Raw genomic sequence first — 140786 nt, 5'->3', positions numbered from 1 at the left:
ACAGAATTTATCCCAGCAAGCGTCGGTTTATGTGTTCACATTGATGAACAACTTACAATCTTAATGATATAAACAGAAACATATAAATTCGAATTCACACATATCTTTCACCAGTTAGGTGAAGCTTAATTTTACATGTTTCTCAAATAATGAACAGGAAAAATAATGATATCAGAGATAAGATAATGAACATTTAATGGCAAAGGAGAGGCATTTTAATTTGATACTCCCCGAAACAACAGTCCGAATTGTTTTTACCGTAATGCTTTGCAGGAATAATATCAAAAGTTCAATCAATATACAGGGTGAGTCTTCGACTCGCACAAATATTTTAACAGTGGATTCTTGAGGTCAAAATAAACACTTTTTTCCTATACCATGTTTTCCGATTCGGCCCTGATAAAAAGATATACAGCGGATTTCATAAAACTTTGATTGTCCGATCAACGGTTTGACAGTCACTTGATTACTAAAACGAAATCACTGAAACCTTTTCATTTCCGAATATATTGAAGAAGTAGGAATTGAGAATAATTGAATGGTCGTATAAACATCATAATTTGATGCGAGAATGATATTCTGAATGATCATGACTGAATTATCGAATGAAAACAAATTGACCTCTATTCGTCAATCAAGCGTTGATTCCATGATCAAGCTTTATGAAACCTGGGGATAGTCATTTAAGGTTTTCATAACGAGCTGTGTTACCCTTGGAGGAACAAAATTCCCTTCAGAATAACAAGCTAAATCTATTACACTACAGTCCCTGGCCATATTATTAGACGCATTGATTCGATGCAAAATCTCAATATTTAATTATTAAATTGAATGTATATATTACATATACTTCATCTGTAAATGGTTTTCACGTATAATATATCATATTCAATAAAAAATATTGATTTGTTGATGATTAAACATGAAATTCTAATATTTTGCTGAGCCACCCTGTGTAGCTATGAGAGCTTCATACTATCAATGCAGAATTGTTCGGTTTGCTGCATTCGAAGATAATGATTTCATATGTGGATTATCGAAATAACGTCCGAACCTGCAGAATGCAAGACGTCCACTGGAAGACTGATTCATACTTAAGTACTAATACTACAACATCAAAAATAAATGCCAAATAGAACAATTTAATGAGAGTCGTAGATAAAACTGACATTCTGTGGAAATAAAATTCAAATATTCTGCTTTTTCCTCGGGCAATACCAGTAAATATAAAAAAAAATCCTCAGTGCGTCTAATAAACTGGCCAGGGACTGTACATATCTGTGGATCTTTTAAAACGAGTTGCATTCAGATAAAGTACCCAATTTTCCGAATATCACAGATAATTCTCATTTTTGAATATCAAATTACTCGAAAACGGCGCATTATACGAGAAAATATAAAGAGTACTTTTATTTCACAAAATGCTACAATATTTTTTTTAGTGTTTGGACAATCATGAGGTATTATTCATCAAAACAAAGGAATTTTTTGTACCTACTAGTGTATAAAATAAATATTTCCATATTAGTCGCTCATTTTCAACTTTAGGAAGAGAGGTGATATGAACTCTGTTGTTGTGAATGTTATTACGAATCCAAATGCACGATAAAATATAGGGGGTTCCATTAAAAAAATATCATTTTATGAAATATTGGCAACAGTTTTCTGTTTCATACTTGAGAAACGCTAAATTCCAATTCTATTCCTTATAGTGAATTTCAATATCGACTTTGTTGAGACCAGAAAACAAATATCTTGAGCGACAAAACAAAAGTATGGTTTTGTTTTGTAGTTTTGTGATGTTAGTTTTCATCTGAGCATTTTATGTAATCAATTGATATCAATTTAATACGCTGTCGGATGTGCTATATTTTTATTTGCAATTTATGAAAAATTCACAAAAATTCAAAATTATGGACAACAAATAGAGCTTCGACTAAGACACAGAAGTATATGGTGATCTGCTTTACGTCAACGATGTAATTTGTGTGCAATATGTTGTTTCGAATTAATACACTTAGTTAAATTTAATTTATATCAGTATACACATTTCAGTTCTTTACATATTTTTCATAGAATTTTTTGAATCACAAATAAAAAAAAATCTTACACAGGTATACAAGACCTGAATGAAATACTTCTTAGATATCTCAATATTGAAGTCTCGAAAAAACTTTTTACCCAACCCCGACATATTCCTCCTGAAACTTTTTTCTGTAGGTACATTTATCTACACCACAGAAAGGTTCTGGTCCAATGGAAGGAGTTAAAGTGAACAATTAAGTAAATACTATTTTATCTTCGATGTCTATAGAACTCAGATGGAAAAAGTGCAGAGCCTTTTGCATTAATTCAACTAGGGTTATTCTGACCGTTTTGTTCGCAACAAAACACGTTTCATCTTTATAGAAAACATTCAGATTCAGAGAGAAATGGTTCAGCTCACAATCGAACACATCATTCAGAAAGTGTCGTCAATTGATAATATATCTTTTTCCATGTTGTCCTCCAAAATGCAGCCATAGTTCGAAATTTTCTGAATAAAATTTTTTACTTAGGTTTTGATTAGTCGTATAGGTTCTATAGAGTGACTGCGAGAGTGTCGTGACATCTGACGGCCTCTTAATGTTTTCCAATGGAGAAATCTCAAATCTGAATCTGTCAAACTGAGCGATCTATTTTAAAAGAGTTACGATAAGGAATAATTCAGGAGTGCTTACAATGAACTCTAGGAGATTTTCAAAATGCACGTTTAATTTTCTAATCATAAACGGAGCACTCACCCATCCAGATATTGAACTCACCCATATTTTCCCAATATTTCGAAAAATGAAAACTCCATCATGTTGAAAACTTATACTTGGCTTCACAATATCGTTGTCAAGATACATACAAGTTGTTGCTTGAAATGTTTCCCTCTTTTCTCCAAACACATTTTTCCAACAGATTCGAGAACGTTAATTAAAATGAAAGGTTCACAATTTATTTGATGATTTTCAATAACTCTAGTCCTCAGTTGATCCAAATCAGAAATATGTTGGTAGGACATATTTGAAAGATAGAATTCTTTGTGAGGTTACAAGAAGAGCCACATGGTCTTCGATCACGGTAAATAAATGAGATTTGACAGTCATATGGATTCCCTGTTCCGGAATATTCACCGAGTTCTCTTCATTAATATAAATTCACTTATAATTTATATTAAATTTTTCGACCCACCACATAATGCTAAGAATTTTTTTTTTCAATTCTGTTTGGCCCTGATCTATATTACCGATGTGAACTCTCGTAATTTACTCCCTTGTTCAACCGGTTTCATTATTACGTTTTCGACTCCTTTTATCTCATATTTACTTTAATTCATTTTTGGTATGAGCTACCCCTGAAATTTAATTGATTGACCTCCCGAGTCAATGACCACAATCTTTGATAGTTTCCAATTCGCATATTGTTTACAAAATATTCCTTGATGGTTTATCTATCACTATTAATAAATTATTAAACACATTAGATTACTTTCATCTCGTACTCTCTATTTATTTGATCTTTCCACTCCCTATCAAGATGTGAATGAACATCTGTTCGCTTGGCAATATCAAGAATATTCCTCGAATCACAATAACAAATAATAACAAACAAATTTATCTCACATTACGACATTCCAGTTAGGATTTCCCTATCATTTAGCGGAATTCTCAATAACATTATAAACATTTTCTGATCTTACTCGGATTCAATGTTTAGCTGGTTATCAAAAGCGAGTCCTCATTTTGCAGGTGCAGATGACAGAATTGATCAAAATAAAACTTGTCACAAAAAATTATCGAGAATAAAATTATAGTTGAAAATCTAGTTATGCAATCAGTATACTCCTAACCTAAAGTCTTTGGTGTTCGAGAAATTGGGATACTGGCGTATTCGCCATTTTGTCGCTTACGTAAAATTACATATTAAATGTATTCAAGCTTAGAAGAGTGTACGGACATTTTTAGTGAAAAAAAAACGTTACAAGTTAGGAAATGATAATTAAATGAAATATCGCCCACAGGCTAGAATTGATAATCGAAATTAATGCAGACATATTCGACCGTTCTATATGAATAGCAACAAATGTTAACCTATGAATCGAAGTTGCCAAGCACCATCATTCAGACAACCTTGAGATTATTCTTTCCACTTTTTTTCTCTTTGTTATACGATTATTCTTTTTCCATGTGACGCAAACATAAACATATATGTATACTCCTTTCACTTTTATTTTAGCGCTCGGTTGGCCATGGAAATTTGACACATTTTACTCTGTATAGTACAAAAATGTAGGGTTATGAAGCATGTCAAAACATTTTTGGGTTTTAAATCAACGCTATGTTGCCCGTTGTACGAAAAAGTTTCTGTTATTACGTATTTTATCACAATGTCTCTTCGGAAAATATGTGACGAAAATAATTGAAGTTTATACAAACTGATTGAAGGCATACCAAGTCCAGTTATTTGCATGGAAAATACAAGAGATCAGTATAATATCATAATATGCACTAGCTTGAGGAGAGGTTATGTTCGTTATCTTCTTTGGCTAAAGTTGGAATACGTTACATCAGTTGTTGATTTCAAAAATATTAACACGAAGATGAAATGCATATGATGCATTGGTTGGGAATGGGTATCTCCCGAAGGAATTAACAGATAATTACAAGAATGTTCAATTCTTCAGCAAAAACCATCTTGCATCAATATAAGGAAAATGAATTAAAGGAAGTTTCAAGTCAAGATGAACTTCACCTTTGAACAAAAATTTCACATGAATAAACAATTAACGGGACAACTGGCGCGTATTTGTATCTGTTCATCTTAATACATTGATATAATAATAATAATAATCAGGTATTTTTTGGTACCTTAAGACATTTACAATGTATAGGACAAGTCAAATAAAAAATAGGAAAATCAATTCTCGGGAACTTATTCTACAATGACATGAAAATCCTCTAGTAAACTTTTCGCATTAATTCACTCAAACATAAAATTCTCAAATGCCACCACTTTTTTGGGTCTCCCAATAGAAGGAAATTCTTAGTCATCCTCTTCACTCACGATATTTCTGATTGTGGAAATATTCAGCTGAAGTGAAAGTCGTTTAGATTCAGATGAAACATTATATAAATTCTCTTACATTGAATATGTTCGCTACCGTCTGACGTATTGTGGATTTTAGAATATCATGGTATAACTATTTGAATGAGCGGACCTGAATTTAAATAGCACTTCCTGAAACCCTGTTTCTTTTTTCAATCACTTTCGGCATTTTCGTAATAAAAATTGATATAAGTTGTGGCAACGGCGTTATGGCATTAACGACATTTCATGAGTGCCAACCTTACTCTGTTCTAGTTACAAAAACTTGAGAAATTTATTTCATGGCCAACCGACTGTTAAAATAAATGTGAATGGAGCATATTGTATGTGAACACACCATCACTTCCATTTAATATAATTCGAAATGGGGTAGAAACCTATACAGTGTGTTCCAACGAAAATTTGACACCTCGATGTTCCGACTTTGAAATGAAAATGTGAAAAATCGCTCTTACCCGTTAATTTATGATTCGAGGGGGAACAACTCTTTCCGTAATTGCAACCCCATAACGGGGGTGAGCACAACCAATTGATTTTGAATAGGTATGAGGGTCATTTGAACGAAATGGAATGGTGCGCCATCTTGTTGATGGTCTTCTGCATTCTCCAATTCTTGCACAAGGGGTGGATGGATAGCGTTCTCCAATAGATCTAAATAAATTCGGCCAGTGAGATTACCGGGCGTAAAAAAAGGAAAGGATCATGTGATTTCAATAAAAACCCGCCAAAACATTTAATTATTGGGGAAGCTGAGTATGCACCTTACGAAATAATCTTGAATTTACATCTGACCAATACCGACAGTTATGACGGTTTACAATGCCGACAGAATCCATCCGAAAAACAGATAAGTATCGAACATGTTGTTTTGATTGCCGTTAATCATTTAACTGACCAGTTTACAGAACTGAAAGTCATTCAGTTCCTGAACCACTCGTATCTTATAACGATGAAAGTTGTGTTTTAAGGATCCTCATGATTGTTGTGCGTGAAACACCAGATAGATCGGACAATTTTCTTGTACTAAAAGTCGTATCCATTGCTAGATGACCTAAGACAGCCACGTCCGTCACTTCGTCTCTTCCACGCAACTTCTTTTTGTTTTCGACTGGAACAATAGCGTTTCCGGTTGCACAACGTAAACAGCAGATACATTTTTTCCAGGATCTCGTTATTTTATCATTTACATCCTTTCTCCTATGGAATACACCATTTTGATACTACTACAAATTTACAATCGCTTTGCGACACTCTTGTAACGTTCTTAAAAACTAACGATAGACTAAGGTAAATCAAAAGCATGGTCCGTCGACTTTTTCGGACAAAAAATGAGCAACATAACAACTAAATAACTTTGGAATGTGTCGGATACGAATAATATTTTCGGGATAAATTCCACATTGCCTATTTAACTATTTTCGCTGGTATTTCATTATCGATGTATATTTTGAAGCGAAATTTTATATTTATATTTAGAGTCAGATAGTACTCGATACGATCTTCAAAATTAGTTATCGCAAAACCCCTCATCCGTACTCAGAATTAAGTAATTGTGCTCACCCCCGTTAGGTGGAGGATGAAAAATGCGGAGAACCCTCAAACCAGATGGGTCCGAGCAATTTTCCACATTTTCATAAATGAAAATCGAGCTTTTAAGTTTTCGTTGGACCACCCTGTATTTTATGATCAACTCATATACTTTTCTAGCGATTAGTAATGTACATATAAATTGTTAATCATCTATTATTATAACGAGCAATCGAATTTCAGAGTCATTCTTTTTTAACCTCACCCAAAGTCCCATAATCAAACTGAGAGCCGCGTGAAAATAGCAAATAGTTGGTGGAACAAATTCTGAAACTCAATCTGCTCTGAAAATGTTTCGAGCACCGTTATAATTCTTGAGTAATTCACATGTCTATTACTTACATTTTCAAGTTTTGGAATAATTTTAATGCCAATATTTAGTATACCCAATTTGTTTCAATGTTTTTTTTCAAATCATTTTTGTTTTTCGAATAATTCATCACTGTTTTTTATGCAGCGTGAATTCAGCGAAAAAGTTTTTTCCACTTTTCATATGAATATCCTTAATTGGATATTTATTTATTAGCATCCATAACTTCTGGTGCCTACTCCAGCACCAATACAACAAGTTATGAATTCTACTCAGTGTTATTGCTGAGTGATGGATTTTAGCTCATCTATAATTTGTTGTTTTTATTCTGATACCAAAACAAAACATATAAATCAATAATGAGAAAATATGCACATATAATATTCATAAAATAACTAAATATATCTACGAGTACATGAAACTCAAGAAATAATTTCATTTGCATTCGAAGATTTATCCTGGAAAACTGAAATGATACCTATTATTATATGATACTGAAGTTTTGAAATTAAACAGATCTTCATTTTTTTTCTTCATTTTGCGTTCATGGGTGGAGGTTTTTAGGGAACTTCATATAGCACACAAGATTAGCATTTTAGGCTGGGTGAATTCCTTCATTTTACAGAGTGGAAAAAAAATAATGTTTGTTATTGAGTACTTTGTTAGTAGTAAGTATAACTGCCTGTAAAACTATTTGATTTATTCAACTTTTTAATAAAGTTTGATTTGATTTGATTTGATATGGTTTGAAACAAACACCTAAATGTTGGACCGAATTTCGAAATTTCATTTTTAATTGATGTTGTTTCAGAGATTGGGAGTGAAAACCCTAAAAAGTTTATTAAGAAATGCAGAATCCTCCCAGAATAAATTTCAATCGATATTGGAAATTTGTTTTGATATTATATGTTGATATTTTCAATCTGATGTCATCTTCAAGTACCTAACAAGTTATCAAGTAAATAATTTTTTTCAAGGAAGCATTCATTCATTCATTGCTGTATCCCGTTACCGGGAATAAATCTACAAAAAGAAGAAGAAAAAAAAAAAAAGAAAAAAAAAAGAAAAATTCGAACAGACTTGTAACTTCTTAGTGCTAGTTGCGACTGTGTGCCCTCCTGTGACTAAAGAGACCCAACCGTGACCTGCAGATCCTTCCACACTCAGGGCATGGATAGTCTCCAACCAGATCTGGCCGCCGCTGTATCCTTCTCGATTCTCCATTATAACTGTGGACCAAAGACCTCCACTGTGACCTGTCTAACGCTAGTTGTTCCCAGTTATGATTAGCATTAACTGATTTTAGGGATTGATGTAGTGTATCCTTAAACCGCTTATACTGGCCCCCTGGTTTCCGGGCTCCCTCAGTGAGTTCGCCGTATAGAGCTATTTTGGGGAGTCTTGTGTCTTGCATCCTCAGAATGTGGCCGCTCCATCTGAGTCGGGCCCTCGTTACTTGAGTCTCAATTGTTGTACAACTCGCGCGCTGCAAGACTTCTGCATTCGAAACTTTGTGGAACCATCTGATGTGCATTATCTGTCTTAGATGACGTTGCTGCGTCTGTTCAAGCTGTTTAATATGTCGCCTGTAGGGAGTCCAGCTTTCGCTTCCGTAAAGAAGCGTTGGGAGGACCACTGCTCTGTAAACAGCTGTCTTGGTCTTCAGATTGAGGTCGTGATTTTGGAACACTCTGTCCTTCAACTTCCAGAATGCCCGTGATGCCGAATTGATACGGTTGTGTATTTCCGTGTCAAGGTTAGCCCTAGTATTTATGAAGCTTCCCAAGTATTTGAACTGCTCAACCTGTTCTAGATTTTCATTGTCCAGGCTGATATCTGTTTGAAGGCTTTCTGGCGGACTTACCAGGATTTTGGTCTTGTCAATATTGAGTCTAAGGCCTAAAGCTTCGTATATATGTTTATAGGTGTCCATCATTATCTGTAGATCCTCTGAGCTGCTAGCGATGAGTGAACAGTCGTCTGCATATTGAAGTTCCGTGATAAACTTGGTGCGGGTTTTTGCTCTGAGGCGCTTCAGGTTAAACAGGCCTCCATCAAATCTGAATCTTATCTCAACACCTCTTACGGGCATGCTCATGTCAGCAATTATCGATACAGCTATGGCGAAAATATTGAACAGTAAAGGCGCTAATACGCAGCCTTGTTTTATTCCAGAGTTGGTTGAGAAATGGTCGGTTGTAGAGCCATTATGCTGTATTCTAGCGGTGTTGTTGGTATGAAGGCTTTTACACACTGCTAGGAATTTTTCGGGTACTCCTAGACGTGCCATGATTTTCCATAGCGCTCTCCGATTCACCGAGTCGAATGCCTTGCTTAAATCGATGAAGGCTGTATAAATCCTTGATTGTTGTTCACGGGCCTTTTCTTGTAGCTGTCGCAGTGTAAAAATTAGGTCCACCGTACCTCGATTTGGTAGAAAGCCGCACTGGGATTCAGGTAAAAGCTTCTCTAAGAGTGGAACCAGGCGATTAGCCATAATCTTCGAGAGAATTTTACCGGCCACATTAAGCAACGATATGCCCCTGTAATTGTTGCAATTCGACGTATCGCCTTTGTTCTTATTGAGGTTGATAACTAAAGCGTCTCTGAAGTCTTGTGGCACATCTCCCTGTTCCCAGATCTTGCGGAATAGTATTAGGAGACTATTGACAATGTCCTCATCCAAGGCTTTGAATATCTCCGCCGGAATGCCGTCTAGACCAGGTGACTTATCATTTTTCATATTTTTAATCGCGCTTATGATTTCCGACATTGAGATTTCGTCATCAAGCGATGCCATCGGACTATACGCGGGGAGCAGGTCTAAAATGGATAAATCCGAGTCGTTATTTTGATTCAAGACCTGTGAGTAATGCTCCTTCCATCTTTCGAGAATTTTTCTATCATCAGTTAGAATAGCTTCATGAGCATCTCTTATAGGAAAGCTAGCTTTTCTGCTTGGACCGTAAACAGTTTTAATAGCTTCGAAAAAACGCCTGTAGTCATGGTTATCGGCGTAAGCTTGTATTTCCTTAGCTTTTTCTTTCCACCAGCTGTCCTTGATTTTTCTTATTTCTTGACGGACCTCGCGTTTTATGTTTATGAAACCTATTTGGGCTGCAACATCGCCAGGCTTGTTAATTGCGGTTTTCATCGCTTTGTGTTTTGCGTCCAAAAGGGGTGCGATATGAGTTTCGCTGTCGGCAAACCAGTCTGGATTTTCGGGAGCGTTCTGTGCCCAGTATTTCTTTCGCTGTATTTGTAAGGGATGACTTGAAACGGAGCCAATGAGTCTCAATGTCGTCGTTATAATCCGGTGGTGTTAGGCTATCTTTGACGGCAGCTGTGAATCTGTCCTTTGTAGAAGGGTTTTGTAGTTTGGATATTTGAAGGCGCTCTCTTAGATACTTCGGCTTGCGTTGGTATTTTGGGCGCATTGAGATTTTCATTCTCGAGATTACCAGCCTATGATCAGTCCAGCACTCCAGATCTGCTCTGGGTTTAGTGACCAACACCTCAAGGAAGCAACATATTTTCTATAGGAATAGAAATACCTACTCAGAAAACAAGTTTAATATGGCTTTTTGTGATGCAGTCAATGTTGTTATAACAAATAATTCAGATGATAATTTTTTGTGTTCTGCGTAATATTTCATACGGTGAATATGCTTGGAAGATAAACAAATGATCCAAGTCAACGCCGATTATTGGAAGAATAATTAGATACTTGATCAATAATGAAAATTTATTCATAAAATATGAGGAGAGCAATGATGAAGGGGCCGTGGTGGGAGACTCAGATTCTGCAAGCGTTTGGCCACAAAGAATGTGGATTATGGTCTTCTCAAAAACAGAAGAATATTGCTCTCTCCACGACCGAAGCAAAAAAAAAAATGAATGCTTATTACATTGTGATTCATGAGAAGGTAATATAATGGCACTTAGCACATTTACTGGGTAAGGTTTCGACAATTCAATATTTTTCGTTATCAGCAATGCTCTCCTACTTTTTTTCCATTTAGAGCAGTACAAGTTCGAAACATATCGTGAATTATATGAAATATATTGGTCATTTAGTACATCTTGAACATTAAATATGTATCAGAAATATTTCCAGGATGATACTGAGAACAAATTTGAAATTCTATTGAAGGCAATAATATTATTATTATGATTATTTTGTTGCCTTATAATTTTATTACATCTTTTATAAAATCAATATAAATTACCATTAATATAATAAATAAAAACACTGAGTGTGTAAAGCTGAATCTGATGAAAAATTCTGCTCAAAATACCTGTACCCTCCCTACTTTTATATTGCGTCAAATTTCAGAATTTCCATATCCCATTTTGAGTATGCAAAATCAAAATTAGTGGTATTTTATTTCCATGGAATGAGGAAAGTTTTAGGTTTTATTAACATTATCAAATTGATTGGGCATATCATAATATATTATACAAAACATATAAGTACATATTTCTACGACGAAATTTTGTTTATATTATAACGCAGAATGAACATGAGCATACAATTCATGTTTTGAATTTCAATTACTAATTTGTGTTTACGTCTAGTGATGTAGTAGATGATTATATCCGTTCCATTTACGACTCTTTATTAGCAATCGCAGGCGGTAGTTGTTCAGAACAGTGGCTATACTTGAAATCAATGATAGTATTGGGAATATTTCTCCTCAGTTCTACGGAACCTATCATTTTAATTGTCTGATTGGCATAAAATGCCAACATTGCCGTGTTACATATATTTGGATCTCTAGTTATTTGATACTCATTATTGTTTCTTATTTTTTTGTTTCCAGTGTCGACTGCGATGTAACATAGTTCATAATCTTTATATTCAATGAAAACATTTCTAACTATTCCTTCCATTTGATAATGGAACGACTCTCTTTCCAATATCCTCGAACGCCAACGAGCTAAGTGATTGTCATCCGAAAAGCCAACACTGATGTGTTTTCCATCAGTTATCTCAAGACTAACTCGAGTTGGGAGTTGGAACGCTGTGTACAATAAATTACAAGGTTTCATTCCATCAATTTCATATTTCCTTCCTTTTATAGTGAAATCACAAGAGTTGTTGCTAGAATTCAGGTTGTCTAGGAATGCAGTCAGATATTCGGTGTTGGCGTTGGCACCGGCTAGTAAAAACAGAATCCAGAGGACTCTCATCATGAAGGAATAATCTGCAAATAAAAATTGATGAAAAAAATTCCATTTGAGTTTAGTAAGTCTGCAATAAACTAATATAGGTATATGTGATTCAACTTGAAAAATGATTATCTATATTTCAAATTTGAATACTGTCATATGGGAACCCCAAGATGATGAAGAAATATTGGTTTGATCTGAAGATACTTAGGTGAATATGACGAATACGACGCCCAATATGTTACTTATTCAAGAGAATTAGAATATTGATCACTATACACGCCATCCACCGTGAGGTAGCCTGTATAAACATATATAGAATTATTCTCTTGTGAACAGATGCTCGAAGAGGTCAATTTTGTTATGAAAATACAACACTTTTCATGTATAATTGAGAAGGGAATGGAAGTTGAGTTTTTTTAAACGATTCTAACTTTTAGTGCCAGTATGGCTTGCCCTTTTTTTTGTGAGAATGATTCGGGCATGTTACAAAAGCAAATGAACTTCATATATTCTTTATTCTGTGAATTTATGTTCAAATTGAGCACCATTAGATACTTGACTTTCTTCAGTGCACATGTGTACCGATTTCTTCAAGACAGTCTTAATGTTAAGTCAAATTTATTTCATGATGTCAATGGTAACTTGTACAGAAATCAGAGAAATGAATAAAGCTCAACGTTAAACTTTCTGTATATACCAAAGTCGATGCCAGCGGGTGTAAGTGCACCATTGCGCCATTGCATAGAAGGTTAATAATTGGATTTGCCTATACTTCTTTGATAAAATTTTCATAGAGTATTTCTTTTATGATTTGTTAGAATACTTATGATGAGTTTGCTGAAAATGTTTTGATTCAGTTTCTGATTTTGCCAATCAATAGATTTCCGCCTGAAACGTCTTCATACCTGTCGGACATGGAATTGAATGATGTGGTGTTTAGCACTACTTATATTTCGCTATCAAAATACCATTTTCATATAGATGACGGTTATACTAAGTTCGTCGTAAGAGTATGTCTGAAAAATATCTATTTCCTGATACGTATACGTATAGCATGATGATCCCTTCTTAGCGGATGAAAATAAATTAAATCGAAAACTATCATGTGTTTATGAGATCCGCAATTTATAAGAAAAAGCCCTAAATGAATCGCTTGTCAATACATATGAAGAGCAATGAATGCTTCTATAACAGCCTCGTATATTATAAGGTCACGACGTCATTCTGCAACTATTCTCATATTTCTTCTAATTCCTATTGCGAAAAAAAAATTGAATGCTGCGAATTTATTGTCTGGGTTCTAAAGCTCAATCTATCCTGAAAAGTTCCTAGATCTTTCTCAGGAAGTGTTTATGGTTTATGGACGGACCGACAGAATTCAATTAGAATACGAATTATTCATCAATAAGTCAAACCCAAACGTTCGAGACCATCAGTAGCCAAACATCATCCAAGTCTCCATTACATCTATGTTTCCCTATTATGTTGTCGTGCATTCAGAATTTAGTCCAACATATACCTTTAGAGAAAAGGTACGAAACAATAAAATCGATTAATTCTTTATAAACTAAACACCTGAAAAGCAATACCATTGCGAATTGACTTAAATGTGTCATTTTAATCTTTGAATGGTAGTGGTACCGAGCTGTTGGTAGGTTATGACAATAATGCAATACCGTTATAAAATAAGAATGAGGAAATACTATTTAGTCTGATCTTACCGAGTACTCTCAACCACAAACTACCCGAATGATGACTTATAAATGAATGATTATTTACATAAATCTATTTGTGCAATTTATTATCGCTTCAACATTGACATTTGGCCTCGGATCAAAGGATTTCTAGATAGGACCACGAAAATGAGACAAACTTTCTTTATACAGTGTGCCAATTTGAAAACGTACCACCCTTAATATCTCGGCCAAGGCGGACATTTTATACGGTTGATTAGTTTTGTCGCTATTTAATCCTTCCTGTACGGCTAGGCTGGGGTTCTTTCATAAATACCTAACCTGGTTTTTCCGCACCCAAATGTTGAAGAGTGAATTGAATTCTGTCATATGCACCGAATGCCAAAGATGAGATAACCATGATAACGACATGCAGAATCCGTTTCGTGAAATGGTTCTATTTATATATTTCTAGCGCTTCTAGAGAAAATATTGTTCCTAACTCTTGCGGAAAGTGTCTTGTGCACTTGTTAGGAAAATAACTATTTCGATATTCGAAACAATAACCAATTCGCTTAACAGGGTTGAAGGTCAAGTTGTTGGAATAAAAACCACTTCTCAGACCATTGCCGACATGTTTCGATTTTATTCTAAAATCTTCTTCAGGGCTCTAAAATGATTACAAGATTTTTCAATTAATAACACTTATAAATAAAATGTGTTGGAACATACAATGGGACAATACATCAGTACAACAAATGAATAAAAATCACATTAATATCTGCATATTACAATGCATAGACAAATTCCAAAGTGAAAATACGAAAATTGAGAGAAACATTTAATATAATTTAGCTCAGTATACAGGTACCTGATTTAACATTAAAAAATGGGGGAACAGTTACTTACAGTCTCTTTGTGGTTTTCTAGTCAAAATCATGAAAGATATGAAACACATAACACTCTTAGACAACATCAAACGAGAATTTAACCAAAAATTGGACAAATCGGAAACAGACTGCTGTGATCACACATATGTTATAAGTAAAATTGAATTGTGTTTTGATCTACCGAGATGACATTGACGTTCAATATTAATAATTCGTTCAAGTTATTTTTCTTTTCATTTTGTTGATGAGATAGTAATAGGCTGTATTCAAACTATCAATATCTGTTCTCCTGTTAATGGATTTTTCATCCTGTTTTATAGAGATCATCTCATGTAGTAACCTCTTTTTTAAAATTTTTTGGTGTCCTAATATTTTTATTGAGTCGATGTTAAAATCAAAAGAATGAAGTGTATTTGATACATGTTCTGCTAAAGCGGTGTTGTTGTCTTTTTTCTTTTTTAGAGGGTTGAGTATGTTGAGGGAATCTCTTTCATGCTCGGAGATTCTGTCTTTAAGATACCGACCTGTTTGTCCTACATATGTAGACTGACAATCCTTGCAACAAATCTTGTAGATCACATTACTCAATAATTCTTCTGGAGTTGTACTTTTTATTTTTGTGAAAAGCTTTCTGTTGGTGTTTTCAGATCGAAAAGCTGTTTCTCTCAATTTTCGTATTTTCAATTTGGAATTTGTCTATGCATTGTAATATGCAGATATTAATGTGATTTTTATTCATTTGTTGTACTGATGTATTGTCCCATTGTATGTTCCAACACATTTTATTCATAAGTGTTATTAATTGAAAAATCTTGTAATCATTTTAGAGCCCTGAAGAAGATTTTAGAATAAAATCGAAACATGTCGGCAATGGTCTGAGAAGTGGTTTTTATTCCAACAACCTGACCTTCAACCCTGTTAAGCGAATTGGTTATCAATAACAAAGGTCTCAAATCAAACTCATTCGAAACAATATTTTTCGCAACTCTTCTATTATCAAATCTGGAAATTCCATCGAGCTCGATGCAACTGTTCGGTCTTTTTCAGGCTCCATAGATGTGCGATCAGATTGGGAATTCCAAACAAGCGATACGCCTCCCTATGAGATATGTGAAGCCAAATGCGAATTTTGTAACGAAAATTTCAGGGTTGTTTTTCCTCCGTAGGTCTATGTTTGTCCATCCTTTTTTTTTTCATTTGTCCAATACCGTTCTAGAGATATCGGAAAAGAAGTTTTTTCGGTTCATTTTCTGAGCAGCACCACCAAATCGCAAAAACTTATTTTTGATGGTACAGATCGTTTGTCCAACGTAAGACCACTTTTGCCCACCAAATTTGTTTTTTGTCCACCCATAGAACCATAAAAAACATTGAAACTTTCAGAAAGTGTGATGCTGGAACCTCAAATACCAATTTTCAAAACCAAAATTACAGGGTAGTTTGTCCATGATTGTCCACCTTTTTTTGTTCATTCGCTCAGGCACCTTATGGAAGATATGGGGAAGAAAATTTTTTTGTGCATTTTCTGGGCAGATCCCCCTAACAGCGGAAAAGTGTTTTTAATTCCATATTCATTCATCCCAAATTGCGATGAAAATGTGATACACATTCTGAAAGAGCAACTCTTCTAGTACTGAATCTGAGAATTTCATCCATCTAGGTGCAACCGTTCGATCTTGACGAATTTTTAACTGAACCCATCTTTTTCAGGATTTTTCGAAGGTCAGCTTTCGAGTCGTTCATCTCTCAATAAAAGTAACCGTAGATAGAAATGTGATACATATTCTAAAAGAGCAACTCCTCTAGTAATAAATTTGAAAATTAAATCCATTTCAGCGTAACGGTTCGGTCTTGACGAATTTTTAACTGAACCCATCTTTTTAAGGATTTTTCGAAGGTCAGCTTTCGAGTCGTTTATCTCTCAATAAAAATAACCGTAGATGAAAATGTGATACATATTCTGAAAGAGCAACTCTTCTAGTACTGAATCTGAGAATTTCATCCATCTAGGTGCAACCGTTCGATCTTGACGAATTTTTAACTGAACCCATCTTTTTCAGGATTTTTCGAAGGTCAGCTTTCGAGTCGTTCATCTGTCAATAAAAGTAACCGTAGATAGAAATGTGATACATATTCTAAAAGAGCAACTCCTCTAGTAATAAATTTGAAAATTAAATCCATTTCAGCGTAACGGTTCGGTCTTGACGAATTTTTAACTGAACCCATCTTTTTAAGGATTTTTCGAAGGTCAGCTTTCGAGTCGTTTATCTCTCAATAAAGTAACCGTAGATAGAAATGTGGTACATATTCTGAAAGAGCAACTCCTCTAGTAATAAATTTGAGAATTCCATCCATTTCAGCGCAACGGTTCGGTCTTGACGAATTTTTAACTGAACCAATCTTTTTCAGGATTTTTTCGAAGGTCAGGTTTCAAGTCGTTTATCTTTCAAGTAAAGAAACCGTAGATAAAAATGTGATACATACTCTGAAAGAGCAACTCTTTTAGTAATAAATTTGAGAATTTCATCCATCTCAGCGCAACGGTTCGGTCTTGACAAATTTTCAACTGAACCCAGCTTTTACAGGATTTTTCGAAGGTCAGCTTTCGAGTCGTTCATTTCTGAATAAAAGCAACCGTAGATGAAAATGTGGTACATATTCTGAAAGAACAACTCTTCTAGCAATAAATCTGAGAATTCCATCCATCTCAGCGCAACCGTTCGGTCTTGATTGATTGATTGCGCGCATGTACACGGAAATGTTTGAGAGTTTAATAGAAGAATGTTCAGTACGGAATTCATAAATGTCCCTCATGCACTAGAAAAAATATCTTGGTGGCCCATAATAAGTGCACTGCTCATTTTCGGTCCACTTCCTCTAACTCATTCTACTCAAGATGTAGAGGCAGCTCATGCTTTATTAGATCTTGTTAGGACTCATGCAGAAGTGGATGAGACAATTACTGAACCTAAAAGCAGGTGGATGTGCCAAAAGTGTTCATCTTATGTGAATTTCTCAAAACAATTGCTTCAATGAAATCCTTCACAGGGCTCAACAACTTTAGAAATCTGAATGGCATCGTTAATCTCGTTAATGAAGTACACAAAGATGAAAGAAGTAAAAGATTGACTACAAGTGAAAGAATTATAATAACTTTCATCAAAATGAAATTGGATATGAATTATGTCTGTCTTGGAATATTATTCAGTATTTCTAATGAAATGTGCAAACTGTGTTTTATTGAGATGGTACAAATTCTTAGTAGTGTATTTGAACCTACTCTATATTTTTCTTCTTGTGATGAAAATATGCATACATATGCAAATATGGCATACTGCTTCAAAAATTTAAGGAATGTTTGTATTATTTTAAATTCCACTGAAATATTTATTCGGAGACTTAAATGCCTCAATATAAATCAAGTGTTACTGTGAAATTCACGACTGGTGATAAATTACTTTAAAATATTATAACCCATATTGGGTAGATTTTGACTGTAGCTTGTGCTGTAACTAATTTATCTGCTTCTATATTAGGAGATAATCGGTTTTTGTAATTTTTCCTCAGTAATGTAAAGTGAGGTAAGTGCAATGATGGGGTAGCTGCAATCAGAAACCAGCATTCATAAATTATAATATACCTAAAGATAAAGAAGACCAGTCAGTTGAACACTAGGATCAAATACTGTATGTAATTAGATTATCTGGTGGTGAAAAAAGAAGTAAGTGTTACTATTTTAATATTAATTGCACGTAACCCAAGATCTTATAAAGTCAATACACATTATCTACGACGAAATTTGTTCATAGTGCAGGTAACGCAGAATGAATATGAGCACACAATTATTTTTTAATTTTCTATTTATAATTTGTAGATGATTATCTCCAACATATTTACTTTTCCTTATCAGCCTCGTCCATATATATATATATAGAGCTTGGAAGAATTTTTTTCAACAAGGCTTTGATCTGAAGGACTATATATATATAGTCCTATAGGTACCTATAGGTACATGTTATCCTAAATCATTCGTTTTAGACTTTTTCTATACCTAAATTTTGGCCGATGGAATATAAAGACATTCTATTCTATTCTAATCGCAGGTTGTAGTTGTTCACAATAGTAACTATACTTGAAATCAATGATAGTATTGGAATTACCTCTATTCAGATCTACGGAACCTATCATTATAATTGTCTGATTGGCATAAAATGCCAACATGGCCGTGTTACATATATTTGGATCTTTAGTAGTGTGATACTCATTATTGTTTCTTATATTTATGTTTCCGGTGTCGACTGCTATGAAACATCGTTCATAATTTCCAAAATTAATATAAACATTTCTAACTATTCCTACCATTTGATAATGGAAGGACACTTTTTCATATATCCACCAACGCCAACGAGCTAAGTGATTGTCATCCGAAAAGCCAACACTGATGTGTTTTCCATCAGTTATTTCCAGACTAACTCGAGTTGGGCGATGAAAGGCTGTGTACAATAGATTACAAGGCAGCATCCCAATAATTTCATATTTCTTTCCTTTTATAGTGAAATCACAAGAGTTGTTGCTTGAATTCAGTTTATCTAGGAATGCAGTAAAATATTCGGTTTTGGCGTTGACACCGGTTAGTAAAACCAGAATCCACAGGACCCTCATCATAAAGGAATAATCTGAAAAAAAAAGGGATGAAAAAATTCGAACTAAATGGAGTAGGATTGCAACAAACTAATATAAAATTCAACATGAATGATGATTATCTAAGTATATTTGACGAAAATACATTAGTCGCCCAATTTGTTGTTCATCCATTAGTAATTTTTAACTCGATTATAAATCAGAATGAATTTAGTCTCTTGTGAACAGATACTCGAAGAGGTCAATTTTATTTTGAAATACACCACTGTTCATGTTTTCATGTAGGTACAATTGAGAGGGGAAGGGGAGTTGAGTTTTTTTAAAAGCAATTCTAACTTTTAGTGCCAGTATGGCTCGTCCATTTTTTGTTGAGCATGTTACAAAAGCAAATGTAGGTAGACTTGATATATTCATCATTCTGTGAATTTTAATGTTCAAATTGAGCACCATTAGCTACTTGACTTTCTTCAAATATAAAATAAATATACTCTGACGCACATTTGTAAAAAAAAAATAAAATGCTGCGAATTCATCGTCTGGGTTTTAAAGCTCAATTTACACTGAAAAGTCTCTAGATCTTTCTCAGGAAGTTGAAGAGTGTTTATGGAGGGACCGACAGAATCCAATTGGAATACGAATTATCTATCAATAAGTCAAACCCAAACGTTCGAGACCATCAGTACCCAAACATCTTCCATGTATCCATTACATCTATGTTTCCCTATTAAGTTATCGTGCATTTAGAATTTAGTCCAACTTATATCTTTAGAGGAGAGGACCGAAACAATAAAATTGATTAATTCTGAATAAACAAAACATACTCAAAAGCCATCATATTGCTAAATAATTCGGATATGTTATATTAATTTTTGAATGGTCGTGGGGCCGAGCTGTTGGTGGGTTATGACAATAATGCTGACGTTTTCTCGGACGGGTTTGAGAGTTTTAAAAAATTCATTAAAAACTTTTTTTTCTCTTCTTATTGTACAGTAAACCACTGATCAATTATGTAGTGTGAATTTGACTTGTATGTATATTTTGTAATTTGTGGTTGCTTTATTGGTACATTGTACTGTTCGCAACCTAAATGCTAATAAATAAATAAATGAATAAATAAATGCAATACCGATACATAATAAGAATGAAGAAATATTATTTAGTCTGATCTTACCGAGTACTCTCAACCACAAACTACCCGAATGATGACTTATAATGAATGATTATTTACATAAATCTATTTGTGCAATTTATTATCACTACAACATTGACATTTGGCCTCAGATCAAAGGATTTCTAGATAGGTCCAAGCAGAGTTGGAATGAGACAAACTTTATTTATAAACAAGCGATACGCCTCCCTATGAGATATGTGAAGCTGGCACCCCCAAATGCGAATTCTGAAACGAAAATTTCAGGGTCGTTTTTTCTTCGTAGGTCCATGTTTGTCCGCCCTTTTTTTTATTTGTCCAGGTACCGTTCTAGAGATATTGGAAAAGAACTTTCTTCTGTTCATTTTCTGAGCAGCACCCCCAAAACGCAAAAACTTATTTGTGATGGTACAGATCGTTTGTCCAACGTAAGTCCACTTTTGTCCACCAAATTTATTTTTTTGTCCACCCACAGAACTATAGAAAACATTAAAACTTTCGAAAAGTGTAAAGCTGAAACCTCAAATACGAATTTTCAAAACCAAAATTACAGGATAGTTGGTCCATGATTGTCCACCTTTTTTTTTCATTCGCCCAGGCACTATATGGAAGATATGGGGAAGAGAATTTTGTTGTGCATTTTCTGGGCAGAGCCCCCTAATAGCAGAAAAGTTTTTTTTAATTGTATATTCATTCATCCCAAATTGCGATAGAAATGTGATACATATTCTGAAAGAGCAACTCTTCTAGTAATGAATCTGAGAATTTCATCCATCTAGATGCAACCGTTCGATGTGACGAATTTTTAACTGAACCCATCTTTTTCAAGATTTTTCGAAGGTCAGCTTTCGAGACGTTTATCTCTCGATAAAAGTAACTGTAGAAAAAAATTATATGCATATTCTGAAAGAGCAGCTCTTCCAGTTTTAAATCTCAGAATTTCAACAATCTAGGTGCAACCGTTCGAACTTGACGAATTTTTAACTGAACCCAGCTTTTTCAGGATTTTTCAAGGGTCTGCTTTCGAGTCGTTTATCTCTCAATAAAAGTAACCGTAGATAAAAATGTGATACATATTCTGAAAGAGCAACTCTTCTAGTGATAAATCACAGAATTTCAATAATCTCGGCGCAACGTTTCGGTCTTGACGAATTTTCAACTGAAACCAGCTTTTTTAGGATTTTTTGAAGGTCTGATTTCGAGTCGTTTATCTCTCAATGAAAGTAACCGTAGATGGAAATGTGATACATATTCTGAAAAAGCTACTCTTCTAGTAATAAATCCGAGATTTTTATCTATCCCGGCGCAACGGTTCGGTCTTGACAAATTTTTAACTGAACCCATCTTTTTCAGGATTTTTCGAAGGTCTGCTTTCGAGTCGTTTATATCTCGATAAAAGTAACCCTTGATAGAAATGTGATACATATTCTGAAGGAACAACTCTTCTAGTAATGAGAATTCCATCCATCTAGGTCTTGACGAATTTTTAACTGAACCCATCTTTTTCAGGATTTTTCGAAGGTCTGCTTTCGAGTCGTTTATATCTCGATAAAAGTAACCCTCGATAGAAATGTGATACATATTCTGAAGGAGCAACTCTTCTAGTAATGAATCTGAGAATTTCATCCATCTAGGTGCAACGTTTCGGTCTTGACGAATTTTTAACTGAACCCAGCTTTTTTAGGATTTTTCGAAGGTCAGCTTTCGAGTCGTTTATCTCTCAATAAAAGTAACCGTAGATGGAAATGTGATACATATTCTGAAAAAGCTACTTTTCTAGTAATAAATCCGAGATTTTTATCTATCTCGGCGCAACGGTTCGGTCTTGACAAATTTTTAACTGAACCCATCTTTTTCAGGATTTTTCGAAGGTCTGCTTTCGAGTCGTTTATATCTCGATAAAAGTAACCCTCGATATAAATGTGATACATATTCTGAAGGAGCAACTCTTCTAGTAATGAATCTGAGAATTTCATCCATCTAGGTGCAACGTTTCGGTCTTGACGAATTTTTAACTGAACCCTGCTTTTTTAGGATTTTTCGAAGGTCAGCTTTCGAGTCGTTTATCTCTCAATAAAAGTAACCGTAGATGGAAATGTGATACATATTCTGAAAAAGCTACTTTTCTAGTAATAAATCCGAGATTTTTATCTATCTCGGCGCAACGGTTCGGTCTTGACAAATTTTTAACTGAACCCATCTTTTTCAGGATTTTTCGAAGGTCTGCTTTCGAGTCGTTTATATCTCGATAAAAGTAACCCTTGATAGAAATGTGATACATATTCTGAAGGAACAACTCTTCTAGTAATGAGAATTCCATCCATCTAGGTCTTGACGAATTTTTAACTGAACCCATCTTTTTCAGGATTTTTCGAAGGTCTGCTTTCGAGTCGTTTATATCTCGATAAAAGTAACCCTCGATAGAAATGTGATACATATTCTGAAGGAGCAACTCTTCTAGTAATGAATCTGAGAATTTCATCCATCTAGGTGCAACGTTTCGGTCTTGACGAATTTTTAACTGAACCCTGCTTTTTTAGGATTTTTCGAAGGTCAGCTTTCGAGTCGTTTATCTCTCAATAAAAGTAACCGTAGATGGAAATGTGATACATATTCTGAAAAAGCTACTTTTCTAGTAATAAATCCGAGATTTTTATCTATCTCGGCGCAACGGTTCGGTCTTGACAAATTTTTAACTGAACCCATCTTTTTCAGGATTTTTCGAAGGTCTGCTTTCGAGTCGTTTATCTCTCAATAAAGGTAACCGTAGATAAAAATGTGATACATATTCTGAAAGAGCAACTCTTCTAGTGATAAATCTCAGAATTTCAATCATCTCCGCGCAACGTTTCGGTCTTGACGAATTTTTAACTGAACCCAGCTTTTTTAGGATTTTTCGAAGGTCAGCTTTCGAGTCGTTTATCTCTCAATAAAAGTAACCGTAGATGGAAATGTGATACATATTCTGAAAAAGCTACTCTTCTAGTAATAAATCCGAGATTTTTATCTATCTCGGCGCAACGGTTCGGTCTTGACGAATTTTTAACTGAACTGAACCCATATTTTTCAGGATTTTTCGATGGTCGGCTTTCGAGTCATTTATCTTTCAATGAAATAAACCGTAGATAGAAATGTGATACATATTCTGAAAGAGCAGCTCTTCTAGTAATAAATTTGAGAATTCCATCCATTTCAGCGCAACGGTTCGGTCTTGACAAATTTTCAACCGAACCAATCTGTTTCAGGATTTTTTCGAAGGTCAGCTTTCGAGTCGTTTATCTTTCAATAAAAGAAACCGTAGATAAAAATGTGAAACTGAAACATATTCTGAAAGAGCAACTCTTCTAGTAATAAAGTTGAGAATAGGGAATACACTCCTCCTAACGAAAATGATGTATTTTTTATGAAATATATTTGAAACGTCACATTTTGAAATAACCATTTCAACCGTTACCCAAAAAAAAAATATTTTAAGCACTTAAAAATCAAAAATAAAAATGGGTATTTAGAGTTTAAAGCGTTCCATATGGATTTCACAAGTTGGCAACATCGACTGAAATATGCCTTGATAATAAAGGACAACAATGCATTATCTTGATGAGATAGACAAAGATGGCTGTCTATGAAGTCTGTGATGAACGAGGAAGGTCGTAAAATTTTATGGGATTTTTATGGCCGTTTGCAGTTGAAGCTCGCCAGTAAAAGTCCAAGAGCCAGAGCCAAAAAAAGTCTCTGAATTTATCAAGCCTGGTTTTTTCTCAGGTGATTACAATCATAATATACAATAAAATGCTGCGGTCAGTCAAGTGGATGTTAGAACATGTGCCTCTGTTGCGCGGTCAAACATGTCGTGATTACAGACATAATAAAATCAATTTCTTTAGGCTGAAACTTTATAAACTTTTGTATTTTGGTATCTAAATCAAAATTATGATAGTCAGTCACAGGCCCGGATCTACGATTTTTTCTGACCGGGGCAAAAATTCATGATTGCGCCCCCCTCTAAGGTTCATAGGAAACATATAATTGCATATTCGTCATTGCGATTTCAACCCGAGTTAATTTTTTCACTATTTCGTGGTCGTTGATTACGGATATGCAATTAGATTCTTCCTAAAATGAGTACTTTAGGAAAAAAATCACTCTTATTTTTTCCATTGTTCCATTAAAAGTTAGTTTTTTCCCATCTTATCTTAGGAAAAATCTAATTGCTTAGTCGTAATCTTCGACCACAAATTAGTAGAAAAAATGACTCGGGTTGAAATCTTTCGAAAAACGAACGAAATTATTCCGAACGAAAATTAATTTTTTCAGCGACATATCTACCCGGGACATTTTACTTATTAATTCGAGGTCGTAGATCACGAATCTGCAATTTTATTTTTTGTAGGATCATTATTTTGAGGAATAAATCAAATAAATTGCAAAATTTCGAAGAAATTGGTCAAATTTGAGGAGGTGTAACATCCAGAAAAAAAGCACTAGTCATATGCTGATATGGAAAAAACCACACTTCATTCATTTACCGCTAACAGATTTTATAATTTTTTCCGCGAAGGTCCAAAATTTCCGATTTTCCATCGACCATAACTTGGAAACTTAATTCTTAAAAAATATGTGTTTGCATATTCGTGTTCTACGCCCTCGTATTAGTTCACAGTACGGATTTGGTTTTGATCGGAGACCAAAAATATATTTCAAAAAATCCATAGGTACAGTATGGAAAATTTAAAAAAATTTCGATCTCTGCGATTTCCACCAATATTGGTGTATTTACTGAATCGAGGGCGTAGATTACGAATATGTGAACCAAATTTTGCTGAAAGGATTAGTTTTCAAGTTATGGTTCATCAAAAATCGGAAATTTTGGCCCTTAGTTCCAGAAGAAATGGGTATGAGTCGGTAATTCCCCAGGCAAAGAAATTACTGGCTTTATGCGACACATTGTAGACATATCCTATCTTTTAACCCATTTCACCCAAGTGTGGGGTAATTCCTAGATGACTGAATAATACATATACAGTTAATTGATCTCTCATTGATTTTGAAGATTTTTGGCATAATGATGGTTTATGATGTTTCCATTCTACAGTTTCGATTTTAGCACTAGGAAATTAATTTTTTCCGAGAAACTAAAAAAAAAAATTAACCTCTGGTTGATTTTGGCGCCCCTTTAAGCTGACGCCCGGGGCAAGCGCCCCGCTTGCCCCCCGTTAGATCCGGGCCTGGTCAGTCAACGTCCGATCGGGACACAGCTGGTCAGTCAGCTTTAATGTGCGTAGACTGGACTGGACGTATGACTGGAAAGCATCAAAGGATGATTAATGTCAGTAGAATGCATCAAGAATTGGGAAATTCTGTTTGCAATACTCTTCCTGGACTGCATACTTTGACTGGATGTGATTTTATGATTTTAATCCAGCTTTTTACAAGAAAGGTAAAAAAAAAAACCTCTGCAGATAATGAAGCAAAGCGAAGATTTTCAAAAAACATTCGTTGACCCTGGACTTGTAGATGCAAGCAACCAGAATAACATGTTCAATAAGGTTCAAGAATTTGTTTGCCATTTATACGGCTTGAAAAAAATGTAATCAATTGACGAGGCAAGATTCGTTTTATTTTCACAGACGTATAAATGTTTAAGCACCACAAATGATCCTTTTGAAATTAAAATGAAGAATGTAGATGGGTCGAGTATGCCACCATGCCAATCGGAATTGATGCAGCAGTTCGTAAAGCCGCGTACACATCTGAGCAAAACAGCCGAATGAGCACATCGCGCCGAATGAGCATTCAGATGTGGACGGACAAAACACACCGCACCGAATGCGCTCATGTTGCGCGGAGCCGATCCACAATTTGTCGGTCCATCAAAGAAAATTCGTGCTCAGTGTGGACGGGTTTAGTTGCCATCTTTGCCTCGAACCGAACGCGCACATTTGAATATGGCTTTCTCGCAAGAAACGTGTTTGGATTTAATAAAATAGCATGAAAACTGCCCAATTTTGTCGCCCTCACTTTGAATGTCGTGCAATAAAAAAGTGCTGTTGAGTCTACGGTCTCGACTTCTTTGTGGATATAATTGTGGGGACCATCTAGTACGCCGTCGTCCCTTCTTCTTTAGCAACTCGTACAGAATTATGAAAGAGGCACTAGCAAAACCCAAGTTTTCCATCCTCAAAACATAGATTACATAGAATGATTCCTTTTTTCTAAGTTTCCAGTTCGTGAGCATTGAACTGACACATTGGTTGGAGCGGTTCCGAACACAGCTCATGCTGTTCGTGCGTCGGAAAGAAAAATTGTCCGCATAAACGCTCATTCGGTGCGGCGTGCTCATTCGGCTATTTTGCTCAGATGTATACGCGCCTTAAGAGCGAGCTTTATTTCAAATATTTGGCGTAATGCTCACCGTCAAATTCCAACGGAACTATCTCCTACAGACCACGGGTGGAGATTGGTGGATGAGAAATATGACTTTGATTGGTTCAAAGGCGACCAATGACCAGAACTTGTACAATATGTCATTATTCAACCTCTACAAGAAAATACAGGTATAGAAATATCTTTATCTGGATTAAACAATCACAAAAACACTTTTTTTACTGAATTTTATTTATTTTTCAGATTCTGCAACACCGAGCTCGACTTGTCAGATCACGATAGTGAAAATGATGATTTGGATTCAGATGAAGATTCAGATGATGAATCATGTGATGATTCTTTATAGCTTGTTATCGTTAATGAATTAAATAAATATTAGAAATGTTTGAAAATCAATGAGTTCTTACTTGTGCTTATACCCATGTTTGTTAAGTATCCTGCTGATTTCGAACGAATTTTATTTCTGAGATTTTAAAGAACAGTTGCTCATTAAAATAAATGTTTTATACTTCAAATGATTATGATGCAATATCTATAAGGAGCGAAAAAATTTAATTTCTTATCCACTGACTGACGGGCGTTGTTCTACGGAATGGCTGACTGACCATTTAATTTATCAATAATATAGTCCGTAGTAGTTAAAAAAAAAATTTCACGCTTAATAAACGAATTGCATCCTTATAAACGACGCTACGCATATTGGAGCTGACTGACTAGCTGTGTCCCGATCGGACGTTGACTGACTATCATAATTTTGATTTACAATACATACCAAAATACAAAAGTTTATAAAGTTTCAGCCTTAAGAAATTGATTTTATTATGTCGGTAATCACGACATGTTTGACCGCGCACCAGAGGCACATGTTCTAACATCCACTTGACTGACCGCAGCATTTTATTGTATATTATTATGATTGTAATCACCTGAGAAAAAACCAGGCTTAAGAAATTCAGAGACTTTTTTTGGCTCTGGCTCTCCGTCTATAAGTACGCGCCTGTAGATCAACAGCTGTTATTTTATAAACAAGCTGATCGGACATTGTTCTTTTCATTGTCTTCTATGCGCTGTTGCCAAATCGTAAACTCTGCACAAAGCGATTTAAATTTTAAAACCCCATATTTAAAGGATGATTTTGATTTGTTTCCGCGGTGAATTTCAAAAAATCATGAATGAAACTCATAATTATTCAGTTTAAACTTGCATATGCAGTGATAACCCAAATTGAGGAGAATTCCCCATCCATTTCAGCGCAACGGTTCGGTCTTGATTGATTCTGATTGATTGCGCGCATGTACACGGAAAAGTTTGAGAGTCTAATAGAAGAATGTTCTATACGGAATTCATAAATGTCCCTCATTCACTGGAAGAAATATCTTGGGGGCCCATTAGAAATATTAAATAATATTCCAAGACAGACATAATTCATATCCAATTTCATTTTGATGAAAATTATTATAATTCTATCACTTGTAGTCAATCTTTTACTTCATTCATCTTTGTGTACGAGATTAACGATGCAATCCAGATTTATAAAGTTGTTGAGCCCTGTGAAGGATTAAAATGAAACAATTGTTTTGAGAAATTTATATAAGATGAACACTTTTGGCACATCAAGCTGCTTTACTGCATCTCGAGAAAAAAGGCTTTGATCTGAAGGACTATATAGGTACATGTTATCCTAAATAATTCGTTCTTTACTTTTTCTATACCTAAATTTTGGCCGATGGAATATAAAGACATTCTATTCTATTTTAATCGCAGGTTGTAGTTGTTCACAATAGTAACTATACTTGAAATCAATGATATTATTGGAATTATCTCTATTCAGATCTACGGAACCTATCATTCCAATCGTCTTATTGGCATAAAATGCCAACATGGCCGTGTTACATATATTTGGATCTGTAGTAGTGTGATACTCATTATTGTTTCTTATATTTTTGTTTCCAGTGTCGACTGCGATGTAACATAGTTCATAATTTCTAAAATTAATATAAACATTTCTAACTATTCCTACCATTTGATATTGGAAGGACTCTCTTTCCAATATCCTCGAACGCCAACGAGCTAAGTGATTGTCATCCGAAAAGCCAACACTGATGTGTTTTCCATCAGTTATTTCCAGACTAACTCGCGTTGGGCGATGAAAGGCTGTGTACAATACATTACAAGGCAGCATCCCAATAATTTCATATTTCCTTCCTTTTATAGTGAAATCACAAGAGTTGTTGCTAGAATTCAGTTTATCTAGGAATGCAGTTAAATATTCGGTTTCGGCGTTGACACCGGTTAGTAAAAACAGAATCCACAGGACTCTCATCATAAAGGAATAATCTGAAAAAAAAATATGAAAAAATTCGAACTAAATGAAGTGAGATTGCAACAGACTAATATAAAATTTAACATGAATGATGATTATCTAAGTATATTTGACGAAAATACATTAGTCGCCCAATTTAATAATAATAATAATAATAATAATAATATATTTATTCTCAACAGGTTACACCCAATAACAGAGAAAAATGATCAAACAAACAAATGCGACTGAAAAACTTAAACCAGACCACATATGAGATCCTTATAATAGCATATAAAAATATATCCAATAGTGCCTTAAAATTACTACATGAAATTTAAAAAAAAAAATGTTATTCCCCCAATACTCGAATAAAAAATTTGTTGTTCATCCATTAGTAATTTTTAACTCGATTATAAATCAGAATGAATTCAGTCTCTTGTGAACAGATGCTCGAAGAGGTGAATTATATTTTGAAATACACCACTGTTCATGTTTTGATGTACAATTGAGAGGGGGAGGGTAGTTGAGTTTTTTTAAAAGCAATTCTAAATTTTAGTGCTAGTATGGCTCGTCCTTTTTACTTTTTATATTGAGCATGTTACAAAAGCAAATGTAGGGGTACTTGATATATTCATCATTCTGTGAATGGAAATGTTCAAATTGAGCACCATTAGCTACTTTCTTTCTTCCAACCTAAAATAAATATACTCTGACGCACATTTGTAAAAAAAAAATAAAATGCTGCGAAATCATCGTCTGGGTTTTTCTAAAGCTCAATCTATCCTGAAAAGTTCCTAGATCTTTCTCAGGAAGTTGAATTGTTTATAGAGAGACCGACAGAATTCAATTGGAATACGAATTATTCATCAATAAGTCAAACCCAAACGTTCGAGACCATCAGTAGTCAAACATCCTCCATGTCTCCATTACATCTATGTGACCCTATTATGTTATCGTGCATTTAGAATTTAGTCCAACTTATATATTCAGAGAAGAAGTACGAAGCAATAAAATTGATTAATTCTGAATAAACTAAACACACTCAAAAGCCATCATATTGCTAAATAATTTAGATATGTCATATTAATTTTTGAATGGTCGTGGTGCCGAGCTGTTAGTTATGGCATTAATACAAAAGCGTTACAAAATAAGAGAGAAGAAATACTATTATAACTGTTAGATTGATCTTACCGAGTACTCTAGACCAAAAACTACCCGAATGATGACATACAATGAATGAATATTTACATAGATATATTTGTGCAATTCATTATCGCTAAAACATTGACATTTGGCCTCGGATCAAAGGATTTCTAGATAGGTCCAAGCAGAGTTGGAATGAGACAAACTTTATTTATACAGTGTGTCAATTTGAAAACGTACCACCCTTAATATGTCGGCCAAAAATGCTCGATTCGTAGGCGGACATTTTATACGGTTGATGAGTTTTGTCGCAATTTAATCCTTCCTCTTCTATCAATCAATTTATCTTGGAAATGATCTTTGAGTTATTGCCTTTCCATGCAGGATAGGGCCCAGAAGCCCGAATCGGTAATATCGGCTCATGATTTTTTCATGAATTACCTGGATTTTCCCTCACCTAAATGTAAGATGTCTAAAATACTGGTGTGTGCACTTGTCGCTTTTTGCAAGCATCAACATTTCAGAAAATCGGGGATATGGGATCAGTTTCGTGGCGGCGCCACCATGTCATTTGCTTCGTTCTATCCTTGTTCTACCAAAGGAAGTCCAATGATCTCTCGTTTTATTTTGTTTTGCGTTCATATATCGAATATCGATCAACGAGTTCAAAATATGAACTGGCCCATTTTGTCAGCTGTTAAGGAATATTTGTGATTTACAGTTTAATTTTCGTTGTGAAAACAAATCTGTCGATACTTCAACACTATCGAATAAGGTTTCGAAGGAGTATTTACTATTCTTCAAGATAATTTCCGTTTGATAAATTGAATTCATGAGGGGGCAATTCAATATGATTTCAATAAAACATAGTTTTATTAATGGATATTAATATATCCAATATATTCTGTTGACGGAAAGGGAATTTTCACTATATCTACTCATGAAGAATATTTGAAGAACAGACTAGAATAGATTTACAATGTATTTCTGTTTCCCAATACATGCCCACAATTCACATTACGTATTTCCAATACAGTTTCTTTGAAATATTGCTGAAGTTTCCATAAAACTTAGCTATATCGGTCCCGAATGTTTGTTCATCTGATTTGGTTCTGCTTCAAATTCCAACAACACTTACCGAATTCTTAGCTGTAGCTCTTGATTGTCCATACAGAAAACTGAACTTACTGAATGACATGTTGAATAAATGAATGTTCTACACCCCTTTCTCGAAACTAATACATTTTCAGACTCAATAATCGCTTATAAATACAACATATTCGTAAGTCGTAGGAAAGTATTCAAATTATTTTCAAATGTCAATTGATAATGCTCTGTCAAATTCTAAACAGCGCTACCTACAGTGGTAAAAACTTAACTGATCCCAAATCTCCCCGAAATTAAAATCAGTGAATACACCAGAGTTTTAGACATCTTACCTAAATGTTGAATAGAAAATTGAATTCTGTCATAACTCTATACTCCGAACGCCAACGATGAAATAACCATGGTAATGAGATGCAGATTCTGTTTCGTAAAATGGATATAACGTGCGTTCAATCTTTCGAAAGTACTGTTTTGCGGTGCATTGAAGGAACAGGTTTATTCAAGCAAAGAAGAAAACCTCAGAGTTATTCAGCAATAAGTGAAATATGATGACCGCCTCAAGTGGCTGGGGAATCTGTTGGCATATTTTATACCACACGATTTTGAATGAAACACATCAGTTTATTTTCAGTAGTAATATCCCTAGGACATTGATAATAGACGAGATAATTTTATGACAATCGAAAGCTCGTTCCTGTTACCAAGCAACAAGCTTGAGAATTTTGTCAGAAAATTATGAGGCATTTGTCATTGTCCGAGGGATATTCGGCGGAAAATTTTTTGACAAAAAAATTCATAACTCAACACTACAAAACATTTGTTTATTTATTGAAAGTACAGTTAGTGAAAGTGCAATTATTAAAATTTAACTTAACATTAGATTCGTTGCTGTTCTCTACTATAGAAGATCTATTACCACGCATAATATTTATGATCTTGTTGTGGTGTTCTTTATCGAGATTCAAGTACGGTTTTATAGAATTTTGATTGCTATGACCAGTAATTTTCAACAATTGTTGTTCTTCTACACCACTTTTTGCCAATTCGCTAACAGCAGTCGATCTATTCGAGTGATTTGTTATTTTTTTGTCTTTTACATTCAAGCCAATTGCCTCAGCAGCAGATTTAGTCCATCCATTTATAGTATTTCTTCCAACAGGTACATTATCGTACCATCTGTCAGTTTCATTTTTCCAGAGTCGATTTGGTTTTAAGAACAGTCGTGGTGAGGTAATATTGTCGCCTCGTTTTGATATTAGTTTATGAAAAATACGTACAGGGCAGCTTTGTTTTTCACTACTGGAAACCAACCATTTACTACTTGTATAGCTTTTGCAACCACCTTGGCAAGTTTTACTGAACACCGGATTGTATTCAATGCGATTTGTTGGAGAGTCATCGTTATTTTTCTCGATTTGAAAAAAATCAAGCAACTGCCTCCCCTCCTCGCCAGGCCAATTCTGCAGCAGCAATATGGTAAAATTTACGCATAAGACCCTCAGGAGTATTTTCATCCCATAGTAATATTATTTTGTTAATTTCTCGGGCTGGTTTGAATACTATATTTTTAAATGGGTCAATCATGATCTTATAGTCATTATAGTACTTTTTTTGCAAAAGTTTGCACGAAACGTTCCACATTGTCTTAACCGTTGCTTCTTTAAATTCGGTCTCGTCTTTCTTTCTCATATTGACCGCCCAATCTTTAAGTATCAACGACAATTCTTCTAAGCTCCTATGTTCATTCAATTCATATTTTCGTTCGCGGCAAAATTCCATAAATATTCCCCAAATATATTTATGACTGTAGGTTGTATTTCTGGGAGATTTTTCTTTGATTAGCTCATTATTTATACTTTGAACATTCGCATTGCCAAAACGTGACATTTTGAAATTTATTTGGAATGAAGTTGTCAAATGTTGTCATAGTAATTGATAATTGCACTTAAGATGTCTAAAAACATGGTGTATGCACTGATTAGATTTTGTTTTTCCATCTTTGGAAATAAGAGATAAGTTTCATTTTTCCCACTGTAGGTAGCGCTATTTAGAAATTGACAGTTGTCAATTGATATTTGAAAATAATTTGAATATATTCCTACGACTTGCGAATGTGCTGTATTTAAAAACGATTGTTGATGTGTGACAATGTATTAATTTCGAGAAAGGGTGTACAACAGTCATTTATTCAACATGTCGTTCAGTAAGTTCAGTTTTCTGTATGGACAATCAAGAACTACAGCTAAGAATTCGGTGTTGTTGGACTATCACCCTTTGTTGTTGGAATTTAAGGCAGAACCAAATCAGATGAACGAAGATTCGGGACAGAAACAGCTAAGAGTTTTATGGCAACTTCAGCGATATTTAATCAAAGGAAATGTATCGAAAATACGTTATGTGAATTGTGAGCATGTATAGTGAAAATTCCGTTTCCGTCAATTGAATATATTGGATGTTTCGCCAATTAACTGTGTTTTATTGAAATTATGTTGAATTATCCTCCTCATGAATACTTGAAGAATAGCAGATACTCTTTCTAATCCTTCGATAGTGATGAAATATCTGCAGATTCGTTGATCTATGCGTTGATCGATCGGGATCACAGATTACTGTAATTTGTGATCGATATCCACAGAGAACAAAATAAAACGAGAGAGTATCCTTAGACTTTCTTTGATAGAACAAGGATAGAACATAGTGGCGCCGCCACGAAACAAATCTCTTATTTTCGATTTGGTCTAATGTCATTGCATTCAAAAATTGACGAGTGCATACACCATGTTTTTAGACATCTTAATTGCACTGAATGCAATTTTCAGTTGTAATTTAACTAGTGCAATGAAAATTATCGAAAATGTTTGGGAAATATGCTCGAATGCAAGTTAAGTTGAAAAAGAGCACGAGTGCGCGGAGCGCTCGAGTGCCTTTTACAGTTTAACTTGCATGAGAGCAGATTTGTCAAAAATTATCGATTCATTTTCATTGCAAGAGACAAGAGTTAAATTTAATAAGAAAATTTTGTGAATCCATCAAATCGTATTGTGTCGCTGTAAGTTGCTGTCACATTGCCGTCACCAGTGGCGACTATAATTGTATAATTTATACTCATCGCAGGCACGTAGGAGCTGCTGGAAAAAATCGTTGCTGCGGACAATGAAAAATTTTTTAATAAACGACGCATTATAAAAAACCCATTGTCAAATTTTCTGAGTACGTCAGTATGGAGACAATTTCAAGAGTTTTGTGGCGAAAGAAATCACTTATTAGAACGAGGAAATTCGGTGGAAAAAATTGCCTTCATTCTAAAGAACTGGGCAAGCAACATGCGCAAGAAGGATGGATCCTTTTATAAAGAAAGTGTGGTGAAAACAATGTGGATCGTGACAGCAAAACTTGTTCAGGAAAAATATTGCGAAGATTTCGGCATTACAATAGATCCATTTAATGATGTGAGATTTAAATCGGCTAGGGGTGCACGAGATGCTGCGCGCAAAATATTACAAATGAACCCGGAAAAGAGAAAAGAAAGCTCATCGGCTTTTACTAACAAAGAATTGCTGCAAATTTTGAAGCTTTACGATGAAAACAATCCGGAGGGTCTGCAGAAAAAATTTTTTCATCTCATATCTTATGAGCTTGCATTTCGAGGAGGTGAGGCAGCCAACTGTTTGACGAATTTCTTTCAAGAAGAGAAGTTTAATGATGGAACTAGCACAAATAGAATAGAATATAATCCAGTGTTTTCGAAAACCTGCCAAGGAGGAGGCCGCAGACTAACAGACAGTAAATGGTTAATCAGAAACACTACTAATGAAGACATCTGCCCCGTTAGGTTGGTAAAATTAACAGTTTCTTATTTAATTTTTCTCATCAAACCTTTTTTTCTTTAAAAAAACTTTTGTCAAAACGAGGATCTAACTTGAAGACGAACCGTCTGTTACTTACACCGAATCGAGAATGGCAAAATGATAATATATGGTTCAAGAATATCCCAGTTGGCAGAAACGAGATCGCAAAATGGACAAAGCTGTCTGTCCAAAAAGCAGGTCTCGATAGCGAAAAGTTCAAATTTACAAACCATTCTCACCGAGCAACTGCCGTAAGCCATCTAGCCAAGGTTGGGGTAAACGAAAACCAGCTAACGAATATGACGGGACATGGAAATGTCAGTTCAATAAAACCTTATTTACAACTCGATAAAGAGTTTCACGAGGAAATAATAAGGAAAATGAGAAACAGTGAAAACCCCGAGTTTAGTGTTTCTTCAGTTTCAACTTCTGCTTCAAGTAACGTTGTTTCTGACCAACAACATACTTCGACTGGCTCAATCATAAATTTCAATGATTGCGTTTTTAATTGTGAAAATTTCAATAACTAGGTCTAGGTTCAACAGTTTTCATGTTACTCTTATAAGTAATAAACGTTCATAATTACGTCTGCATTTATTTTAAAGGACCTGATAATTTTGCACAAGTGCGAATTATCGATAATTTGCACCTGCGGATGAGCCTTCAAATTATCGTCCAATTTCTGTGTTGCCGGCGGTATCAAAGTTGTTCGAGCTACTCTTGAGGGACCGATTGGTGAGTTTTCTTGACAAGTATTTGGTTTTGCATGATTCACAGCACGGGTTCAGAGAACGCAGGTCGACAAGTACGGCGATGGTTGAGATGCTTGATGCGGTGGCTGAGGCATTCAATAAGCGGGAGGATGTGGAGCTTACGTGCGTGGACCTCAGCTAGGCTTTTGACAGCGTCTGTCATGAGATTCTGCTGAGTAAGCTTTGGTATTTCGGTGTGCGAGGCAAGGCGTACAACATTTTAACCTCATACCTGAAGCAGAGATATCAAGTAGTAAAATGGGACAATGTTATTTCTAACATGAAAGAAATTACTATGGGAGTACCTCAAGGTTCCATTCTTGGCCCAATATTATTTATAATATATACAAACGACTTACACGTAAATCTTACATCGGATAAAGAATGCAGTTATGCTGACGATATTGCTTTCATGAATAGTTCAAGAACTAAGGACCAACTTGAGCTTAAGACAGCGGCAACACTCTCGGAGGCTCGGACATGGTTCGCGTCAAATGGTCTACTGCTGAACGAAAATAAAACACAAAGATTACTATTGAGTAGTAGGGAACATAACAATGATTCACTCTCTTATCTTGGCGTAACTTTTCAATCTTCTTTAAGTTGGAACGACCATATTGAGGAGCTGTGCGGTAAACTGTCATCTTCTATATATCTGATTAAGAGAATGAAAATGATTTCCACTGTGAAGATAGCCAAACTGACCTACTACTCTACGTTCCATTCACAGATGACTTATGGGATAATCGTATGGGGACACAGCAGCGCGGCTCAGAAAATTCTAATAAATACGTGTATATCAGCTTTCATCCTCGCCGCTGTGAAGTACGTTCACCGGAATCGACATAAATTTCCGACCAACTCACAGGTTCACTCATACAGTACCAGGAAAAGAAACCAATTCACAGTTCCACTGGCTAGGATAAAGAGAACACAACAGGGAACAAACTATACAGCGCTTAAACTTTATAATAGACTGCCTGAAGATGTTAAAAGCTTCAACGAATCAAAATTCAGCAAAATGGTGAAAAAACTGCTACTGGAGCGAACATTATATAGCCTGGAAGAATTCATGTCTTGACCTATTTTGTGGTGTGCCTTATGTTAGTCTTTGAATGTTGTTGTTGTACTATTTTGAGCTGTTTATACATGCCTTTTTTGACAAGTCGTGTAATTTTGACGACAAAAATTTATAAGTGTATTTTAGGGGTACTTACCTATGTATGCATTTGTAAATAAAATATTATTACTATTATTATTAATGCAAAATTATCGCCTAATTGTATGGTCATTGGCTAAAACAACAATCAAAAATTAGTCGGAACATTGTTGTCTGTCAAATTTGACAGATGAATAAAATTTTCAATGTAATGTTGACATGATTGGGTGAAATTGTTTCACATGATACAAAATGCAAAATTTGAAAGGTTGTTAGAACTGTCAAAAAATTTTCATAAGAATTGACATGTTATCAAACAATTGAAAAGCATGCATCCTTGTAGCATCCAAAAAAAAATAGAAGTTGGGTATGCATCAGTCAATGTCAAAATGTAGGACCCATTTTCTTTTATGAAACTTTAACATATTTCAATCTGTCAATTCATTCTTTGTTAAAAAGTCATTTAGTATCGCGGTGTCGTTAATTTCTCAATAAAAGTAACCGGACATGGAAATGTGATACATACTCTGAAAGAGCAACTCTTCTAGAAATGAATCTGAGAATTTCATCCATCTCGGCGCAACCGTTCGATCTTGACGAATTTTTAACTGAACTCATTTTGTAAGAATTTTCCAAGGTCAGCTTTCGAGTCGTTTATCTCTCAATAAGAGGAACCGTAGATGGAAATGTGATACACATTCTGAAAGAACCACTCTTTTAGTGATCAATCTGAGAATTTCATCCATCTCGGCGAAACGGTTCGGTCTTGACGCATTTTCAACTGAACCCAGCTTTACAGCTTTACGTATTCTGAAGGAGCAACTCTTCTAGTAATGAATCTGAGAATTTCAACCTTCTCGGTGGAACGGTTCGATCTTGAAGAATTTTTAACTGAACCCATCATTTTCAGGATTTCAAGTCAGCTTTCAAGTCGTTAATCTCTCAATAAAAATAAGTGTAGATGGAAATGTGAACTGACCCCATCTTTTTGAGAAATGTTCGAATGTCAACTTTCGACACACGCATCTCCCAGAAAAAATCATCAGATATTTGTGTCTGGAATACATAGATCATATTCCAGGGTGAAGCCGTATAAAAAATGCAAAAGGAATATCGAAAAATTATAGAACTAAAAACAGAATGAAATGATTTTTCTGCTAATGTCTTAAAAAGTAGATTTTCATGTGGTGAATGAGCAGTAGTTTTCGGGAGCCAAATATGCATTTTTCCATATTTTGTGACTCAAAATGAAACAGGAAAACAGAAAGGAACAAACAGTGGCCTCAGAATTCTTGAATTTTGTAACTTCCTTAACTTGAATCATTTTCCTCCTATAGATCGTAAAAATAATTGAATACTATTGGACTTATTAGCGTAACTTCAGTTTCCATTTATGGGCTCAATTGAATTCATCATTATCAGTCCCCTTAAATCCTACCTGTTATTGTTGACGGGGTTCGTTCGTCTGAGTAGTTGTCTGGATCTGGTGTACCCCAGGGCTCTAATCTTGGGCCATTTCTATTTCTGTTGTTAATTGATGATTTAATTTGTGCTGTTGACGTGGTTGGGCTGCTTTATACGGATGATATTAAACCGTTTCTGAGAGTGATTTGTGTGCAAGACTGTTACAAATTACAAAGTGCGATAGTAGAATTATTGAGATGGTGGGCTATTGAACCCTTCCAAGAGCAATGTCCTTTCTTTTATTTGAAAAGTGGAACTCCTTCTGTTTGATTATTCTTTGGAAAATGTCAAGCTGTTAAGATTGAAAGTTGTTAGGAACTTGGGAGTTCTGTTTGATAGTCAGATGTCATTTGTTCGCAACGTAAGACATTTTGAAAATTCCGCAACACTTTTTTTCTGTTCAACACTCTGGTGAGAACTAAACTTGAGTATGCCTCTTTCAGAAATATATAAATCGTTTGGATAAAAAGTCACCCAAGTGGTTTACTGATGGATCAAAATCAGAAAGGGGCCTCGGCCCCCGGCATTGGCGTATATGGACCTAAACTGAGGATCTCCAAAGCCCTGGGAGGTGAACCCTCTATTATACAGACCGATACAGTGGCTGCTAACGTATGCGGTCAGGAGTGTCTTAAAATGAACCTCAAAGTTGCGCATATCTATATCACCACGGACGGCCAGGCCACGCTGAGGTCTTTGGAATTACACTGTCAGGGATCTGACATGGAAGTGCCAAAATACCATAAAGCAACTGGCCGGAGAGAACAAGGTCACTCTACTATGGGTACCAGGGCACTGTGGTGTTGAAGGAAACGAGAAAGTCGATGAACTTGCAAAAAAAGCATCAAGGTTAACACCTGCTGGACCTGAGCCTTTCTGGAAAGGCTTGGAAAGTACCAATACAAGGCAGCGGTCCAACAAGGGGAGTTGAACAACAGATTAACCCCCTGGAGAAACTCTCCTGGCTTACTCAGTCAAAGAAATTCGTGATGATTTCACCGACCTATACCAGAAAATTGCTAAAGTTGTCCGAGTTGAGCTTCGGGTGATGGTGGGACTTCTGTACCGTATGAGAAAGTCAGCAGATGAGATTTATAGGCTCTGTGGATCAGAAGCAGAAACAGCTGAATACATAGTATGCAAGTGTCCAGAGCTGGCGGACCTAAGAACCACTCATATGGGGAAACCGGTTCTGGATAGGTTACGAGGTAGCGGCTAAGGCCCCTAAGGATATTGTCAGTTTTATCAACACCATTGACGACCTCCTTGGGTTCCTATGAATGAATAGGGTACAGAACAAAAAATCTATATGGTCGCAGTTCCCCAAAGGCTATAATCGAGTCACAACGACCCCGGTTCAAATAATAATTACAGCTGTATTCGGGTTCGGCTTTTGGACGGTCCGAGAATGGTTCTAGAACTGCGCAGAGGATTGTATACTAGGGCGCAACAGTTTTGCGCAGTTTTAGAACAATTCTCGGAACGTCCAAAAGCCGAACTCGAATACAGCCAATAATAATAATAATTTGGCAGCATATTTATTCCGGTTCTCCTACTTTTTTCCACTCAGGGTAGTACAAGTTCGAAACACATCGTGAATTGTAAAATATATTGGTCATTCAGTACATCTTGGACATAAAATATGTATCACCAAGGTGATTCTGAGAACAAATTTGAAATTTCAATCAATCAATGCACCTCATTATACAGGGTGTGGCGTAATGAATGGATAATATGGAGCCTGCAGGTAGAGGACTCTATGGCGGTTCAGAAAAATATATTTTACGTTTTGTAAAAGTGCCTTGGTTTTCGAGATATTCGAGATTTTCGAAAATTCAAGAAAATCACACCCTTAGCCACTCCTTTTGCAGGCAAGACTCCAAATGAAGGGATGTTTTCAAACTGTTTTTTGGATAGTATTCCTGGATAGATGCGCTATCGAATGTAAATTATTATTTTTGAGGCGCATGAATAGTTTTTTATAAATAAAAGAATTAACTCAAATTTTTCGTTTTGCTTATTTTTTTTCCTAAGTTCAACCCAGCGTGGTGTGAAAAATAATATGGTTACTTGAGTGCCAAAGCGAGAGAAAACATGTCTGTTTCACTGAGATTCTGAAATGGTATAACTCACTCTATTTTCAGCATTAAATACAAAATAAATTTCTATTACAATGAATCAAGGCAGAGTTTGACGTAAGCCTTTTTCTGTAATTTTTAGCAACAGAAATGAGACTTGCAAGCAGAATAAAGCAATTATTCATAAGAAGTTGTAGAGCATCTAGTACAGCTCCTGATGCACACTTTGAACACTTTTTGTAAAACTCGATTCAATTAAACAATATTTTAAAATTGTTTTTTTCCCTCGTATTCTTTCATTATTAAGCCCTATAGTTATAAAGTTAATAGTTGTTAAGCGAATTTCAAGTAACGAAGTGAATTTTAGCACTTTTGTAACTAAGAAAAAAAGCTGAAAATTAATCAATTTTTATTACATTGAATCAAGACCGTTGTTACAAAAATGCTGAAATTTAATGCATAACTTGAAAATATTGATTTCACAACGTTGGGGTTCAATAATAAAAGAAAACGAGAAAAAAATAACAAATTTAAAATATCGTTTCATTGAATAAAGTTTCATAAATCACGAATGATGCTTAAATTGGCCACCATAAGTTCTGATACATACTCTGTAGTCTACACTTTCTAATGAATCATAGCTTTATTGCATAGATATCAACAATTTTAAAATAAGTATCGTTTCATTGAATTAAATATCACAAAAAAATTTCTAAGAGGCCATTATGGGCTTCAGTAAATGCTCTATACCTTCTTATAGACGATTGCTTCATTCTGCTTGCATTTCTCATTTTAGATGCTGAAAATTTTAGAAACACTGTTTACATTAAACTAGGCCTCAACTGATTGCAATAGGAATTTATTTTGTATTGAATGCTGTTACATTTTTAATAAGGAAGGATGTGAATGATGCAAGATCTAGATGGGAACTGTCTATTCACAATCAAGTACAATATATTCATGACAGACGACCTCTAGTGGCGGCTCGTCAACAATACAATACCAGTAATGAACTATGGATATGTGACATCTCCTTTTTTTTTTTTTAAAAAAGAATTTACCTAACTAAACAAAAGTTCCTATACTATATAAAACAACTTATTTTTTGCATAACACTGTAAAAGTCCCTTAAAAAATATTATACAGTACAAATACCTTTAAGTGAATCCGAATCTTTCGGGCTTTCTTACAACCCTACCTGAAGATGTTGATGGTACTACATTGTAAACCTCTTCAGGCTCATATAATTTACTTAAATTAAAATCACTTATTTCCGCTTCTTCCGCTTTTACTAGTTCTGTTTCAGGTTCTGACAAACCTTCTATAAACCTCCTATTTCTAAATATTTGATTTCCATTTTCTTTTTCTATAACATAAGAACGTTCTCGAGGTTTATCAATTATTTTGCCAACTTTCCAATTAGAACCCGAATAATCTTGATATCTGACTCTATTATTCTTTTTTAATGGTTTTAAATTTTTATGACTACGATTGTAATAATATTTCTCTCTAGTTTTTCTTGATGACAACGTTTTATTATAATTTTGAAAATTTACATTTTGGGGTCTAAGTGCCTCAGTAGTAGTAGGTAGTATATCTCTTAAATTTCTAGAAAACATGAGCTGTGCCGGAGAAAAACCACATTCCAAGGGCGTGTTTCTGTATAAAAGCAAAACTAACTCTATGTCTTTATCCTCCTCTCTGGCCTTTCTGAGTAATTTTTTGATGGTTTGTTTTGTTCTCTCGACCATTCCATTAGACTGTGGATATTGTGCACTAGTGAATATATGTTTAAAACCCCACTTTTTTGAAAAATTGTTAAAAGCTAAGGAAGAAAATTGAGGTCCCCCATCTGAAATTATAACTGCTGGAATGCCAAATCTGCCGAATAATGTTTTCAAAATATTTACAACACTAATAGAATGAGCATTATGCTCCAATTTTATCAACTCAACCCACTTTGTATAATAATCTACAACTAACAAGAACATTTGAGACCCTAAATACAGTATGTCTATACCTAATTTGTTCCATGGAATTTCAGGTATTTCATGATGTTTCAATTCCTCCTTTTGATTATTTACTCTATATTTATTGCATATTCCACAATTCGATACAGTTTTTTCCAGTTCTGAAATCATTCCTGGCCAGAAAAAAGATTGATTGGCTCTATTTTTGCATTTTACAATTCCAAAATGACCATAATGAATACTATCAATAATCTTAGACCTTAACCCTTTAGGCACAATAATTTTATTTCCTTTGAATAAAAGACCATTGCTTACAACAATCTCATTCCTAAATCTATAATAATCCCTTAACAAATCAGGAACTTTTTTAATAGTATTAGGCCAACCATTTTTAATATATTTACTCAATAAACACATTTCTGAATCTTCATTTGAAAGTTTCAACAATTCTCTAAACTTCTCATCGCTAAATTTACTATTATTTTCTATCACACATACTTCTAAACCATCATCAAGTGGTATTGAATTTTCATTATTCTTAATGTATGCTCTGGACAAAGCATCAGATAAGAATAAATCTTTACCTGGCTTATAAATCAATTCAAAATCAAATTTTTGTAACTGAAGTACCATACGCTGTAATCGTGCAGGACATTCTAATAAAGGTTTTTTAAAAATTCCTATCAAAGGACGGTGATCAGTTTCCACAGAAAAGGAGCGGCCATACACAAATTCATAAAATTTTTGACAGCCAAAAAGAACTGCTGCCAGTTCCTTTTCAATCTGTGCCCACCTTTTCTGAGTTTCAGTTAAAGCTTGCGAAGCATAAGCACAAGGTAGACCATTCTGTAGTAAACAAGCACCAATTCCATCTTTGGAGGCATCAACAGAAATAACAACTGGCTTGTTTAAGTCATAATATTGCAAAACCGGGGCTTCAGTTAATTTTCTTTTTAAATTTTGGAAGGATTCCGTATGCTGATCAGTCCAAACAAATAAATTATTCTTTTTTATGAGCTCCCTTAATGGTGAATTTAAATTTGACAGATTTGGTATAAAACGACCGACATACGTAATCATCCCCAAAAACCTTTGTAATTCTTTTTTGCTTGTAGGTATTGTCATATTTTTTATAGCTTCAATCTTATCTAACCCTGGATAATATCCTTCAGATGTTATTTTGTGACCCATAAAAGATATTTCCGACATTAAAATCTTACATTTATTTTTATTGAAAGTGACATTATTTTTTCTTGCTATGTCTAAAACCTTTCTCAATCGTAAATTATGTTCATCCAGTGTCTCACCCCATACAATAATATCATCTAAATATATCTCAACTCCATCCATGTCAAAAATATTTTTGAAATGTTTATGAAAAACCTCCGGAGCTGATTTTATACCAAAAGGCATTCTCAAAAAACAATATCGCCCATATGGCGTACCAAATGTGCATAATTTTGCACTAGCATCATCAAGTTCAATTTGCCAAAAACCACTTGTGGCATCTAATTTACTAAAATATTTAGCTCCTGTTAATTTTGATACAATTTGATCAAGAGTAGGTAATTGAAAATGTTCTCTTTTAATGGCCAAATTTAAATCACGTGGATCCAAACAAACACGAAGAGATCCATCATTTTTTCGTAATACAACCAATGAATTGACCCAATCTGTTGGCTCATTGATTTTTTTAATAATTTTCTTTTCTTCCAATTCAATCAAAGTTTTCTTAAAGTCATCTATCAATGGGATGGGTATTCTACGAGTAGGGCGAACCACTGGCTGAACATTGTTATTCAGTTCTATATGGTATTTTACATTTAAACATCCTAAGCCTGAAAATCTATCGCTAAATCTATCCATAATAGCAACACTGCTTTCTTTGAATGGGTATTCTATCATACCTCTTTCATTTTGATCGATTTTATCGTTTGAATCAATTAGTTTTATTAAATTTAACTTTTGGCAAGCTTCTAGACCAAGTATACACTCTAAACTGGAATCCACTACAAAAAATTCCAATAAGGCAGTAACATTTTTATATCTACAATTCAAAAAACATTTGCCAATAACAGGAAGAAAATCATTAGTATATGACTTCAATTTTATGTCAGTTTGAATTATTAAATTATTTTCCCTTAAATTTTTCATTTTACTCATTGATATTAAATTCGCTTGGGCTCCCGTGTCCAATTTAAAACAGACAGTTACCTTGTTATTCAAGAGTAAAGACGTATACCATGAATTATTTCTTGAGTATGTTTGATCAACACTGTATACATAAACAGGCTTGTTGTCAATTTCCTCGCAATTCTTTTCCATATTAACACCATTCACTTTTCTTTTATTACACATTTTCGCAAAATGATTGTATAACCCACACACTTCACATTTTCGTCTATATGCCGGACAGCAATACTTCTCGTGTTTACTTCCGCACTTGTAACAACAATCTTGACCTTGAAAATTTGTTCGACGGTTCGATTTTGAATTGAAGTGGGCCGAAGTAGTTCCCTGTTGATTACTCGTCCCTTTTTGTGACTGCGCGTGACTCTGTTGATAGGCCATTTCTTTCTTCGAGAAGGAGCGTAAGGATTTTCCATGCTGTGGATGGACGCCATTTTGACTTTTATAGAGAGAATTTATTGGAACAGTAGAACCTGCCTTCGAAATTAAACTTGACTGCTTTCTTGAACTTTCAACAGATAAGCACAATTGGATAGCTTCTTCTAATGTTTTTTGATCGTCCTGCAGTAATCTCTCTCTTAAATTTTGACTTTGTAAGCCACATGTTAATATGTCTTTAATAAGACTTTCCTTCAAATCGCCGAATTCACAAGACTTAGCTTTATTTTTAAGATCAGTGGCAAACTGTTCAATCGTTTCTCCTTCTAATTGTTTTCGAGTAAAAAATTTAAATCTTTCATAGGACAAATTCTTTTTCGGCATGAAGTGAGCCTCGAACTGATTAATTACCGTGGATAATTTTTCACTTTCTTCTTCATTCGCAAAGGTGAATGTATTATATATTGACATACCTTCTTCACCAATGTAATGCAATAATTGAGCAATTTGAACTTTCGGATCCTTTTTACTGACCTCTGAAGCAATCAAATAATTTTCAAATTTTTGACGCCATAACCTCCAATTTTCTGACAAATTGCCGGTGAAATTCATGGGTGATATTCCTCTATAGTCCCCCATTTATATTTTGGTTGTAGCACTTTTCTACTTTTAATTTTTCTATTATTCTCACTTTTATCTAGTTTTTATAACTAGTTTTTATATATCTAGTTTTTATACGACTGCGCCATGTTACATTTTTAATAAGGAAGGATGTGAATGATGCAAGATCTAGATGGGAACTGTCTATTCACAATCAAGTACAATATATTCATGACAGACGACCTCTAGTGGCGGCTCGTCAACAATACAATACCAGTAATGAACTATGGATATGTGACAAATGCTGAGAATACAGAGAGTTATACCATTTCGGAATCTCAATGAAACTGGCATGTTTTTTCTTGCATTGGCTCTTAGGTAACCATATTATTCTTTACACCGCGCTAGTTTGAACTTATGAAAAAAAATTAGCAAAACGAAAAAGTTGAGTTAGATCTTTTTTTCATGAAGAACTATTCATGCCCCTCAAAAATAATGAATTACATTCGATAGATCATCTATCCAGGAATACTATCCAAAAAACAGTTTGAAAAAATTCCTTCATTTGGAGTCTTGCCTGCAAAAAGAGTGGCGAAGGGTGTAATTCTCTTGAATTTTCGAAAATCTCCAATATCTCGAAAACTAAGGCACTTTTACTAAACGTAAAATATATTTTTCTGAACCGCCATACTCCATAGAGTCCTCTACCCCCTGGCTCAATATTATCCATTCATTACGCCACACCCTGTATATGTACCTTTGTGCATTCAACATTGGGTTTATGCTTATACTCATTGATAATACTAATATTTATTATTATCATTGAACTGGTTTTTTGCTTTATACTTTAATCGTATTAACCATATACCCTTGATATAATAAATGGAAACACTGAGTGTTGATTTCTAAAATTTATGAAAAATTATGCTAAAAAACCTGTCCCCTCCCTACTTTTATATTGTACTCAGAATTCAGAATATCCATATCACATTTCGATTTTGTAATAATCAATATTAATGATATTTTAACTCCAAGAACTACGGATGTGTAGGTATTATACACATCAGATATAAATATCAAATTGATTGAGCATATCACAATATATACAAAAACAATAGCACATATTGGATCATATTCATAAAGAAGAAGTAAATACTTTTACTTTATTTTATTGGAATGAACTTGTAGATACAATTTTATAGCAACTGACTAAGACAGTATTATGGTTATAGCAGAATACTCTTCTTGTTTATCCATATACGACCCACTTCTACGACACAATTCGTTCATATTGTATGTAACGCAAAATGAATATGAGCATACAACTTTGTTTCTATAATAAAATAATGTTAATAATGTGCTCTTATGTCTAGTAGATGATTATCTCCATCATATTCACTTTCCTTTATCAGAAATCGCAGATTATAATTTGTCAAAACAGAAAAAATTCTTGAAATCAATGATGATGGAATTATTTGTTCTCAGATCTACGGAACCTATCATTTCAATGGTCTGATTGGCATAAAATGCCAACATGGCCGTGTTACATATATTTGGATCTTTAGTAGTGTGATACTCATTATTGTTTCTTATATTTCTGTTTCCAGTGTCGACCGATATGAAACATTGTTCATAATATCTATAATCAATAAAAACATTTCTAACTATTCCTACCATTTGATATTGGAAGGACTCACTCTCCATTTTATTCGAACGCCAACGAGCTAAGTGATTGTCATCCGAAAAGCCAACACTGATGCGTTTTCCACGTATTTCAAGACTAACTCTAGTTGGGCGTTGAAAAGCTGTGTACAATAAATTACAAGGCAGCATTCCAACAATTCCATAATTCCTTCCTTTTATAGTGAAATCACAAGAGTTGTTGCTAGAATTCAGTTTATCTAGGAATGCAGTTAAATATTCGGGTTTGGCGTAGGTGCTGGCTAGTAAAACCAAAATCCACAGAATTCTCATCATGAAGGAATAATCTGAAAATAAAAGATAACAAAAAATCGAAGTAAATGCTGTAAGATTGCAACAAACTAATATACGAGAATGTATTTATATCTGGTTAGACTAGACCAGTTCCATGCATAAAAAAAAAATATTGCGTTACCATAGCAACGAACTCATTAGAAGTGTCAGTGTGAAGTTTGGGGTCAAAAGAGTAAACCAGAGTAACGCAATAAATTAAAAGAAAGAAAGTGTCCACCGAAATTGTGAAAATCGAAGAATTGTATCGAGCCATCATCAAGTACCTGTATTTAAAAGGGTTAAGAGGTAAGCAGGTTTATGAAGATATGCTTAATACCCTTGGTGATTAATGTCCTTCGTATGCGACCGTGAAAAATTGGACTGCAAGCTTCAAAACAGGTAAACATTCCATTGAAGATGATGACCAATCGGGAAGGCCAATTTCTGCGTCAGTCCCAGAAAATATCGATGCAGTTCATAACATGATTTTATCAGACCGTCGAATTGGGCTAAACCTCAATTGCAGGACAATATGTTTCTCTACATAATACCATTGTCTTCTTCTTGAGATATAGCTCACCCTCTATTCCCTATCAAGAATTCAGGGGTGATAACCTTCACACTTAAGATTGAGGAGATTTTGGCTTACAATTTTGCTAGAAACATGCCCCCCTCCGAATAAAAATTGACCTGTTCCGGTATTTTCTCTGAAAACATCCTTGTCGAGACATAATTGGCCTGGCAAGTTTTCAAATTGTCAGACCCTGTAACTACTTCAAGGACTCAATAAAAATTTGCAAACCATAGTATTCATCTAGAGGGTAAAGTGATCTTGAAGTGTTTACAGACGGACCGACAGAATTTAATTTGAATACGAATTATTCATCAATAAGTCAAACCCAAACGTTCGAGACCATCAGTAGCCAAACATCCTCCATGTCTTCATAACATCTGTTTTCCTATTATGTTATCGTGCATTTAGAATTTATTCCAACTTATATCTTTAGAGGAGAGAACCGAAACAATAAAATCGATTTTTACTGCATGAACTAAACACCTGAAAAAGCGATAACATTGCGTAATATTTTAGATGTATCTTCTGAAACACTTTAAGGTTTCAACAGTCTCTGAAACAAAATCAATTAAAAAATTGAAATAATTTATCTGCTCCTGCGATCGTATTCCGAAAAAAGACACACACTAATAGATATTTGAATTTTTATTCCAATCATCAAGCGAGTGTCCAAATGGGAGTTATTAAATCACTTTATGATAGTGCTTTTGTCTACACCTGAAATTAGAAAAAATGAAATTGACTTCATTAAAAAATTTCTCAGGGATAATCAATACCCGGCAGATTTTAGAGGAAAAGCATTGAAAATAGAGAAATTAATAGATTGCAGATGGCAGATCAGTCCACATGATGGATTAAAATAACACTAAAATTTAAATGACAGAACCGCATGGGCGCCCGCAGGGTGGGGCCATATGGCCTCCCCTGAGATTCTGATCGTCTTATTTTTTTTCAGCACAACACCTCCAATATTATCCTTTGTTTTGTGAAACTCATTGGTCAGCTAGTATAAATCTTTGCGAGTTTTCGCTGAAAATTTTGAAACTATCTTCAAAAAGAAATTTCAATGAATTCTTCAACAACAAAAAAAGAGCTGCTCAGTTATAGGCTGCAATAAACTCTTTCACTCTTGTGGTTTGTTTAACGGTAGCAAGTACTAAATATTCAAATATATTGGAACCAATAGCAAATACACTACAAGATGTTTTTATCAATTTTGTAGATGTTCAACGTCACATAAATTTTATTATAGATATATGTGGAAAATATCGTTCCGATGATGCATGCTTCACAGAAATTTTTTCCAAAGCATCATCTATTGCTCAGTGTCTCAAATATAGAGATTGCGGTAGACAAATGTATATCTAATTATGAAGCATCTTCAGCTGAAGATTACTTCAAAAAATTTATATTCATCCAATATTTAGATCATCTGATATCAGCTCTTGAAACGACATTCTCAAAAGAACTTTTGAAAATTTTTCGATAGTCACGGTTAGAGTAATTTTTCTCTCAATAAAATATAACCATAGTTAGAAATGTGATACATATTCTGGAAGAGCAACTCCTCTAGTTGAAAATCTGAAGATTTTATGGAGCTCGTTGCAGCAGTTCGGTCTTGACGATCATTCAATTGATTCCATATTTTTGGAAATTTTTCGAAAGTCACCGTAAGAGAAATTTTTCTTTCAATAAAACTAACAGTAAATGGATATGTGATACATATTCTGAAAGAGCAACTCCTCTAGTTGAAAATCTGAAGATTTTATGGAGCTCGATGCCGCCGTTCGGTCTAGACGATCATTTAATTTATTTCATCTTTTTGGAAATTTTTCGATAGTTACCGTTAGAGTAATTTTTCTGTCAAAACCGTAGATGATGGAAATGTGATACATATTCTGAAAGAGCAACTCCTCTAGTTGGAAATCTGAAGATTTTATGGAGCTCGATGCCGCCGTTCGGTCTAGACGATCATTTAATTTATTTCATCTTTTTGGAAATTTTTCGATAGTTACCGTTAGAGTAATTTTTCTGTCAAAACCGTAGATGATGGAAATGTGATACATATTCTGAAAGAGCAACTCCTCTAGTTGAAAATCTGAAGATTTTATGGAGCTCGTTGGAGCAGTTCAGTCTTGACGATCATTTAATTGATTGCATATTTTAGAAAATTTTTCGATAATCACCGTAAGAGTAATTTTTCCTTCAATAAAACTAACCGTAAATGGAAATGTGATACATATTCTGAAGGAGCAACTAGCAACTCCTCTAGTTGAAAATCTGAAGATTTTATGGAGCTCGTTGCAGCAGTTCGGTCTTGACGATCATTTAATTGATTCCATCTTTTTGGAAATTTTTCGATAGTCACCGTAAGAGTAATTTTTCTTTCAGTAAAGCTAACCGTAGATGCTATTTTGCCCCGACTGAGAAAAATTTCTGCGGGCGCCCATGCAGAACCGGATCATTATAAACGCAAAATTGAAGAGTTCACGTGTATTTTGTTGGATCAAAATAATAATTTAGCCAATTGTTCCATAGAAGTAGATCGTATTTGGATTTGGATTGATTTACTGAGGAAGGAACTGACATCCGGTAATCTCAAAATTAAATGAATCAATGTTTCCGTGAATTGACAAATTATTGTTAATTGAGAAACTACAATTCAGGAGAATTAGTCTGGTGAAGAAGTCTAATATAGACTCCGAAATGTTAAGAAGTTAGCATTTTAAAGTTCTATATTTCGTTTATAGTCAAGCAACAATTTTTCTATCCGATTTGCTCCTGACAAATTAGTGCAAGAATTTACGCAGGAGCAAATCGATTATTTAAATTTTTTTAGACTGAATTTCAATCGATACCTAATTTAGATGTGTCATATTTTTCTTTGAATGTTCATGGTGCCGCGCCGTTTGTGTGTTATGACAATAATGTAATACCGTTAGAAAATAAGAATGAAGAAATATGATTTAGTGTGACCTTACCGAGTACTCTCGACCACAAACTATGAACAATGAACGATTATTAATAATCATATATTTGCTAAATTTATTATCGCTACAACATTCACATTTCGTCTCGGATCAAAGGAGTTCTAGATAGGACCAACTTTATTTATACAGTGTGTCAATTTGAAAAGGCACCACCCTTAATATCTCGGCCAAAAATGCAAAAACTAGGTAAACTTTGGTTCACAGGCGGATATTGCGGTTGGTTAAAATAAATTCGTATGAACCCTTTGAGCGTTATAACAGCAACCCTCAAAATTGTTAAATTGTAAATGAGATAGGGCTTCAGCTAATTCGATTTCTTTTTCGAAAATGCTGCACATTTTACCCTCTCTTTTATTACTTCCGAAAAGTTGCGATAGAACAAGAAAATAATGACGAATTTGGTAGTGGTAGTAGGAGATTATATATGATTTTTTCAAGTAGGCTACTATACTATACTTATTTCAAAAGAGATACGAACGTTGGTCTGTAGTATACCAATATCATTGGGTTTTAATGATGCTCATACTACTTACTTACCTCCTAAAAGCTAATATCTTTATGCCTAAAGCTTAAAGACACCACACTCCTCCGGTTGAGATGTATACCACTGCACTGTACTGATGAGGGACAATAATCTGCAGTCTGCAGTTTGTGTTTATAATTTTCCCTGTCTGGGACTTCCTTCGCTGATTCATGACTAGCTCGCATTAATGGAAAGACAATTTTTTTAATTGCCGTCTTCATTTTAGAGGGTTCTGTTATTCTCAGAAAACAAAGGGAAATATAATCTGTTCCGTCTATTTATATTTTGCAATAATGAATAAATTACCATTTTCGATAAGGAGCTGAAGGCACGCACACCACCCACTTTTAAAATTGGAAATTTCCTCTAGCTCAAAGTTTTTTGTACCGAAATATACAGTGAAGAAGAAGTTTCGTAATCTGAGGTTAAAGATTCTTAAAAGGGTAAGATGTGCATACGTATTATCTAAGATCGTATTCACTCAGGAGATTGTTGCTGCGCACCCATCTGCCTTGCCTTCTGCCTCAATCAACACACAAAGGTGTTCAGTGCTTCAAATTGGTGAAAATAACCCCAGAAAATAATATTTCCTCAATGGAGTACAAATTGGTACCTACCACAGAAGATCAATTGTATTTGGGTATTACCATATCCAGAATATTGGCTCAAGAGTCTCTCGGCTTTATCTATTCCAGAAATCATTCAGGGGTTGCAGTACTGCTGCTAGTTCGACCATTTGTGGAATTAGCTGGTCATGTCTGGACATAAATTCGCTGGAGTCGTGACAGAGAAGGATTACCAGAAGAAAATTGTATATTTTCTATTCGAGAAAACTACTTGACCAGGAAATGATCTCGAAATCAAACTCCAATGCCTGCATTAGAGGTCCTTCTGAAGACTTAAAAATTTTCATTTGAAACACTTTCTGATCCAGTCACTTCCCAAGGAGTTTTTTCAGTGGATCTTCAAAATGGGTAACCCTGTAGAATACTTTGAATCTGACAAAGCCAATCGAAGTACAAGTTTGCATTGTAATTCGATTTCTACTTCTTGTATATTGGGCAGTATGCTCATCAATTTACGTCCATTGACAGGAAATTGAAATATACCTTCTAAATGACAAAGAAACTGCAACACCCAGAAAAAGCTGTTTAAATTTTAATTTTTTAGCAAGGAGTAAATGATTGAAATTTGGAGAAAAAAATCGTGAAGTTGTTTTTATATGAACATTTTTTGTTACTTGAATATTGTAGTCGTTTTTTGCAAATTTATTGAATTTTACTACAAACCAGCTGTTTGAGGAGATACAAAGTCGATGTTTATTTGTTGTTAAAATGCCTAGAGCACGTCTACGCGGAATTTATCGCTAGCTAAGTGAATTTGAAAGAGGTCGAATTATTGATCTACAGAAATCCAACTACTGTTATAGTCCAAGAGCCAGAGCCAAAAAAAGTCTCTGAATTTCCTAAGCCTGGTTTTTTCTCAGGTGATTACAATCATAATATACAATAAAATGCTGCGGTCAGTCAAGTGGATGTTAGAACATGTGCCTCTGGTGCGCGGTCAAACATGTCGTGATTACCGACATAATAAAATCAATTTCTTAAGGCTGAAACTTTATAAACTTTTGTATTTTGGTATCTAAATCAAAATTATGATAGTCAGTCAACGTCTAATCGGGACACAGCTGGTCAGTCAGCATTAATGCGCGTAGATATAAGTTGGGATTAATCATCAGAGGATGATTAATGTCCGTAGAATGCATCAAAAATTGTGAAATTCTGTTTGCAATGCTCTTCCTGGACTGCATGCTCTAATTGAAAGTGATTTAAATCCAGCTTTCTATGAGAAAGGTAAAAAAAAACCTCTGCAGATAATGAAGCAGAGCGAAGATTTTCAAAAAACATTCGCTGACCTTGGACTTGCAGATGAAAGCAACCAGAATAATATGTTAAATAGGGTTCAAGGATTTGTTTCCCATTTGTATGTCTTGAAAAAAATTAAATCAATTGACGAGGCAAAATTCGTTTTATTTTCGAAGACGTATACAGGGTGTCCGGGGAAATACTGTGTCCGGGGAATAACTGTACATACCCTTACCAGAGATAGAGTTGGACTAGCTGGTTACGAATTGACTATAAAAAATTAATTTCTGAATTTCCCTAGAAAGCTACAGGGTGATTTTCCAAATTCATGGAAATACTTAGACCATCATAAAATCCAAACTTATTGACAGATATTATTGAAACTTGGAAGGTTATTGACACATGCTGGAGTCAAGTCAAAAAGATATCAATTAATTCATTATTCCAGGGCCGGACTCATTAATCTTCATTTTAAGTGTTCAGGGTAAAAAAACACTCTGTATTTCGAATTACAAATAATTGATTCGCTTTTTAGGAAGAAGCTAAATTATGCTTCGATTTTTGGTATCACTCAAAGTTGTCACATCAACAATTATTTTTTTATGAATTTTTGAATTTGGATAAAGTACGAAAAATTGAATTTTTCACCATGAAGAGAACTGAAAATCTCATGTTTGAATATAAAATGCGAAAGTATTAGTAGAAAATTTACGAAAAAGTTCAGAGCTTCAATAAGCACATCAATAACGAAACAATACCAAATGAAGAAAACTAAAATACAGTAAAGAGTACCTAATAAAAATGAAAATAGAAACGAATGAATTGCTGAGTCGACATTATTTCAAAAGTGGTTCGAAATAAAAACCATTAGCTTGTATACATTTCTCTTGCCGAATTTTCAAATTGGATACAGCCTTCCGAATCATATCGCCATTATTTCTTAAAATATCGCAACAGTTGATTATTCTGTTCATCAGCTGTTCTCTTCACTGGAAGAAGTGTAACTTTGGTCTATATCATTTTTGTTAAACACCCGGTATACATAAGAATAATTTTGAAATATGCTTCTGTATACCCTATACACATCACCAATTTTTTTTTTAATACCTTCATTTACTCCCTCAAAGTGAAATCCGTGTCAGAGGTGGCCACCCAGTATATCAACAAATTATTATAGTCTTCTTCACCTTCAGTGACTTCTTTAAGAAAATTTATTATTTATTTTCGACTTACACAAGATGACTGAGTCCTGTTCAGTTAAATAAATTGCAATTTTCGAACTTTATCCAAATCAATAAATTCATAAAAAATAATTGTTGATGTGACAACTTTGAGCGATACCAAAAATTGATGCATAATTTAGCTTTTTTCTTAAAAGCGATTCATTTTCTTGTAATTCGAAATACAAAGTGTTTTTTTCAACCTGAACACTTTAAATGAAGATAAATGAGTTCGGCCCTGGAATAATGGAATAATTGATATCTTTCTAACTTCACCTTAGCATGTGTCAATAACTTCCTAAGTTTCAATAAAATCCGTCAATAACTTTGGATTTTATGATGGTCTAAGTATTTCCATGAAGTTGGAAAAACATCGTGTAGCTTTGTAGGGAAATCCAGAAATCAATTTTTTATAGTCAATCCGTAATCAGCTAGTCCAACTCTATCTCTGATATGAGTATGTACAGTTATTCCCCGGACACCCTGTATGTAAATGTCTTAGTACCACAAACGATCGTTTTAAAATTAAAATAATCAATGTAGATGGGTCGAGTATGCCACCATGCCAATCAGAATTGATGCAGCAGTTCTTAAGAGCGAGATTCATTACAAATATTTGGCGTAATGTTCACCGTCAAATTCCAACGGAGCTATCTCCTACTGACTACGGCTGGAAATTGGTGGATCAGAAATATGAGTGTCATTAGTTCAAAGGCAATCAATTACCAGAACTTGTACAGGATGATATTATTCGACCTTTACAAGAAAATACAGGTATAGAAATATCTTCATCTGAATTAAACAATCACAAATTTATTTATTTTTTAGATTCTGCATCTCCTGAGCTTGACGTGTCAGATTATGATAGTGAGAATAATGATATGAAAGATTCAGATGATGAATTATGTGATGATTATTTATAGCTTGTCATCCCTAATGAGTTAAATGAATATTAGTTAAAAATGTTTGAAAATCAAGGAGTTCTTACCTGTGCGTATACCTGCGTTAGTTGAGTACACTGTTGATTTCGAACGAATTTTATTTCTGAGATTTTAAGACACAATTGCGACATGGAAGTGCCTTATTAAAATAAATGTGTTACTTTGAATGATTATGATGTAATATCTATAGAGAGCGAAAAAAATTTAATTTTTTATCCACTGACTGACGGGCGTTGCTCTACGGAATGGCTGACTGACCATTTTATTCATTAATAATATAGTCAGTAGTAGTTACAAAAATTTTTCACGCTTAATAAACCAATTTCACCCTTCTAAACGACGCTACGCCTCGCGCTACGCACGTTAAAGCTGACTGACCAGCTGTGTCCCGATTGGGCGTTGACTGACTATCATAATTTTGATTTACATACCAAAATACAAAAGTTTATAAAGTTTCAGCCTTAAGAAATTGATTTTGTTATGTCGGTAATCACGACATGTTTGACCGCGCACCAGAGGCACATGTTCTAACATCCACTTGACTGACCGCAGCATTTTATTGTATATTATGATTGTAATCACCTGAGAAAAAACCAGGCTTAAGAAATTCAGAGACTTTTTTTGGCTCTGGCTCTCCATCTAGTACGACGTATTGCGGATTTCAGAATATCAGAGTAACTATTTGAATGAGCGGCCCTTAATTCTAAATAGCACTTCCTGAAACCCTCTCTCTTTTTTCAAGCACTTTTGGCATTTTCGTAATAAAAATTGATATTAGTTGTGGCAACGGCGTTATGTCATTAACGACATTTCATTAGTGCCAACCTTACTCCGTTCTAGTTACAAAAACTTGAGAAAATTATTTCATGGCCAACCGACTGTTAAAATAAATGTGAATGGAGCATATTGTATGTGAACACACCATCACTTGATATAATTCGAAATGGGGTAGAAACCTATACAGTGTGTACCAACGAAAATTTGACACCTCGATGTTCCGACTTTGAAATGAAATTGTGAAAAGTCGCTCTGACCCGTTAATTTCTGATTCGAGGGGAACAACTCTTTCCGTAATTGCAACCCCATAACGGGAGTGAGCACAACCAATTGGTTTTGAATAGGTATGAGGGTCATTTGAACGAAATGAGATGCGCCATCTTGTTGATGGTCTTCTGCATTCTCCGATTCTTGCACAAGGGCTGGATAGATAGCGTTCTCCGATAGATCTGAATAAATTTGTCCACTGAGATTACCATAAAAACCTGCTTAAACATTTAATTATTGGGGAAGCTGAGTATGCACCTTACGAAATAATGTTGGGTTTTCATCTGACCAATACCGACAGTTATGCCGGTTTACAATGCCGACATAACCAGATACATCGGACAATTTCCTAATACCTACTAAAGGTAGTATCCTTTGCCACATGACCTAAAACAGCCACTTCCGTCACTTCGTCTCTTTCAAGCAACGTCTTTTTGTTTTCGACTGAAACAGAAGCGTCAAATTTGGCAACCAGTTGCACAACGTAAGCAGCAGATACATTTTTTCCAGGATTTCGTTATTTTATCAAACACCCTTTCCTCTATGGAATACACCATTTTGATACTACTACAAATTTACAATCGCTTTGACACTCTTGTAACGTTCTTAAAAACTAACGATAGACTAAGGTAAATCAAAAGCATGGTCCAACTACTTTTTTGGACAAAAAGTGAGCAACATAACAACTAAATAACTTTGAAATGTGTCGGATACGAATAATATTTCGAGATAAATTCCACATTGCCTATTTCACTATTTTCGCTATTTCATTATTATCGATATTATATTATATTTATATTTTATATATTGAAGCGAAATTTTAGGGTCAGATAGTACTCGATAAGATCTACAAAATTAATTATCGCAACACCCCTCATCCGTATTCAGAATAAAGTAATTGTGCTCATCCCCGTTAGGGGTTTGAAGTTACGAGGATGTAAAAAGCGGAGAACCCTCAAACCAGACGGTCCGAGCAATTTTCCACATTTTCATAAATGCCGAAAAATCGAGCTGTTTAGTTTTCGTTGGACCCTGTATTTTATGATCAACTCATATACTTTTCTAGCGATTAGTAATGTACAGATAAATCGTTAATCATCTATTTATAATAACGAGCAATCGAATTTCAGAGTCATTCTTTTTTAACCTCACCCAAAATCCCAAAATCAAACTGAGAGCCGCGTGAAAATAGTAAATAGTTGGTGGAACAAATTCTGAAATTCAATTTGCTCCGTGAAAATGTTTCGAGCACCGTTATAACTCTTGAGTAATTCACATGTCTTTTACTTACATTTTCAAGTTTTGGGCTAATTTTAATGCCAATATTTAGTATACCCAATTAGTTTCAATCTTTTCTTTTGAAATCATTTTTGTTTTTCGAATAATTCATCACTGTTTTTCATGCAGCGTGAATTCAGCGAAAAAGTTTTTTTTCACTCTTCATATGAATATCTCAATTGGATATTTATTTATTAGCATCCATAACTTCTGGTGCCTACTCAGCACCAATACAACAAGTCATGAATTCTACCCAGTGTTATTGCTGAGTGACGGATTTTAGCTCATCTATATAATTTTTTGTTTTTATTCTGAATCCAAAACAAAACATATAAATCAAATGCGAAAATATGCACATATATAAATATTATATAATTATTGGAAGAATCATTTGATACTTGATCAATACTGAAAATTTATTCATAAAATATGAGGAGAACAATTATGAATGGGCAGAAGTGGGATACTCAGATTCTGCAAGCGTTTCGCCACAAAGAATGTGGAATATGGTCTTCTCAAAAACAGAGAATATATCTCCACGACCGAAGCAAAAAAAATGAATGCTTATGCAGCAAATGATTTTGAATCTTTTTACTATGAAAGAACGATTTCTGTAGTACTAAATATAACATTGTGAGGAAAAAGGGTTAGGTACATTGGGATTCATGAGAAGATAATATAATGGCACTTAGCACATTTACTGGATAAGGTTTTCCGTTATCAGCAATGCTCTCCTACTTTTTTTCCTTTTAAAGTAGTACAAGTTCGAAACATATCGTGAATTATATGAAATATATTGGTCATTCAGTACATCTTGAACATTAAATATGTATCAGAAATATTTCCAGGATGATACTGAGAACAAATTTGAAATTCTATTGGAGGCATTAATATTTTATTATTATGAAAAGTATTTTGTTGCCTTATAATTTTATTACATCTTTTATAAAATCAATACAAATTACCATTAATATAATCAATGAAAACACTGAGTGTTTAAAGCTGAATCTGATGAAAAGTTTTGCTCAAAAAACCTGTACCCTCCCTACTTTTATATTGCGTCAAATTTCAGAATTTCCATATCCCATTTTGAGTATACAAAATCAAAATTAATAGTATTTTATTTCCATGGAATGAGGATAGTTTTAGGTTTTATAAACATTATTAAATTGATTGGGCATATCATAATATATTATACAAAACATATTTCTACGACGAAATTTTGTTTATATTATAACGCAGAACGAACATGAGCATACAATTCATGTTTTGAATTTCAATTACTAATTTGTTCTTACGTCTAGTGGTGTAGTAGATGATTATATCCGTTCATTTACGACTCTTTATTAGCAATCGCAGGCGGTAGTTGTTCAGAACAGTGGCTATACTTGAAATCAATGATAGTATTGGGGATATTTCTCCTCAGTTCTACGGAACCTACCATTTTAATTGTCTGATTGGCATAAAATGCCAACATTGCCGTGTTACATACATTTGGATCTCTAGTTATTTGATACTCATTATTGTTTCTTATTTTTTTGTTTCCAGTGTCGACTGCGATGTAACATAGTTCATAATCTTTATATTCAATGAAAACATTTCTAACTATTCCTTCCATTTGATAATGGAACGACTCTCTTTCCAATATCCACGAACGCCAACGAGCTAAGTGATTGTCATCCGAAAAGCCAACACTTATGTGTTTTCCATCAGTTATCTCAAGACTAACTCTAGTTGGGCGTTGGAAAGCTGTGTACAATAAATTACAAGGTTTCATTCCATCAATTTCATATTTTCTTCCTTTTATAGTGAAATCACAAGAGTTGTTGTTAGAATTCAGGTTATCTAGGAATGCAGTCAGATATTCGGTGTTGGCGTTGGCACCGGCTAGTAAAAACAGAATCCAGAGGACTCCCATCATGAAGGAATAATCTGCAAATAAAAATTGATGAAAAAAATTCCAAGTTAGTTTAGTAAGTTTGCAACAAACGAACAAACTAATAAATATGTGATCCAACTTGAAATATGATTATACAGGGTGGTCTAGATCGTAACCAGGAAATTTCAACCACGTATTCTACATCAAAAATAAGCCCCAGTTTGTCATATGAACATATGTCGAGAAATGTTTCCTCTCCGAGATACGAGGTGTTGAAATTATAGAAAAAAAACGTTTGTCATTGATAACTTTCACATTGCTTGAAATATTTTTATGAAATTTGAGACATAGGTTTTGAGCATCAAGGAGCACTTTTTGCATAATATCATTTCTTTTCTATTCTACCAGTGGCGTCCGTACTGAAGCGAGACTGAATATTTTCAGAAAAAAAATGATACGCCACTGGTTTTTCCGACAATAAAAATTACCATTCAAATCCTTATTTTATTTGGAGCAAATTCGGTCTCTTGACTTTTTGCTGTACGAGACACCGTTTCCGGTTAAAAAAATAAAACACATTCTCATGCATGAAGAAATCGCCAAAATTTGATATGGTAGGTACATAATAATAATAAGACCGTAGTAAGCTTTTTATTGCTATATCAAATTTTGGCGATTTCTTCATGCATGAGAATGTGTTTTATTTTTTAACCGGAAACGGTGCTTCGTAGAGCAAAAGTCAAGAGACCGAATTTGCTCCAAATTAAATAAGGATTTAAATAGTACGTATTTTTATTGTCGGAAAAACCAGTGGCATATTATTTTTTTATCTGAAATTATTTAGTCTCGCTGTAGTACGAACGCCACTGGTAGAATAAAAAAGAAATGATATTATGCAAAAAGTGCTCCTTGACGCTCAAAACCTATGTCTCAAATTCCATAGAAATATTTCAAGCAGTGTGAAAGTTAAATGAAAAACATTTTTTTTTCTATAATTTCAACACACCGTATCTCGAAGAGGAAACATTTCTCGACATATATTTATGTGACAAACTAGGGCTTATTTTTGATGTAGAATACGTAGTTAAAATTTCTTGGTTATGATCTGGACCACCCTGTGTATTGATACTGTCATAGGAGAACCCCAAGATGATGAAGCAATAATGGTTTGATCCGGAGTTATGTGAATATGACGAATACGACGCCGAATCTGTTACTTATTCAAAAGAATTAGAATATTGATCACTATACAGGCCATCCACCGTGATACAGTCTGTATAAACATACAGAATTATTCTCTTGTGAACAGATGCTCGAAGAGGTCAATTTTATTTTGAGATGAAATTCAACATGTATACTTTATTGATGAATTTCTCCATGAGTGTGTTCAATTTCATCATAAGGGTATTGTAATAAAACACACTATAATATAGTTATTCTATTGGCTATCGATTTCGGCGTTACGCCATCATCAGGCCAGCTGAAAAATAATTAATGTTGTTTTAGACATTCTACATATGACATGATCTCTTTAAAAGTTGTCTCTCAATAAACCAAATATACTAAAATATACAACGTTTTTTCTCAAAATATTATAATTTCTAGGTTAGGTTAGAGGTATGCTCACCGTCTCTGTAGTAAATTATTGTTTTTCTTAAACAGTGCATATATTGTTCTGAAATATGTTTTTCTTGATAAAGTCTAGAAATGAAAAAGTCCACAATCAAATCGAAATGAAATTTCTATGAAATATTTTTTCGTCGTTTATTTATTGCGTCGTGAAAACTCTAGAAGGAATTTCGGAGAAGGAAAGGGGATATGGGGGCGGGGGAAGGTAGTCGATGTGTCAGTGTTATGTGGAAGGCGGGAAGTTTGAACTGATCTATGCTGAATCTATAATTTTGAAAATGTTTACGTTCCCCTCGAAATCCGAGAGGTCGTTTAATAGATGTTGGTTATTTCTATTTCTGATAATTTCATGTTGTTCAAGCAATGTAAGTTTTCCAAAATTATTTCCCTTGTGCAATATCTCCAAATTGTCCAGTGTTGTCCCATGGTGTTGTTCTGTCAAATGGTTTCCCAACGCGGAGTTTGGTCGGTTCTTTTGATGTTCGGTGAATCTTTTTCTCATGGTTCGTGTCGTCATGCCAATATAGAAACAGGGGCAATCTGAGCATGTTATTTTGTATATGCCGCTAAGTTGGTCTTTTTCAATTTCCTGTAGCAGAATCCCTTTCTCTCCTTAGAGAACACATAAATAAACAACGTGACCCCAACAATGAATATAATTTACAAGACGAAGATATAGATAACATAATGAACCTTTGCAGCCTAACCACTGAACAAAACTTTTTTGAGTTCGATAACACCATCTTTTGCATGGAAGATGGCCTTTCAATGGGTTCACCAGCCAGCGGCTTATGTGCTGATATTTACGTTAACCATGTTGAAGAAAAAATAATGAGCCTACCCTATAGCAATAAAATCATTGTTTGGAAAAGATATGTAGACGACATTTTTTGCGTTTGGGCAGGAACTGACGAGGAACTTAAAAATTTCTTCGATACCATAAATTCAAAATTCAAAATAAAGTTTACCCTTGAAAAAGCGATTAATAACTCCATCAACTTCCTAGATCTCAATATTACACTGAATGAAGACTGCTCATTTTCCTACGATATTTACAGAAAAACCACACAGACAGACACAATAATACCCTTTCACTCGTACCATGCTCCCCCAATAAAAAGAACAGTTTTCAGGTTTTTATTTAACAGACTCCTCAATATCCCACTTTCAGAAGATAATTATAGGAAAGAGCTCAAGATCATTTATCAAATCGGTGAGAATAACGAATATCCTAGAGAATTCATAGATGATGTTCTTACTTCAATAAAAAGAAAAAATGTTATTAACAAAGTATACCCCCACTATTCAGTTCAAAGACACTTCGTTTCCATTCCTTTCTACCATAAATTCAACAAAAAGTTCATTCAAATGATGAATAAATACAATTACAGCGTAGTGAACAAACGACACAAAACCTTAGAAAACTTTCTGATCAACAACAAACCAAAAATTGAAAAAGACCAACTTAGCGGCATATACAAAATAACATGCTCAGATTGCCCCTGTTTCTATATTGGCATGACGACACGAACCATGAGAAAAAGATTCACCGAACATCAAAAGAACCGACCAAACTCCGCGTTGGGAAACCATTTGACAGAACAACACCATGGGACAACACTGGACAATTTGGAGATATTGCACAAGGGAAATAATTTTGGAAAACTTACATTGCTTGAACAACATGAAATTATCAGAAATAGAAATAACCAACATCTATTAAACGACCTCTCGGATTTCGAGGGGAACGTAAACATTTTCAAAATTATAGATTCAGCATAGATCAGTTCAAACTTCCCGCCTTCCACATCACACTGACACATCGACTACCTTCCCCCGCCCCCATATCCCCTTTCCTTCTCCGAAATTCCTTCTAGAGTTTTCACGACGCAATAAATAAACGACGAAAAAATATTTCATAGAAATTTCATTTCGATTTGATTGTGGACTTTTTCATTTCTAGACTTTATCAAGAAAAACATATTTCAGAACAATATATGCACTGTTTAAGAAAAACAATAATTTACTACAGAGACGGTGAGCATACCTCTAACCTAACCTAGAAATTATAATATTTTGAGAAAAAACGTTGTATATTTTAGTATATTTGGTTTATTGAGAGACAACTTTTAAAGAGATCATGTCATATGTAGAATGTCTAAAACAACATTAATTATTTTTCAGCTGGCCTGATGATGGCGTAACGCCGAAATCGATAGCCAATAGAATAACTATATTATAGTGTGTTTTATTACAATACCCTTATGATCAACATGTATAATTGAGAGGGGAATGGTAGTTGAGTTTTTTTGAACGATTTTAACTTTTAATGCCAGTATGGCTCGCCCTTCTTTTGTGAGAATGATTTGGCATGTTACAAGAGCAAATGATCTTCATATATTCTTTATTCTGTGAATTTAAATGTTCAAATTGAGCACCATTAGCTACTTGACTTTCTTCAGTGCACATTTGCACCGATTTCTTTAAGACAGTCTGAATGTTAATTCATATTTATTTCAGTAATGGCAATGGTAACTACTACAGAAATCAGAGAAATGAATAAAGCTGAACGTTAAACATGCTTTATATGTTACGGCTAAAGATAGGTGAGCATAAACTTAAGATTAGCCGGCTAAACTTAGGTTTATATTCGAGGATCGGCTAAAGTTCGATAAAATATTCATCTGCGTCAGGTCTTTTCATCTTTTAGCTAATGTGCACATTAACCAAAATTGAACGGCTAAAAATGTATTCGATGGACACGCGGAGAGGTGATGTGTCATATGAGTGTTCGGATGGGAGAGGACGAACGCACAAGGCCACTTTTTTGTTTAAATTTTTAGAATTCAATTAGGCAAAAGAGCATCGAATGTATTGGGGTTGTATTCCATAACGACCATGCATGTGTTTTCAATTTAACATTTAACGAATTATTTTCATCTGTTTAGGAGATTAATGTTCTTCAAATCGAGCCTAATTTGTGAAAAACCATAATATGACCCCACAATAAGGAAATGAGATATTAGACATGGAAATTTTTTTTTCTGAACACGAGTATATTTTCTCTACCATTCAATAATTGGGTTCATGGAAAAATTACGAAATAGGAAATACGAAATATGAAAAAAGAACAAAAAAAACTTTGAACAGGAACATTAGTTGAAAACACTTTCTCTAGCTGATTTTGTTAAAACTTTCTTCCCGAGTCCCGAACATACGGGTTCTAAAATACGGCCTGTCGCCACCCTTGATGAATCATCCCGGGGGATACAAGTGCATTCATCGTAAAGCTTATCAGCCAAATAGTCGGGTTAACTACAAACAAGATTGGATACTTCTACTTATATTTTTCTAGAATTTGACTTTTGGTATTTTGATGAAGAAGTTCGCGGCATCATTCTTGTCTTCATTCTCTCCTTTTGCACATTTAATTCCTCTCAAATTATGAATAATAACACGATGAAAAATAATCACTAACACTACAGTTTTCCCTCACACTCAAAATAGCATGTCTTGAATTTTGTCATCAAGCGTTTAGATTTTTAGATTCGTCAATAAGAATTCGTTGAGACATAGTTGAAACAAATATATGTTCATTCTCCAATTTCTCAACTGCTTGACAGAATGATTTTCTGCTATTACAATAAGTGAAATTCATACAAAAAATGCATTGCATTGACAGTTCGATTATACTCGTATTAGTATCTCTTTACATTCTTTTAATTGCCGAAAATTTGCGTCCCTCAAGCTCTCTATACCTTTAGCCGATGGGATATGGTTACACTTAAGTTTAGCCGGCTAAAGATAGAAGAAACCAACATAAGCAAATACCCGAAGCTAAACCTAAGTTTAGCCGGCTAATCTTAAGTTTATGTTCACACCTATCTTTAGCCGTAACATATATACCAAAATCGATGCCAGCGGGTGTATGTGGACCATTGCAGAGAAAGTTAATAATTGGATTTGGTCATACTTTGATAAAATTTTCAAAGAGTAATTTTTTTATGATTTGTTAGAAAACTTATGATGAGTTTGCTGAACATGAAATTTTTCAGTCTTGATTCAGTTTCTGATTTTGCCAATTATTAGATTTGCGCTTGAAACGTCTTCATACTTGTCGGACATGGAAGTGAATGATGTGGTGTTTAACTCTACTTATATTTCCATTTCAAAATACCATTTTTAGATAGATGAAGGTTATACTGAATAAGTTCATCGTAAGAGTATGTCTGAAAAACAACTATTTCCTGATACGTATACGCATGATGATCCCTTCTTACCGGATGAAAGAAAATTAAATAAAAAACAGTCATGTCTTTATAAAATCCGCGAATTATAAAAAAGTCCTAAATGAACCTCTTGTCAATACATATGAAGAGCAATGAATGCTTCTATAACAGCCTAGTATATTATAACGTCACGACGTCATTGCAACTATTCTCGTATTTCTTCTAATTCCTATTGCGAAAAAAAATTAAATGCTGCGAATTCATCGTCTGGGATCTAAAGCTCAATCTATCCTGAAAAGTTCCTAGATCTTTCTCAGGAAGTTGAAGTGTTTATGGACGGACCGACAGAATTCAATTTGAATACAAATTATTCATCAATAAGTAGAACCCAAACGTTCGAGACCATCAGTAGCCAAACATCCCCCATGTCTCCATTACATCTATGTTTCCCTAATATGTTATCGTGCATTTAGAATTTAGTCCAACTTATATCTTTAGAGAAGAAGTACGAAACAATAAAATTGATTAATTCTGAATAAACTAAACACATTCAAAAGCCATCACATTGCTAAATAATTTAGATATGTCATATTAATTTTTGAATGGTCGTGGGGCCGTGCTGTTGATGGGTCATGACAATAATGCAATACCGATACAAAATAAGAATGAAGGAATATTATTTAGTCTGATCTTACCGAGTACTCTCAACCACAAACTACCCGAATGATGACTTATAACGAATGATTATTCACATAAATCTATTTGTGCAATTTATTATCGCTACAACATTGACATTTGGCCTCGGATCAAAGGATTTGGGAATTCCAAACAAGCGACACGCCTTCTTATAAGCTATGTGAAGCTGGCACCTTCAAATGCGAATTTTGAAACAAAAATTTCAGGGTCGCTTTTCCTTCGTAGGTCCATGTTTGTCTACCCTTTTTTTTTAATTTGTCCAGGTAACGTTCTAGAGATATCGGAAAAGAACTTTTTTCGGTTCATTTGCTGAGCAGCACCTCCAAATCGCAAAAACTTATTTTTGATGGTACAGATCGTTTGTCCAACGTAAGTCCACTTTTATCCACCAAATTTGTTTTTTTGTCCACCCACAGAACCATAGAAAACATTGAAACTTTCGGAAAGTGTAAAGCTGAAACCTCAAATACGAATTTTCAAAACCAAAATTACAGGATAGTTTGTCCATGATTGTCCACCTTTTTTTTCATTCGCCCAGGCACAATATGGAAGATATGGGGAAGAGAATTTTGTTGTGCATTTTCTGGGCAGAGCCCCCTAATAGCAATAAAGTGTTTTTAATTGTATATTCATTCATCCCAAATGGCGATAGAAATGTGGTACATATTCTGAAAGAGCAACTCTTCTAGTAATGAATCTGAGAATTTCATCCATCTACATGCAACCGTTCGATCTTGACGAATTTTTAACTGAATCCATCTTTTTCAAGATTTTTCGAAGGTCAGCTTTCGAGACGTTTATCTCTCGATAAAAGTAACAGTAGAAAAAAATGTGATACATATTCTGAAAGAGCAACTCTTCTAGTAACAAATTTGAGAATTCCATCCATTTCAGCGCAACGGTTCGGTCTTGACAAATTTACAACCGAACCAATCTGTTTCAGGATTTTTTCGAAGGTCAGCTTTCGAGTCGTTTATCTTTCAATAAAAGAAACCGTAGATAGAAATGTGAAACATATTCTGAAAGAGCAACTCTTCTAGTAATAAAGTTGAGAATAGGGAATACTCCTTCTGACGAAAATGATGTATTTTTTATGAAATATCTTTGAAACGTCGCATTTTGAAATAACCATTTCAACCGTTACCCAAAAAAAAATATTTTAAGCACTTAAAAATGAAAAATAAAAATGGGTATTTAAAGTTTAAAGCGTTCCATATGGATTGCACAAGTTGGCAACATCGACTGAAATATGCCTTGATAATAAAGGACAACAAATGCATTATCTTGATGAGATAGACAAAGATGGCTGTCTATGAAGTCTGTGATGAACGAGGAAGGTCGTAAAATTTTAAGGGATTTTTATGGCCGGTTGCAGTTGAAGCTCGCCAGTAAAAGTCCAAGAGCCAGAGCCAAAAAAAGTCTCTGAATTTATCAAGCCTGGTTTTTTCTCAGGTGATTACAATCATAATATATAATAAAATGCTGCGGTCAGTCAAGTGGATGTTAGAACATGTGCCTCTGGTGCGCGGTCAAACATGTCGTGATTACCGACATAATAAAATCAATTTATTAAGGCTGAAACTTTATAAACTTTTGTATTTTGTTATGTAAATCAAAATTATGATAGTCAGTCAGCGTCCGATCGGGACATAGCTGGTCAGTCAGCTTTAATGTGCGTAGACTGGACTGGACGTAGGACTGGAAAGCATCAAAGGATGATTAATGTCCGTAGAATGCATCAAGAATTGGAAAATTCAGTTTGCAATGCTCTTCCTGGACTGCAAACTTTGACTGGATGTGATTTTAACCCAGCTTTTTATAAGAGAGGTAAAAAAAACCTCTGCAGATAATGAAGCAAAGCGAAGATTTTCAAAAAACATTCGCTGACCTTGGACTTGTGGATGCAAGCAACCAGAATAACATGTTCAATAAGGTTCAAGAATTTGTTTGCCATTTATACGGCTTGAAAAAAATGTAATCAATTGACGAGGCAAGATTCGTTTTATTTTCACAGACGTATAAATGTTTGAGCACCACAAATGATCCATTTAAAATTAAAATAAAGAATGTAGATGGGTCGAGTATGCCACCATGCCAATCGGAATTGATGCAGCAGAGCGAGCTTAATGCTGACCGTCAAATTCCAACGGAGCTATCTCCTACAGACTACGGGTGGAAATTGGTGGATGAGAAATATGACTTTGATTGGTTCAAAGGCGACCAATGACCACAACTTGTACAATATGTCTTTATTCAACTTCTACAAGAAAATACAGGTATAGAATAGTTATTTTCCTATCAAGTGCGGGCAAGACACTTTCCGCAAGAGTTAGGAACAATATTTTTTCTACAAGCGCTTGAAATATATAAATGTATCCATTTTACGCAACATATCATATCTCATTTGATTAATTCATATATAATGACAGACGTTATTCTGCATGTCGTTACTAAGGGTTACTCATCGTTGACGTTATGTGCATAGAAACATGATAGAATTTAATTTACTCTATAATATTTGCGTGTGGGAAAAACCCCTGCTAATCCATTCCCGCACGCAAATGCGTGCGGGAAAGAAATAGCAGGCGTTTTTCCCGCACTCTTTGGGAAAGTGACTCTTTGCAACTTGGAATGCGTGCGGGAAAAAGATTGAACGCGCACGCTTGTAGAAAAATATCTTTTTCTACAAGCGTGCGCGTTCAACCGCGCACCAGAGGCACATGTTCTAACACCCACTTGACTGACCGCAGCATTTTATTGTATATTATGATTGTAATCACCTGAGAAACAACCAGGCTTAAGAAATTCAGAGACTTTTTTTTGGCTCTGGCTCTCCGTCTATAAGTACGCGCCTGTAGATCAACAGCTATTATTTTATAAACAAGCTGATCGGACATTGTTATTTTCATTGTCTTCTATGCGCTGTTGCCAAATCGTAAACTCTGCACAAAGCGATTTAAATTTTAAAACCCCATATTTAAAGTATGATTTTGATTTGTTTCCGCGGTGAATTTGAAAAAATCATGAATGAAACTCATACTTATTTAGTTTAAACTTGCATATGCAGTGATAACCCAAATTGAGGAGACTTCCCCATCCATTTCAGCGCAACGGTTCGGTCTTGATTGATTGATTGCGCGCATGTACACGGAAATGTTTGAGGGTCTAATAGAAGAATGTTCTATACGGAATTCATAAATGTCCCTCATTCACTGGAAGAAATATCTTGGGGGCCCATAATAAGTGCATTGGTCATATTCGGACCACTTCCTCTAATCAAACCACCCATTCTGCTAAAGATGTAGTGGCAGCTCACGCTTTATCAGATCTTACTAGGACTCATGCAGAAGTGGATGAGACAATTTCTGAACCATCTTAAATAAATCCCCAAATACATTGGGATCTTCTCGAGATGCAGTAAAACAGCTGGATGTGCCAAAAGTGTTCACCTCATGTAAATTTCTCAAAACAATTGTTTCATTTAAATCCTTCACAGGGCTCAACAACTTTAGAAATCTGGTTTATATCGTTAATCTCGTTATTGAAGTACACAAAGATGAAAGAAGTAAAAGATTGACTACAAGTGAAAGAATTATAATAAATTTCATCAAAATGAAATTGGATATGAATTATGTCTGTCTTGGAATATTATTCAATATTTCTAATGAAATGTGCAAACTGTGTTTTATTGAGATGGTACAAATTCTTAGTAGTGTATTTGAACCTACTATATATTTTTCTTCTTGTGATGAAAACAGAGCAAATATGGCATACTGCTTTAAAAATTCTAGGAATGGTTGTATTATTTTAGATTCCACTGAAATATTTATTCGGAGACTTAAATGCCTCAATATAAATCAAGTGTTACTGTGAAATTCACGACTGGTGATAAATTACTTTAAAATGTTATAACCCATATTGGGTAGATTTGGACTGTAGCTTGTGCTGTAACTAATTTATCTGCTCCTATATTAGGGGATAATCGGTTTTTGTAATTTTTCCTCAGTAATGTAAAGTGAGATAAGTGCAATGATAGGATAGCTGCAATCAGAAAATATTTTAATATTGATTGCACGTAACAAGATCTCATAAAATCAATACACATTATCTATGACGAAATTTGTTCATATTGTAGGTAACGCAGAATGAATTAAGCATACAATTTTTTCTCAATTTTCTATTAATAATTTGTTTATTATTGATTGTTGATTATTTCCAACATATTTACCCTTACATATATATATATAGAGCTTGGAAGAATTTTTTGCAACAAGGCTTTGATCTGAAGGACTATATAGGTACATGTTATCCTAAATAATTCGTTTTTTACTTTTTCTATACCTAAATTTTGGCCGATGGAATATAAAGACATTCTATTCTATTTTAATCGCAGGTTGTAGTTGTTCACAATAGTAACTATACTTGAAATCAATGATAGTATTGGAATTACCTCTATTCAGATCTACGGCACCTATCATTATAATTGTCTGATTGGCATAAAATGCCAACATGGCCGTGTTACATATATTTGGATTTTTAGTAGTGTGATACTCATTATTGTTTCTTATATATTCGTTTCCGGTGTCGACTGCTATGAAACATCGTTCATAATTTCCAAAATTAATATAAACATTTCTAACTATTCCTACCATTTGATAACCGAAGGACACATTTTCATATATCCACCAACGCCAACGAGCTAAGTGATTGTCATCCGAAAAGCCAACACTGATGTGTTTTCCATCAGTTATTTCCAGACTAACTCGAGTTGGGCGATGAAAGGCTGTGTACAATAGATTACAAGGCAGCATCCCAATAATTTCATATTTCTTTCCTTTTATAGTGAAATCACAAGAGTTGTTGCTTGAATTCAGTTTATCTAGGAATGCAGTAAAATATTCGGTTTTGGCGTTGACACCGGTTAGTAAAACCAGAATCCACAGGACTCTCATCATAAAGGAATAATCTGAAAAAAAGGGATGAAAAAATTCGAACTAAATGAAGTAGGATTGCAACAAACTAATATAAAATTCAACATGAATGATGATTATCTAAGTATATTTGACGAAAATACATTAGTCGCCCAATTTGTTGTTCATCCATTAGTAATTTTTAACTCGATTATAAATCAGAATGAATTTAGTCTCTTGTGAACAGATACTCGAAGAGGTCAATTTTATTTTGAAATACACCACTGTTCATGTTTTCGTGTAAGTACAATTAAGAGGGGGAGGGTAGTTGAGTTTTTTTAAAAGCAATTCTAACTTTTAGTGCCAGTATGGCTCGTCCATTTTTTGTTGAGCATGTTACAAAAGCAAATGTAGGTACTTGATATATTCATCATTCTGTGAATTTAAATGTTCAAATTGAGCACCATTAGCTACTTGACTTTCTTCAAACATAAAATAAATATACTCTGACGCACATTAGTAAAAAAAAATAAAATGCTGCGAATTCATCGTCTGAGTTCTAAAGCTCAATCTTTCCTGAAAAGTTCCTAGAGCTTTCTCAGGAAGTTGAAGTGTTGATGGACGGACCGACAGAATTCAATTTGAATACAAATTATTCATCAATAAGTCAAACCCAAACGTTCGAGACCATCAGTAGTCAAACATCCTCCATGTCTCCATTACATCTATGTTTCCCTATTAAGTAATCGTGCATTTAGAATTTAGTCCAACTTATATCTTTAGAGGAGAGAACCGAAACAATAAAATTGATCATTTCTGAATAAACTAAACACACTCAAAAGCCATCACTTGCTAAATAATTTAGATATTTCATAGTAATTTTTGAATGGTCGTGGGGCCGAGCTGTTAGTGGTTTATGACAATAATGCAATACCGTAACAGAATAAGAATGAAGAAATAATATTTAGTCTGAACTTACCGAGTACTCTCAACCACAAACTACCCGAATGATGACTTATAATGAATGATTATTTACATAAATCTATTTGTGCAATTTATTATAGCTACAACATTGACATTTGGCCTCGGATCAAAGGATTTCTAGTTAGGTCCATGCATAGATAATCATCGTGAATCATTGGGAAAATGTGGAACATATCCTATAAGTGCAACTCTTCTTATAATAGATCTCGGAATTTCATGGACCGAGGTGCAACCTCTCGGTCTTGACGAATTTTTAACTGAACCCAGCTTTTTCATGATTTTTCGAAGGTCAGCTTTCGACTCGTTTATCTCTCGATAAGAGTAACCGTATATGGTAATGTGATACATATTCTGAAAGAGCAACTTTTCTAGTAATAAACCTGAGAATTTCATTAATCTCGGCGCAACGTTTCGGTCTTGAAGAATTTTTAACTGAACCCATCTTTGTCAGGATTTTTCGAAGGTCAGCTTTCGAGTAGTTTATCTCTCAATAGGAGGAACCGTAGATGGAAATGTGATACACATTCTGAAACAGCAACTCTTTTAGTAATAAATTTGAGAACGACGTTCGAGGTTAACTCAGGTGTTCAATTTTTCCCGACGATACAGTGGCGTCCGTATATAAACTATAAGATTTTATATGTGTTTTTCACGTTGTTGATCAACATCGCATTTAGTGTCCTGTATTCTGTGCTCTTAAGGTATTTAAAGATTTCTACCTCTTCTAGAATTTCCTGTTTTAATTCTGAAAGAGAAACTTTTTTAGTAATCAATCTGAGAATTTCATCCATCTCGGCGCAACCGTTCGGTCTTGAAGAATTTTTAGCTGAACCCATATTTTTCAGGATTTTTCGAAGGTCGGCTTTCGAGTCGTTTATCTCTCAATGAAAGTAACCGTAGATGAAAATGTGATACATATTCTGAAAGAGCAGCTCTTCTAGTAATAATTCTGGAAATTTCATTCATCTCATCGCAACCGTTCGGTCTTGAAGAATTTTTAGCTGAACCCATATTTTTCAGGATTTTTCGAAGGCCAGACTTCGTCGTTTATCTCTCAATGATAGTTACCGTAGATGGAAATGTGATACATATTCTGAAGGAGCAACTCTTCTAGTAATAAATCTGAGAATTTCAACCTTCTCGGTGGAACGGTTCGATCTTGAAGAATTTTTAACTGAACCCATATTTTTCAGGATTTTTCGAAGGTCAGCTTTCGAGTCGTTTATCTCTCAATAAAAGTAACAGTAGATGGAAATGTGATATTTACTCTAACAGAGCAACTCTTCTAGTAATAAATCTAAGAATTTCATCTATCTATGTGCAACCCTACGGTGTTGTCGAATTTTCAAATAATACCATATTTTTGGGAATTTTTCGAAGGACAATTTTCGACACACTTATCTCCCAGAAAAAATCATCGTTCAGCAAAATTTGAAACATATTCCAGAAGAGCAACTATTGTAGTAATAAATCGCGGAATTTCATCGACCTCAGTACAGTCTCTCGGACTTGACGAATTTTTGAGTGATTCAATTTTCGTTGGAATTTTTGGAAGGTTAAATTCCGACATACGTATCGCCGAGAAAAGATCAGCGTGGAGCGAAATGTGATACATATTCTAACTGAGCAACTCGTCTACTGACAAAGGACCCCGCACACTCACTTAGGAAAAGCGGGTCCAGTGAATTTTCCTCATTTTTACATATTTTATTTATATCAACCTTAAGAACAATATATTAGATTTTCACGGAGGTCTTACATACGGTTTGTTCTATAGGGCGTTCCAAAATTGCAGCTACGGAAAAATGAATCTTTAAATTTTGATGATAATTCTTCTAATTTTCAAAATTTCATCATGATACCTTGGGTTCTGAATAACAAGATATCACAGATATCCAAACACCGCCCACCACGTTAAGTTTCGTTATACAGACTGTTTCATAAAGCTGTATAAGTAATTGAATGTAACTTTGTTAGTGACTTTGGGACCACCCTGAGTTTTTCAAAATATGATACCATGATGTATGTCCACCTCTGTAGGAAGTTTCATTAATGTACAAAGAACAGTTGCAAAATTATTTAGGTTTATATTCGGATTTCATACAATTTTTCTTCAAAACTTATCTGTAGTTGAGATTGCTGTCAAGAAATATAGGTTTTCATTCATTATAATTGTTATGATAGGTATTGACGGTCGGTCTTAAGGTATTTTTATTCAGGAATGTACAGGATGGACATTATTCGGTGTCACTAATCTCCTGATTTCGCTATCTCAAAATCTGTTTTTATAGAAAAACAGTATTATCATTCCAGGTTGATACCATGATGTTTAAATTCAGATTTCAACAATTTTACTTTAAAACTTATCTATAGTTTAGATTATTGTCAATTATTTGATTTTATATGAATTCTGTAGGCTACTCTGTGACCTTTCAAAATGACGTTTTGTGTGAGAAGGATAGCTTTCCTTCTGTTAAGTAGTTTTCAGTTATTTTTTTTTAATCGTTGCGACAATTATTGGTATAGAGTTATAGAAAGTTAATATGAAAAGACAGCAATGAATGCGCGAAATAGATATGCATGTTTCCTATGTGATCATGAGTTTCAATTAAATAACCTCAGAAGAATAGGTAGAGAAGATGATGTCGATAAAAGGAATCTGGCTGTTTTGAAGCGTATTCGAATTATATTTTTATGTAAATTGGTGATAATTATTATTTCAAGTAATGGTGTATATTGAACTAAAACCTGAAATACTTTTAAGTATTTATACACGAGTGAAATTTTTCACAAAGGTCGACATACTTCTATGGTATAATATTTAAAAAAACATGCATCCTTAGAGTGCTCAAAGATAAAACAACCTGGAATGATAATACTGTTTTTCTATATAAACAGATTTTGAGATAGCGAAATGAGGAGATTAGTGACACCGAATAATGTCCATCCTGTACATTCCTGAATAAAAATACCTTTAGACCGACCGTCAATACCTATCATAACAATTATAATGAATGGAAACCTATATTTCTTGACAGCAATCTCAACTACAGATAAGTTTTGAAGAAAAATTGTATGAAATCCGAATATAAACCTGAATAATTTTGCAACTGTTCTTTGTACATTAATGAAACTTCCTACAGAGGTGGACATACATCATGGTATCATATTTTGAAAAACTCAGGGTGGTCCCAAAGTCACTAACAAAGTTATATTCAATTACTTATACAGCTTTATGAAACAGTCTGTATAACGAAACTCTTAACGTGGTGGGCGGTGTTTGGATATGTGTGATATCTTGTTATTCAGAACCCAAGGCATCATGATGAAATTCTGAAAATTAGAAGAATTATCATCAAAATTTAAAGATTCATTTTTCCGTAGCTGCAATTTTGGAACGCCCTATAGAACAAAACGGATGTAAGACCTTCGTGAAAATCTGATATATTGTTCTTATTGTTGATATAAATATAATATGTGAAAATGGGGAAAATTCACTGGACCCGCTTTTCCTATGTAAGTGTGCGGGGTCCTTTCATCGAGATCGTTGAAACCTTTGAGTCTTGACGATTTCTAAACTGACCCCATCTTTTTGAGAAATGTTCGAAGGTCAACTTTCGACACACGCATCTCCCAGAAAAAATCATCATATATTTCAATCTGGATTACATAGATTCCAGGGTGAAGCCGTATACAAATGCAAAAGGAAAACCGAAAAATTGTAAGACTAAAAACAGAATATTATGATTTTCCTGCTAATGTCATGAAAAGAGGATTTCCATGTGGTGAATGAGCAGTAATTTTCAGGAGCCGAAATTTTCCATATTTCATGACTCAAAATGAAACAGGAAAACAGAAAGAAAAGTATTTTTTAGTAAAAAACAGTGGCCTCAGAATTCTTGAATTTTGTAACTCTCTTAACTTACATCAATTTCCTCCTATAGATCGTAAAAATGATTGAATACATGGACTTATTAGCTTTACTTCAGTTTCCATTTATGGGCTCAATTGAATTCATCATTATCAGGTCCCCTTAAATCCTACCTGTTATTGTTGACGGGGTTCGTTCGTCTGAGTAGTTGTCTGGATCTGGTGTACCCCAGCGCTCTAATCTTGGGCCATTTTCATTTCTGTTGTTTATTGATGATTTAATTTGTGCTGTCGACGTGATGGGGCTGCTATACACGGATGATTTTAAACCGTTTCTGAGAGTGATTTGTGTGCAAGACTGTTACAAATTACAAAGTGCGATAGAAGAATTATTGAAATGGAGGGATATTGAATCCTTCCAAGAGCAATGTCGTTTTTTTTATTCGAAAAGTTTTGTTTGATTATTCTTTGGGAAATTTCAAGCTGTTAAGATTGAAAGTTGTTAAGAATTTGGGAGTTCTGTCTGATGGTCAGATGTCATTTGTTCGCAACTAAAGACATTTTGAAAATTCCGGAACACTTTTTACTTGTTCAACAGTTCAAGTTTCAACTAAACTTGAGTATGCCTCTTTCATAAATATATAAATCGTTTGGATAAAAAGTCATCCACGTGGTTTACTAATGGACCAAAATCAGAAAGGAGCACCGGCATTGGCACATATGGATCTAAACTGAGGATCTCTAAAGCCCTGGGAAGTGAATCCTCTATTTCACAGACCGAGACACTGGCTGTTTACGTATGTGCTCAGGAGTGTCTCAAAATGAACCTCAAAGGTGCGCATATGTATATCATAATGGACAGCCAAGCCATGCTGAATCACACTGCAATAGATATCTGCTGACTTGGGAGTGCTGTAATACCATAAAGCAACTGGCCAGAGACAACAAAGTGACTCTACTATGTGAACCAGGGCACTGTGGTGTTGAAGGAAACGAGAAAGTCGATGAACTTGCAAAAAGAGCATCAAGGTTAATAGCTGTTGGACCTGAATCTTCCTGTGGGCTTGTAAAGTACCAATACAAGGCAGCGGTCCAACAAGGGGAGTTGAACAACAGATTAAACCCCTTGAGAAACACTCCTGGCTTACTCAGTCAAAGAAATTCGTGATGATTTCACCGATCTACACCACAAAACTGCGGAAGCTGTCATGAGCTGAGCTTCGGGTGATGATGGGACTGCTGACAGGGCACTGTCGGTACAAATATCATTTGTACCGTATGGGAAAGCCAGCAGATAAGATTTTTTAGGCTCTGTGGATCAGGAGCAGAAACAGCTGAACACATGGTATGCAAGGGTTTAGAGCTGGCGGACCCAAGAACCACTCATATGGAGAAACCTGTCCTGGATACTCGGCTAAGGCCCCTAAGGATGTTGTCATTTTTAACAACACCATTGACGACCTCCTTGCCTATGAATGAGTAGGGTAGAGAACAAAAGATCTACATGGTGACAGTTCCCCAAAGGCTAATCGAGTCACAACGACCCCGGTTCAAATAATAATAATAATGCCTCTTTCATAAGGCAGCCTATTTATTCCTGTTCTCCTACTTTTTTTCCACTCAGGATCGTACAAGTTCGAAACACATCGTGAATTGTAAAATATATTGGTCATTCAGTACATCTTGGACATATATGTATCACCAGGGCGATTCTGAGAACAAATTTGAAATTTTCAATCGATGCACCTCATTATATACCTTTGAGCATTCAACATTGGGTTTATACTCAATGAAAATACTAATATTTATTATTATCATTGAACTATTGTTATGCTTTGCATTGATATAATAAATAGAAACACTGAGTGTTGATTTCTAAAATTCATGAAAAATTATGCTAAAAAATCCTGTTCCCTCTCTACTTTTATATTGTACTCAGAATTCAGAATTTCCATATCAAATTTCGAGTATATAGTAATCAAAATTAATCATATTCCAAGAACTACGAATGTGTAGGTATTATACACATTAGATACAATTATCAAATTTATTGAGCATATCACAATATATACAAAAACCATAGCACATATTGGATCATATTCATAAAGAAGAAGTAAATACTTTTACTTCATTTTATTGGAATGAACTTGTACCATTTTATAGCAACTGACGAAGACAGTATTACGGTTATAGCAGAATACTCTTCTTGTATATCCATATACGACCCATTTCTACGACACAATTCGTTCATATTGTATGTAACGCAGAATGAATATTAGCATACAATTTTTGTTTCAATAATAAAATAATGTTAATAATTTGCTCTTACGTCTAGTAGGTTATTATCTCCATCATATTCACCATCCTATACCAGCAATCACAGGTTATAGTTTTTCACAACCGGAAAAATACTTGAAATCAATGATGCCATTGGAATTATTCGTCCTCAGATCTACGAAACCTATCATTTCAATGGTCTGATTGGCATAAAATGCCAACATGGCCGTGTTACATATATTTAGATCTGTAGTTATATGATACTCATTATTGTTTCTTATATTTTTGTTTCCAGTGTCGACCGCAATGAAACATTGTTCATAATATCTATAATCAATAAAAACATTTCTAACTATTCCTACCATTTGATATTGGAAGGACTCACTCTCCATTTTATTCGAACGCCAACGAGCTAAGTGATTGTCATCTGAAAAGCCAACACTGATGCGTTTTCCACGTATTTCAAGACTAACTCTAGTTCTGCGTTGAAAAGCTGTGTACAATAAATTACAAGGCAGCATTCCAACAATTCCATAATTCCTTCCTTTTATAGTGAAATCACAAGAGTTGTTGCTAGAATTCAGTTCATCTAGGAATGCAGTTAAATATTCGGGTTTGGCGCTGGCTAGTAAAACCAAAATCCACAGAATTCTCATCATGAAGGAATAATCTGAAAATAAAGGATAAAAAAAAATCGAAGTAAATGCTGTAAGATTGCAACAAACTAATATACGGGAATGTATTGATATCTAGTTAGCCTAGACCAGTTCCATGCATAAAAAAAATATTGCGTTACCATGGCAACGAACAATAACTCATTAGATGTGTCAGTGTGAAGTTTGAGGTCAAAAGAGTAAACCAGAGTAACGCAATGAATTAAAAGAAAGAAAGTGTCCACCGAAATTGCGAAAATCGAAAAATTGGAGCCATCATCAAGTACCTGTATTTAAAAGGGTTAAGAGGTAAGCAGGTTAATGAAGATATGCTTAATACCCTTGGTGATCAATGTCCTTCCTATGCGACCGTGAAAAATTGGACTGCAAGCTTCAAAACAGGTAAATATTCCATTGAAGATGATGACCAATCGGGAAGGCCAATTTCTGCGTCAGTCCCAGAAAATATCGATGCAGTTCATAACATGATTTTATCAGACCGTCGAATTGGGCTAAACCTCAATTGCAGGACAATATGTTGCTCTAAATAATACCATTGTCTTCTTATTGAGATATAGCTCACCCTCTATTCCCTATCAAGAATTCAGGGGTGATAACCTTTACACTTAAGATTGAGGAGATTTTGGCTTACAATTCTGCTAGAAACATGTCCCGCTCCGAATAAAAATTGACCTGTATTTTCTCTGAAAACATCCTTGTCGAGACATAATTGGCCTGGCAAGTTTTCAAATTGTCAGACCCTGTAACTACTTCAAGGACTCAATAAAAATTTGCAAACCATAGTATTCATCTAGAGGGTAAAGTGATCTTGAAGTGTTTACAGACGGATCGACAGAATTCAATTTGCATACGAATTATTCATCAATAAGCAATAAGTCAAACTCAAACGTTCGAGACCATCAGTAGCCAAACATCCCCCATGTCTCCATTACATCTGTGTTTCCCTGTAATGTTGTAATGCATTTAGAATTTAGTCCAACATATATCTTTAGAGGAGAGGAACGAAACAATAAAATCGATTGATACTGCATGAACTAAACACCTGAAAAAGCGATAACATTGCGTAATAATTCAGATGTATCTTCTGAAACTCTTTAGGGTTTCCACTCCCAGTCTCTGAAACAAAATCAATTAAAAAATTGAAATAATTTATTTGCTCCTGCGATCGAATTCCGAAAAAAGACACACACTAATAGATATTTGAATTTTTATTCCAATCATCAAGCGAGTGTCAAAATGGGAGTTATTAAATCACTTTATGATAGTGCTTTTGTCTACACCTGAAATTAGAAAAAATGAAATTGACTTCATTAAAAAATTTCTCAGGGATAATATAGTATAGAGAAATTAATAGATTGCAGATGGCAGATCAGTCCACATGATGGATTAAAACAACACTAAAATTTAAATGACAGAACCGGATCATTATAAACGCAAAATTGAAGATTTCACGTGTATTTTGTTGGATCAAAATAATAATTTAGCCAATTGTTCCATAGGAATAGATCGTATTTGGATTGATTTACTGAGGAAGGAACTGACATCCGGTAATCTCAAAATTGAATGAATCAATGTTTCCGTGAATTGACAAATTATTGTTAGTTGAGAAACTACAATTCAGGAGAATTAGTCTGATGAAGGAGTCTAATATAGACTCCGAAACGTTAGGAAGTTAGCATTTTAAAGTTCTATATTTCGTTTATAGTCAAGCAACAATTTTTCTGATTTGCTCCTGACAAATTAGTGCAAGAATTTACACAGGAGCAAATCAATTATTCAATTTTTTTTAGACTGAATTTCAATCGATATCTAATTTAGATGTGTCATATTTATCTTTGAATGGTCATGGTGCCGCGCCGTTTGTGTGTTATGACAATAATGTAATAACGTTAGAAAATAAGAATGAAGAAATATGATTTAGTGTGACCTTACCGAGTACTCTCGACCACAAACTACTCGAATGATGACTTATAATGAATGATTCTTTATAATCATATATTTGCTAAATTTATTTTATCGCTACAACATTCACATTTCGTCTCGGATCAAAGGATTTCTAGATAGGACCAACTTTATTTATACAGTGTGTCAATTTCAAATGGTACCACCCTTAATATCGTTTTTTCTTTTTCAAAAATGCCGCACATTTTACCCTCTCTTTTATTACTTCCGAAAAGTTGCGATAGAACATAAAAATAATGACGAATTTGGTAGTGGTAGTAGGCAATTATTTATGATTTTTTCAAGTAGGCTACTATACTATACTTTACTTATTTCAAAAGAGGTACGAACGTTGGTCTGTATTATTTTCACGGTAGCAGTATACCAATTAATGATGCTCATACTACCTACTTTCCTCCTAAAAGCCTATATCTGAACATTTCACCTTCTATCGTTTTATGCCTAAAGCTTAAAGACACCACACCCTCCTCCGGTTTAGATGTGTACCACTATACTGTACTGATGAGGGACAATAATCTACAGTTTGTGTTTATATGTTTTCCTGTCTGGGAATTCCTTCGCTGATTCATGACTAGCTGGCATTAATGGAAAGACAATTTTTTTAATTGCCGTCTTCATTTTAGAGGGTTCTGTTATTCTCAGAAAACAAAGGGAAATATAATCTGTTGCGTCTATTTATACTTTGCAATAATGAATAAATTACCATTTTCGATAAGGAGCTGAAGGCACGCACACCACCCACTTTTAAAATTGGAAATTTCCTCTAGCTCAAAGTATTTTGTACCGAAATATACAGTGAAGAAGTTTTGTAATCTGAGGTTAAAGATTCTTGAAAGGGTAAGATGTACATACGTATTCACTCAGGAGATTGTTGCTGCGCACTCATCTGCCTTGCCTTCTGCCTGAATCAACACACAAAGGTGTTCAGTGCTTTATTGGTGAAAATAACCCCAGAAAATAATATTTCCTCAATGGAGTACAAATTGGTATCTACCACAGAAGAACAATTGGATTTGGGTATTTCCATATCCAGAATATTGGCCCAAGAGTCTCTCGGCTTTATATATTCCGGAAATCATTCAGGGGTTGCAGTACTGCTGCTAGTTCGACCCTTTGTGGTATTAGCTGGTCATGTCTGAAGCCCTACCTTAGCATCAAACATAAATTCGCTGGAGTCGTGACAGAGAAGGGTTACCAGAAGAAAATTGTATATTTCCTATTCGAGAAATCTACTTGACCAGGAAATGATCTCGAAATCAAACTCCGATGCCTGCGCTCGAGGTCCTTCTGAAGACTTAGAAATTTTCATTTGAAACACTTTCTGATCCAGTCACTTCAAGGAGTTTTTTCAGTGGATCTTCGAAATGGGTAACCCTGTAGAATACTTTGAATCTGACAAGGCCAATCGAAGTTCAAGTTTGCATTGTAATTCGATTTCTACTTCTTGTATATTGGGCAGTATGCTCATCAATTTACGTCCATTGAAATATACCTTCTAACTGACAAAGAAACTGCAACTCCAAGAATGAGCTGTTTAAATTTTAATTTTTTAGCAAGGAGTAAATGATTGAAATTTGGAGAAAAAAATCGTGAAGGTTTTTTTATATGAACATTTTTTGTTACATAAATATTGTAGTAGTTTTTTGCAAATTTATTGAATTTTACTACAAACCAGCTGTTTGAGGAGATACAAAGTCGATGTTTAGTTGTTGTTAAAATGTCTAGAGCACGTGTACTCGGAATTTATCCCCAGCTAAGTGAATTTGAAAGGGGTCGAATTATTGGTCAATTGGTCCAACTACCATTATGAGATGTTGTCAAGCATGGTTCGATAATGCCCAAAATTGAAGAAGAGTAGGCACTGAACGTCGAATGGGCGCAAATGGAGTTCAAGATCGGTGTCTAAGGCTTGTGGCAATTAGAGACCGATTTACGACAACTCGATCTTTAGCTGATGAGTCGTTAGGAGGACAAGGCCATCCTGTAACTGTTCGATAGGTTTACCGTCGTATAATGTCTTTTGGATTGCATTCTTTGTTTCCTCTTACGGTTGAGTATCGCCGGCAACGATTACAGTGGTGCAGAGAACGACAACAATGGAATATGGATGGCATCAGGTCCCTCATATCAATTCTCTTTGGATGCACATGATGGCCGAAGAAGGGTAAGACGACGTTGAGAAAAAAGACGTGAACCTCATTTTGATGTTGAGGGTCATGTACACCGGACAGTAGGCGTTATGGTATGGGGTGCTATTACACATGCAAGTAGGTCAAATTTAGTCTTTATTCGGGGTAACATGACAGCGCCTCGTTACCTGCAAGAAATAGTGGAGCCCCATGTTCTCCCTTACCTTAACCGGCTCGTTAATCCAATATTTCAGCAAGATAATGCTCGACCTGCTTCTGGGTGTTGCAGTATACATGTATACTCCTTATAAGTCGTTTGATATATCAATTGTTTACAAAGGAAGGTTTACAAACGAGTTCGGTTATGCCATAGACATAGAGAATTTACTGAGCTTTCCCTATATTCGGGTCTACAGTAACAATGGCAGAAAAATGTGAAAGAGACTGCCGACAATGCGGCTAGATGTTGTCTTCTTCTAGAATTTTGATTGGTCCATACTCACGTCTATGTTCATAGAAAAGAGGCGCAAGTATTGGCAGCGTCATAGGTTCCTCTCTTTCCGCACATTCATGCAGGTATTGCTCAGTCCAATATCTATGTCAATGGGTAATGCATATCCGGCGTAATCGGTATATTAGGTCACATGATAATGAACCAATGGGTACTTATAACTAGTAAGGTCTTGAGTTCCGTAACGTCCATTGCCACGTGTGTCCTAACATCGCGGTATGCAGGCATAATCAAACTCGCTTCACGTCAAAGATACATGTTTAACAATAAACGTTATAGAGGTTTTGTGGTTTATGTATGCTTTTTGAATAATACTTTAGTCATAGCTGAAGAAATCTTGAGGAAAAATATTTAAAAAAATGTGTTTTCTACATCTAAAAATAATATTATAATAATTATAAAAAGTAGTAAGTCTAAATTGTTGATCGATTGTTCCGTGGAGGAATAACTAATATTTTCCCTGTCTCGATTTATAGTAGGCATCATTGTTAGGGTTCATCTGTCTGGACCTGTTATCTTGTGATTCTTTGGAAAGTGTTGTTTTCTTGGAGAGATCTGCAAAAACAAAAAAATTTATTATTTCTTTTTTCGGACTGACCATCCGAATTCTACTATCACAAATTGATGAATTTCCAGTAAATGAAGACAAACTTCAAAGCAAATTAGTAGTTTCTTCTTCGTGTTTTTCTCACGGGTGCAAGCCACATACGTATACAAAACCGATTGATTGAATTTCGAGAAAATCATATACAGAGTGTACCGAAACTAGTGAATCAAACGTCACACCACGATAGAGTAGACCAAATACTGCCGAATGGCACCATCATAAGTTCAGCAAAAATGTAGGTACCGTTTCCAAAAAAATTGCCGATTTTCGAATTTTTTTTAATCACATGGCCAGTATGTGATTAACGATAGCGTTTTTCGCCCATATTATTATTATTATTATTATTATTTATTGTTGAAGAGTAGAGGTAAAAACCTATAAACTCACTAGCTAAAAAAAAAAAAGAAAAAAGCAATATTCCACCAATAAAGCCATAAAAAAAAAGAACACAACAAATTACTCCCACAAAGCTTCCAACGATCGTAGCGGTTTTTGAAGTTGTTTACACTGCTGGACTCAACCACCGATCTGGGCAAACCATTCCACTGATCGAAGACCCTGTTCGACAGAAAGTTTTGACGTACAGTAGTCCTAAAAGGTTCCTTGGCCAGCTTATGAGGATGTCCTCGTAGATTACCTCTATTGAACCTGTACAGATGACGCAGATCGACTCCGAATTTATTATTAATGGCACGGTAAGTCACTATCAAGTCGCCTCTCGCACGACGATCCTCAAACGATCCCAAGCCAAAAATTCGCAGCCTGGCAGCATAGTCCGGTCGACTGTGGGCAGAAAATGGAATCCTAGTGCACCACCTCTGGACCGACTCAAGTAGACTCCTATCACTCTGAAGAGTCACCCACCAAGCAGGACCGGCGTATTCTAGAACTGGTCTCACGTAGCTTTCGTATAACAATTTCATTGTCTGGATGCTGCAGGAACTGAAAGATCTTTGAAGCATGTAAGTTATTCTTTTAGCTTTAGCACAGACAGATGAGATATGCTGTGACCAGTCCAGATTAGGAGTGACAATCAGCCCTAAGTCTCTCTGCATCTCAACTACGTTGAGAGTCCTTCCAGCAAGTGTGTACGGTATATGAGGGTTTCCCCTTCCCATGTGCAAGACAGAACACTTGTCAATGTTGAGTGGCAACAACCAGTCCCTCGTCCACTGAACGATAGCGTCGAGATCGAGCTGCAGCTGATTGGTATTTAATGACGGTACTCCGTATATTTTAGTGTCATCGGCATACAACAGGCACTTGGATCCAATAAAACCAGGAAAGTCGGCCGTATAGAGTAGAAAAAGGATAGGTCCAAGAACCGATCCCTGCGGCACACCACTTAGCACATCCGCCGCCGTCGATGAGAAATCTCTGCCAACCCTAACCTCAAAAGTCCTTTGACTTAAAAAAGATTTTATCCAGAGTAACAAGCGGCCACGTATTCCAAGGTGTTCTAATTTTTTGAGCAATTGTTTGTGAGGTACACGGTCGAAAGCTTTCGAAAAGTCTAGATATATGACATCTATTGGAATTCCCTTGTCGAGCGCTGGACTCCAATCGTTTACTGCAGAAAGGAGATTAGTGAGGGTTGATCGACCTGGAACGAAACCGTGTTGTTCTTTTGGGATTAAGTGGTTAGAATCAGCAAACTCCAAAATTTGATCTGCCAATATACGCTCGAATACCTTGGCGACTGTTGAGACCAAACTTATGGGCCGATAATTGGTGGGCAAGGTCTTATCTCCACCCTTGTGTATCGGAGTTACAATTGCTGATCGCCAGTCAGATGGTAATGTAGAAGTTTGGAAAGATCGCTCGAAAAGAAGGCATAGAGGCTTTGCGAAACTCTTGGAACAACGAGAAAGTAAAAGCGGTGTGATCCCATCGGCACCTGGAGCAGAGGAAACATCCAGATCCGATAAATGACTTTCCACAAGTTCTTCAGAAAAGATTACATCGTCCAAGTCGAAAGGACAGCGAGAAGTGGGAAACAAATGAATCAGCAAGAACATTAGCAGACTCGAGTGTACTTGAACAAAGATTGCCGGAGCCATCACGAACTACCGGGATAGAGATCTTGCCATTGAGATTGCTACGCACATACTTGAAAAATCTTTTTCTATTGCTGGGTTTAGCAAGGTTATGCTCGAACTGTTTTTTGGAGGATGAAATTAAAGAAGATACGTAATTGGAGTAACGTCGATGATTCTGATAATCTGCTATGCTGCCACCTCGAATAAAACGCTGCCATAGACCCCGTTTGATCTTCAAGGCCCTAACAATATCCCCGCCGATCCAAGGCTTCAATGGGTTATGCTCGGAAGTGATCCAGTTTGTATTATTAGCAACCACACTATCCACGATTCTCAGAAACTGGGTCCACATATCATCCATACCACTGCAATCCTGAAAAGTATCAGACCAATCTACATTTAGTAGATCTGCAGAAACCTGTTCGTAGTTTATTTTCTTGTATGTTTTGTCCTGCAAGCTTGAAAGTATGTCGTTATAAAATTGCAATTGCGTCATCAGCAGAACATGGTCAGATTTACCGAGAGGAGGCAGGTATTGTATATCAGATAAAAGATCAGGATCAGAAGTAATGAAAAGATCTAAAGTAGAAGGTACTTGACCCTGTCTATATCTAGTTGGTTGAAAAATCACTTGTTGAAGTCCTGAATTCAACAGTAATTCAGCAAAAGGAAAAGACGGTGAACCAGAAGGTGGGAGCGTGGTCATTGGCCACCTAATATCAGGGCAGTTGAAGTCACCAGCTATCAAAATATTACGACGTGAGATAGAAATTTCTCTCAGAAACTCAACGAGTGCCATGTCACTCGTACTTGGTCTAGGCCTATAAATGCATGCCAGCGTAAAGGAAATGTTGGAATTGGAGATGTCAATGAAGAGATTGTCAACACCTGACCAGTCTTTATGGAAAGTGGAAATTTTGAATGCGTTGACAATAGAGTTGTTCAGATAGACACATACTCCGCCATATCCAACTGTACGAACACTATCCTGACGAAAAATGGTGTAACCAGGAATGTGACAAATAGAATCGGTAACTGAGGAATGTAGCCAAGTCTCCGTTATCAATAAAATCGAGGGTTTGTGGGTGTGAACAATGGACAGAAGTTCACTAAACTTGGACAGCAAAGATTGAGCATTGGTGTAGATTACAGGCCAAGTGGTTAGCGTGGGCGGTTTTTTGAAGAAGATAATTTCTTGGATTTTTCATCCGTGACAATAGTCGGCTTTCCTTTAAGATATCTTATAGTCAAATGCTCCTCCCCCCGCTCACTTCTGCTCCTCAGATCTTTTCGGACCTCATCCAGTTCATCCAACTGCTTCCTCGTCATGTCACTCCGAACAATCACCTCACGAAACTGCGCGCTGCCATGCAGGGATTTTTTATTACGGAGAATCCTCCTGACAGTCTCACTATTAGAAAAAGAAACCTTCAACCACCTTGGTTTATCAGAAATCTTGCCTGGTATACGTTTGAACTGTGTCATGAATTCACTAGCAGCCGGATGTACGTGATCTATAACGGCTTTAACGTTTCTCTCATCCTCCGTGCTCTCTGTTAGATTGAGCAGCAAAATGTTGTGCGATTTTTCTATGCGATCGACAATCTCAGGAACATCCACAGATGCAGCAGATGGGGCAAGACTCAACCGGGACTCCAGAGAAAGTATCCTCTCAGATGTAGATTGGAGATCCCCCCGCAGCCCACCCTGAGACCCCTGCAGAACCGAGACATCGGACCGAAGAGCTGAAAGACACTGTTGATGATTCGAAAGCAATTCTGTATGTTCATTAATAGATTTTGAGCAAGAGGCAAGCTGCGTGAGGATCTCATTCTGACGCCCCTCCATGCGATGTACGCTAGCAGCAACCTCACCAATACGGCTCATCATCTGATGGAAATGTTCTAAGGTGAGTGGAGAACTATCCGTGGCCGAAGACAAAGATAACGATTCAGGATTGGTCGGAGAGGAGACTGGATGGGTTCCAGCAGAATTACTCCTCAGTCTGCGCTCCCTAGACAAGCAGGCCGGACATGTCCAAACCTCACCTCTTTCTCGAAGAAAGTCGACTTCCCCAGAGGTGAGATCTACGCAATCAGCATGAAATGGCTTATTGCAAGCGTTGCAAGGAATAGCAAGGTGTGAGCTTGAAATAGATTTTTTGCAACAGGCACAATTGCGCGGCATTTTTTTCAAAAATTTCTGTGACAAATATCAAATTGAATTGACAACAAAGGGAAAGGGAAAGACTCTTCACTTCCTTGGACCCGTAAGGAAGACTTCAGACAGAGACAAGGAAGGCCACGGTTGAATGGAAGAAAAAGGACGGATTCAGATTTAAAAGGTGAACAGAAAATTTATGTATTCAAATCACATGAGGATTTCAACTCCTGAGATAATGAAATCATACACCGCATATGCAGATGGAATTATCGCCAACAGCTGTGAGATCCGCGATAACGTTGTATTTACGAGTATTATTGGAATTTATTTTCAAACTGTACCTCAGCTTTTGTATTATCACCCCTATAGAGGGGTGAGAGCGTGTTGCCGTTTGATTTGTAAACAACCTTGTTTCATGACATATCTTATATCCCAATATCCCACGTATCCAGAAAAAAAATTACACATGCACTAAGTGAAACACATGTACAGGAGGACACTAGAAAGTATAAGGGCCATAAAAAAACTCGCTTTTACTCTCAATTCCTGTCAATTCAGCAGGGCCGCCGCCAGTCATTTTGCAGCCCCGGCAAAATAAAATTTCGCCGCCCCCGCAAAATGATATTTTGCCACCTTGCTGTGACTATATTGAATTCAAATACATAACTCTCTAATTAAAAAAACGACAAGAAAAAATATACAATATATCTACTAACTACGCCGGCGCCGATATCATACAGTAAAATACATACAGTGAAACTTTTGAAAATTTGAAATTCTAAACTCCACAGATAAAGAGATATATGAAAATCGACAACAGTCTCAATTCGTAAAATTACGATATTGTAAAGGGTTGATAGGTATTCTTGCTTCTCAAGTATTTTGAATCCCTCCCAGAAATGAACATTTCGAATTCAGATTAGCAAACAGAATATAAAAATTATTTCTGAATTGTCTTTGAAACCGTCATAAAAACTATACAGTCCGTGAGGTTTATCAAAGAAACCGACTGACTAGAGAGCAATAACTCGAAAAAAGGGACAGTGCGGTCTGTGCCTCTGCGGTGGAGTTATTTACAGGCTGACTTTGATAGTTATACAGGGTGTACCAAGTTCGAGGGCCTATTAGACGTTTCTGGAGAAATGGACCTATTTGTAATATGAAAATTGGGATTATGATATTGTTCGACATTATCTACTGAGCTGAAATATTCTTGAAGCGTGAGCACTTTCAGTTATACAGGGATTGGAAATAAATTTTTCCAAAAATTTTTTTTTCAATTTTTTCGTTTCTGATCTGATAAAATATTTAATTTCGAATATATTTCTGTTCAAAGCCTATCAGGAAAGGAAATGTGAAAACATTTTTTTTGGAAAAATTTATGTTCATTCCCTGTATAACTGAAAGTGCTTAGGCTTCAAGAATATTTTAGCTTCTATTTCAGCACAGTTGATTATGTCGAACAATATCATGATCCAAATTTTCCGAATTTAAGAAGTCCAGTTCTCCAGAAACTAAAAGGCCCTCGAACTTGGTACACCTTGTATATGAGTAGAATGCAGTATCTTTGATCGTTTTCCATCTGGCGGTATTCCCCTTGTTTCTCTTTGAAATGCATTTTTATTCGGTACTTTGAGAACATATGTGAATTGTTTGGCGACCAAGCGCAAAAAGCCGCCTTTTCGATTTCACTCTTATAATAATATTCCTCTATTCGATTTTGAAAAAAAAAATTTTGTATTAAAAGTTGGTATCGTATTCAACTGATTTGCCGCCCTCAGAATGTGCCGCCCCGGCAGGGTGCCCTGTTTGCCGGTCCTGACGGCGGCACTGCAATTCAGACGCTCTGGTCACGGCAAACTTAACAGGAATTAATTGTTAAACTAACCGAAAAGACGTTACAAAATCTTATAAGTTTGCCTCTTCACTCATAAATGGTAAGAAACAAAGAAATCTGCAAGGGGGTTAATTGTCCCAAGTTACAGGACTGTCCCAAGTCACCCGAATCTACCGTACTAAGAATAATTTTAGTTAGAGTTGATAATACAATAATCTAGCATCAATATGAGCAAAAATATCGCTATCCTCAATAACAAACTGGCCCTGTAACCTGTAATTGAAAAAGAAAGTTCGAAAATCCGTAAATTTTAGGTATTTTCATAAAATTCAAATTATTTTGAAAATGGTCTATTTTCGCTGAAGTAATGTTGGTGTCATTCGACAATGTTTGGCCTATTCTATCGTGATGTGACGTTTGATTTACTAGTTTTGGGACACCCTTATAGGAATGAATAATGCACGAAAGCCTGATCTGATCAATTCTCATCAAAATCGGGCTCCTGGTTCCAGATTTGTGCAAAAAAAAACAAATAGACAAACTAACATTCAGCTGAAGTACCCAAATTTTCTCGTAAAATGGCGCATTTTACGAGAAAATATGTCGAAAACTTTTGTTTTTACATAGCGTCCAACTCACTTTCTAGAGTTGGGTTCTTTGAATTTTTGGTATTTTTACGGCACCATAATGAGAAGACTGGAAGATGTGAGTGATATCTTGTGTTCTAAAAAGATTCATGAAATAAATGAGAGTCTATATTCTGAAATTCATTTCATTCGGTAAAACCGTTTGTTTTTTATGGTTTTCAAAAGAGTGTATCTTTTAAACCGAACCGATTCGCTAAAAATGGTAAAGGAAAAAAAGTGTTTCTTTGACTTCAAGAATCTACTACTGAAATATTTCAAAGACTTAACCTTATTTATGAATAAAATAGAAAATATGAAATGGACAAGTGCCTTGGAAAGGGGGGTAATTACACCTTCTACCTTCCCCCATAGGACCGCTCATATTTCACGTCAGAAAATCAGAAATTGAAGAGCAAATGAGAAAAATTTATTTTAGGATAAAAATAACTTTTATGGAGAGCAATAACTAGAATAATTGTGTGAATATAAAAAAATAAAATGCCATACGAACGATGTATACGACAGACGCCATATGTACCTACGGGTAAATATTCAGCTAAATGACAAAGTACTTTGCACCTATGTAAAGAAAAAATTCACAGTGCACGATTATGAATAACTGCGAACAGCAGTTTATCATATCGATATATTACATCCATGTTTTCATATCGATATAACGTTGCTATGCATATCTTTGACTGACGCTAGGGGAATCCCCGTTTTCTGTTTAGTTAGTTTAAGTTGAGTTCATTACCTACGCATGAATCCTTCGAATGTTATGAGAATGAAGTGTTTGTTTGTTTTTCACGTTCGTTATTGTGAAAATTATATATAATTTGTGTACAAAGTATGGAAAGTATCGTAGTGGGTGCGAAAAAAAATTGAAAGTTTCCGAAAATAATTCAGTAAGCACTACCAGAAGGATGACTTCATTAGAAACATCGACGACGGTCAGAAAACAAAACTGAAAGTGGGGATTTGCTGCACTGGAACATCTATATATTCAGAACAACCATAACCAGGTACGAAAGAAACTCAAAATGACTCATATCTTAAAGTGGAAAATTTTGCACCTATATGACACATATACCTAGGTGACAAGAAACAAGAAGGATAATTTTTAAGATCTAAATCGACCGAAAACTCCATGAAACAATTTAAATAATTTTTTACCAGTTATAACTATGATGAAAAGGTCTGAAATGATAATTAGTAGGTATTGTTTTTTTTCAAATATAAACGATCTCTGTATTCTCCCAGAAAAAATTATCTGACCCTTCATAAATATCAGTGCAAAGTGCGAAGATCATTCTTAGACAAACATGCAATCTTCAAGAACTGAAGATTAAATATTTAATTCTCAAATTTAATGCTACTACAGAGTTACTTATATATCGAACTTTAATTCTTCTTCGAGAATTAAGTTGGTTTCGTTATTTGGACAAATGCTGCTTAAAATTTGTCAGTTATCTAATGGATATCCAACGGGATGTGGTTGTTATTTGAATCGATTGAAACTAAAAAAGAGATTACTCAAAATGCAAATTTCAGAAGGAATTTGTCATCGTGAATTTCCATTATTTTTGAACTTCGGTGAATTATTTTTTCGCTGTCTGATGACCATGATCGGAGCATTGAAATTTTTTTAATGTTTTTAAAAATGAAGAACTGATTGAGTTGAAAAATAGTTAATAATTGGCTGTGAAATGATATTTCGAATATTCCTGCAAAATTTGAGCGCAGTCTGTCTGATAAGGAATTGTTTTCAATTCTGGGAAATAATTTTGATGCAAATAGTGATTGATTTTTTTATTTTTTTAGACTTGTCTCAAATCTAGTCACAACTTCAAATTTGTTGAAAATTTTCAAGGTTTTACCCGAGGTATGGAAAACAATCTCATTATTATAACTTTATTCAAGATATCCAACAACTTTTCATAATTATTTTGAGTTCTGCTTCTAATCCAATTGAATTGGATTAAAAATCGATTATTAAATTACAAATAGTTGTTGCGATTCTTGAAGAGTATTGTTCTGAATCGCATGTGGTTTGTACGTCGTAAAAAACAATTTTTGAGCTTGTTTTGATTTCCTTGACCTGAAATTACTTGCTAAACTATGAAATTCGTACAACTCGGTGCTTATACAGGGTATCCCAAAACTAGCGAATCAAACGTCACAGCACGGAAGAGTAGATCAAATACTATCGAATGACACCAACATTAGTTCAGCGAAAATGTACCGTTTCAAAAAAAAAAACCTAACCTGAAATCGCTTTTCGGTCTATTTTTCTAATCATATGACCAATTTGTGATTAAGGACAGCGTTTTTCGCCCATATTATCACCCCTATAGAGGGGGTTTATTCTGAGTAATAAAAATCATGCAGAAAAAACAATCGTTTCAATTTACATTTACTTGGGTTTTCGATTAACTACTTAGAATAATTTTAATTAGGTGTCATAAAAGAATAATCTAGGATTAATATGATTTGAAATCGCTATCCTTTGTCACAAACTAGGCCTGTGAGTGAAAAAAATAGTTCGAAAATCGGCAACTTTAGGTATTTTCATAAAATTCTGATTATTTCGGAAACGGTACATTTTCGCTGAACTAATATTGGTGTCATTCAATAGTAGTATTTGGTCTACTCTATCGTGGTGTGACGTTTGATTCACTAGTTTTGGGACACCCTGTATAAAAGCTAAGCAATACGTTCATATGTCTATGAAGATTTCATAGCCTACTTCAAGTGACTTTTGATGAATGCCTGATAAAATCAAACCAGGAAACAACCATTGTGGATTAAGCAGCTGAAAATGGTATTCTGAGAAACCTGGAATTCAATTCCTATGCTGTCCCAATTTTTTATATTCTCTCCGATTCGCAGAACAAGACCGATGGTAATATTCGGTAAATAATCTTATCTAGTTCTAGTAGAATATTTCTTCCCTGAATTTACCACAACAAACAACAATTGAGATCAATGTATTGAGGTTTACACTTCATATTATATTTTTGTGTAGAATTCGGATAACCATGTGCATAAGCAAGGGCATACGTATGGGGTAAATAATATGTTGTGTGATTTTTTGGCTTGTCGATTACGAATTCTGGAATAAACGTATTCTGCATCTAACGAACCAAAATGAATGAATTCAGCCAAAAGTTTCGAATTGACTATAATTTTTATAGGTTTTGGAGAGTTCTATCAGAATAATAATATTTTTACGAAGGCGTAGGAGGGCTAAGGAATAAGACAGACTTAAATCTAACGATTCTTTTGGGAAATTGAAGAAATATAACTCATGAAATCGCATAATGAGTCATGTAATTTTAATCAAACTGCAATTGATTTAGTTATTTTTTCCGAAGGAGAACTTATTTCCAGTATGTACTGTTCTGTTGTAAGAATCTGTATATACAGATATTTTGTATTGGAATTTCAACAAGGAATTGGTGACTTTGTTTGGAGTTTAACAGTATTGGATTTCCTTAGCTTAAGGGGAAGTAATACCTCAAGGATCTCCATTCAAAAACGGCATTCACTAGTTCCTAATTTACGCTTTCAATTTCTTACGGGAAGCCCTGATTTTTTTTTCAAATTGAAGTTAAAGGACGTCTTGATGTCACCCTGTCTCTTTTTTTTCTATTTAGTTGTTTTTTTATGAGAAAAAAACTTGAATTTTAGTGTCAATAAAACTTGTTTTTACAATCATTTTTGACGGTTTTTCGACATATTTCGATAAAAATAACGACGGGGTGACATTCGTGAAAATCTGATATTGTTCTTAAGGTTGATATAAATATAATATGTAAAAATGAGGAAAATTCACTTGTCCCGCTTTTCCTAAGTAAGTGTGCGGGGTCCTTTATATATCGTATTATCTATTTGGCTATTTTCATCAGTTATCAGATTGGGAATATTGACTACAAAGTTTCGGCAAGCATTTGTCAGCCGTACTCAGGAATTTTTCTGTAATTAATTGAAAAAGTTCTTCAGTCTCTCATCATTCGGAGAAGAATTATTTCAAACCATTCTCTTTTAGATTAATACAGGGTTTTTTTGAATATTGATTCGATTCAACCTTTTTTTTTATCTATCAACCATCACTAAATTGTTATCTCTATACGTAATAATAAATACAAGAAAAACTTGGAAATCATTCATAACAAAAACTACAATAAATTATAATGGTAAACTAGGGATTTCTGATTCTTCCTTAAAAACAAATCTGTTTTATTCAGATCTGTGAATATGGCAGGCCATGGATGGCTGAGGTCCACCGCCTTGGATGCATTTATTTGGAGAGAGGAGGATCAACAATGATGGAAATAGCCAAATACACCCTCAAATTTTTTTCCTCAATATTTGAGTTTTATCATGAACAGATTTCAGCACAGTTTTTGGTAGGATTGGGATCGAAAATCAAATTGCGCTCAATAACGTGAAAATCATTAGTTGAAACAAACATGGTATTCGTATTCTTGGTCTATTTGAATCTTTAGAAAATGTAATCGTCATGGTTTTTTCAGAATGATATTATTTCAAACTTATGAAGTGTAATTTACTTCAAATTACAAAAAAAAAACGCCTTTCGTGTTCTGACAAATAATTCCCAACGATTTTTTTCTGGTTCCTTTTCGGATCGATATAATCAAAAATGTGACATATTGCCCAACTTTTAGCATGTTTTGTAATTTACATAACCTCGAAGCAATGACGAACTGCGTTGAATTCGAAAGTTATAGGTTATAATCCCGACTTATATCTCGAGATCCCGACTTATAAGTCGGGCCTTTCTACGCCTTCGTGAATTTTTTGGATAAGACAAACAAATAGTATACCTTGCGCCACATGGATTTCCAGCTACAAAAATATTGAAAAGTTCTGAGTGACAATTGCTGAGTGTTATTTTCATCATTATGAGTTCATTAGACCTTTGTAATTTTTAATCATTCAAACTTTCATTATGGTTATCCTTCTTTTATTTACAAATCAAAAACAGAACAATTCGGTTTCAATATAAGCAATCAAAAGAATCCAGATCTTAGCAGCATATTGATTGAATAATTAAGTTTAAATATCAAGAATAAGCATTTTGGTACACGTGTTTTATACCAAATTCAGATGAGATGGGGACTCCATCTACTAGTTATATAATAAATCATTGTATGTAACTACCAGGCGATATAAGTACCTATGTCTTCACTTCTCCCAGTCTAATAATAAAAAAAACTCGTTGCTTTTCGAGTGAATTGAACAATTAATATCAAATTTGATCTGAGCTTTTGATACACCCACCTTGCCAATTTTCTGGTTTCTGTGGATATCCACGAATTTTCCAGTAAGAGTTATTGTTTGGATTTGTATGATTCGAATTTTGATTTTCCATGACGGATGGGCACACCAAAATCTGCACTTTGATTGAAACCCATTTTAGATAATCCTACTTATCCTATATTTATCGCATTAGGCAGCCATAACTTTAAATGGGCGGAGCATTCACTCTGTGGTGATAACTTTATTGATTAAAAATATATCATTTAATAACAGAGAGAATAACATAAACGTGAATACTTTGTTTGCATTGCAACCTGTATAGTTATTACGTTGTCATACAATACATCTGTTGATAAGGTGAAATTTCCATTTGATGTGAATTCCTAGTTTGTATTTGTTGTATTTATGTGATGTCCGTTCTAATTTATTATTTTAATTGTTAATATCGGACCCTATTTTATTTATACACTGTTTATACCATTGGCCCACAGGCCACAACAATTAACTAAGGGTGAGTCACCACTATAAGATTTTCAAAGATTCTGTAATGATACATTGTATTCTAGGTGTGAAGAAGTCCAAATATATGGACGAAACGTCGCTGAATTAAGAAGTTGCATTTCATTGGCTGTCCTACTTCCCATTATCCTTCTTCATATAGCATTTAATTGGGAACTGAAATTTATTTTTTTATTTGGTTGATCGAAAAATCTGAGATTTAATGTCGGAAATAGAATGCTTCATGTGAAAGAGTCTATACCCTCGAATAAGATGTTATTTTCAAAATAGAGATTGATTTATCATTTATTTCATAGTTTAGTCATGATGTCTTCACATCCTTAAAAATGAAAAACTACGAGATTTTTATGTTGGCTTATCATTACGAGTCACAATAATCAATTAAGAATGAAGTGGATTTTCTTTCACAGGATGTCCCAAATACCGTGATTTTGGCTTTTTGTAATGACTAATTTCATACATGATGTCTATATACAAGGTGAGTCTTTAACACGTACAAATATTTTATAAGTAGATTCCTCAGGTCAAAAGAAACACTTTTTACTGTTAATTAAAAAGTATGTGTGAAATTTGGAAAATTGGTTACTTTGGCTGAATACAACTCTGTTCAAACGATCGATAGATGTGTAGGATCACAGATTTATGTGGTCATTCTGAAGGTAATTTTGTTTTTCCAGGGGTGTAACAGCTCATTATGAAAATTTAAAATGTCTATATCTTTTTATCAGGGCCGAATTGGAAAAATGGTATAAGAAAAAAGTTTTTTTTTAATCTCAAGAATCAACTGATAGAATATTTGTACGATTCAAAGACTCACCCTGTATACATCCTAACAAGTTTTTCAAAGTGGTTCATCATTTTCAGTACATAAAAGTTAGATTTATACAGAAAAATAATTCATTCGCATAACGTTTCAAAGATTGAGAAGTACAGGCTGTCTTAAATTCAAATTGTTCGATGTTAGTTGTTTCTCGTGCTTCTAGTCCAGATAGACAAATAGTGAAAGGACATTCAATCTCGATTTTAATGAAAACTCGATGAGTGAAAATAATGTTCTGATGCAGATGTATTAATCTGTTTTAAAAGATATAGGTGTATGTTGTATAATTATATTTTTTGATAAAGGTATCTGAGAACTTTCTCAATTCTAATATGGGGTGAGACTAAAACAACTTTATAATTTCAAATACGAATCATATTCAGTTCATGATTTACAGATAAATTGCCAAAAATTATGATAGCTCATTTATACAGGGTGAAAAAAAAACATGTAATTGTAGTCCAATTTCTTGACACCCTGTAGAACAGTTCTGGAAATTTGTAGAGTTTACGTTCAGTTTATTACAACTCTTCGCCATTTTTCAGTTTTTATTTCACCTCAATATCTTAGTTTTTTTTGAAGATACATGTATTCAAATAAAAGCAATGAGAGGTTTGCTGACTGCAGTAGTATATCTGAACGAGTCGTATGTCAAGGAGGTTCTGTTATGGTATGGGCCGGTTTATCAAAAGCAACGAGTACCGGATTATTATTTATTGGAAATGAGGCTCGATGTTACATAAAGATGTTCTACAAGAAACTGTTATTCCTTATGCACCATTTGTTGAGATGACTTCACGACAATGCAAAACCGCATATCTGTAGCAAATATTCTTAAGCAATATTTGGGTGAGGTTGATATCCAACGATTAGAATGGCCTGCATGTAGCCCGGATCTGAATCCGATCGAACATGTCTGGGATGAAATTCAAAGAAAAATTAGTCGTCGTTCTATACTACCCGAAACACTCGACGAGCTGCGTTTTGCTTTTATTTGAATGGGTGTATCTTCAAAAAAAAATCAAGATATCAAGTTGAAATAAAAACTGAAAGATTGTGAAAAGGATGCTCTTTTCAATAAAATGAGCGTAAACTCTACAAATTTCTCGAAATATTCCGGAGGGTGTCAAGAAATTGGATTAAAAATACATGTTTTTTTCACCCTGTATAAATAAGCTATCAACATTTTTGGAAAGTTTTTCTGGAGTTTGTTTCAATACCAGATCATTTATCTACAGTTTGGCGTAGAACAATTGAAATCGATTAAAAATGACGAAAGTTTTTGGACAACAAACTCCAGCAAAATTTTAGGTGGCCGTTTTTTTCCGGTGAGTATATACAGGGTGTCTGTAAACCAATGCGAAGGACTTAGGGAGATGCTTCCTCGATAAAAATAAGCGGGGGTAGTTCCCATAAATTTTTTTCGAAATCGACCTCCCTTCCAAGATAGAGCCTTTGGAAGGCGATATCGAGTTGGCAGTTTTTAATTTTTTTACGGTTTCTGAAAAACACTGAGTCATAAAACTATACATAATATGAAGCTCTAAGTAGATGTTACTCACACAATTTTGTTAGATCTCATAAGTTTATTATTAGGGGTTGAAAATAACAACATGTGTTTTATACGATGAAATGGAATGAACAGTGATCAGAACTGCTTGTAAGTTGTTATTTATTCCGAGAAAATTATCGACTAAATCGAAATTTTGCAGCGGACTTTTTTCTCCAGAATTGAATGGGAAACCATAAGAGAATTTTATTTTTCGAAAATCGATCCCACGAAAACAATTTTTCAAGGAAAATCATAAGATTGATATTTTCAACCCTTAATAATGAAGTTATGAGAACTAAAAAAAATTATGTGAGTAACATCGACTTAGCGCTTCGTATTAGGTATAGTTTTATGACTCCGTGTTTTTTAGAACCCGTAAACCCGTTAAAAATTAAAAATTGTCAACTCGTTATCGCCTTCCAAAGGCTGCGTCTTGGAAGAGAGGTCGATTTTGAAAAAATTCATGGGAACTACCCCTGCTTGTTTTCATCGAGGAATCATCTCCCTAAGTCCTTCGAATTTGTGTAGACACCCTGTATATACAACATTCAGTAGGTCTGTCCGTCATTGTACAGGATTTACGTTAATTCGGTGATTGCTATAGTAACTGCTATAGAAATCAGAGAAATAAGTAATCAAGTATTAACGTTAATCTCGCCTTGAATAAGTTGGTGCACACGGCTGTTAGTAAAATAAATTTTGTTTGATTCACAAGTGAAATGAAATAACTTGAACATGAATGGATGAACGTCATCCTGCTCCTGTTGCTATGGATTGAATAATGCCCTAGCAACAGTCAATCGAAGCGATACCTTCCATGTCATTTCATGATTCAGATAACTCTCTGGAAATTGTTATCATTTGAATCCTAATCGAAATTGAATAAAATGTTGTATAAAACACTTGAGTTATAAATGTTTATTCATTCTGCGAAATAAACCTCCCTAGGACTCGGGGGTTAAACTTTCTTCTCATGAATAAACATTCACTTAACTCGAACTTGTTGTATAAATAACTATTATCCACTTCGACTAATTAGTAATCCCATCTTATGACTGGATTTGAAATTCATAAGAATGCTTTTGAAAATTATTTTTTTTTTATTGAGGAAAATAACGTCTGGAATATGTCTTGATAATTTAGTATTTCGCGAGAAACAATCTAGACGTTGGACGAGTCTCAAATTGGAATAGTGGAATTTGGCTGAATTAATTTTTTTATATTATTATATTCCACAACAAAATATCTTTCTTAACTAATATAACGTTCGATTTCAGAAAGTCTCCTACCTTGCCAATTGTCTGGCCTTCCTTGATATCCTCTGCTTTTCCAGTATTTATCGTTATTTGGATTTGAGCTCTCAGATTTACTGTTACCACTTCTTTCCATATTTGACTCTTTTCTATCAACACTCACTCAGAATACCTATTTCAAGTTTCAATCATGAAAGCGGTAATTCGCCTCCTTTTAAATCTACGTCATGTTGAATCCATACAGAGGGGATTCCCTGAAAAGGAAGATAAAAATTCAATTGGGTAGTTTCACGAAAAAAGGTAATTCCCCGAATCTGTTATGAGGTATCCGAATGTTTATAGGAAAAACAATCCTCGAAAATATTTCTGTACTTATAGCCCATTAAGTAAGATCAATAAAATATTCTGCTTGATATATTGATATCTTGTAGTTATAATTGGCCTTTTAAATTAAATTTTAAGTATTGCCATTTGGAGCAAAGGATTGCGGCATCGTTCTCAACAGGATTTCATTCATCTCTCGAGATTTTGGATAACATTTCTACTTAGGGATGAGAAGAAATAATTGAAACAGTTCACGTCTGAATTCGAATTATGGTATTACCACACATCGAGAAATTCAATACTTCATTTTTGTACATATTGTTCAGGAATAGGGGTACCATGTATTGATTTAACGTGCGATCAAAAAAATATTCGTCGTCATGTAAGCTATGGGATTTGAAACGTCCCTATTCTGTGTTTAAATGAATAATAATGAAATTAATCGATGATTATTTGAATGTGTTGTACAATAAAATTATTCTTTATATTTTCTCGTATAATGCGCCGTTTTCGAGTAATTTGATGTTCAAAAATCAAAAAGTAGATATCTGTGAAATTGGAAAATTGGGTACTTGGGCTGAATACAACTCTGTTTAAGAGATCCATACATGTGTAATGTCACAGATTTACGGCCGTTTTCAATAACCTATCCAAGATAAGGGATAGATCGCTATCTGCAGTTTGTCTGCCTATCTATCCTTGTAGTTATCCATCTATGGTTTGCATTTCACAATTATGGTTTGACGTTATCTATCTCCATTGGCGGCGATTAGGGGGGGCCAGGGGGGGCGGTTGCCCCCTCACTTTCTGGGGAATACACACACATGTGTAATATCTTTGGTTGAACCTGAACCTAGTGCTAATGGGTCCAGTGAGAATGTATTGCCTGTATGCACGCCTACAACGTCTAATAGTCCTCATCAACCTAAATTCGAACCTAGAGATCCAATTTTATAAAAGTTTTTTAACAAAGGTTCTTTCCAACCTTCTCTGGATAAATACCAAGAAACAAAGGGAAGAAAGTTTAGAAAAATGTGTTATACAGATTACAATTGCTAGGTACTGATAAAGCTTTTTGCTTCCCATGTCGTTTGTTCGGTTCAACAGGTTGTTATGATAAGACATTTATATCTAAGGGGTTTAAAAACTGAGAAATTAGTGCAGATGTAAAAGTTTGCGAGTTTTTCAATAATTTCTGACACAAGGACTGGTGGAGATGCTCACGGATTGATCACTTGTATTACCAAGTTTGAGTTCATTTTTGTATTGAACGCTATGAAGCACTTTTTTGAAAAAACTAACATTCTTTCAAGGTATATACAGAATCATGATATATCCATTCATGAGGTAGTCCAGGTGGCCGATAGCGTAGTTATGTCCTTAAGTGGTTTGAGAAGAAGATTTCCAAAAGTTTTACTAAAGCAAAGCATTGCTTTGAAGAACCAACAGTGCAACGCAAAAGAAAACTTCCACAAAAAATAGGAGGAGGAGATGTTCATCCTGAATATAATTCACCTGAGACCTACTTTTTAAAAGCATTTTATTACTCTCTGATAGATACACTCCGGTCAGGGAGAACATCAAATCACGATTTGAGAAAAACCAGTTAGCTCTACTTTGCAACATGGAACTACTGCTGACGGCTTCGATGAAAAATAACACAGTTTGTAACGACCGCATCAAAGAAGCGTGTTCTGCTGTGAGTTCCGCGTTTGGTTTGGTAAATGATACTTTAGCATCCGAAATCGATGTATTTTCAAGAAAACATCATGATTCAGACCAAATTGATCGTCATCTTGTGCCAAATTTGGTTTCACAATTCGAGTCAGAAAATGCCCACAACCAGTTTATGTATTCCCTAATTTGTTCAAGCTTCAGCATCTGTTTTTGACTATCCCCGTGTCCACTGCAGAACGATATTTCAGTGTCTTGAAGCGGATCAAAAATTATTTGAGGAATTCTATGCTTCAAGAACGCTTGTCACATTTTGCTATACTAGCCATTGAGAAAGATGCTGCTAAAAACATCGACTAAGAATAGAACGATGCGTAGAAATATATGCCAGGCGGAAATCAAGACATCTAGCTTTATTTCAAAACAAAAACACCCATCGAGAAGACATATTTTTAATTTTTGTTCATTCCTACTCTACTTATTGTTCCTTTTTACCGAATCTCAGCTGATAAATTAATTAAGCAATTACGATTGCATTTAGTTTTTTCTCGAATTTGGAATTTTAAAAGGCTTGTAGGTGCAAAAAAATCAAACTAGCTTGAAGCAATTTCTTACAATACCATTTTCAGTTTTAGATTTCACCTTATAGCCCCCCCACTTCTTACGCCCAATCGCCGCCACTGTCTATCTCAAGGCAAGGATAGATAGGGATCTACTCAGCTCAGACCACAGAACACTTATATAAGACCTCACATCATTAATTCATTTCTAGCGTTTGAGATATTGGAGTGTATTAGAAACCAGAAAGTGTAAATATTTGAAGATTATGTATAAAAGGTTAATCGTTTGTGTATGACTACATACCCGTATGCACCGTTTCATTAAAGGAGCTTAATTCCTTAATGTCTTTTTTTCCATAGAGATTCTATGCTTAAACGTCTTTCAATGAAAGGTGAATACGGCAATAAATACATCACAATAATTGTTGGTTGAGATTCTCAACCACGCAATACTTGAAAATGAATTCCTCAACCGTAAGTACCTTCAAATAAAAGCGCCGTTGTTATCGATATTCATTTTTCATTAATTTCAAGTTCTGAAGGCAATGATTTTTTCAGCCTAAATCAAAACCAATTACTAAAAGAGAGGCCATGCGTTTGGTAGAATTTGTAGGAGCTGATGGGGTTATTACCAGCAGAGCTATTAGTGCTACCAACAATAAATTGAAAGAGGAGAGTTGGAGAAGATTGACCGAATCCTTCAACTCTTCGGTTTCAATTTTCCCACATTGCGCCCTCAAATATGGATTAATTAAATCCAATAATTCACTCACAGCACCTTTGCTCAGTTGAATTCTACATGTGAACTCGTAATCATTCAAAATAATCATGTAAGCAGCTCGTGCTTCATGAACTTTTTGTATTATGGTCTCTTCCGATTCACTTTCTTCATCGAACTCATCAATCATCTCTAATAATTCCATGTCGCTGTCGTCGTTACTCAAATAATCCATTTTTCAAAGTTAATTACAATTCAATTGTCAAGAAAACAGCACTGAAATGCACCCTGATAACAATTTCCAACTCTTATCTCTACCCCTTACTGCTCGAACTCGACAGATCAAAAAACTGAACTATCGGAGATACTTTTTTCAATCGATGGTTTACATCAAATTTTTTTCAAACGCAGGTAGGCGCATATATAATGAAAGTACCTATCTCTGGTTGTCTATCTAACCTCATTTCAGAGGAAGGGATAGATCGCTGGGGCCAGTAAGAATCCCTATCTGCAGATAGAATATTGAAACGTAAACAAGCACAAAAGGACAGATCGGTCTATCCCTAGTATCTATCCATCCACCGTTTCGATGGATAGATAGGTTATTGAAAACGGCCGTTAGTTAGTTATTCTGAAGGTAATTTTGTTTTTCCAGAGTTGGCACAGCTCGTTATAAAAACTTAAAATGGCTATACACATATACCTATATTTTTATCAGGGCTGAATAGGAAAAAATGCTATAGGAAAAAAGTGTTTCTTCTGACCTTAAGAATCTACTATTAAAATATTTGTACGAGTCAAAGACTCACCCTGTTTAGTTTTTCCCACGGTGGGTAACCTGTTGAACGTTTAGGTACAAGGAACGGATCATAGGATTGCTCCGAAAATTTGGATACTAGGATCTATGCTTCTGATCTAGCTGAATAAAATATTTTTAATGCTGCGACTTAGCCGCTTATGCGAAAATATACTATAAAAATCGTTATTTCAAATGTGACACCCCATTTATTATTACTCTTCGGCTTCCCTATCCTGATCTGAGTATTTATTTTGTCTAGTATTTCCCTATCCATATTTCTGGAGAAATTAACGATTTTCCACGAGAAATTGTCAAAGACCTGGATCCAATATTAAATGGGCATAGAAAAGACATTTCATATTTTAGGAAGATGAAATTTTGAAAAAATTTCCCTGAGATCCCGAGGATTAGTTTCGCGTAAAAAAGAACTTGGTTTTTGAAATATATGCTGTTTTGAACTTCTTCTTTCACTGAATACAAAAACGGCAAAAAGTTTTTCAAATGGATCAGCCTACTTCATCTCTGATATTGAATACTTGACTGAAGGTCATTCATACGGGGAATTGCGTTTGTTAGATAGAATAAGCAAGGCTTTCTGAGAACCCCAACTTTCATAGAAACCTCATTACCCTTATTCTTCTATAGGAATAGTTTCTTCCTACGTGAGCACTTAATTATTAAAAATCAAAAATTTTGGTGTACTGTGAACAGCTACAGTTTTGTCAGAAAGCATTATAGTAGTATGTGTATATTGTGAAGCACCATCAACATTGAAATATTGAAGAGATTTGGACAGAATTAAGGCCGCAGCTGGTTGCATGAATCTGTTGATCTGTAACTCAACAATGAATCGTATTCCACGACTTATATATTACCTTTATTTTCTTGTCGTGAACTACAGATCAACAGATTTATGCAACCGGTCCTTAGATGAAATAATGTTGATTTATATCTTTTTTCGGTTCCATATGAAATTATTTTTTTTTAGAAAATTTGGGGGCTTCTGTTGAATGATATAAAAATATAAATGCATAAATCCATATAAACCTCAAAGTACAAGTAAAAATATAGAAGATACTGTGATCTCAAAAGAATTGTAGATCCACACCAGAAACTATTGTAATAAACTCATTTTTTTGAGACTTATGTCACTTTAAAATCCAACCCATCTACAGAATAAAACTAACAACATTTCGAAACTATAAACTATCAAGTGAAACAAGAATCAATTTTCCAAATATTTATTGAGTAACAGCAACAATTGGTCGTACAGTAATTTCTTGGAATTTATGGCCCACATGAAATCCAAATGGTTGAAGGAAGGATAAGGGATTTTGAGCTTATCCTTCACATTCGGTAACTTTTCTGCCAACATATCTATATCCTGAAAAAAAAAAAAGATTGCTTAATTCGATCAATTTCAAGGTGCTTTTTATTATACTACTTTATTTGCATTTGGTTTCTTTTCATGCAGTCATGAGTCATGACCGAAAATATTTCATCAAGTGAAACACTTTTTTTTTGCTGCATAGGTCAAAACAACAAGAATTCTAAGGTATTCGTCGTCAGATACGCTGTATAGACTTTGGAAAATTTATCTTTTATATCTGAACTTAATTTGAAGATTAAAAGGATGTGAAATTGACATCAAATTCGAATATAAATGAGCTATTAAACAAACAAAAATACATCAGCTCGTTCTCGCAAAATACAAAACGATGAATTGATAGATTCAATTGACTTTGGATAGAGGCACAGACGCTCCTTTTAAGCAATATTCCCAGACCTACTTTGTTGGTATGTACCTACAGCGTTTCAGAATCCTAGCAGAAAGATAAAAAATATTATTTTATTATTTAAGGTTTTGGAACCTTAATCAGGCCTGTGACATGATACTGAGAAAATAAACTCTCTCACTTATTGTTGAGCAGCCCAAGAGGAAAATTTGGGACTTCCTCGAGCGTGTCAGATTACTGATTGCTGGGTGTGTTGGACGGATAAACCAAACCTGCCACTGCGACCAAGCGGTCTATTGTAGCACGTAGATCAAGATATCTCCCTCCAGTCCCATCCTGTCCAAAAAGGAGATGATGTAGGAGGTGGAGTGATTCTTGACTTCCTCTAGGATCATCTTCAGAGAACCAAATACTCCATGTCTGACCCTGTCTGCCGCCGGGCAGTCACAGAGGATGTGCTCAATCGTTTCGTCCTCTTCTAAGCAGAGTCTGCAGAGCGGATCATTGACGATGTTAAGCTTTTTGAGATGGGCTCTGGGTCTACAATGTCCTGTGAAAGTCGCCATTATAGATCTCAGATTTGTTCTAGAAAATCCTAGCCAACGACTGGTGTATGGGCTGATAGGCACTGAAATAGCCCTATGCGAGTGACGCAGTCCAGGACGGTTGCGCCAGTACTCCAGGACCTTTTGCCTTATCCAGCTGTTGTTCCGGTCCCTGATCAAGGAATTGGAAATTCCTATACTGGGTTCCGGGCCAATAAGCGTTGATGTTGCGCCTTCTCTGGCTAGAGCATCCGATACATCGTTGCCTCTGAAGCCAGAGTGTCCAGGTACCCAAACCAGTTGCAGTCTGTTTAAACTTCCCAATTTGGAGAGTTTAGATCTGCATTCAAATACCTGTGCCGAGTTGCATTTGTCTGCTGCGAGAGATCTAATCGCAGCTCGACTATCCGTTAGGATTTTTATTGACCTACCCGCCCAACCAATGTTGAGCAAATGGCTGGCGCATAGATCAATGGCGAAGATTTCTGCCTGAAATGCTGTCACCGACTTTCCCAGACTGGCACCGAGTTCGGTCAGCGGTCTACGACTGTAGACTCCGGCTCCAGATCCCTGACTGGTTCTGGAGCCATCAGTAAACCAGCAAGGGTGTCAGATTAATATAACGAGATATCTTGGACCCTGTAGAGTACCTCTACGAAAAATTAGACCTGTATATAGGAGGAATTGGCTAGGATAGCCTGTCAGAATAGTAAAAAAAAAACAAGCAGTGTACATACTCGAGCGTGTGAGATTAAGATGAATGTGGTTAATCATATGTTGAAAAGTATATATTTATGTACTTTCTTAATCTGACAATTTAAGCGTGACGAAAATATGTGGGACAGCGCCAAACTTGCAAAAAAAAACGTCACCTGTACTTACTTTTTCGACAGTAGTGGCTTTTTTCTTATTTTGATGCTAATGATGCAAGAATAATAGAAAAAATATAATTGTCAATTTCAGCAAGGACAAAAATAAAAATTTTCCATAAAGGTCACAAAAATGAGTACTTTCGAATTATCTCCTCTCTTGGGCTTCAAATCGTTTTCGCATTCATTTTAAAAGTTGTGGAGCATAACATTTTCTACAACTTTTGTCCGAAGCAATGTTTTCTACGTTAGAACGTTTTTGACTCTATATTGACCTTGCTCTTTCGCATGTATTACTAAGCTCCTCGCGCTCCTCATCCTCTAGCTCGAAAACTGTTTAGAGTATGTAAAATGGCATTCATTATGAATACAAACACGATTAGAGGTACATAGAAAAAAGATAATTAAAAAATTTCATTGTTATCATTTTCAAACTGTCAACTCCCCTTAATTAGCGTCAGATTAATGGGTGAACACGTCTGCAACACCGAGATCAACCATCAGTATAAAAATCTGACACGCTCTAGTATAGGTACACAAAAAACAATTTTTTTTTCATTCCAAAGATTCCCTGAGAGTTATGATTGTATCAGTAGAATTGTTAATAGAACTATGAGACTTCAATAGGGAGTTCCTCTCAACCGAACTAGGTCATCAAAATATCACCAAATAGAACAATGAATAAGGAACTTTGATTAATTTCATAACAAAACGTTTAGTAAACATCTCGTGGATGACGAAAATAAAGAAATTACGGTTTTGTCGTTTATTTATACTTTCCCGAAGTATTTTCCAAATGAAGCTACTGATTGATTTCATTGATCTATCGTCAGGAGAATTGAAAAAAATATTTAAAATGTGGCTCTCCAAAACTGGATAATTTTATGAAGATATTTATAAAAACCATCTGTCATAATTGAAATATATGTTTGAGATTTATTTGTGAAAATAATTAGTGACTGTTTTCACATAAAGTGTTTTTTGCAGCACGACATTCTTCAAATTTGGAGGAGTTACACAATTTCTTGCGGATTGGCGCTTCCAAGATTCCTGCAGTTCCTTAAAATCTCAAAAATATTAATACCAGACATCACCAGAAATTGGGTACACTGCCTCACTATGCTGATTCCAGATCTGCGTCATCCTAGACTGACGTGTGTGATGTAATGAAATAGGATAACTTTAAAAATCCGTTTGCTCTAATTTCCAATTCATTCCATAATTACAGAACACATTCAAAGCATTCAAAGCAAATGCAAATATGGTTTAAAGCTTCGCAACCAAACGAAAATTTTAGAAGCTGTGAATAATGAAGAAGAAGAACTTCCATGTTTCTTTGTTATACTTCAACATACTATTATGTCACATCAACACTTCTTTAAGTAATATAGTATTTCCTGTTTTTTTTTTTTTTAATTTGATCTGTTTTTTGTCCATGTCGAGCTCATCACTTGGGGATAATGAAGATTCAGACAGTAGCGAAGAAGCGGTTCCAAATTTCGAGGAAACTGAAGAGGAAAAGTCTTCTTCCTCATCGACCAAGTACTATGGCGATTCAATCGACTTCGACAGTTCTTCTATGAAATGTTTCAAGCAGATTGAACTATCGAGTAGTTCCATATTCAACAATCCCCTATACTACTTTCCCGAACTTGAAGATCCTGGCATATTCGAAGCTTACAGGTTTGAGCCACCCCTAGAAATAGACAACGACGTAGGAAGAGAAAGGTATCTGCGAATATGCAAGCAGCTAAATGTGGTTCCGCTGAAAAGAGTCTTAGCATCACTAGACCAGGAAGAACTCGACTTGAGGTACTACGGTTTGAGGCATAACGAATTCAGGGCAATTTTTCACGTTCTAGAGATGAATGCTTACGTGAAGATACTACTTTTGCAAGATTCTTACATGAACGAAGAAAGTGCTCATTTGTTGAGTAACATGATCAGTCATAACGAAAGTATATACAAGTTGGATATCAAACAATGCGATATTGGTGAGAAAGGAGCCCACGCCCTGAATGAGGGTCTTCAGACAACTTTAACATTGAAGGAATTGGATCTCAGTTACAATTCGATCGGTGATAAGGGTCTTCGAAGCCTAAGATCCACATTCAGGAACAATGAATCTTTGAAGAAGATCAACCTTGGACATAATAATTTAACATCAGCTTCCGCCAATGTCCTTCAACAATTTTTCACCGATCATGAAGTTATAGAGGATGTGAATTTGGAGTGGAATACATTGTGCAACGATGACGGTTTCAAGAAGATAGGTGCAGGTTTGAGGAGCAATTCCCGTTTGAAATCTTTGAATTTATCTTGGAACGCTCTAGAATCTATAGTAGTAGCCAAAGAACTGGGGAAATACATTCGGGAATCAACAACATTAGAATTTTTAGACTTGAGTAATAATAATTTCAAAGGACCGCCAGCAGGAGCATTGAGAGCCGCTATAACAGCAAATTTGACTCTGAAACACGTGAAGTTCGGAAATAACCCTTTGAGTGTGGAGGAAGTTGCAGCGTTTGGAACAGTTCTACTTCAAAGCGGCAACTTGGTAATACTCGATTTAGAAAATTTGTACTTCCCTAAATCATTCAATGCCAATTTAAAAAAGATAAAAAATTCTGGGAAGACTCTGATTTACGGTGGAGTTATCGGAAATTTCAGAGTGAAAGGTCCAAAGATGAAGGAAATTTTGCTCAAACGGTGTCATTTCTTAGGATTAGCACCGAAAAAGGCGAAAGCGAAACGAGATTTCGGACAAATCGCGCTAACTTTTCCGGAGGAAATCATGGAGAAAAATGATTTTGAAGTTTACATAAGGAAGAAGAAGAAAGGCAAAATGTTCGATTTGGATTTACTGGCTGGATTACAGAAAGCATTCGCTAGTGGAAAAACGAAAGTAGACACTAAGCTCCTTCTTGCCGATTACATGAAACTATATCCCGATACTGCTCTGCCACCACCGAAACCCAAGAAGGAGAAAAAAGGTAAAGGGGGTAAAGGAGGTAAAGGGGGAACTACAACCACTTCAACTACAGCAACATCAACGGAGACAGAATTAGCTGTATCCTTCAGTACACCGAATCAGTTAGACGCAGGCAGTGTATCTTCGAAATCAGATAAAAACGTGAATCGAGAGGATGAGAAGTCAGTAACTGAAATCAAACCTGAAGGTTCCATTTCGAAAAGTACTCAATCGGAAGAGAAGAAGATGAAAAGAGAAGGTAGTAAGGCGTCACAGGTTAAAAGTAATGTGAAGATAAGCGAAGAAGTCGAAGTGGTTGAAGTGTAAATTTTTTTTTCAATTATTCGATATTATTATATTTTTGCGCACATAAAATTTGTAAGTGGAATTTCTACATTTTTCGCAGTATATGTAGAGTAATTCATATTTTATATTTTTAAATGCCAAAAAGTTTACAGAGAGGCAACGGATGGAAACAGCAAAGAAGATGAAAATAAATAGAAAATATCATCGTACACTCATTGTGTAATTATTCATTTCATTTTTGAGAACAATTTTCACTACCCCACCAGACCTGGCACCGCGACCAAAGTGGTCTATTGTGGTACACAAACAAACTTGAAGTGCTAGACTTCCCCTCTTCTTGAGAAAAGAGATGGCACAGTGGGATGATTCATGAGCTTCTCTACTATATTCAGCTTGAGAGAGCCAAAGACTCTGTCTGCCACGATTGGTTTTAGGGATCTCTACCCAGTAGTTGATGTGTTTTTGGGGATACAGAGATGGACCTATGCTAGTGGCGCCGACCGGGTCGGCTAAGCCAATACTCAAGGACTCTCTCGAAATATGGAAGGAGCATTACTCTGAGGTCTTGAATCAAAGAACCGACTCAGATTTATCCATTTCAGACCGGCTCCCGGCGTATAGTCCGATGACATCGCTTGATGACGAAATCTCCATGTCGGAAATCATAGGTGCGATAAAAAAATATGAAAAATGATCAATGAAAGTCACCAGGTCTAGACGGCATTCCAGCGGAGGTATTCAAAGCCCTGGATTAAGACATTGTCAATAGTCTCCTAGCACTATTCCGCAAAATCTGGAAATAAGGAGATGTGCCACAAGACTTCAGAGACGCTTTAGTTATCAACCTCTATAAGAACAAAGGCGATACGTCAAATCGCTTGATGACGGAATCTCAATGTCGGAAATCATAAGTGCCATATGAAAAATAATAAGTCATCAGGTCTAGACGGCGTTCCAGCGGATATATTCAAAGCCCTGGATGAAGATATTGTCAATAATAGTCTCCTCACACCATTCCAAAAGATCTGGGAACAAGAAGATGTGCACCAAGACTTCATAGACGCTTTGTTATCAACCTCTATAAGAACAAAGGCGATACGTCAAATTGCAACACATACGGGGGCATATCGTTGCTTATTGTGGGCCGGTAAAGATTAGGCCTGCCGCAGACATGCAACTTTTCAGTTTTGCAACTGTTTAGTTGCAGAATTGAGCACAACGAATTTATATGGGGCCGCGCAGACATGCAACTGAAAAGTTGCAGCGATTGCCTTTGTGTGCGCCCTCGAACCGCTTGCAATCCAACTGTTGCGCAACTGAAAAGTTGCATGTCTGCGGCAGGCCTTATGGCTAATCATCTGATTCTACTTTTAGAAAAGCTATTACCTGAAACCCAGTGCGACCCAATCGAGGTACGGTGGACCTAATTTTTACACTGCCACAGCTGCAAGAGATGGCCCGTGAACAACAATCAAGGATCTATACAGCCTACATCGATTTAAGTAAGGCCTTCGACTCGGTGAATCGGAGAGCGCTATGGAGAATTATGGCCCGCCTTGGAGTACCCGAAAAATTCTTAGCAGTGTGCAAGATCCTCCATACCAACAATACCGCTAGAATACAGCATAATGGCTCTAGAACCGACCATTTCTTAACCAACTCTGGAATAAAACAAGGCTGCGTGTTAGCGCCTTTACTGTTCAATATTTTCGCCATAACTATCTCGATAACTGCTGATATAAGTATGCCTGTAAGAGGTGTTGGAATAAGATTCAGATTTGATGGAGGCCTATTTAACCTGAAGCGCCTCCGAGCAAAAACCCGTACAAAGTTTATCAGGGAACTTCAATATGCAGATGACTACGCCCTTATCGCTAGCAGCTCAGAGGATCTACAGATAATGTTGGACACCTATAAACATATATACGAAACTTTAGGCCTCAGACACAATATGGACAAAACCAAAATCCTGGTAAGGCCGCCAGAAAGCCTTCAAACAGATATCAGCCTAGAGAATGAAACTCTAGAACAGGTCGAGCAGTTCAAATACTTGGGAAGCTTCATGAATACTAGGGTTAACCTGGACACGGAAATAGACAACCGTATCGATTCGGCATCACGGGCATTCTGAAAGCTAAAGGACAGAGTGTTTCAAAATCACGACCTCAATCTGAAGACCAAGACGGCTGTTCTTTACGGAAGCGAAAGCTGGACGCCCTACAACAGTCGACATATTAAACAGCTTGAACAAACGCAACAACGTCATCTAAGACAAATAATGCACATCAGAAGGTTCCACAAAGGCTGAGTTCGGCTTGAAGTTCTACAGATCGAACGGAGAGAGCACGGGGAACGTGACGCCATTATTAGATCTCGTTCCCGGTCATTTTCAAACCCGAACGTATTGGGAGTTCCCTGTCGACATCACCTAGGAGTTTCAAATGGTTGTCAAGACGAGTTGACAACTTTATTTTGGCACTCCGAAAATAATTTTATAGAAATATTGGTGAAAACCAACGACGTAATATGCATAATATGCATTCGATAAGTGCAATTTGTAAAAACAATTAGTGATCATTTCGAAATATGGTAGAACACGACATATGTAAGAATGAGAAGATTTGAAAATTGTTTTGGGTGCTTTCAGGATTCCCGCAGTTCCTCGGAGCTCAAAAAAACAACGACCAACGTTTAACAGAAATTTGGTACTGGGTACTGACCTCATTGTGCTGAGCTCAGTTTGCCGTCACCATTGACTAGAGGTGCTGCTAGCTTGTGTGATTCAATTATATACCAAGAAATAAATAGTAATATCCTAGTCATATTTATATGGTATTATTTGTACTATTTGATTTTTGTTTGTTTGAAAGTTTATCTGATATTTGAAAGTGCGGAATGAATTTGAACCATGCTATAAGATTTGGTGTTGAACTCTTTTTGGATTATGAGGAAGAGGAAAGTAAAGGCATCTGAAATGGTACCAACTTTCGTCTTCAATATCAGATTGAATTCTACATATTGCTTCAATGATTCCGCAGAAAATTTTTCTGAAATCTGAAAAACATCTTCAAATTTTCTCAAATAGGGCATCATTCCAATGTCAATAACTTCGAGATTTTTGCTTCATATTCAGTTGAACCGTCCGAAAAAATCATTTTGTTTTCTATTACGGCGGCAGGGGCAGTTTTTCAAAGAGGTACTCGTTAGTTTTTGTCACTGACGGCAGTTACAACTTCACACTTGACAGATCCCCATCGTTCTCTATCAGCAAACTCGGGGAAGTACGAGCGTGATCGGAGAACATGCTCCGTCTCGACCCGAACAGAAAAGGGAATACTCAGAGATCGAAGTCGAACGCGATTGAAATACACTTGACATGCTTAGAGTCGAAAAGTCGCTAAGCCGAACTCAACCAAAGTTTTGAATGCAGAAGTCTTGCAACGCGCGAGTTGTACAACAATTAAGACTCAAGTAACGAGGACCCGACTCTGTTGGAGCAGCCACATCCTGAGGATGCAAGACACAAGACTAACCAAACTAGCTCTGTATGTCGAATTCACTCTGAAATCAGGAGGCCAGTATAAGCGGTTTAAGGATATACTCTATCAATCCCTGAAATCAGTGTCATTCATAACTGGGAACAACTAGCCTTAGACACATCACAGTAGAGGTCTTTGGTCTACAGTTATAATGGAGATTCGAGAAGAATACAGCAGCGGCCAGATCTGGTTGGTGACCATCCATGCCTGGAGTGTGGAAGGATCTGTGGGTCAAGGTTGGGTCTCTTCAGTCACATAATGGCACACAGTCGTAAGTAGGCCTCAGAAATTATTATTTTGATCGCACCGATAGTCTGATTTTTTAGTCTTCTTGTAGATTCATTCTCGATAAGAGGATACAGTAACGAATGAATGAATGAATCTCCTCTAACTGAGGAATTGGAACTTCTAAAAGTTGGTTCCCGACCAATAGATGCTGCCGTACCTCTGGCTAGATCATCTGATAACTCCGACAATTTGACAGGCTCAGAGGAAATGTCGGGCTTTGTGCATGACTTTATGTGCTCATATATTATAGCAGTTCCAGTCAAGCTTTCATTCAGGGCAAGGCACAGATAGGTATTTGGCTTCTTCTTCAAGCGGGATTGAGATCTTTGTATGAATATGTATTTATATAATATTTTTATGGTACCATCATAAGAAAAAAAGTTGAAAGTCGTATCTTGAAATGCACGAGGCCTATCTCAATAAAAAATGGTACGATCCATCATTTACAATCAGAACATGGGTTGTTTGATTCGCGATGGATCCATTGATTTTTACTTACATCTTTGGTAACTAAGTAATCCCCATCTGAGTAGTGTAGTGTTACTGGGTGAACAACATTTGATAAATTATAAGAGGGAGGTATTTCAGTTCGGTAATGCAGAAGGTTTTCAGATTTATTTTGGAAGTCCATCGCTGTGAAGATACCTGAAATAATAAATAATTGTATTCTAAAATTCTTAATAGAGTTGCAACTAAGATTATAGGAATGATGATACATACACCCACACACTCGCATCCGAAAGTCCCCCACCCTCCAAATAAAAATTGACTTGTCTCGACTTTTCTGAATTTCCCAATTTTTGCAAGATCACAGTGAAAATTACTGATTCATCAAGTTATATTATGCATGAAAATTGATTTGTAATCAGTTTGTGGATATTCTTACCCGTAGTGAACAACTGGTATAAATTTGAAGCCATACATAAAGATGTTCCAGCCGGATAGTACTTCGCAAAATTAGGAATAAGAGTCTGAAAATCAAATTGGGGTTATTGATTCATTTTTCTCAGGATTCAAGTCTCCTTACCGCATTGAACTGGTCATAATCCACACCAACGAAGTTCAAAATGAACATAAGGCAAAGTTTTTGGAAGTACGTTCCATCCTGGCACAAATACTCTATCAGTCTCGAAAAATATTTTCTCCTTGGAAAAACTTCATGGATATTTCTTGACTGCACCGATTGCTGAAGTAGACTAAAGTTAGAAGAAAACATTTAAAGAACATTTCCGATGATGTGCTACATAAGCATGATATGATGTTAAATCAAAGAAGAAAACATAAAAGGAATGAAAAGCCACACGTAATCTAAATTGAATTCAATTAATAATATACAATGGTGCCATCTATGAGGGTTGCTGTATTTATGTATCGAGAAAGTACGTGTATTTTTATTTATTTTCTAAAGATTCGCCTTTGAGAATAATACACTTTCACATGCGGTTGAACCACCCTTCGAAGCACTTTTTCAGCCAGAAAACATGATTTTTGAAGGCCTCAACTGTATCTTCAGGCGATGAAAATCTTTGTCCACATAGTTAATCTATTATATTAATGGAAATAAGAAGAAATGATGCAGTGCATATTTGGGACTGTAAGAACATAAATCCGTTTTTTTGGTGTCCAAATCCCCACATTTTTTTGTGTGTGATGCAAAATAATTTGTCGTTTGGAATTGATTTTTCTCAATTATCAAAAATACTTCGGCCAACGCCCAACAGGTGGCCTTATGTTGAGCTGATCTTTTGATTTTCGAAAGCCACAATTGCCACATAAATGCAGCAAATGGCTTTTTTACGATTCGAGAAAGAGTAAATTTTATTAGTCTTTCTTCAAATTGCAATTGAAACTGTCGATGGGTTTTTTTTTTCGATCATATGGATAAATCCAGCACTCCGTATCTGTAACTATGCCTTATTTAGATGCAATAAAGTGGTACATAATTTTGTCGGCATCTGTCTAAAATAGAGGAATTCAATGAGCAGATGTCCCTCTCTAAGAGCCAAATGTTTGTACAAAATCTCATACATACGTAGGACGTAGGGTGTATTTAATTCTTTTAACAGATGGTAGAACTGGTCGGAATGAAGCGTTTCACCAATAATCACCTATACATTTTCTTTCAAAATGATGCTGAAGTAGGAAAATTAAAAAATTATTACTGAAATACTATATCCCAATAATACGACCGTTCATTATTTGTGATCTGAATTATCGCAATGGCAAACAAATGAAACAATCTCTTGATGACCTAATCAACCATATATGGTTTCGTTTAGAATATTGACCCATTCGATTTTTGGGTGGAAATGGAAACTCAGGATTGCCACATTTTTCTCATAAGGTATTTAGCAACTTCAACGATTTGAAGAAATGGTTCATTTTGACACCAATTGATAGAAATATTTTTAGGACACAAGTGTAAAATATAGAATATTAGTTCAAAATGAAATTCGTCTTAATTAGTCACAAATATTTTCACAGTTGTCACCACAATCTTATTCTTATTCCAGCCCTCGAAAGCATCATATAGCATCGGTGTTTTTTAGCACAATCGCCTATTTTGGACGATCTTCTTCAACTCAGTCAGTAAGCGAACTACGGCAACGTTTAAATCCATTATACTAGCTATACAGGGTGACTCACGGTGATGGTCTGACCTTTATGAAAAACTAATAACAATTAACAGTATCTTACGGTTATTCTTATGTCGAATGGCGCACCCAGTATATCTTCACATCGTTAGACAGCTGATCTTATGTAAATTTCAACAGTATACCACACTTTTGGAGAGAAATTCAACGGTTTAAGATTTGTTGGGATTGTCATGCAAAGAATGGGGAAAACTTTTCGGAATATTTCTGTATAAAAGCTTTTAAAGTCATCAAAAATATGGTAGAGAGCAATTTCGAACTGCTTGATAAGCCTTAATTCCGGAAACCACAGAAGAAAACTGAAATTCCGGAACATCGAATTTCAGTTTCCTCCTATAAATAAAAAAAACGATTTATGAAATGTAAAAATTATTTATCGGAATATAAAATTTTTGGTTTTTTCTGTGATTACAGTTACAGAATAATAAACCAGTTTGAAATGGCTCTTCTCCCTTATTTCAAGTCAAAATTATTTAGGTTAGCCATGCATCTTCCTCTTTCACTTAGAATTGACTGAAAAAATAAAAATATAAGTTGTTTCTTGAGTTTTGATGAACTCGATATATCCAACTTGATGATTCTTTTTATAAACATCCTGTACAGATCAGGACCAAACATCAACTACATAATGTAGGTATATCTTACTATGCGAAGATTTACGGATGGGTATGTCATTTGAAATAAAAAAGTAGTAGGCTGTTTTCAGTATAACAGGAAGTTAAGGAGGTCTGAAAATATTTTTTTTTAAATGTCGAAAACCCTAATGTGCGAATTTTCTGCAAAAAAATGTCGTAGTACTCCATAAACGTCTAATAGGACGTCGCGGTCATTAACCCTGTGTAAAATGGTCTTGGATGGTACTTTATCACAATTATCACCAAAAGGTGAAATAAAGAATTAAGTTGATTGATGCACCAATACATCGGAGCTCCAAAATTCTTGTGGTATAATTCCATTTTTGGCTGAGATTAAATGTTTAACTTATTGTAAACAAGACAAATATTGCTTCCACGTCAAAACCTTCTGAGTAGGTACGTATCGTATATTGAAAATTTCAAATTCCAAGATAGTAATGGCAGATTTCACCTGGCAATACCAATGTTCCCAGTTCTCAATACATAACAAGCAACCCTCGTACTGTCAAAATGTACATCAAAGTGGTATTCAGTAAAGCCTGTAAGAATTCATTGGGTGTTAATATTCAATGGTGAAGCTTATGATGTGGTGATGCGTTTGGGCAGCTTGTGTACCACTATAGGAATGAAATACTCATTAGAAGAGTCAAACTTTGATCCGATAGAAACTCAAAACACTTATTGTTTATATGATATTACAGTGTTTTCATCTGGGAAAGATACAAATTGAGGATCCTTAATAAGAATTTTTCGTAAATAGTAAGGTGGAGTGGAATGCCTTTTTTGCGATGGCTTCTACAAATTACATCATGAAACATAACTGGTATTCCTCACGACACGTAACAATGCAATTTAAAACAAGAGTTTATTCTGATTACAATATCCTCAAATTTCTTATAGCCCAGTCATATTAGGTTTTCACCTCGGAATGAAAGATAATAAGCTGTAAATTGGTATAAACTTTTGTTTTGTCGTCCTGAATAAAAAGTATAATTATTGAACAATATCGTAAATGCTTTCATCGGGATTACTTGTAGATGGAGTGTTGAGGCAAGCTTGTACATTGCACTGGCCGCAAGCTGAAGAACATTGTAGTCCTGATTTTCTGCATCCACAGCCGAAACCACAACCATTTTTGCAATTGCCAAAAATTATGTTCAGTAGTTCGGCTCGGCTGGTGCTGGGGGTAATAAAGTTCTTATGGGCAGGACTTCATTCTCAAGCATCCAGCCCCATTTTTTACTGATTGCTGGGTGTGTTGGACGGATAAACCCAAACCTGCCACTGCAACCAAGCGGTCTATTGTAGCACACAGGCAAGCTCATAGAGCTAGATCTCTCCCTTCAGTCCCATCCTGCCCAAAAAGGAGATGATGACGGAGGGGGAGTGATTCTTGAGGTTCTAAGTTTTTCCATAACCAAGTTTGAATCTGGTAGTACACACGATTTATATGTTGATGAGCTGCTACACTTGGTGGAAGTATTGACAATTGTACAGGTTTATTTCGTTTCGTCAAATTTGACGAATTGCGTGTAACGGAAATGATCTATGTTGTCCTCAGATTTTGGAGCATTATATAGTGCCAACAAAATGCGCACTCCATTTTCAAATAATGTTTCGTCGGGGTAGTTTTCTTGTTGAAACACCAGTTCATCCAAATTGGGAATTTTTTCCAATGCTCTAGTAACAGGCTTTTTTCCTTCTTTAAATTACATTGTTTGATAATAATAACATTGTTTGATAATAATAATTTTTCAGTAAATAATTGACTTTATGCAACGTACTGATAACCGTATATCCCGCTTCACCTTGCATTAGCCCATATATGACTGAACGCAGCGCACTCTTCGCACTCTATCCCATAAACGGTTGATCGTATAGAAAAAAATGTTCAAACAAAAGTTGTAGACAATTTTATATTCTACAACTTTCATAATGAAAGCAAATTTCATTTAAGCAATAGGAGATATTTGCGGAAAACCATTTTTTCTGACTTTCGATCTTCAATATCTTAAGACGCGGACTCGATAGCATTTGTGACTTTTGAGACAATATCAAGGAACAAAGGTATATACTAATTTACAGCTTATTATCTTTCATTCCGAGGTTATCCCCTTTATTTAGCTAATATGACTGGGCTATTTGTGATTCGGGTAAGTAACCTGAAGGATTTCCTTTCTTTACAGCTCTTACATGTAATATATAAAAAATAAATAATGAAATAGAAACTGATTAATGAATTATTCAGCGGTAATCTTTTAGATAATCAATCGACTAGATATTTTAAACGGCATTTATTGAAACTTGGAGACGTGAGTTATACCGTTATACCTCATTGGTTTGGATAGTTTGCTCTGAAGACTAAATCCAGTTTTTATATCGAAATAATTTCACTACTGGTTGTTGATAATTTGTTAGCATAGAACATAGAATCCTCCCTTTTTACTTACTTCAACGAAAGGAAACACGGAAAATACCATCTTGTGAAACATTTTGGGTTTATGTGTTACAAAAGCGATTGGTGCTAATGCTAAATGGAGAAGAATTTTCTTGTTATATTCTGGCCGTAAGGAACATAGGATGAGAGCTATCGTCGACCCAATAGAATGCCCCATATAGAAGAGACTCTCTTGTTCACTCTTGTCTAAAATGTAGTCGATGATAGCGGGAAGATCGTAGTAACCAATTTCGTGCAATCTGTAACAAGAGAATTGTTTCAGTTCAATGTTCATCTATCTGGGCTGATACGTTTCTTATCCGGTAACAAATTGAGGTGAACTTTCCATAAATTGCATGTGGAAAAATACCTACTGAATTTCGAAATTCGAATTACAAACTCAAATTATCTACATTATTTGTGTAGGTACACGTTTATGTTTGAGATCTCATATTTGGGCAAAGTTAATTAAACTGTAGTTTAATTAACTTTATGTTATAGTTCAGCAAGGACGCCAATCAGAGTAGACCACTGGATTGCTAAAAAAAAAGTGTCTCTATGTTGTTTTTATTTCAACATCTTAGCACAAACCGAAACGGAGATAATGGCAAATGTTGAATCGCCCAAATTTCAATTTTGGCCTATAGCTCGAAAACAAAAATAATACAGTTGATGGCATCATTAGTTTCCCGAAAAATGCGAACAGCAATGTAGATTCATTATCTATCCTCTATCTCTTCGGGTTGTAGGTCAGGTGTCACCAATTTTTCCACCCTGTTTTATATCTCTAAAACTTCCCAAGGAAAAAGCATGGCTTTGAAATCTTTAAGGAAGACTAAGCGTCTGAATACACCGGTTGAGTACATTTATGTCTTTTTTCTTAGGAAATTATAACAATCGAAATGAATTTGAAAAGTCAGTAGCTATTTGTTAGGTCTGATTCAAAATGTTGAGCAAAATTTCATGGGAATCACATCTGTAGATGGTTTGTTTTTTAGAAGTTTTTTTTGAGGCAAGTACTTGTTTGCAACATGATTATGCATTTTTCGAAAAAAATGGAAATGCTTGGGCGAGTTCAGTACCCCAAGAATTTTGTCTAATAGATAGGTGCTAAAATCTTGGAGTTTAAATACAGTTTTCCCGGCTATATGTACTTTTTTTATCGAAGTTTTTTGGCCACTGGCGCTGGTGAATAGTGAAATATAAAACGAATTCTTCTTATTGTTCGAGGTATTTTTTGCTAATTTGTTTCTGTTAGAGCTAAGACTTGTGTCCATTTATTGGGTGATATTATAGCGGGAACTATAAAGAGAAACAGTGAACCAATTTTACAATTTGAATAGCTTGTAGATTGCTAGGATCTGTTTGCGTACTCACGAGGATGTTTTGATATCTAGTTAGCCTAGACCAGTTCCATGCATAAAAAAATTGCGTTACCATAGCAACGAACAATAACTCATTAGAAGTGTCACTGTGAAGTTTGAGGTCAAAAAAGTAAACCAGAGCTACGCAACAAATTAAAAGAAAGAAGATGTTCACCAAAATTGTGAAAATTGAAAAATTGGAGCATGAAGCCATCATCAAGTACCTACCTGTATTTAAAAGGGTTAAGAGGTAAGCACATTTACGAAGATATGCTTAATACCCTTGGTGATCAATATCTTTCGTATGCGACCGTGAAAAATTGGACTGTAAGCTTCAAACGAGGTGAATTTTCCATTGAAGATGATGACCGATCGGGAAGGCCAGTTTCTGTGTCAGAAAATTTCGATGCAGTTCATAACATGATTTTATCAGACCGTCGAATTGGGCTAAAACGGATATCTGAAGCACTGAATATTTCATAAGAACGCTTTCATCATATAGTCCACGTCAATTTGGGCATGAGAAAAATTGCTGCAAAATGGATCCCCAAATGTTTGAATGTTGACCAAAACTTTGCAAGGGTAGAAGCATCGCGTTTGATCTGTGCTCGATTTGAAAACGATGTAGACTTCTTGAACCAAATTGTTACTATAGATGAGACTTGGGTACATTTCCACGATCCAGAAACAAAGCAAAAATCGATGGAATGGCGACACTCTGGTTCTCCAAGACCTAAGAAGTTTCGTGTCCAAAAATCTGCTGGAAAAGTTCTTGCTTCAGTTTTTTGGGATTGCCATGGAGTAATCATGATTGATTTTTTTGGATAAGGGCAGAACAATAACCAGAGATTACTATTCCGTATTACTGACCACCCTACGGGAATAAAATAAAGAGATAAGACGCGGAAAGCGTGTTTTCTTTTTGCAGGACAACGCCCCTGCACACAAATTTCATGTTGCCATGCAAAAAATTCGTGATTTATATTGTTTGGAATACTAGAACACCTCCCTTATTCACCAGATTTTTCTCTAACCGTCTATCATCTCTTTCCTCAACTCAAAAAAAGGTTTAAAAGGTCGTAAATTTTCTTTCAACGAGGAGGTAATAAAAGCTATGGAGGTCTGGTTTGAAGAGCAAGAAGAAACATTTTTTCGAAAATTATAGAGACGTTGCAGGTTCGCTGTAATAAATGAATCCAATTAAGAGGAGATATGTTGAGTAGTAAAATATGTTGACCTTAAAATTTCGTTCGGTTCTATAGTAGGCTAAGTCATTGTAGGCTAAGTCATAAATTTACATTTCCCCTCAAATACAATAATATTTAGGAACAACCTATATCGAAACAAGTAACCAATCTGAAATATCAAATGGCTTGATGAATGATCCACAGTTGAGTATAATGGATGGATGTGATAAAATGTTCGTACCCGAAATTCCAATACGAAGAACTAGAATCAGGATTCAATGTTATGTGTCTCCTGGAATATACGTTTCCCCTCATGTTTGACAGCCAAACATCATAACCGGCATCTGACAATAAAAAAGCTGAAAATAAAGAGAATAAATTATCAAAAGCTGATATAAATCAACATAACTGAAAAAACAATAACATAATATCCGTCATATCTTCATGCACACTATAAAACTACAAGAACTGATACATACAAAATTTCAAATCTGAAATTGATAGTAGATTTATGAATAGAGGGTTAAAAGAAGTTTGTTATGCATTGATTGTCAGATTGAATAACATAACAGTAATGATGATAAGTAATATTATCGATAGATTCCATCGATAAACAATTCCTAGATAGATCGAAATGCTTCAGTATCGCAGTAGCTACTTAATATCAATACAAAAATTTTAAAGGCATACAGAGGAAAGAAGATGTCAATTAAAAATAACATGCATGCAAACTCACATATTGAGACAATTCAAAGAATTGAAAATATCAAACCTCAGTGGGGCAGCCAAAGTTTTGTAATTTTTTTTTTGTGTGGGCTGTATACACCGAACAATAGGATCAATAATGAGATTTTACGAAAGTTTCAATGTAGATTCGGGTGACTTGGAACCCTTGCAGATTTATTTGTTTCTTACATTGACAGGAAAAATCAACGAATTCAGGAGAGTAAAAGCGCGTTTTTTTATGGCCCTTATACTTTCTAGTGTCCTGTACATGTGCTTCACTTTGTGCATGTGTAATTTTTTTTCTGGATACGTGGGATATTGGGATATTGTATATGTCATGAAACAAGGTTGTTTACAAATCAAACGGCAATACGGATCTCATTAATTGATTCTGTTGTTTCATAGGGTGACTTGGGACAATGCTGAATAGATACAAGCGGCGCATTGGCAGCAGGAAGTATGCTGATTTTCCGCAGGATACTATTCTCGTATTTACTTTATTTCCACAAAAAAATCACCAAAGAATGAAAGAAATCAGTTCCCTTGTTTTCTTTAGTTTTTTTTTACATTTGAACTGCAAAATATATTTACTTTCGCTGTAATAGGGTTTATCATTTAATTTCCTTACCGAATTTCAACTATATAATCACAAATTCTAATTTTTCAAAACTATACACCTCTTCAAGTCACCTATTTCATTTGAGAGATGAGAAATCAATAGATTTTAACTTGTGCCCAAGCCTCCCAACTCGGTGGGTGACTTGGGACAAGTTTATTCAATTTTTTTGAAATTTGTATTCGAATTCTGAAGCATGGTATATATCCTAATCAGTAGTCTGAGTCATTGAGCATATTTGAACCTCTTTCTCACATGAAAATAGGTCACCGTTTTTGAAATATGTCAAGTTGAATTTCAAAATCGTCCCAAGTCACCCAAATCTACGTTATTTGGTATCAATAAGCTTGTGCTGCAAAAGCCATATTTCCATAGCAAATGAATTTCATGCTCGATTTGAACAGTATATGTACTTAGTATATCTTTTGATAGGCTACTTGAAGCCTTTCTCTCAAATAAAATAAAAATTAGAACATACTTACGAAGATCTTTCTCTGGTCCTCGGAGGAACCAGTTGTCCGAAGCTCCAAGTAAACCATGTTGAATCAGAACCGCTGGAGTATGTGATCCATTTCTGAAGTTTCTTCTTTTCGAACGAATTTTATGGAGGACTAGAATATTTCCTGTTTCTGATATCACTTCGTGTTCAGTCAATTTGTATCCAAAATTCATCACCATATTTTGCTGAAAAAATAATTAAGTCATTCAACAGCTTTCAACAAGAGCTTTCGAATGAAGTATCACTGAACCCAATCATTCAAATTCAATTTTGAGGGGTTGAAGCGCTCCTTTTTAGGGAGTTGCTCGTTCAAGCCTCAAATATACGTCAAGAGATGTACCCCAAACAAAATCATTCGACTTGTTTCGAGAAATTTTTCCAATCCCAATGGGATTTTTTCGTATGTCTACGAGGATGTATTGATATCTAGTTAGCCTAGACCAGTTCCATGCATAAAAAAAATATTGCGTTACCATAGCAACTAACAGTAACTCATTAGAAGTGTCAGTGTGAAGTTTGAGGTCAAAAAAGTAAACCAGAGTTACGCAACAAATTAAAACTTAGAAGATGTCCACCGAAATTGTGGAAATCGAAAAATTGGAGTATCGAGCCATCATCAAGTATCTGTATTTAAAAGGGTTAAGAGGTATGCAGATTTACGAAGATATTCTTAATACCCTTGGTGATCAATGTCCTTCGTATACGACCGTGGAAAATTGGACTGCAAGCTTCAAGAGAGGTAAATTTTCCATTGAAGATGATGAACGATCGGGAAGGCCAGTTTCTGTGTCAGTCCCCGAAAATATCGATGCAGTTCATGACATGATTTTAGCAGACCGTCGAATTGGGCTAAAACGGATATCTGAAGCACTGAATATTTCAAACGAACGCGTTCATCATATAGTTCACGTCAATTTGGACATGAGAAAAATTGCTGTAAAATGGATCACCAAATGTTTGAATGTTAACCAAAAGAGTGCAAGGGTAGAAGCATCGCGTTCGACCTGAGCTCGATTTGAAAACGATGTAGACTTCTTAAATCGAATTGTTACTGTGGATGAGACTTGGGTACATTTCTGAGAACCAGAAACAAAGCAACAATCGATGGAATGTCGACACTCTGGTTCTCCAAGACCTAAGAAGTTTCTCGCCCAAAAATCTGCTGGAAAAGTTCTTGCTTCATTCTTTTGGGATTGCTATGGAGTAATCATGATTGATTTTTTGAATAAGGGTAGAATAATAATCGGAGATTACTGTTCGACATTACTGACGACTCTACGGGAAAGAATTAAAGAGAAAAGATGCGGAAAGCGTGTTTTGTTTTTGCAGGACAACGCCTCTGCACACAAATCTCATGTTGCCATGCAAAAAATTCGATATTTAGGGTTTGGAAAGATTTAGGGTTTGAATTACCAGATTTGGCTACATCCAGCGATCATCTCTTTCCTCAACTGAAAAAAAGTTTCAAAGGTCGTAAATTGTCTTCCAACGAGGAGGTAATAGACGTTGTGGAGGTCTGGTTTTCAGAACAAGAAGAAAATTTTTTTTTGAAAGGTCTAGAGACGTTGCAGGTTCGCTGTAATAAATGAATCCAATTAAGAGGAGAATATGTTGAGTGACAAAATATTTTGACAATGAAATTTTGTTTGGTTCTATAGTGGGCTAAGAATTCTTCAATATATCCTCGTGAGTACAAGTATCTACGAATTATTTCTAATTCATTATTTTTTTCAACAAACCCAACTGAGAGAAATACCATATCCTATTTTCCCCTTATGTAATATCTATTACGGAGGAAACAGCTCATACATATGTGACTTTTTGCATTAATTTTCTGCCATTTTTATTTTCTCTACATTTCAAATAAAGTGGGGGAAAAATAAAGCTTATGGGAGGAAATTAATTCCGAACAGCCCACATAAACGATTCTAATTCTGCGACCATGACAATGTTCAATAGATTCGTGGTGCGTACGACCTGGTGTAAATAACGGCATGTGGCTCTCATACTTTCCTAGTATCAGAACCTATTCAATCGATATTTTGTTTAAGATATATCAATAAATCAATGAATACCATCCGTTATGAAGAAAATTCCGGCCTTGATCGAATTCCTCGAATTCATATCAGAAGTATGAGTCAACAGTGGGCATGTACCGTTCGATTCAAAACGAAATCCGTGATATTTTTGATTGTCCGACTACTGACCTGATTTGAAGAATGTGAAAATTTAATTATATTCGGTTTCGTCAAAAACCGCATAGCCATTTTTCAATAAGCTTCATCCATTCACCTCCAATTTCATTGATATCTACCTACTGTATACATTATAGTAATACCAAAATTGATTGATTTCTATTATTCAGTAATATACAGGATGTCCCGGAATGAAAGAATAATCCTGAAACTCGGTCTTCAATTCCGGGATCATTGTCCTTCGTCAGAGCAGTGTAGCGTTGAATATTCCAAACGGGGGTTGGAGTATTAAAATATGAAACGGAAGCTACGTTTTGAGAAATTCTCATCAGGATGCGCCACCTGTCCCGCAAAGACTGAACCAAAACCTCGCTTTCTCTGCAGCCTCCAATTAACATAGTATATTATACTCCATTCACTCGGTTGGCCATAAAATAATTTTTGTCATAATAACTAATATTATTTAACACTAAATAGTACTTACTTCAACGAGAATGCAGAAAGTAATTGAAAAAGAGAGTAGACAGAGTATCCGAAAGTGCTATTTATAATTGGGGGCCACTCATACAAAGAGTAACCCTGATATTTGAAAATAGACAATATAATTAGACGGTATTGAACATATACAATGTGAGTAAATTTATATTATGTTTCATCTTGATTTGAAAGACTTACAGCAGGTTTCATAAAACTTTGATTGTCCGATCAACGATTTGACAGTCACTCAATTTCTGACACTAAATCACTGAAACGTTTTCATTTCTGCTAATATTGAAGAAGTAGCAATTGAGAATAATTGAATGGACATATGAACATCATAATTTGATGCGAGAATGATATTCTGAATAATCATGACTGAATTACGGATTGAAAACAAATTGACGTCTATTCGTCAATCAAGCGATGATTCCCTGATCAAGCTTTATGGAACCCGAGGTTAAATTTTAGTTGAACGCTTCTACAATCAAAAAGATTGCGAATGAAGAGGATGACAAAAAATTTTCTTCCGTTGGGATACCCAAAAAGGTTGTGGGATTTGAGGACTTTATTTGTAGGAAAGACCTGCAACGACAAATTTATATATGTATTGACATAGTACTTAATTATGCTCATGGATGTGGAATAATTAGCACAGGAAATTTTGAGATTGTCCATTCTCCAGAAAGAAGCCATAAGAATCATGGAACAGATTTTTAGGATCTGTCTATTGTTGCCATTTCTTTACACCCGCTTCATTGTTTTTCAGATTGTAAAAGTTTGTAACACTCTTTTTCAAAAGAATATATAGATATATAACGTTTAGGTAATCGTGAAGAGAACAAGAAGAAAGAATACCATTTTCACACTATACATGCCTTATACATTCAAGAATGTTTCATATTTCTGTTTGAACACAAAGATGTGTTTTCATAAAATCTTAATCAAAAAACGAATCATTTGCAAGAACATCATCATTCAATTTGCCCAGAAACAATCTATAAACTACTGAGAGGCAAACAGAGTACAGATGCTTGAAAATTTTCAACAAACTCCTTAGAATATAGAAAGTCTTCTTGTACAACTTCAATTGAATTAAAGATCTTTATTTATTTATGTAAAGGATCGTTTTCTGTCAGAGTTAATAAGTGGCCTGAATATGTTGGGCTCAGTGTGCTTAGATTATTACGGTTCAAATGCTATTATACTAATAATACTGCAACATCTGAATATGATGGTATCAGTATCAGGTGTATCAGGCCATAATATTGTACAATCAACTGCCCAACATTGTAAAGTTGCTCAATAAAATACTCTGCAAAACAATCATCACATGTACCTTAACAATGTTAAGGATTTTCAATGAATGTTTTCACAGAATAAGTTTTTCTATTTTTCATTTGACTATTTTGAATGTCTTGAAGGATCAATAAATTCATCACTATTATTATATTAAAATATTAATAAATAAATAGCCATTAAAATGAGCCAGTTGTCAATTGTTAATTTATGTGAATTTATGTGTTTCTCTTGCGATAAAACTCCTTCAACTATTTTGACGAGTATTTTCACTTTCATTAATGCAAGATGATTTTTCTTCAACATTTTTGTAATTATCTAGTACCTAATTCCTTGGAGATGCACCAATTCCCTACCTGCATCTGATGTATTTCATCATTGAGTTTTGAATTCAACAATCGATGTAACCAACATTCACTCTTCTCAAGCATGTTATGTCTTAATATTTTCTTCCATGGCAAGAATGATTATATTTAAAAACTGATCTCTTGTCCTTTCCATGAAAATAACTTTTCATGTCAGTTTGTATAAGCGTAAATTATGTTCATCACAGACTTTCGAATCCATTTACTTTCTGATGTAAATTCACATTGCAAGAAATAATTAACTACTGAGACTTTTACGTAGAATGGACGAGATAGTGCAGATTTGATACTCAAAAATGTTATGATATTATAATTTTGAACATATTTTTGAAAGCAGTTCAGCGCCAAGATATAGATTAGGAGTTTTCAGTTCTGATGTCAGACCCCTAAGCTACCAGAATAACAACAGTGTTCTCGGTTGAGAATTCTTATTAGTCATTTCACTCCATATATATATATTACGTCTGATCACCTACTTAGAAAATCAATCTGCTTCTTCGCAGATTTTTTGCATACAACTGAGGTGAATAAAGACATACAATTTTGTTTAGGTCAACCTTCGAATGAATGAATTGAAAAGTTGGCTCCTAAATGATGCACCTATATTTAAATGCCAGCTATATATCTCGTCTTCTCACGATTGAGACAGTTTGCTTTTTTTTCATATTTAGAAGAGAAGATATACAGTTAGAACGAATGAAATAATTACGTAAACCTTAAAAATGAGGAGTCATTAATCGGCCTTTCACTTTTGTCGAAGCATCAGATGATAAATAAGAAAAAACGGATTCGTATATCAGAATCATGAATGAAGTCACGTTTTACCACAATCATGCTACCGTAGAAATCTTCTGCCGATTCAGGTCACGCGGTCGAAAGAATTCGTACGCACTTTGGGTAATATCGACGTCCTTCACCGCAATATCAGAATGGCATATTCGAAATGGAGTTGCAAATATTCGTGAAATCATTGTATATTAGTATGCGGTCATTGAATAATACGAGGGGCTGTCTTCTCTCCACTCAGCCTAGTGAAGTCTCTTATAAATATTTAATATAATATATTATATGATCAAGAAGAAGACAATGACATTGTTCAGTTCATAAATATACAGGATGTTCTACAAGCTCTATGACAAACTTTGTCTGATGGTAGCTGTGATTATTCTGAACATTTTTTTTTCCTATGAACATATAACCGATTCGTTTTTGTTCAGAAGAGACAAGCATTTGAAAAATCATATTTTTATGTTCAAATCATCATAATGAAAGGAAATTTTAGCTCAACTGGGTCGCCCAGCCGGACAGCCGAGCGCTTAAAATTATGGTACTATGCACCTACGACGCACGCAGTTACTACCAAGTTGAACTGTACAATACCTCGTATCACATCGCTGCACTGTATCTTATTAGGACATTAGGTCCTTTCACCTGTTTCTTGGTGTAGTATAATCTACACTTCACTTTGAATCAGCTGATTTTCAGTGTAGCCGCACAAACGAATGAAAAAATCACTGAAGTTGAGTTGTTACGCAGACTACGCTCATAGACTAATAATTTTTATATAATCTATGCTTACTTTTCTCAGAAGATTTGTTACTTTCTCATCCTCTTGTAAAGTGATGAACTTGTAAATTTCAAATTCAATCCATTTTGAAGTACTCTGACGTCCATGTCATTAACATCAAATTTTGCATTTCACACCACAGAACACTAATATTATACCTCCTTTTGACTAGGTGTAGATAAACTACACCCTCTCTACACTGGTATAAATCCAATCAGCAAACGAATACTAAAATCGAGTGTAAATCATACAGTGAGAGTGTAGAAAAGTGCTACAGTTTCTATGCAAACGAATATAGTAGTTAATTATTGAATATATGTCTACTTTAGAAAAAGTTTAGAAGTAGTTTAGTCAATCAAAATAAAATATACTTCATTCAAATTTATTTTAGCAGTCGGTTGGCCATGAAATAATTTTCTCAAGTTTTTGTAACTAGAACGAAGTTAGGTTGGCACTCATGAAATGTCGTTAATGTCATAACGCCGTTGCCACAACTAATATCAATTTATATTACGAAAATGCCAAAAGTGATTGAAAAAAGAGACAGGGTTTCAGGAAGTGCTATTTAGAATTCAGGTCCGCTCATTCGAATAGTTATACCCTGATATTCTAAAATCTACAATACGTCAGACGGTAGCGAACATATTCAATGTAAGAGAATTTATTCAATGTTTCATCTGAATCTAAACGACTTATATTTCAGCTGGATATTTCCACAATCATAAAGACTGTGAATGAAGAGGATGACAAAGAATATCCTTCTATTGGGAGACCCAAAAAAGTGGTGGCATTTGAGAATTTTATGTTTGAGTGAATTAATGCGAAAAGTTTACTACAGGATTTTCGATAAATGTCATCGGAGAATAAGTTCCCTAAAAATGATTTTTCTATTTTTCATTTGACTTGTCCTATACAATGTAAATACCTTAAGGTACTAATAAATACCTAATTATTATTATTACATCAATTTATTAAGATGAATAGCCACAAATACGCGCAAGTTGCCCTGTTACTTGTTATTCATGTGAAATTTTTGTTCAAAGGTGAAGTTCATCTCAACTTGAAACTTCCTTCAATTCCTTATTGATGTTTTATTATATTGATGTTTTTGTTTTTGTTGAAGAATTTAACATTCTTGTAATTATCTGTTAATTCCTTCGGGAGATACCCATTCCCAACCACTGCATCCTATGCATTTCATCTTCGGGTTAATATTTTTGAAATCTACAACTGATGTAAGCCAAAGAAGATAACGAACATTAACTCTCCTCAAGCTAGTGCATATTATCTCTTGTTTTCTTTTGTATTTTCCAAGCAAATAACTGGATTTGGTATGCTTTCAATCAGTTTGTATAAACTTCAATTATGTTCGTCACATTTTTTCCGAAGAGATTCGACATTGTGATAAAAAACGTAATAACAGAAACTTTTACGTAGAACGGACAACATAGCGTTGATTTAAAACTCAAAAATGTTTCGACAAGCTTCATAACCCCACATTTTCGTACTATACAGAGTGAAATGTGTCAAATTTCCATGGCCAACTGACTGCTAAAATAAAAGTGAATGAAGTATACTTATATTCCTAATTCCTAGTTTGATTTCAATATTGAATGAAGAGTTAATTTTTGATTATTATGTCTATTTTTGGAAAAGGGTTTATCGTTTTAGAGTAGGTAGTTGAGTGATTTTCTGACGATTAAGTATAATATTCGTAATTCCTAGTGAATTTAGGAGCACGGTGATTTTAAAGCTTTTTGAACACGCGGTAAGAATTTTTACTACTTCACTGAATTTAAGGAATTCTTTTCAAATTTGGAGTTATAGATATAAAAGCTGTCTCTTTCATTTTTCTTTCTCCCCATAACATCGAAGGAAATGGGATGGAGGAAATGGAAGAAAGGCTTTATACCTATAACACCATTTGTGGTGATCAAGAATGCTACAGTAATGAAATCAAAATTTGAGAGTCAATTGCAAGAGAAATTCGAATACTATAGTTTTGTTCAAATTTCAGGAACTTCAAAAAGGATAAAAATGGAAGAAAACCCTGAAGACCGCATTCGAAGACTTGCGAAACGTTGGACAAGATGAACCAACAGAGATGATGAGAAAAAGCCAAACCAAATAATTATTCTTAATCAAATCATCTACAATTTCTAGCAAGATATATATCATCCACTTCTATGGTAAACAAAATATAATTTTGTGCTAAAGTCGGATCAAGTAATCACTAATGTGAAAATCTACTTTATACTTTAAAGGAAAAATATAAGGTGGTACATTGAAGTATTCTGCAGGTAAAGCGTATTTTTCACCATTCTATGTTATTGAAAGTATGTACGTTAATGTGTTTTTTCATTTTTAAGAACTTAAATCATCATAAATTATATCTCTTAAATCAGCTTATTAATCCTAGTTCTTGTCAACCAAAATTCATTCTTGATTGCCATATATGAAATGATGTGTGACCTCAACTCAACTTGATGTGGACGTTGAATATTAAAAAGGTGGAATCCACTTTGACGAATTTTTTTACTGTTATTATTCAATGATATAATTATATACCCAACATTATACGTTGTGATTCGTCCAATGACCCATTCAACAATACTTATTTGGCAAACATTTATCAGTCTTTCATAATATTGACATTCAAAAGAAATTCTTACTTATTGTGGAAAAATATATTTCGGATGGTTATATTATATGTTTCAAATTCAAAATGATAATTTCTCAGGATTTTTAATATATCTAGATTTTGAGGACGTATATGTATGTTATTATTAGAACGACGTTTAATGCGCTCAAAATTCTTGATTTATTGGTGTGTCGTTAGAACAGTCATTTCACCATTAATTATATCGAATTGAACCAAATCTAATGGAGGTAGATGTTCGTTTCACATCTTGAAATTAAACCATTTGGAGGAAAGTGGCAGAGATTAGTGAATTAGAGAATGATAGTAAAATTGATGAGTTTTCATGTGTAGGACAGTTTATTTACTGTGTATTTAATTTGACATATTTGTTATTTATTTGGTCTGAATATCTGGTGGGAAAATATTCCACTTTAAGTAGGCTATAGAATAATGAAGGTTAATACTCTTCTTCTGGACGTGGAGCAAAGATTGTAACAAAATTCTTTCCGATGTTAATGAACTTTTTGAGGAAAATAGCCGTGCTGTGACAATGCAGACACACACAGAGGTCCTACATTGTGCTTTAGCTATCTCTTTCGTCTCGCACGTATTATACTATGAACCTATAAACCGGATGGAAACCTATCACAGTATGAATGACTTTTAGTATTCTTTAAAAAACCATACCTAGATTACGAAACCGAAACCCCTCCTTGATCCCTCTGTAGATCGGGAAATGATCTATGTCGCCATAGAACACCCTGTGCCTGTGTAAAGACTGAGCTAAATAAAATTTCGACTATATATATGTTTCAGTCTAACGATTATATTGAAGGTCAAACTAGAGGTTTTAAATGTTGTTTCCCTCTATTTTTGCAGGTTTGTTATATTGTTAGTGTTGATATTGTTATTTGTTAATAAAGATATACTCTCTTTTTGCAGAGAAAAGCAATTGAGTCTCTATTCATTTTGAATAAGATCTTTGTCTTTGCACATTTCCACTTCAAATTATGAAATTTTTTATCGTAAACTCAGTACAAAGGAGGTTTAGTCCAAAATCGATTCTAGAGAAATGGCGGCTTTTGTGACGAAATTTTGGATGCTATGAAATGGGTTGAAGATTTGAAGGAAAGATTGTTGATTTAATTAATTTAATTTTTGAGAAAGGCAACGCTAACTTCAGCCAATTCCAAAACAGCAATCGGCAAAATTTGCTGATATTTAATATAATACCCAGAAAAAAACCGTGTCAGTTTTCAAAACTTTTTCATATGAAATTAAGATGATGGGTTGAAATTCATAAAAATGTAGATTCCGGAATATTCGAGGTCGATGTTCTTCAATGACGCAGTTCTAACTCTAAAACAGTAAATGGTGAGATAGACCAGGAACCTCATTAGGCAAGTTCATATGGCAGATGTATAATAGGCAGTCTCAATTATCTTCCAAATCAATTATTATAGATACTGTTATTTCTTGTCCCTCAAGTGAAAAAAGTATATCTCGAATTGTAAGCTTGAAATATTCAATGTATTTTATGATCTGCTCCGACAGCAAATCGCGATGGAAAGTTATTAACCGTTTTTTCAAAGACTCAAATCTGAGTATGTACGAGTATATCTATGTGCACACCATAGACTTAAAATAACATGGACTCCGCCTGTGAGAGAGAAGTCGTTAGGTTGAATAAGATGGAGAGTTTGTGGGCAAGCTGTCAAAAGGTTATTAAACACAAGTTTATGCGAAAATTTTCTTCAATAAATTTTAAACAAGCTTCCGAGAAGACACACAGGATTTCCATTGCATTCCTTCGAAATCAATTATGTCAAAAAATATGTGAGTTTTAGTCAAAAATAGATGTAATGAGAATAATAATCAACGTATCAACACCTTGTGGGCAAAGTCTGCGAAAATTTTAAAAATTTTCCATAATAAATGTTCAACAAGCTTCCGAGAAGGCAAACAGGAATTCCTTAACATTCCTTCGAAATGGAAAATATAAAAATTATGTGAGTTTCATTCAAGAATAAATATAATGTGAATAATACTCAATGTATGAACACCTTGTGGGCAACGTCTGCGTTTATATCCATCATATGATTTTGACATTGCCCACACGGAATCAGTTCATCTCTTTCTTATTCGATAAAGCCCGTTTGCAACAGCCGAGAATTCTCTAGAAAATTTACTCGAGATTTCATGCGCCGTGAATTATGTACCGTTACATACGCACTTTCGGTAGAATTCTCTGTTCAGTTGCGTACTAAATAGGCTCCGCCCTTTTCTTGCGAGAATTTTGTAGAGAATTCTCCAGAGAATTCTCGGCTGTTGCAAACGGGCTTCAGAACGCATAAGCTCTTCTCTCTTTAATGCACACAACCTCTCGATCTACTGAAAAGTCACGTGACAGTGAGTCCATGTAAGTCTATGGTGCACACGGATATACATGGATATTATAATATTATTGGAAATTTAGCTAGTTTAGTTCTGGTAGGAACACAATCATTGTTACTTCATCAATATTCCATTGAATCTTATCGGGATCTTCTATTTGATATATTGATTTGTGATGTTGATGTTGATTTTCTACTTTGTATATGCTCATAAACATACACATACAGGGTGAGTCTTTGACTCGTATACGAATATCCCAACAGTAGATTCTTGAGGTCGAAAGAAACACTTTTTTCCTTTACCATTTTTTCCGGATATGCTCGGTTCAAAAGATACAGGCTGTTGAAAATAAAATAAAAAATGATATTTTTAGTTCTATCTCACAAACGGTCGCATCGGAAATAGATTTCGGAATATAGTTTTTCATTTATTTGATGACTCTTTTTCGAACACACGACATAACTCACGTCTTTCAGTTTTCTCATTAATTATGACCATTATGTACTATAAAAATACCAAAAATTCAAAGAACTCAACTCTCACAACTAAGTTCGTCGCTATATAATGAATATTTGAAAATTTTGTAAAATAAAAGTATTCTTCATATTTTATCGCATAATGCGCCGTTTTCGAGTAATTTGGTGTTCAAAAATGAAAATATCTGTGAAATTCAAAAAATTGAGTACTCTGACCGAATGGAACTCTTCTTGAAAGATCCACAGATGTGTATTGTCACAGATTTAGCTAGGTATTCTGAAGGTAATTTTGACTTTCTAGGGGTGGCATAGCTCATTATGAAAACTAGACAACTTACAATGACTATATCTTTTCACCAGGGTCGAAATAGTGTTTTTTTTTGCCTCAAAAATCTACTGTTAAAATATTTGTCAAGCCTCCTCATGTATAATTTGAACACTACAATCAAAGGAAACTAATCAATATTAATTCATTAATATAGTTATTTGGAGTGGGAAAGGTCTTATAATATCGAGTAGGTCTTTGCCAGGACGTTACATGTTCGCCAAATGAAAAACAAATTCCTCGATATTCGGTTAATCCATCAGGAACAAAACAATTCTTGTGATTTAAAAAACTTTTTAATGTAATAAAATTGAATTCATTATCCGATTACTCTACTCGAGTTTTTCAATTTTTTATTGATAAGTTGTGCATCCTAGAGAAGAAACGTTCTTAATTGAATAGGAATGGTAGAAGTGAAGAAAAGTACTAGCGTACTATTTTTTCATTAAAATATGAAAGCTCAAACGAGTACGCACGACACTATAGTGACTGGATTTTAACTATTAATGATCTCTTATAAGAACGGGGTTATGTTATGTTCTATGAGGTAGACATAGGAGCACAGCTGAAATTCAAATTTCGAAATATATACTCTAGGATGAAAATCAATAGTTGCGAAAATCACCTGGAAATGAATTTTAAATTTTTTCCCACAAAAATTAACCAGAAAACTAACAGACATAAAATGGAGCAGACATTCTACGGAAGCAAGAAGGCAATGAAAAAAAATTGGTTCCTTATAATTGCTATCTTACCTATTCATTCCTTCAAGCTCAAGTTACAAAACTTTAAGATAGTAAAGACATTATTTTTTGCCCAATCGTGCGTGGAATGCTTCACATTCAGCCGTAGTGGATTCAATGTCGGTAAATACTTTCAAGAATAGCTACGAAAACTAGTTTCGCCGTGGATGACAAGATGTGATGGTTTTTGGTTAATAAGATTTATTTTTCTACTCTTCATGCACTTTTTTTCTTACTTATCTTTATTTATTGTATTTTTTTTTTGAGTTTATAGGCACTGCCTAAATTCTCATCAATTTGTAATAAAAAAAAGGCGATTCCAAATAACAACAACCCTTTAGATAGAGGCACATCGAAAAGATTCAGAAATACAGTAATTCCGACAGTAATTCGGAAGTATAAACCAGGAGACAATGGAAGTTGAATGGTATCTAGAAGATATCCTGATACCGAAAAAACTAACAGTGAATTTGTACCAACTAAATTTGGACGAAAATATCTATAGAGTCGTGCAGAAAGCGGTACTGCTAGGGACAGCTAGAAGGTATATGACCTATATGCAAACACATAGGAAGAGCAGAAGAAAATGGGAAAGGACACCATCCACTTCGACAAGAAGTGCGGGTAGATAAGGAATCGAACGATATCAAGGAAAAGAAGAAGAACCTTAACTCGATCAACATCAGGGAGTCAAGGAGCAGCCCGTAACTGACCATCATCATGAGCCTGAAAACCAAGACAGGGCTCCAACAGAGCTTGAACCTTTTGATATCTGAGAAATCACTGATAAGTGAATGTTCCTCTGGATAGGAGTGTGCATGAAGCCGCAAGGCCGAAGTCAAAATGATATACCATTGAGAAATAAATTTTCGATAGATTGAATCTTGAATCATTTTGAACAAATAAGGTCTTAATTAATTTCTTGCCGAAAGTTTTCGGAAAAAAATTCTAACAGGTAAGTAGCGTGAGTCGTAAAAGTATGCTGGTATTATCTTCGAACTTAAATCTACCTAGTAGGCGGATATCATGCTGACATTATAATAGGCGACACGCGACACCACCACCATAATTTTGATTGCCTTTTCGACTCCATAGAATGCTCAATTTAATTTTTTTCAATTTCCTGGTTTCCAACAAAAAATAAATGAAAATTGCTTTTCAGGTGTAATCTTGAGGAGGTTGTTCTGCACAAGGAATCACCTCTCAAATTATTTCGCAACTTATTGCTCAGATAATTATGATGATAAGTTTCGTGAAAATGTTTTGGAAAACTGAAAAAATATGAGATTTGGTTGCCATTTTCTGTACGACTGCAGTTATTTCTTTTTTTTTTCGATACACCTAGCTATGGGTGTCCGGAGACCAACCCACAAAAAATATTTCGGTCCTATTATTGCTTTTCTCAGAGGTCAGAGTCCTTTTATTTTAATTAATATATCAAAATACTGAAGGTTTGGACATTTGTATATGGAATTTGGCAATCATATTGGTAGTTTCTTTACACTTTAATCAACGATAAACAACCCCATGAGTCTTGTCTATTTAATCTCCGAACCCCTTACTTCACGAGAAAAGAAAAAATTGTTTGCTGAATAGGACTTAAGTGGTCTTCGTATGTAGTATTTTTGGAAAATATATTTCAAGCCTTCCACTCACTAAGCCTAAACATTAAAAAGCAGATATGAATTTTTTAATTTTATCATTTTCAACCCTCAAATCAGACTCAAATGTTACATTTACTCACAATTGAAATACCATCACCCAATGCCGGTCCAAAAATTGTCTCCCACAGACCCATACCAAAACACCCTCTGAACAAAATCAACACAAAACACAAACACCTCATCAGGAACTCAGAAACACAAATTTGAATGAATCAAAAATCGAAAGGTCCGCTTCGGAAACATGACATTATTGGTCGTTCAGCGTGAGCATCGACATTCCGGATCTTGGATCGGTGTACCAAATTTCAACATTCCCGCACGATGAACCGAGTCCGAGTGTGTACCATCGAGGATCACGGATGGACTTATATCAAAGAGATGGTAACGCATAGCCATATTGCACTATCAGACAATTTACGGAATTGGTTCTGCCAAATAGAATCTCACGCTGCCTGCAGTCCGTGACGAAATTTTCATCTCGTAACATTATCATTTATGGTAAATTTTCAAATCGACATTTCAACATTTCTCAGTTTTGTTCTTAATTCGTTACGTGCGTGTTCTACGTGCGTAGATGAAGGGCAAATTAAATATAGGTATATTTCAAAATATCTTTTTGGTGGAACAGTTCTAACAAATCAACCGGTTTTTTGAAATTTTGTTGAATCCATTCCTTTTGGTGGGTAGGTTTCATTATTGTTAACTGAGAGGTAATGGCAAAAATGTCACAAAACTGCATTACAAAAATTAAATTCGTAAATAAAGAAAAGCATTTGAAAATATTATGAGCAAAATTTAATATGTTTTCATACTTCAAAAACATCTTGCTGTGCATGAATGAGGAGAGAAATAACGAATTCAATATACAGGGTGATTGACGTCTACCCGAAGTTTTGGGAGAACAAGCGGCAATATTGAGCATATAACAAAATGCACCTTATTCAAGATAATTCTTGTAATGAAATTTGCGTAACCCCTCCTGCAAAACGAAGATCGAACGCTAACAAACTCACAGGTGAATAGAGATTAATGAATCTATCCGAACGCTTTCCAACGGTTTGAAGGCCATTACCCTTTCGATCAAGACAGGGTTTGTCAAGGGGATGTTTTGGTGTCCGAAAATCACCAAAAATGAAATTTTTCATGAAAAACAACCGCATATTTCCTTTGCAATACAGGGTGACATTTTAAATGTTTCATTCCACTTATCCGAGGAATATTTCAAATGCAGCACCCTGTATATTTATATTCTTCGTTAAATTCTACACTGATTTGATGTACACTGCGCAAAAAAATTAACGCACATTATGGAAATCTCAAATTTATTCTACAACTGGAGGTTTTCTCAATGATAATTATTTTTATCAGAATTATGCATGCATATGTTATCCACTTTCAATG

The 140786-nt window shown here is 35.0% G+C and overlaps 9 protein-coding genes and 2 long non-coding RNA genes across 12 annotated transcripts; 2 read left to right on the top strand and 9 right to left on the bottom strand.

Annotated features, from left to right (window-relative positions):
• Window positions 1-11511: 11511 nt before the first annotated feature.
• On the bottom strand, window positions 11512-13968 carry LOC123310560. Its single transcript, XM_044894078.1, has 2 exons — window positions 13927-13968; window positions 11512-12237 (listed from the first exon to the last, which is right to left on the bottom strand). The coding sequence occupies exon 2, from the start codon at window positions 12224-12226 to the stop codon at window positions 11639-11641; it is 588 nt and encodes a 195-aa protein (XP_044750013.1). The 5' UTR covers window positions 12227-12237; window positions 13927-13968; the 3' UTR covers window positions 11512-11638.
• A 14611-nt stretch (window positions 13969-28579) lies between these two features.
• Window positions 28580-30611, bottom strand: LOC123310565. Its single transcript, XR_006537375.1, has 2 exons — window positions 30437-30611; window positions 28580-29277 (listed from the first exon to the last, which is right to left on the bottom strand). It is a non-coding gene; the product is annotated as an uncharacterized LOC123310565 (long non-coding RNA).
• Window positions 30612-41953: 11342 nt separating this feature from the next.
• LOC123309481 (uncharacterized protein K02A2.6-like) lies at window positions 41954-45973 on the bottom strand. The gene has a single exon (XM_044892627.1). The coding sequence runs from the start codon at window positions 45971-45973 to the stop codon at window positions 41954-41956; it is 4020 nt and encodes a 1339-aa protein (XP_044748562.1).
• Window positions 45974-46633: 660 nt separating this feature from the next.
• LOC123310563 lies at window positions 46634-51480 on the bottom strand. Its single transcript, XM_044894081.1, has 3 exons — window positions 51464-51480; window positions 47632-47922; window positions 46634-47573 (listed from the first exon to the last, which is right to left on the bottom strand). The coding sequence occupies exons 2-3, from the start codon at window positions 47909-47911 to the stop codon at window positions 47524-47526; spliced, it is 330 nt and encodes a 109-aa protein (XP_044750016.1). The 5' UTR covers window positions 47912-47922; window positions 51464-51480; the 3' UTR covers window positions 46634-47523.
• An 8032-nt stretch (window positions 51481-59512) lies between these two features.
• Window positions 59513-66930, bottom strand: LOC123310561. Its single transcript, XM_044894079.1, has 2 exons — window positions 66776-66930; window positions 59513-60275 (listed from the first exon to the last, which is right to left on the bottom strand). The coding sequence occupies exon 2, from the start codon at window positions 60262-60264 to the stop codon at window positions 59677-59679; it is 588 nt and encodes a 195-aa protein (XP_044750014.1). The 5' UTR covers window positions 60265-60275; window positions 66776-66930; the 3' UTR covers window positions 59513-59676.
• LOC123310559 lies at window positions 62460-64116 on the top strand. Its single transcript, XM_044894077.1, has 2 exons — window positions 62460-63888; window positions 64036-64116. The coding sequence occupies exon 1, from the start codon at window positions 62539-62541 to the stop codon at window positions 63631-63633; it is 1095 nt and encodes a 364-aa protein (XP_044750012.1). The 5' UTR covers window positions 62460-62538; the 3' UTR covers window positions 63634-63888; window positions 64036-64116.
• Window positions 66931-70935: 4005 nt separating the features above from the next.
• LOC123310562 lies at window positions 70936-81451 on the bottom strand. Its single transcript, XM_044894080.1, has 2 exons — window positions 81424-81451; window positions 70936-71742 (listed from the first exon to the last, which is right to left on the bottom strand). Exon 2 carries the CDS (start codon window positions 71729-71731, stop codon window positions 71150-71152), a length of 582 nt encoding a protein of 193 aa, XP_044750015.1. The 5' UTR covers window positions 71732-71742; window positions 81424-81451; the 3' UTR covers window positions 70936-71149.
• On the bottom strand, window positions 78190-79678 carry LOC123310566. Its single transcript, XR_006537376.1, has 2 exons — window positions 79203-79678; window positions 78190-79144 (listed from the first exon to the last, which is right to left on the bottom strand). It is a non-coding gene; the product is annotated as an uncharacterized LOC123310566 (long non-coding RNA).
• A 2885-nt stretch (window positions 81452-84336) lies between the features above and the next one.
• LOC123309732 lies at window positions 84337-101173 on the bottom strand. 2 transcript variants are annotated; one of them, XM_044892965.1, is made up of 2 exons: window positions 100829-101173; window positions 84337-84648 (listed from the first exon to the last, which is right to left on the bottom strand). In XM_044892965.1, exons 1-2 carry the CDS (start codon window positions 100926-100928, stop codon window positions 84542-84544), a joined length of 207 nt encoding a protein of 68 aa, XP_044748900.1. In that variant the 5' UTR covers window positions 100929-101173; the 3' UTR covers window positions 84337-84541. The 2 variants fall into 2 exon arrangements, with proteins under 2 accessions (XP_044748900.1, XP_044748901.1); XM_044892966.1 differs by lacking the exon at window positions 100829-101173 and adding an exon at window positions 96670-96910.
• Window positions 101174-106077: 4904 nt separating this feature from the next.
• LOC123309731 (lipase 1-like) lies at window positions 106078-139717 on the bottom strand. Its single transcript, XM_044892964.1, has 8 exons — window positions 139466-139717; window positions 125223-125424; window positions 123640-123757; window positions 120861-121107; window positions 116149-116307; window positions 116008-116092; window positions 115621-115766; window positions 106078-106251 (listed from the first exon to the last, which is right to left on the bottom strand). Exons 1-8 carry the CDS (start codon window positions 139565-139567, stop codon window positions 106093-106095), a joined length of 1218 nt encoding a protein of 405 aa, XP_044748899.1. The 5' UTR covers window positions 139568-139717; the 3' UTR covers window positions 106078-106092.
• On the top strand, window positions 109279-111376 carry LOC123309730. The gene has a single exon (XM_044892963.1). It carries the CDS (start codon window positions 109327-109329, stop codon window positions 111313-111315), a length of 1989 nt encoding a protein of 662 aa, XP_044748898.1. The 5' UTR covers window positions 109279-109326; the 3' UTR covers window positions 111316-111376.
• Window positions 139718-140786: the final 1069 nt, after the last annotated feature.

This window comes from Coccinella septempunctata, chromosome 3 (genome assembly GCF_907165205.1).
Source record: "Coccinella septempunctata chromosome 3, icCocSept1.1, whole genome shotgun sequence".
Taxonomy (NCBI): domain Eukaryota; kingdom Metazoa; phylum Arthropoda; class Insecta; order Coleoptera; family Coccinellidae; genus Coccinella; species Coccinella septempunctata.
This window is presented reverse-complemented; position numbering and strand designations above follow the sequence as displayed.

Excerpts from the sequence above, each read along its gene's own strand:
- LOC123309732 (XM_044892965.1), bottom strand. The coding sequence starts at position 100,928 with ATGGAAAGAAGTGGTAACAGTAAATCTGAGAGCTCAAATCCAAATAAC. Across the intron at positions 84,649-100,828 it reads AAGGCCAGACAATTGGCAAG|ATCTCTCCAAGAAAACAACA; the intron begins GTAGGAGACTTT and ends TTGTTTTTGCAG.
- LOC123309730 (XM_044892963.1), top strand. The coding sequence starts at position 109,327 with ATGAAGAAGAAGAACTTCCATGTTTCTTTGTTATACTTCAACATACTA.
- LOC123309481 (XM_044892627.1), bottom strand. The coding sequence starts at position 45,973 with ATGGGGGACTATAGAGGAATATCACCCATGAATTTCACCGGCAATTTG.
- LOC123310562 (XM_044894080.1), bottom strand. The coding sequence starts at position 71,731 with ATGATGAGAGTCCTGTGGATTCTGGTTTTACTAACCGGTGTCAACGCC.
- LOC123310561 (XM_044894079.1), bottom strand. The coding sequence starts at position 60,264 with ATGATGGGAGTCCTCTGGATTCTGTTTTTACTAGCCGGTGCCAACGCC.
- LOC123309731 (XM_044892964.1), bottom strand. The coding sequence starts at position 139,567 with ATGAGGTGTTTGTGTTTTGTGTTGATTTTGTTCAGAGGGTGTTTTGGT. Across the intron at positions 125,425-139,465 it reads TGGGTGATGGTATTTCAATT|CAAAATATGGTGATGAATTT; the intron begins GTGAGTAAATGT and ends TTATTTTTTCAG. Across the intron at positions 123,758-125,222 it reads AGGACCAGAGAAAGATCTTC|CTTTTTTATTGTCAGATGCC; the intron begins GTAAGTATGTTC and ends CTTTATTTTCAG.
- LOC123310559 (XM_044894077.1), top strand. The coding sequence starts at position 62,539 with ATGAACCTTTGCAGCCTAACCACTGAACAAAACTTTTTTGAGTTCGAT.
- LOC123310560 (XM_044894078.1), bottom strand. The coding sequence starts at position 12,226 with ATGATGAGAGTCCTCTGGATTCTGTTTTTACTAGCCGGTGCCAACGCC.
- LOC123310563 (XM_044894081.1), bottom strand. The coding sequence starts at position 47,911 with ATGATGAGAATTCTGTGGATTTTGGTTTTACTAGCCAGCACCTACGCC. Across the intron at positions 47,574-47,631 it reads GCGTTCGAATAAAATGGAGA|ATATTATGAACAATGTTTCA; the intron begins GTGAGTCCTTCC and ends TATTGATTATAG.